Source organism: Miscanthus floridulus, chromosome 4, assembly GCF_019320115.1.
Source record: "Miscanthus floridulus cultivar M001 chromosome 4, ASM1932011v1, whole genome shotgun sequence".
NCBI classification, from domain to species: Eukaryota; Viridiplantae; Streptophyta; class Magnoliopsida; order Poales; family Poaceae; genus Miscanthus; species Miscanthus floridulus.
In genome coordinates, this window is record NC_089583.1 from 105,635,152 (window position 1) to 105,778,565 (window position 143,414).

General features: G+C 44.7%; 8 protein-coding genes, 1 long non-coding RNA gene and 1 pseudogene across 19 annotated transcripts in view; 7 read left to right on the forward strand and 3 right to left on the reverse strand.

The window, feature by feature from the left end:
- Positions 1-12,491: 12,491 nt before the first annotated feature.
- On the reverse strand, positions 12,492-34,548 carry LOC136550226 (tyrosyl-DNA phosphodiesterase 1-like). Of its 9 annotated transcripts, XM_066541723.1 has the most exons (13): positions 34,263-34,547; positions 33,989-34,195; positions 33,594-33,785; positions 32,281-33,425; positions 23,710-24,116; positions 23,251-23,311; positions 21,289-21,497; positions 20,956-21,213; positions 19,897-20,020; positions 14,075-14,209; positions 13,148-13,221; positions 12,928-13,059; positions 12,492-12,834 (listed from the first exon to the last, which is right to left on the reverse strand). In XM_066541723.1, exons 5-8 carry the CDS (start codon positions 23,890-23,892, stop codon positions 21,118-21,120), a joined length of 549 nt encoding a protein of 182 aa, XP_066397820.1. In that variant the 5' UTR covers positions 23,893-24,116; positions 32,281-33,425; positions 33,594-33,785; positions 33,989-34,195; positions 34,263-34,547; the 3' UTR covers positions 12,492-12,834; positions 12,928-13,059; positions 13,148-13,221; positions 14,075-14,209; positions 19,897-20,020; positions 20,956-21,117. The 9 variants fall into 9 exon arrangements, with proteins under 9 accessions (XP_066397820.1, XP_066397824.1, XP_066397821.1 ...); XM_066541727.1 differs by having other exon boundaries at positions 19,957-19,986; positions 23,251-23,404; positions 32,281-33,785; positions 34,263-34,548; XM_066541724.1 differs by having other exon boundaries at positions 19,897-19,986; positions 23,251-23,404; positions 32,281-33,785; positions 34,263-34,548.
- A 225-nt stretch (positions 34,549-34,773) lies between these two features.
- LOC136550225 (pyruvate, phosphate dikinase regulatory protein, chloroplastic-like) lies at positions 34,774-37,210 on the forward strand. The gene is made up of 3 exons (XM_066541718.1): positions 34,774-35,422; positions 36,200-36,839; positions 36,924-37,210. The coding sequence occupies exons 1-3, from the start codon at positions 34,880-34,882 to the stop codon at positions 37,025-37,027; spliced, it is 1,287 nt and encodes a 428-aa protein (XP_066397815.1). The 5' UTR covers positions 34,774-34,879; the 3' UTR covers positions 37,028-37,210.
- Positions 37,211-42,299: 5,089 nt separating this feature from the next.
- On the forward strand, positions 42,300-42,873 carry LOC136548997 (heterogeneous nuclear ribonucleoprotein 1-like). Its single transcript, XM_066540323.1, has 2 exons — positions 42,300-42,562; positions 42,672-42,873. The coding sequence occupies exons 1-2, from the start codon at positions 42,300-42,302 to the stop codon at positions 42,871-42,873; spliced, it is 465 nt and encodes a 154-aa protein (XP_066396420.1).
- A 250-nt stretch (positions 42,874-43,123) lies between these two features.
- Positions 43,124-51,954, forward strand: LOC136552464 (uncharacterized). Of its 3 annotated transcripts, XM_066544035.1 has the most exons (9): positions 43,124-43,798; positions 43,864-44,030; positions 44,273-44,439; positions 44,527-44,646; positions 44,762-44,860; positions 45,049-45,210; positions 45,283-45,486; positions 45,559-45,709; positions 45,802-46,020. In XM_066544035.1, the coding sequence occupies exons 3-7, from the start codon at positions 44,385-44,387 to the stop codon at positions 45,411-45,413; spliced, it is 567 nt and encodes a 188-aa protein (XP_066400132.1). In that variant the 5' UTR covers positions 43,124-43,798; positions 43,864-44,030; positions 44,273-44,384; the 3' UTR covers positions 45,414-45,486; positions 45,559-45,709; positions 45,802-46,020. The 3 variants fall into 3 exon arrangements, with proteins under 3 accessions (XP_066400132.1, XP_066400131.1, XP_066400129.1); XM_066544034.1 differs by lacking the exons at positions 43,124-43,798; positions 43,864-44,030 and adding an exon at positions 51,852-51,954 and having other exon boundaries at positions 44,371-44,439; positions 44,509-44,646; positions 45,802-45,987; XM_066544032.1 differs by lacking the exons at positions 43,124-43,798; positions 43,864-44,030 and having other exon boundaries at positions 44,371-44,439; positions 44,509-44,646.
- Positions 46,693-47,724, forward strand: LOC136552465 (uncharacterized). Its single transcript, XR_010782822.1, has 3 exons — positions 46,693-47,058; positions 47,184-47,446; positions 47,548-47,724. It is a non-coding gene; the product is annotated as an uncharacterized lncRNA (long non-coding RNA).
- Positions 51,955-75,938: 23,984 nt separating the features above from the next.
- On the forward strand, positions 75,939-76,394 carry LOC136548999 (uncharacterized). Its single transcript, XM_066540324.1, has one exon. The coding sequence runs from the start codon at positions 75,939-75,941 to the stop codon at positions 76,392-76,394; it is 456 nt and encodes a 151-aa protein (XP_066396421.1).
- Positions 76,395-88,512: 12,118 nt separating this feature from the next.
- Positions 88,513-93,090, forward strand: LOC136550228 (pyruvate, phosphate dikinase regulatory protein, chloroplastic-like; annotated as a pseudogene).
- Positions 93,091-93,321: 231 nt separating this feature from the next.
- On the reverse strand, positions 93,322-96,200 carry LOC136550229 (uncharacterized). Its single transcript, XM_066541728.1, has 5 exons — positions 96,037-96,200; positions 95,636-95,794; positions 95,412-95,487; positions 94,835-95,024; positions 93,322-93,550 (listed from the first exon to the last, which is right to left on the reverse strand). Exons 1-5 carry the CDS (start codon positions 96,061-96,063, stop codon positions 93,457-93,459), a joined length of 546 nt encoding a protein of 181 aa, XP_066397825.1. The 5' UTR covers positions 96,064-96,200; the 3' UTR covers positions 93,322-93,456.
- A 43,567-nt stretch (positions 96,201-139,767) lies between these two features.
- Positions 139,768-140,653, forward strand: LOC136552466 (NDR1/HIN1-like protein 26). Its single transcript, XM_066544036.1, has one exon. The coding sequence runs from the start codon at positions 139,834-139,836 to the stop codon at positions 140,440-140,442; it is 609 nt and encodes a 202-aa protein (XP_066400133.1). The 5' UTR covers positions 139,768-139,833; the 3' UTR covers positions 140,443-140,653.
- Positions 140,654-140,726: 73 nt separating this feature from the next.
- The window catches only part of LOC136550231 (glycerol-3-phosphate acyltransferase 9-like), a 5,870-nt gene continuing 3,182 nt past the window's right edge, over positions 140,727-143,414 (reverse strand). The window contains exons 4-12 of the mRNA XM_066541731.1: positions 143,411-143,414; positions 142,720-142,815; positions 142,304-142,400; positions 142,122-142,209; positions 141,955-142,051; positions 141,615-141,700; positions 141,407-141,526; positions 141,198-141,296; positions 140,727-141,117 (exon numbers count right to left, since the gene is read on the reverse strand). The exon at positions 143,411-143,414 is cut by the window's right edge and continues 96 nt beyond it. Of these exons, the coding sequence (XP_066397828.1) occupies positions 141,069-141,117; positions 141,198-141,296; positions 141,407-141,526; positions 141,615-141,700; positions 141,955-142,051; positions 142,122-142,209; positions 142,304-142,400; positions 142,720-142,815; positions 143,411-143,414 (736 nt within the window). The 3' untranslated portion in view covers positions 140,727-141,068. The remainder of the gene's footprint in view (positions 141,118-141,197; positions 141,297-141,406; positions 141,527-141,614; positions 141,701-141,954; positions 142,052-142,121; positions 142,210-142,303; positions 142,401-142,719; positions 142,816-143,410) is intronic.

Genomic DNA, 143,414 nt, shown 5'->3' on the forward strand with positions numbered 1-143,414 from the left:
GCAAGGGTAAGTATTTAGATGCTATTTTAGCTTGAGGTTTGACCCATATTGACCATGCGTGTTCCTTAGGGCTATTTCCCATGCTACGTTGGGAGGAACTACCAATGCTGCTGAAAGCACTAGTTTGGTTTTGGTGAATGGATTAAACCCTAAGTATTAACCTAGTTTATCAAAGTGATTATGAGATAGGTAGCACTATTTCAAGTGGTGGAGCAATGGTGAAGATCATGATGATGGTGATGCCATGATGATGATCAAGTGCTTGGACTTAGAAAAGAAAAAAGAGAGAAACAAAAAGCTCAAGGCAAAGGTGAAACTTGATAGGAGCTTTTTGGTTTGGTGATTGAGACACTTAGCAAGTGTGATCACATTTAGGATCGATAGCCGTACTATTAAGAGGGGTGAAACTCATCAAAATGCGGTTATCAAAGTGCCACTAGATGCTCTAACTCATTGCATATGCATTTAGGATCTAGTGGAGTGCTAACATCCTTGAAAATGTTTGTGAAAATATGCTAACACACGTGCATAAGGTGATACACTTCATGGTCAGCACATAAGATCAAGGGTAGCGAAGTTGGAGTTGAGAAGGGGCTGTCTCGAGGTGACTGGATGCTGCTCTAGCAGCGATCGGACTTAGTAGCCACAGTTCGGTCAGTGACGCGCAATGAAGGCCACTCTTGGTCTTTTGACTGGACGCTAAACAGTGAATGTGACTGGACGTGCAGGGCTTGCGTCCTGGTCAGGAGGTGATGTATGTTGATGTCAGTCACGAAGCGTTGGCGCAGTAGAGGAGAGAAGGACTGGACTCTGGCCTAGGTCCAGGTCACACCTAAGCGGACACGTTCAGTCGCAAAAATGACTCTGGATGCTTACTGGAAACAATCTGACATTGGGTTATCATGGGGAGCGGCGCATCAGGTCATTGGGTGATGGCACAGGCACGCGCAAGCAGGGCTGGCACTAGCACATCCTGGTCCTATCTCTTGTGCGTCCTGGTCATCATTTGAGTGCTGGCGTGGGTGAATCTAACCATTGGGATCGTGCGGTGGAGAATCAAAGGAAGGAACACATGTGGCGCAGATCCACAGACCTGGACGCTAGGGTCCTGCGTCTAGTTGACCCGACTTGTGTGTCCGATCGCCCCGTGAAGGTAGAGTAGTGTGAGCCCAATGGCTCTATTTGGTTGGGGGCTCTATTTAAGGCGTGTGGCCAGCTCTAACTCACTCTCTTGGCCATTTGCATTGACATAACAATCTTATGATATTAGCCAAAGCCCTCCTACTCATCTCCATCATTGATTCATTATCTTTGTGAGATTGGAAGTGAATTCAAGTGCATTACTTGAGTGATTCCATCTAGAGGCACTTGGTGTTCGTGTTTCGCTACAGGATTCGCTTGTTACTCTTGGTGGTTGCCACCACCTAGACAGCTTAGAGCAACAAGGATCATCGAGCGGAGGAAGGTGCTTGTCTCCAGCTCCGATCATGGTGATTGTGAGGGGTTCTTGACCTTTCCCCGGTAGAGAGCCAAAAGGTACTCTAGTGGATTGCTCATAGCTTGTGTGATCCTCATCTTGTGTTGGTTGTGCAGCACCCTATTGAGGGTTTGGCGTGTGATGCCAATTAGCGTGTGAACCTCCAAGTGAGTGAATCACCACAACAGAGGACTAGCTTATCGGCAAGCAAGTGAACCTTGATAAAAAAATCTTGTGTCACCTTGTCCGAGGATTTCATTGGTTATCTTGTGATTGATTGACTGGCTCCATCTTGTGATTGGCTCATACCTCGACATGTTGGTATAATCATCGCCATCCTCTCTTGTATTACATTCCTAGTAGTGTAAGCTAAGCTCTTTAGTGTAATTAGTTTTGAGAGCTAGCTCGCATCGAGTCTAGTGGTTAGTGAGGCTCTTTAGTTAGCCTTTGAGAGCTCACTAACTTAGTATAGTGACTTAGCAAATTGTGTGCTTAGTGATCATAGTCACTAGAATTGTGGTAGGTGGCTCTTTTAGTAGGCTAGCGCAACACTCGCTTTGCCAGTTTGATTCTCTAACATATTTGCTAAGTATTGTTGTAGAAATTTTCAATAGTCAATTCACCCCCTCTAGTCATTAGGACCTTTCAGTTGCCCTTGTTGTGACCTCATTGGCGGCGGGATTGAGTTCGTCTTCGTCGACTTTGGGCGACCGTCGAGAGTTCTACCGACTCATCCACAAGGCAGACGAAGCTCACCAGTGGTACTCTATGGCTGCCTATGAGGCGAGGCGGTTGGGGCTTAGCCTTGATGCCCCTAGGGTCACCCTCGCCACCTTGGAGAGTGAGACCACCGCCGCACAGGCGGCGACCACCGACGCTCGAGCCCACATCATCGGTAAGGGTCTCCTTTGTCTTGGCGTCTTGAGTGATGTCCATAGCTTCTAATCTTTGAGTCATCTTGCTACCAGTGCTGGAGGAGCAGTTGGCGGCTTCTTGTCATGAGGCGGAGGCGGCTCGCCTTCGTGAGTTCATCATAGTGGAGGACCGTGAGCGGGCGGTGGAGGTAGGAATCTAGTAAGGGGCTGGTGTTGCCCTTGCCGCCATGTAGTTGTGGGTCAGGCTAGACCTCCGTTGGGTGGCACCCTGGGTTTCTGGAGCGCGTCGAGCAGGAGAAGCTACCACTTCGGCCGCCATTGTGACTGTCATGAATGTGGAGGATATCCTCCATGGCGGTGGTTAAGAGCCTTAGGATGTACCTAGGGTCTCGAAAGTAAAAAGGGTTCTTTTCGGCACATGTTGTATGATTTTATTTCCTTTGTGCCCTGCCTTTTGCCATGGCCACCACCTATCTGATTGTTCGAATGCCGTAGTCATGTGGCCCCACCCGAGGATCGACCCTATGGGGCTTTACCCAGTGTGACTCTATTTTCATGATCGAGGTGTCAGTAGGGTAGGTCCGGCAACATCACGCCTTTCTTCGTTCTCCTTTCTTCGGGTTGCAAGGACACTTTCCTTCCCTCGCTTTTTCGCACAGGTGTATGGCCTTGCCTAGATCTGGCTCTAAGAATTCGGTTTTATGTGGCCCTTTGATGCACATAAGTATGCAAGGTACTAGTAGTGCATTCCCCATGTGCAGGCTATGTTGGCTAGGTTTGCTTTGATCGATGTTGGTTGTTAGAGAATGGGCGCGCTGACAGAGTGTCATTTTCAGGCATGCTCATTCCGACACATCGTGACTTTTGTCAGTTGATTGACACATTTGTTTGTGGTTTTGTTGCCTTGATGTCAGTAGGCTCGCGCTGTAGTGGTGTCAATCTTGATGTCGTTGGCCAGGGTTACACGCCGGGGAAGTCCGATAGTGACATCCTTTCCTAGGTAACACCGCCGCTTACGGTGTGGAGGTTCTCGTGGGTGAAATGTCAGTTGACCTATATCCGTCGTCAGTTCTAGGCTTCTGGTGTATGAAAGTTTTTTGTGTGAGGACTCTATGTTATATAGGTGACCCTACTATGATGAACGTGTTCATGCTGTACGTATATATGATGCGTGGCCAGCGCATTCGTTTGTCATTTTGCCTGTTTCCTCATTTTCTTCTAGTTCATGCTAGGAATGTACGTCGTTCCCCTTAGTTTTGTGTGCAGTAGGTGCGTGTTTTAGCCAGGAGGCTGGCCCATGAGGCTAAAAGGTGCATGACCCTGATCGCACGGCAAGATGTCAAGAAAAGGTCAAAGATCTAATGCGATGCGAGAAGAAAAGTGAGTAAGGGATGGGTGCTCTGCTTCCTTTCATTCTCTCTGCCTTGAGCGAGACAGTGCCCCATTCCTTTCTAAGCTCGTGCACGGGTGCTTTGCCTTGCCTTGGAGCTGGCCCACATGGCTTGGCCGGAGCGACCTTTAGTGCGAACGAGAAGTTGAAGAGCGGGCCACTGATTTGCCACGGCACGAGATACGATCAAAAAAAACTCAAAACAGGTCACTGGGATGATGACAAACTATGCTACGCCTTGGGATATGTTTGGGCATGCCTATATATGTAGCCCCTATGAGTGAGTCGTGTCTGACTGCTAGCACAAGTTGGATCGAGTCACTCGGGAGTTGAGCAACACTTGGATGAAATGTGTGGGTATCATGTTCTTTGGTCTACTCTACAAGTTGACTCTAGGCTTCGACAACTATTGGCAAGTTTGCACGTGTATGTGGATGTGCTTGGGTAGAGAGGCTAAGGTCAAAGTTGATGTGATTGACTGATGTACCGGAAGCCATTGTGAACCTGGCTGTCGTTGTTCGAGGCACGGTGAGCCCCTGAGTGCCTGTTCGTGGCAGAGTTGCTGCGATCCTCGAGTCACGAGCTGGTGAGGGCAGCTTCTTTATCGGTTGGAGCAGGTCATAGCCGGCGCGGGTTGAACCTCTTGGGTGGCCTTAGGGTTGATATTCGCTGGCTCATCATCCTTGGTGAGCTCGTGAGCCCCTAGGGATGGCTTCTCCACGTCCGGCCCATGTTGAAGTCCACGGCTAAGAGGGCTCATGCGTGTTGGGGTGCGAGCCTTTGTGGCGCGACGACATCACAGTCATCATGTTTTTGTTTTCAGGATGTGGTTGCCGCTCTTGACAAAGAGCCGACATGGCCCGTCGCTACGGAAGCAGGGTTCTGACGGCAATGCAGTTTGGTCCGCTCAGTGTGGCGTGTTGTGCCCTCAGGGGCCCCGCTTCCTCAAATGCACATGCCTCCATGTGAAAGCTGATAGCTCGCGATGGCGTGACAGATGGTTAGTCCATCATGTGGGACTGGACCTTGGTTCCAGGCTTAGGCCTTGTGAGGCATGGCGCCGGGTAGCCACCTGATCGCTGATGATGTTGCCACATGGCGGTGGGTGATTTCAGTCGCTCATGTGTGCCCTGACTCACTGCATTCCACTAGTGGTGGAGGCGCTGCTTGGGGCGTGGCCCTGCCATCAGGTCTAGGCCTCCCTACTTGGTGGGCCTGGACAGGGTAGGAGGCTAGTGATCGGTGTTAACCTGTCAGGTGCGGACGATCTCATGATTTCCCAGAAGGACATAGCTGCCCGGGGCCATTTCATGGGAGAGCTCGCCATGAGCCATTGGCCTATGGTTTCCTAGCTAGAAGACCTAGCCATGGTCGATGACGAGAGAGGGTACTAGCCCCCCTATGTAGGTGAACTCTGGGATACTGTCGCTGAAGGCAGTTCCAAGAGTGTGTCCACCATAGGCCACAGAGTCCTAGATCTCCTAGATGGAGGTCTAGGTCATGGCTCAAGATGGACGTGGGCGCTGGCCTCTTCGACTGCTGGTGAACTCATGGTTTTTGTGACAGGATATGGCCGCCAGTGGGCCATTCTGTGAGCGAATCCACCGACGGTGCGAGAAGCCATCACTTCCTTCTCAACAAATGAGAGTGCACGACTGTCCCCAACCTAGCATGCCAACTATTAGTGTTTTGTAAACCGGACTAGTAAATTTATACAAATGCTTGCGCTACTGTAGGAAGACGATGGTAACATCCACAAGACATGAGGATTTATACTGGTTCAGGCCAGAGCACTACATCTAGTCTCAGAGATGTCAAGTGCATGTTCCTTGCTTGAATGCTCTGAAGTTCTTATAATAAGGGGTGCAAGAATGGTGAGAGAGGTAGGAGACCTAGAGCTAGGAGAAGGTTGCCCGAAGGAAAGCTTCGAGAGCCTAGTGAGAATGATTGGATCCCAGTGAGAGTCCCCCGAAAGGAGGCCTTGGCTGCTCTTATATTGAGTCCGGGGTCAGGTCTTGTACAGAAAAGGAGGTTCCCCTGACTGAAGGGTCATAAGCCCATGGGAGAAGGCCTAGCTAACTTGGCTTGCAAGTAACATCGTCTTGTGGTGTATACCTTGGCGTGACTGTCAGTCATGGTCTTGTGCTCACTGTCGTGGCATGGCGTGACAGTGGTGCTGCACTAGCCCGTCATGGTAGGTACTGTGGGCACGACTGGTGTTTCGCCAGCCGTCTTGCGTGATGTGGTCTTGTCGTGGTCTTCATCATTGCCTCCTGATCATCTAGGGGCGCCAGTACAAGAGTAGGTAGCAGCCCTCAGGTCATCGATCGTCTTGCTGCTTGTGGAGTTGGTGCCCACGATCCCAAGCTCTGGGGTCATGGCATATGTTGGTTTGGATGGCCTCTAAGTCAAGGCCATCATCGTGGATCCCATCTCACTAGTGGGTGGGATCGTACATACATCTTGTCGGGCTATATTTGGATGGTGGTTCTCTGTACCTACCATCACTATAACACCCCTGGTGTTTAGTTTCCACATTTGCACTGCATTTCATGAACATGAGCATCATGCATCCCTTCGTGAACTTATATCACATGAAACATGATTTCGAAACATTGCAACATGTTGTATATTTCATGTGTATTGTCTCTTTTATGAAATGTAAAGTGTGCAACACTTGAGTGCAACATGTGCCACTCACTTAGTGAAACAAGATTAGTTAATACTATGCAACAAGATCATGAAACATGTGAAACATGACTATGAAACATTTGCAACATTTCTTGTGTTTTTCATTGTTTCAATACATGTGATGCTTGATTCTTGTGTGACCAATGTATGGTGTGGTTAGTAATCATCCTAAGTAACTTAGTTACACCTAGAATGTCATTAGGAACAATGTTCATGTGGATCATTTTGCCTAATTAGGTTTCCAAGTCATGGTTGACCAATTGGACCCCTAGAGCTCTTGTGTTTGACTGTTTAAAAAGTGTAGCTTAGGATATTTGCATGTCTGACCAACCTAAAGCAAAGTTGTAGCAAATTTAATAAGGAACAAACTTTATTTAGAAGCTAAGTCATGAAAATGTGCACAACGTGTTCAATTTGGGCCCACAAGCCAGAAATCAGGGCTGATTCTTCACTTAAGAATTTTTCTAAGTATTGATTGCAATTATAGTTTGAAGGAGCTGACTTTGGCTCGATTTTACTCTGTATCTAGTGGGAATTAGTCCTTGGTACTTAATAGAAATTGAAGATGGAAGTACGGGCTACAACTTTCATGTTCATTGTTTCCTCTAATATGTCACGGTTTAGGAGTTAATCGGTGTCAAAGTTCGCCTGTCAGTCGGACTCGATGAACGCTGAAACGCGAGCTTCAGACCGGTCATGGCCGACCGGCAATAGAGACCGGCTGCCGCATGTCCGCCACGCGCTCGGTTCGCCCTGACCGCGCCGCGCGCTGGCCGTCTTGAAATGGGAAACAGCACTGCTGCCTGCCTGCTCGCCCGCGCGCTGCTCTGCTCCTCCGTCGCCTCCACCGAGCGCAGCAACAGAGGAGCGCAGCTCCACCATTGCCGCCGATCAGCTCCGCCCTCGTCGAGCAAGCTCGCGCCTCGTCGCCCATTCGCCACTGCCTTAGCTCCTCCGCGTATCCACCGTCACATCACACCCATGGTTGCTTGCTAGCCGCGCTCGGTAAGCTTTCCCGCCGCGCGCAGCCTCGTCGGAATGTCGCCGCCGCAGCCGTCACCGTGGTCGGCCCATCTCCGACCATCGCGGGTCCTTAGGGGGGGTGCACTAGATTCACCTTGGGATGGGGAAACTCGGCATAGCCCGTGATTGTGCTAATCCGATCGTCGTCGTCGTCTCGCCGTTGAGCCGAACCACCGGAGCTCCACCGAGCAGCCGTGCGCCATGGTCACCCTACCTCGAGTCTGCTAGAGCTTAGGGTTAGTAGGTCATTTGACGCGGTAGGTCATAGCGAGCACGGAGGTACCCTCCGCATCGCCGGTGAAATAGCCGCCGGCGAGCTACGCCGTCTTCCGCGCGTCGCAGCCGCCTCCCCTGCTTTGCTGTCGCTGACCAGTGGGTCCGGCTGACGGCCGGGTCCCACACGTCAGTGACTGTGTAGTTCATAGGGCTAGTTCAAAAATCCAGTTTTGAATGCTGATTTGATATTTTTGTATCTCCTGTTTTGTAGATCCAAATTGGATGGTTCCAATTTTGTTAGACTCACTGTTAGGTCTAGTATTTAAGAAAAATATGTCTTGAGCACATTATGTAGAAATTTTGGACGAATTAAATAGGAACTTGAAAAGTGTTTTTGAATGCATGCAAACTTGTTTAAATCATATCTTGAGTTTCTGTGATCCAAAAATTATGAAATTTTGTGGCTAAGCTAGTCTTGTATAGTAGAAGCTCTGGTTGAAATTTGAGAGTCATTGCATGTGTAGTTTTTGAGTTATAGAATTTCCTTTTATCATTGGGAGATACTTGTGTGAATTTTTGTAAATTATCTATGAATCCTATGGCCTATGAAACTTGGTAGGTAGTATCTTGGTACCTTATAGATGCTAGGAAAAATATGAAATCTGTTGCTTGACTACTTTTCACTAAGGTTTCCTAATTATGCCATTTTAAGCCATTCTGCCTTACCAATTTTGTGTAGGATGTTATACTTACTCAAATGATGTGAAAATTTTATGGTAGTCTACTTAGGGCATGTAGGGTCTACTGTAATTTTTGTAGATTTAATGGTGTAGCTTTCATATATGTTTACTATTTCCTCTAATTAATTAAATAAATTAAGAAAAGTATTAGAGGAAATGTTTTGGGAATGAACACCCTACTTTCTGGTGTTCTTGTGATATGTGTGACATGTGAGTAGATTTAGTGTTGTCCAATTATATGTTTACCTCATGAGTTACTAAGTATTTCGTTTGCATTATGTCCCTCTGGACAGATCTGAGGACTTTAGAAAGCTCCCCATGATATTTTGGTTTTCTGTGATTGTAATGAATACAAGAGTTGTAGATAATTTATGTATCTAGCTCATGTCAAAATTTGAGGGCATTTGGCACAGTAATTTAGAAACTACAGCTGTTTAAAGTTAGGTTGCAGTTTTTGCTTATTCTCTGCCTTGTGAGGATAGAATTCTGTTGATTTATGAATTCGAACTGGCAAAGGTTTGAATCATGCTTCGAGGTCTGAAAATGAATTGCATACAATTTCATAAGCTTTCTAGATTGTCTTGTTGCATGTCATTTGGAATTATAAATCTCCAGTTATGGCTAGTTTACTGCACCGCTACATAGTATTCATTTTGCTGAAATACAATTGCTTGAGTGTATGTGGTTGCAATGTTCTCATTGATTGTTTAGGGGTTAGCCTAACTTGAGAATATGCTTAGGTGCAGGTGCTAGGTCATTAACTGAAGATGAGCAATTATACATTAGGTTGTATAAACTTGGTAAGTAAAGTGATTTGAATAGGGCTTAAGTTGGAATATGCAAACTACAGCGAACATGTGCATTCCTCGAGCATCCCTGACATTCGTTCATGTGCATCCATGATATTTATCTTGCGCATTCATGCAATAGGTGTGACCGGAGGGAGTGACGTTGCTGGAGTTCGGGGGAGCCAACTAGGAGGAGGAACCCGAGGTGTAGGAACCCGACGAAGCAGTCGTCGCGGAGGAATTGCCCGAGTGCCCTGACCACCAGCCTTCCTCGTTCCTGAAAGGCAAGCCCCGGAGCATATTAAGCCTCCCATGTTTTTACAAATACATTGAGTATCTTTTATTGTTGATGATGCATTAAGTATAGGAATTGGTTGGAACCAATTGCTGCATTATATATCCTTCCTTGTCCAGATATCGCACTGGAATCCTATTTAAGTTCAGGAACGGGTTAAATGCTTAGCCATGCTTAGTGCGGTAGAAGCCAGGTGATTTCCTATCACCTGCGAGCTTTAGGATGAGGTGGATCACGGTTGGCTATATTTGCTATCGTGGAAAAGAACCATGTGAATAATGAATTAAGACCGGGCGGGGTCTTGTGTAGGTTTGAACATAGTGACTCCGTCTGAGTCGTTTAAGGACCGATACGCTGTACGTCCTCATGTCATGTTGAACGTAGCCTAACACTTAGCTGGCCGGATAAGTCGTTCCGACCGCGAAGCCTAGTAGCTCGATTCAGGCCGGGAACGCGAGCAGTGGCGGCACTCTGAAGGTAGTAAGGATGTGCGGAGAGCCATTGGCATAAGTCCAAGGCGGGTTAGAGTCCCTGAACAACCTTGGCAGAGTGGTTCTCTGAGAATGCCGATCTGTTCGGACCCGCGACTCCTGAATTGTACCAAAGGTGACTTGTTAGCGACCCTGACGGGGGAAGCAGGGTTTGTGTTTAGGAATACCCCTCCAGCTGGATAGGAATCGATTCGAATCGCCGTCTCTTCCGGATAGTGAGAACTTGACTGAGCAGCGGCAACGTAGATTCAATTAATTTAACGATATGGTTAAATGGATGATGATAAGGTTGCCACAATGAATACCTGATATGGTTATTAATGTTTGCACCCTAATAAAATGATTGCTTAGTACAGGTGCTAATATAGATGACAGGTTAATGGCTAAAAAGTTACTGCTAGTTCAGGTTAAGAGTTGATCATTATTACTTATGCTTTTCTGCAAAAAGAAAGTGTCAGCCAGCTCCACTACATTAAGCTATGCATAATCCTTGGTGTCATTTGTTTGGTTTTCGACGGGTAAGTCTAGCTGAGTACATTCCCGTACTCAGGGTTTATTTCCCTCTTGTTGCAGATGACCTTCTATATCAGAGATTCTGCAAGTATTGTCTCCACCTGACGGGTGATGAAGACTAGATCATGGGCATGATCTCTTTTCTCTTATCTGAATGCTTTTGCGGTCTGTGATCAGCAAATCAGTATGTGTATTTGAACTCGGTGTGTGAGTTAAACTATTTGCTTCCGCATGTTTACAAGACTTGTTTTGTAATAACAATAACTCTATGATGATGTAACCTATTTGCGAACGTATGCGAAATGTTGTAACGTACGATATGTTATGTTGAATTACTATGATCTTGGTTATATGCAAGTTGGTTTGAAATCCTTCGAGATTTCGGTTGACTACCGGGTTTATATGGGCTCAAGTTCGAGAATTTAATCGTTTCGGCGATTGTTTTTTTTGTACTTGTGCTCTTATAAATTGGTCGGTTCTGTGACAGTCACCGCTTAGTGGTGTTGTATTTTCTCTGCTACGTGGCGTAGGGACATCGTCTGACTGGACCGAGGTGACTTGCGGGGTCAGTGCGACGTGTCTGCTCTTGCCAGAGCAGGCACGCTTGGCTAGACTCGATATCTCCCCATTCCTCCCAAGGGTCGGGACGGTGGAGTGGTCGTGAGTCCTCGTGCGGCGTGTGGCTGAGGCAGATGGAGGGGTCGTGGCGACCCCCGGGCTTAGCGTTTCACCTGGTCCGCTTAGCTTAGCTAGGCCTTGATCGCTTGGGCTTATACTAGCTGGCGTACCATGGGCCACCTAAACGGCTATCTAATCGATGTCTTGAGATACCCGGGATATCATAACCCTGATAGGATATCAACGAGGAATTCCCTGTCAGGGGAGGGCTCCCTATCCTCGTCCCCGTCCTCGCGAACACTCGTGAGGGAGCTTTTTCTGCCATCACCGTCCCCGTGTGGGGAATTTATCCCCACGGGAAACCTGTCCCGTTATGAAATGGAATATTTGGAGAGCAAATGCAAATTCGTGGTGCCAAATCAATATAAATTGAAGAGGCAAAATTTTATAGTATAAGAGTATCTCTAGGAGCCTTTCTGAATCACACTCTCTAAATCATCATTTGTACAATCATTTGCATAAAAATCATTTTCTATATCTTTTCACTCTCCAACAGTTTTTTTATATCTCATGCGCACTCTAGAGAGCCATTCTCATCTTCTATTTTTGACTAGCGAAAAATCCAAAATATAAGATGGCTATATTTGAATAACTATTTAGAAAAACTGTTGGACGATAGTTTTTCACCAAAAATTATATTCCTAATATTTAGAAAAGATACAAAGAGTCTCTTGAAATTGCTCTAAGAGACATCTACTTTAGAGTTTAGTTTGCTATTTATACTAGACTATGTGTGGAGTTTTTATAGGATTTTAACATGCCAAGGGACTAGTTTAGAGTAAGAGCAAGTTCGCAGGATGGTTTTGCGGGTAACGGGGACGGGGGCACGAACCCAACGGAGATTAAGTTTTTTCCGTGGGGCTTTCTCGTCCCCTAATAGGGAATTCCCCGTGAGGAATCGGGTTCAGGTGGCTATTGACATCTCTAATCCAAGCCACGCGGGCTAATCCAAGGCACGCGTCACCGGCGTCGTTTGTTGGACGAGCTGGGTGATGGGTGGTCCACGGCCAGCGAAATGGTACAATCGGACGCGGACGGTGCCCAACGAGCCGTGCGCTGACGGCCGAGTTGGTTCGGTTGAATGGCTCGGGTAGTCCGTGAGGGCCGACAAATTTTCGCTTCAGCTGTTTGGACTTAGGGTGATCATGATAAGGAATCGACGTAGACTAACAAAGGCAACGATGGCCGCAAGAAATCCAGAATCGACTCAGGGTATGCAAGTGCTGGCGAGTACGAACCTGCAATTTAGATCGTTCTTTTACAGGAGCATATATAACGATATTTTGTGCGGAATAAATTCGACCAGGACAGCTATGTGCATGTATAAACACCGCGGTAGCAAGCTAACCAATGGCATTTTGTTCACGCATCAATCAATGCTTCGAAAATATCGCATCCTACAGTGCCCACCATTGTCGCCACTGATGGTCGACGAGTGGCCATGAAAGCAGGGTCACGGGACGAGAGGAATCATGCCCTACCTTGCCGATGGTTCACACCGACCCGAACAGTAACAGGGTTAGGAATCGTCTTTTTTTGGGATAAATAATAAAGACAAACAGGAGCGTATGCGTATCTACTAGCTAGCCATGTCGTGGACAGATGGAACCATACACATCCTTCTTTGTGTACCTCCGATCCCATGACCAAGGGACATCTGAAAGCAAAAGAACTTATAGCCTTTAAGAATATTATTATTAATAATTATTATTGAGAATAAACCATACCTACGGTCAAGGGAATGACTAACCTTGTGTGCCATAAGGTTGTGGAGGAAGCTGGTATGGCACAGGTAATCTCACAATAGATGCATCCTCTTCGTCACCTTTCCAGCAAAGAGTGACCAGCTTGGTCTTGATCGTCTTGCCAAGGGCGATGCCATCTGAACATGCATGTAAAAATCAAGCCGTGATGGAGGTAAATTTTCCCAGCAACTTTTAAGTGACAATGGAGGAACGATTAGCAATTACCCGGCTTGAGTGGCTCTTTTCCGTGCATGAAAATTGCGGTATTGATTGGAGCGTTTGGGGCAAGAATAATACACCTAGATGAAAAGAGGTCAAATGATGGGGCATATGCGATGATTCTATGAGGTGTGCAACACGTAGTAAACTATTCTTGGCTAGATCTTAAAGGCTGAATAATGTTCTGTTGGTGCGAAATGTGGCCGATAAGTAAATATTTATATTTTTGCCGTGCGCTGTGATCGGATGTGGCTTAGCACGCGATGACACAGGATTTATACTGGTTCAGGCAACATGCCCTACATCCAGTTTCAGTTGGTCGGTGACTTTATTCCTGAGCCCAGGTGCTCGGAGTTTGCTGTGGGGTTACAAATGAGTAAGGAATAAAAATGGGGGTGTTAGAAGCCCGGTCGGACTCTGATCCGAGTGGAAGAGAGTGACGGATGCTCAAACGCGCGCTAAGTATTGGAGCGTATGCTCTGTACGTCCAAGCTTATCCACTGTTAAGATCGTGTAGACTGTGTCCTTTTAGGAGAGAGCACATCCCCTTTTAAGATCGCTTATCTCGATGGCTCGATTGACGCGCTCGGATGAGCTCACTAACCTTAGGCACTTAATTAAAGGTCCTGAACACCATGTGCCAGTCTTTCAATCATGGCTATGCGTTATGCTATTCTGGTAAAAAAAACACGGTGGTGCGGTGGTACATGTATACCCTGAGCCATCGTTCTGTCCCAATGAGCCATCTAAAATTTTATCCATATACATTAGTTTTTTTTACCAGAATATCTATGTATAATTTTTTTTATCCATATACGTTCTGTCCCAGTGTTTCAAGTTGTACCTTAGGCACTTAATATCCATATACATTAGTTTTACCACCACTTTTTTCAAAGTTGCATGCTCTAAAAATGGATAAATGAAAAAAGGTACCTGATAAATCAGAGGGGACTCGCAAAATTGTTTATCAAACGTGATTTCATCGAGAACATTCCTAAGCTTCATATGGCCCCACCTTCTAATATTGGGGCCCACATGATAACCAGGAACCGATCCAATCAACCTGACCTGTGAATGATTTAAATCAATTAAGACTGACTAATAATGGATAAACTAGCAAAAGAGGATGGGTTAAATTGTTTGAAGGAATGAAGCTCACTACTTTCCTAGGGGCAACGACCCAAACATGTACATGAGTTGGGCATATATGCATCTAAGCCCTTACACAAAAAGGAAAATATACTATACACCATATATATCTAACACACCCCCCCTCAAACTCAGGGTGAATCACAAACACTGAGTTTGGAGAGAAAGAATGATGTTGAACTCACGTCTGCGCCTTGGTGAAGAAATCAACCACCTGGAGCTCGGAGGGCACATAGCGAAGAGCAATGACATCATCCTGCACCTGAGCCCGAGTGTAATATGCATCAACTCCAATATGCTTGGTGAGCTCATGCTTCACAGGATCACGAGCTATATTGATAGCATTGGTACTATCAGACAGAAGAGGAGTGGGCATAGAAACTGAAACACCGAAATCCTCAAGTAACCATCGAAGCCAAGTAACCTCTGCTGTCGCAAGAGCTATAGCTCACAACTCAGCCTCTGCACTCGAACAAGAGACCGCGGTCTGCTTGTTTGTCTTCCAAGCAATGAGAGAGCCACCAAGAAAAATACAATAGGCAGAAAGAGAGTGACGATCAGAGTCACTAGCCCAAGTAGCATCAGAGTAGGCTTGGAGTTGAAAAGAGCTAGAACGCGGGAAGAATAGACGACGAGTAATGGTCCCACGAAGATAACGCAAGACACGAAGAAGATGGCTATAATGGACATGAGTGGGAGAAGAAACAAATTGACTAAGAATGTGCACAGCATATGAGATATCAGGACGGGCCACAGCTAGATAGACAAGACTCCCAACAATATGATGATACCGAGTGGGATCGGTGAGAGGTTTACGATCAGTAGCACGGAGCTGAAGATTAAGCTCGATGGGAGTCTCAACAGTGCGATGATCAGTGAGGCAAGAGCGAGCAAGAAGATCCTGAATGTATTTTTTCTTAGGATAAGTAAATGCCATCAGAGGTGGAAGAGACCTCAATCCCAAGGAAATAACGAAGAGGACCAAGATCAGACATAAGAAACTGCTCGCTGAGGCGTGCCTTGACAAAGGCAATATACTCAGAATCATCACCAGTGATAATCATATCATCAACATAAAGAAGAAGAGTGCGACCACGAGGGGATGTGTGAATAAACAAGGCAGGGTCATGATTGCTTGGGGAAAACCAGCAGCAATGATCATAGAGGCAAAGCGCTGAAACCAAGCACGAGGAGCTTGTTTTAGACCATAAAGAGAGCGACGGAGACGACAAACCATGCCATCAGGAACAAGATACCCAGGAGGTGGTCGCATGTAGACCTCCTCACAGAGTTCACCATTAAGGAAGGCATTTTTGACATCAAGTTGAGAAATGGACCAAGCACGAACAGAGGCCACAGCAAGGAGAGTGCGAACAGTGGTCATGTGAGCCACAGGAGCAAATGTCTCATCATAATCACGACCATACTCTTGCTAAAAACCACGAGCAACAAGATGAGCCTTATAACGCTCGAGAGAGCCATCAGAGCGAGTCTTGATCTTATAAACCCACTTGCACTTGATGGGACAAGCATGAGAAGGAAGAGGGACAAGGTCCCAAGTGCCAGTGCGCTCAAGAGCAGCAATCTCCTCAGCCATGGCTAGTTGCCATTCAGGATGACAAATGGCATCATGGTATGTGGCCGGCTCAGAAAAGACAGTGCTAGCAAAACCATACCTATCAAGAGGCTTCAGTGAGCTACGATCGCGAAGATTATAATGAGAGGAGGGCTGAGATAAAGAATCATCAACCGAAGATGGCTCAGCAGGAGAGGAGACATCAGAAGGCAACTCAACAGGAGGCGAGGAATCCAGGAGCCGACGACTGTAGGTGTGAATCACGGGAGGTTTGGAATCATAAATGGACCGAGGAGCATGTGAAGACGACTCAGAGGGCAACGGAGGAGAAGGTGGAGGAGGTGAAGATGGTTTAGGAGGTGGAGATGGTGACGAAGGAAGAAGCACAATGGAGATAGGTGTATCACGAAAAGTCAAGAAGGACAGAGGCTCAACAACGGCCTGAGGAGAAACATCAGAGGAGGGCCGAGGATAGAAGGAACGAGACTCATCAAAAGTAATGTCCCGAGAGATCCGCATACGACGAGCAGTCGGGTCCCAACAACGATAGCCCTTGTGCTCAGCACTATAGCCTAAGAAAACACACTCAACAGATTGATGGGTGAGTTTAGTGCGTTCACGAGGAGCAAGAAGAACATAGCACAGACATCCAAAAAGGCGAAGACTAGAGTAATCAGGTGGATGTCCAAAAAGGCGCTCATATGGGATGCCACCTTTAAGAGCAGATGAGGGTTGAATGTTGGTTAAATAGGTGGCAGTGGAGATTGCTTCAGCCTAGAAATGAGGTGGGACCGAGGAAGCAATCATAAGAGCACGAGCAGTTTCAAGAAGGTGACGATGTTTACGCTCAGCAACACCATTCTGAGCGTGCGCACCAGGACAAGAAAATTGTGAGAGTCCCTTGCTCAGAAAGAAATTGGCGAAGAGCACCCGAAAGATATTCCCTGGCAGAGTCAGCCCGAAAAACACGGATAGGAGCATCAAAATGAGTGCGAATCATCTGAGCAAAAGTTTTATATATGGATAACACCTCATTACGATGTTTCATGAAATACACCCATGTGAAGTGAGAGAAATCATCGATAAATATGACATAATATTGATGACCCCCTTTTGAAACAAAAGGTGCAGGACCCCATACATCTGAATGAACAAGATCAAAAGGACATTGTGACATAGACCCACTAGAGGGATATGGAAGCTGGATCTGTTTGCCAAGCTTACAACCCTGACACTGATCTAAAGAAACATCACCAGAGACATTTTCTAGAACACCATGACGGACAAGAGCGGATAAGCAGGGAACCACATAGATGTCCCAGGCGATGATGCCACTGAGCAAAAGAGGAAGAAGCCGATGCAGGAGAAGCAGAGCTCACAAGACCGGTAGAGGCAGCAGAAGGAAGACGAAGCCAATCGAGTTCCCAGAGATGCGGAGAATCACGGCAGCGAGGGCCAGTACCAATTAGGAGACCCGTGCTGAGATCCTGAACACGGCAAGAGTCAGAATAAAAAATAACACGACAACCATGATCAGTGAGCTGGCCAGCAGAAATAAGTTGCATGGTCAAATCAGGAACATAAGAAACATTAGGAACATGAAATGAAGAAGAAGAAAGAGTGCCACGACCAACAACCGAAAGAGATGAGCCATCAATAGTTTGAACAGTGAGAGGAATGGAAGGAGAGCAAATAGAAGAAAGAGAGGTAATATCAGGTGTCATATGAAAAGAAGCACTAGAATCAAGAATCCATGGCAAGATACCTGAAGTGGATGGTGGTCTCTCAATAAAAGACTGAGAAGTAGTAGCAGAGAGTACTGGGGCAGGAGTGACAGAACCAGCATCTCCAGTAGTGACAGAACCAGAAGCTCTAGTAGGTGGAGGAACAGCAAGACGACGAAGTAACATGAGTATCTCCTGCTGTGCATCAGGATGCTGAGACTGAGCATGTGAGGAACGCCCACCTCGACGAGACTGAGACTGAGCCTGCCTCTTCTTCTTGTAACAATGATCCTCATCATGTCCATCTCTGCCATAGTGCTTACAATGAAGGCCACCTGAGTTGCGAGTCCCCGAGCCGCCAGAGGCTGCTGAAGCAGGCACTTTGGGAGGAGAACCAAGAATTCTAGACCGAGCAGCCAGAACTGAGGAGGACGTCGACTGAAGTAGACCAGCAGAACGAAGACGAGTCTCCTCATTACGAACAGCAGCAAGAGCCTCCATCAAAGACAGACACGGCTCACGAGCAAGTAATTGAGCACGAAGGGGCTCAAACTCAGCACGCAGACGAGTCAGGAAGTCATAGGTGCGACGAAGCTCGAGGTGGCTTTGTTGCTTCCTGCAGGAGTCACAAGTGTCCGGAGACAACTGAGGACTACGAGTGTCAAGCTCACGCCATATTGCAGATAGCTGTCGAAAGAAATCCTCAACTGAACTATCACCCTGCTGCAACAGTTGTTCTTGACGTAGGGCGGCAATATAAGTGGACTGACTAGAGGGCTCATAGCGCTGACGAAGAACAGCCCACATCTGAGCAGCATGATCAAGCCGAATAACCTCTCCTGCCAGATGCTTTTCCATACTAGCAACAAGAACAGCCCCAGCACGAGCATCTTCATCCAACCAAGTCCGATAAGCCCGAAAATGAGACATGTAAGAGGCCATATCATCATCATAAGCTTCGCACAACTTTTTTTTGTTCCTCTTCAGATATTTCTGGAGGAATCACTGGCTGCACTGGACGATCCGGCAATGCTGGACAAGGTAGCTCACCACTAAGAAACTCCTAGAGTCGGAGACCACGCATATGCCACCGCATATGTGGAACCCAGTCATGATAATTGGTGCCATCGAAAATCACTGGACAACGCGGGATTTGAGCGCCTCCAGAGGGAGGAACAGGAGGAGATGCCATCTTTCTTTCTCCAGAAAAGCAGAAAAACAGCAGCAGCAAAGCGGGATCTGACTCTTCTTCCTTTTTTTTAACCTAATCTAAAACAGAGCAAGCAACAAAGGATGCGAGAGGGGCGCGGGAGATGAGCGCGCAGAATCGAGCGCGCGCGTGGGAAGAGCGGAGCAAGGGCGCGTGCGAGAACAGAGAAAAACAGAGCACTCGAACGGACAGCCGCAGAGCAGAGCCACGCCCAGCAGAGCAGCGGAGGAAGGGCGCGCTGCGGCGGGGCGCCCAGCGATGGGGCCACGGAGGACGCGCGACGGCGGGGCCGCGCCGGCCGCAGAGGGCGCGCGATGGCGGGACCGCGCCCGGCCACGGAGAGCGCGCGACGGCGAGGCCACGCCCAGCTACGGAGCGTGCAACGGGAAGAGCACGCGAGGGAGAGAGCCGACGGGCGGCAGAGCTCCAGGCAAGCGCAACGGGAAGAGCGCGCGAGAGAGCGAGGTAAGCCCTAGATCCTAGGCTCTGGTACCATGTTTGAAGGAATGAAGCTCACTACTTTCCTAGGGGCAACGACCCAAACATGTACATGAGTTGGGCATATATGCATCTAAGCCCTTACACAAAGAGGAAAATATGCTATACACCATATATATCTAACATAAATGTGTGTTGATGGAAAGAAGTGGACCAAAATGGATTAGAAATATGTAGCACATTTTTATGAATGAACATGGAATTTCTTCCTCTAAATGAATATTTTGTACTATACACGGCCAAAGGATGCACTAAATAACAGAATATGCAATTCATTTGGCATGATAAGAACCTTGCTTGTCAAGCAGTTCATCAATTAATGCACATAATAACAAATTCAGTGCCAATAAACACATGATTAATAAACTGCCATGTTTCCAGTGTTTATCAAGCTATGCGTAGAAACTTGCTATAACACCAAATGACATTTTGACAGAAGTGCTAAGTGCTAACTTCATTGCATGTGACAAATATCGCTTTGGTTATTCATTTCATTTTCATGTCAGCCTAGTTGAGAGAGAAAACAGGAAACTAGTCGTTCAGCACTGCATGTAACTATGTAAGTTTGAAGCAACTTTGAGGTTCAAATTGTACTAACCATTGAATTTCTATAGTCAAATTTCCTAAAGAATGCTGCATTGATGTTAACATCACCAACCTCGGGGAGATTTACCCTGAACTCAGGCCACTGCATTGTCATGAAGTGAAATTCACTTTACTACCTAAAATAGATAATATGAGTTTAAACAAACTGCAACTACAGGGGAAACAAACAGATTGTATAAGGCAAGCAGTAGCAAAATGAACAAAAAGAGGGAACTAACATAATCTAGACAATTCCAAAGATTATGCTAGGATGGGTTGGAGAACAAGAACAGAACTTATTTCAGAAGAACATCTTTAAAAGAGAAGTCAGATTATATCTCGTGATCATAGAAACATTCTTTAACTTGTTGAAGGCATCTTCCAAGCATGCTTTACTGCTTATAACGACATATATGACAAGGGCCATCTATATGTTCCAACAATTCATGACTTCCACTCCAACAAAAAGTTTCCGTATTTTAATATTCAACAGTATTTAAGTCACGGTGAATTTTCACTTACTTTTCTTCAAGTAATCATTCAGCTGTCTGGAAAGGCACAATATTCATAAGCTATTTCTTTAACGCAAACTTTTTGTTAAGAGTAGTTGAGTGCATAAAAACACAAGTTATTGTGTCAATTGGAAGTGTCAAAAAAATACACATAAACATTATCAACTTTTTTCCTTCTGACATGATCAATAAAATGTCAGTTTTAAAATTTCCAACGATAATTTTTAAGACCTCAGCCTGTTCTTTGAAGATCTGAAACTTTTGGAATTTGATGGAGTTCGTAAACTCCAGGATCTAGGATTAGGTCAGGTTGAGGGCTAGTTTAAAGTAGCTTTGCTTTGGCCGTGTCCTTTTTAATTTTCCAGTGATTGTATAATTTATCTAAACCTGAGCCTCAACCCCTTTTATTCTCCTAAGCAAGACAAAGTGGGTTGTTTGTATTTCTTTCTCTCTATTAATACAAAGATACGGGTCTCCTGTGTGTTTGAGAAAAAAAAAAAACAGGAAAGATATTCAAATTTTAAAAGATTAATGATAGGACACAGAAAACACCCTGTTACCTTAAGCGCACTGAGATAATCAACTAGATCATTCTCAAAGGGAACTTTTTTATTCATATCATTTGTGTCTTTCCAGGGAAAATCTTGCATCCATAGTCCCTGACTTTTGTAATTCCAATCAACATGTATCAAATTCGCTGTGTGCACAACAATTCGAATTCCTTAAGGATATACCAGCAACATGGCCTTAGAATGATGTGTTCCAAATGAAATTTGGAGTGGAGGTTTGTGGAGGATCCAATTTGCAGGCTTCAGTTTCTGTCAACCAATCATCAACATGAAAATGAGAAAATGAAAGTAAAGATAACAAACAGTTTTTCAACATTTTGCAACCTTTATGGCCCCGTTCGCTGGTCTGAAACTTGGCTGAAACTGGCTGAAAAACACTGTTCCGGCTGAATTGTTGTGAGAGAAAAACACTGTTCCGACTGAAAAAAGAAGCCGAACAAGCCGAATATGTGGTAAGCCGAACAGCTCTAATGAAGCACCATCTTGTCCATGTAGAACCAGGACATGTGGAACCTTCCTCAAACTTGGGCACGCTGCACGATGGGTATCTAATTAATATTAAATAAAAAATAAGTTATGTAAATAATGATAAAAGGCAGAACATTGATATATCACTATGTAGCATATTGAACATTAATAATCTCAGCACAACTTATAGACTTATAATTGCCTATTCGGTTGACTTTTCCAGAAGCAAAATATAACAGCAATTTGAGCAGCTAAGAACCACAGGTGGGAAGAGGTTTTGTGGCATTTGCAGTTCGAACACAGGCAAATGCACTGTATTTGAAAGAAATTAACCACGTCCACTATATATAAAGGTAATCTTCATGTAAAGGCTAGCCTTATATTGCCACATTCCTAACTACTTCTCTTGTTGGCTCATGTGACACAACAAATAACCAACTTCAGATACATCCCTTGCTCCCTCAAGTACAGTAGCCCAGCACAAGCCTCCACGGTCTCAGCACCAGCTCCAGCGTCCAATGGTACCGCAACCACTACTAATGCAGTTGGACTCACAGTTAGCTTCACACTGTTGCTTTATCCTCATCTGCACTCACTGACAGCCAGTTGATGTGACCGAATTTCTAACCACTCACTTTCTGGCCAGTTTGCCATCCTCATTATCAAGCACTACCTTGATGGTGCTAGACTTCCCTCTATTTCCATCCTGCCACATCTCCAACTGTCCAGACTCCAGATATGGACAGGGGCAAGCTCCTAACCCCACTATCCATCTGACTTTCTTGACTTCTAGTTGATTCTGTCTCTCGTTTTTCCAGATAGGTATCTGTAGTCTCCTTACATCTAACAAAAATGTTAAGATCTCATTTTAAAACTGTTGTTAATTGGTTAAGATTCAGATATCTGAACTGGCTGTAATATTAATTGGTCAATCTTCATTTGATTTAAGATCTCTGAATGATCCCGGTTTCAGGGCTTTGAATGATGGATGCTAAATGGGTGTACGCATGATTGCAAGACAAGTGTTATCGACCGTTTCTTGAATACATCAGCGCTGTTCGATTGGAAGCCAAGATGCTCTAAAGGTTTGCATGGAATAATATTTCTGGTTGACTTTGCCTGGCTGTATCTCTTAATGTATCTGTCTGGTTTGCACTTTCATCAGCTGCATAGTTCACTGTTTAGTGCCCTGCTGTCCTTTTATAAGAATAATAGGCCCACTCTTTGGTGACAATGCATGATGTATATTACTTATCTTGCAGGCAAGTATTTCATAGTTTATACTCCAGCTAGAACTCAAATTGCCAGCTGGCTGAACAAAATTACACACAGCCCGATCCGGAGGGAAGGGGAAAAAAATCTAGGAACAGATGATTTTAGCTCAAATCTGACTATCTGAGTTTGCAACTAGTACCTGGGGACTTGCTACCACACACTTAAAAGTCATAATAAATATGATAGTCCACCATAGAAAAAGCATTGGGAGAAAATCTATCTGTAGTGAAGCTAAGTAAGCGAGAAATGTGGCAATTTACAGTAAAAAAAATTATGAGGAGACATGTTCAAACTACCACCAATATATTGATGAGCAGTAGTGCAGTACAAATAAAACATTTGTAAATTATATTAAGTTGAACAAATGTGTTTCACTATAGAGCATGATAACAATATATACCACATTGCCCACATAGATGGCTTCAATGTTTCATTTTTGTACGAACACAAGGTTCTCTTTTATTTTGAAAAATGAACAGCTAAAATTTGATAAAATCAGCTATTTGGAAAATAGACATCCTTATACACTTATAACAAACTTACCAGTACGCAACCAGTCAATGTCCACCATGTAATTTGAGAGTACAGCAAGAAGCACTTCACCCTAAGAATCCATTCAGATGTAAGAAGTAAAATCTACTATACTTCTTAGCGAATTAGGCAATGTAAGCATATTGCATTTCTTCAAGAACTGGTTCTGAAATAACATGGAAGAAAGGCCCAGTACATTATTAAATACAATAACATGAAAGAAATGTGCAGTACGCCAGTAAATAATTGAACATTGCAGCACAGAAGTGCTTTTTTTTGTATTTGCATCACAGGTTCCACTTGAGCACAGTGAATCAGTGATGGTAAGGAGAGCATAATGCACAAAAGTTCTTTCATGGGCTATTTAAAAGGTAGGAATTGGTTCTTATGCAACAGTTACGTCACTAGCAAACGTTTGAATTGGTCAAACATATTCTATCAAAGAGTTCGTGCTGGATAAATGAGCAATACCTGAATGACATCTTGAATGCTAACTGAGGAAGTGTTAGTCCATGATGGAAGACCTTGGACACGCATGAGCCGAAAAGTCAATGGGAGCATATCTTTCAAAGGACCAACAGAGTGTGTTCTCTCATTATTTCTTCCAGAAGAACCAGCACTGTCATGTGAACTTATTTTTTGGCCAGAAGTCATGCCAGAAACAGAAGGGCGGGCCTGGTGCAAGCGGTAGTCTTACCGCCTGTGACCGGAAGGTCCCGGGTTCGAGTCGCGGTCTCCTCGTATTGCACAGGCGAGGGTAAGGCTTGCCACTGACACCCTTCCCCAGACCCCGCACAGAGCGGGAGCTCTCTACACTGGGTACGCCCTTTTTTTTAAGTCATGCCAGAAACAGCTGTGTTGTCTTCTGCGAAGCTTTCCTGTTTAGATAGGACACAACATAATTTGATGGTGCATGGTGATTTTACACAAGGAAAGCTCATCTGCCAATATACAAGTGAACTCTACTATTCAGCAAGGAAAGGTGCACAGAGCACGTGTATGCACAGAAAGGAAACAAATTATCAATCGTGTTCCGAATGATGGATAAGTCTGGCTGGTCTGGTCTTTGTGGGGCTGCTGGCTGTTGCTACCACAAGGACAACATCTTAGCATCTAGGACAACATCTTAGAGGACAGCATCTTAGTATCTTAGACTAGCATCTTGGCATATACTTGGCTGGCTAGCAGCCTATAAATATGTATCCCCAACCCCTTAGGTTCGCATGGCATTTGTGTGAGAAATAAACCAGAAAATTGCCCCAACTCCTAGTGTCATCCTCTCTCGATGAGAGTAAGAATTCTGCTACTACCAAGAGTAAGAATTCAGCGACTAACAACTGGTATCGGAGCCGTATTATCCTGTAGCCTGAGCATCTCCTGCTCATTTTCTTTCCCAGCCTCGCAACAGCCCCAGCTAGGAGCAGCAGCTCCGGCCGCTCCTGCTCACTCCTCTCCCTCTGCGCAGCTCGTCTGAAGCAGCCCTCTCCCCACGCAGCAGCCCCCCGGTAGCGCGTCATGTCCGCAGGATAGTCTCAGCGCTCGGTCGCCTCGAGCACGCGGCGTGGGCAGGAGGCCAAACTTGCCGCGGCAGAGGAACGCGTGCGAGCGGCGGCAGAGACCGCTGCGGCGGCAGCAAGGGTGTCGAGGCTAGCAGCGGCGGAGCTGGCAGCAGCCAGAGCGGAGGCGGAAGCAGCGACGGCGGCGAATGCAGCGCGTGCGGCGGCAGCAGAGGTCGAGGCCCTGCGCGGCAGCATCAGCAGCTCCGTTTCTGCTGACGACAACGCCGACGCGGACCTCGAGTTGCTGGGAAGGGAGGCAAGACGAGCGCGGGCGGCGCAGTGGGCAGCCGCGCACGCCCACGAGCGCGGCGGCAGCCCAGACAAGCGCGGACGCGCCGGCGGCGCTCCTGGAGGAGGCGCGCACGGCGACGGTGGCGGACGGGTCGACGGAGAGCGCGGCCTTCACAGGCAGCGTGGCTCTTTCTCCTCGGATCGGTACCGTGGTTACCACGGGCTCCAGGCTGTCGTCAGGGACGTCGGCCCCGGCAGTGGGTGGCCTACCCTCACTAAGACCAACTACGTCGAGTGGGCTGTGGTGATGAGGGTAAAGCTCCAAGTGCGGCACATGTGGGAGGCAGTCCGGTACGGCGACGTCGACTACGACCTAGATCGACGGGCGCTGGATGCCCTCATCGCTGCAGTCCCGCCCGAGATGCAGTTCTTGCTTACCAACAAGCGAACTGTCAAGGAGGCTTGGGACGCCATCGCTGCGGCACGCATCGGCAGCGACCGCGCCCGCAAGTCCACACTGCAGGCACTTCGCAAGGAGTGGGAGAACCTGGCCTTCAAGCCAGGTGAGGACGTTGATAACTTTGCTCTCCGTCTCAACACTCTGTTGCAGAAGATGGTACAGTTCGGCGATGACACCTACGGCGAGGAGAGAGCTGTTGAAAAGCTCTTCCGCTGCGTCCCCGAGAAGTACAAGCAGATGGCTCGCTCGATCGAGTCTCTGCTGGATCTCTCCACGATGTCGATCGAGGAGGTGATAGGTCGCCTCAAGATCGTCGACAGCGATGAGCCACAGTCTCTCTTGAGGCCCATCACCACTGGCGGGAAGCTCCTTCTCACTCGGGAGCAGTGGCTTGCCAGCTAAGGTGACCGAAAGAAAGGGGAGCCTTCTTCCGCGACGGGCGGTCGCAAGCGTGGCAAGCCGCGCAAGGCGCGCAGAGACGCCCAGGCTGGGGTGCGAGGACGTGCTGAGGGTGATGCCCGCGGAGGCGCCCAGGGCGACGCCGCCGGCAGGCACAAGCCGGCACGAGGCGACACCTGCCGCAACTGCTGGCCAGCTTGGCCATTGAGCCAAGGACTGTCGACAGCAACAACGCGGTGAAAGCTCTAGTTTGGTTTTGGTGAATTGATGAAACCCTAAGTGCTGACCTAGTTTATCAAGTGATCATGAGATAGGTAGCACAATTCAAGTGGAGACGCTAATGAAGATCATGACATGACAATAGTGATGGCATGGCGATGATCAAGGGCTTAAACTTGAAAAGAAGAAAGAGAAAAACAAAAAGCTCAAGACAAAGGTATAATTTGTAGGAGCTATTCTACTTTGATGATCAAGACACTTAGAGAATGATCACATTTAGGATTGATAGCCGTACTATTAAGAGGGGCGAAACTCGTATCGGAATTCGGTTATCAAAGTACCACTAGATGCTCTAACTCATTGTATATGCATTTGGGATCTAGTGGAGTGCTAACACCCTTGAAAATGTTTGTGAAAATATGCTAACACATGTGCACAAGGTGATACACTTGGTGGTTAACACACTTGAGCAAGGGTGAAGAGAATGGAGGAGATGCTAGCGTCAGTCAAGTGACCGGACGCTGGATCCAAAAGCACCAGACGCTGACTGCCTGCGTCCGGTCGTGCTGACTGGCGGTACAGTGGCTAGGGTTTACCACCGAACACTGGGTTGTGTCCGGTCGAGGTGGACCGGACGCGTCTGGTCGAGGAAAACCGGTTTTTGACCCTTATTGTACTCGACCGGACGCTGAGGCTCCAGCGTCCGGTCAATTTTGCTGGAGCATACGGTCAGCTTCATAGCCGTTGAAATTTGACAAACAACTGCTTGAAGCTGGTGACACGTGGCGTCCATCAGTGAACCGGACGCTGAGTCCAGGGTCCGGTCAGTTGGATCGGAGCGTCCGGTCAGAGCGCAGTGTGCCCAGTGAAGGGGTACAACGGCTCTATTTCGTGGGGGCTTCTATTTAAGCCCCATAGCCGGCTATGGCTCACATCTTTGGCCATTTTCATTGACATAGTAACCTTGTGAGCCTAGCGAAAGTCCTCCCACTCATCTCCATCATTGATTCGTCATCATAGTGAGATTGGGAGTGAATCCAAGTGCATTGCTTGAGTGATTGCATCTAGAGGCATTTGGTGTTCGTGTTTCGCTGCGGATTTCGCTTGTTACTCTTGGTGGTTGCCGCCACATAGACGGCCTTGGAGCAGCGAGGGGTCGTTGAGTGGAGGGTGGTGATTGTCTCCGGCTCCGATCGTGGTGATTGTGAGGGGTTCTTGACCTTTCCCCGGCGGAGCGCCAAAAGGTACTTTAGTGAATTGCTCGTGGCTTATGTGATCCTCATCTTATGTTGATTGTGCAGCACCCTATTGAAGGTTTGGCGTGTGAAGCCAATTAGCGCGTAAACCTTCCAAGTGAGTGAATCGCCACAACGAGTAGTAGCTTACCGGCAAGCAAGTGAACCTCGGTAAAAATCATTGTGTTCATCCTTTGATTCAGAGGGTGATTGGTCTTCATTGTTATTCATCCTTGTTATTGATTGGGTCACTCCTCTACACGGCGGTATAACTATCTTGATCGCTTTCTTTACATTATTGCAAACTAGTTGACAAGCTCTTTAGTGTAACTAGTTGTGAGAGCTTGGTTGGTTGGTTGGTGTGGCTCTTTAGTTAGCCTTTAAGAGCACACTAACATAGGGTAGTGTCATACCTCTTGTGTGTATCGATACTATCTAAACTAGAATTGTGGTAGGTGGCTTGCATTTTGAGTAGGCTAGCGCAACACTTGCTTCGCCTCATAGTTGTCTAACCATTTTGTTAAGTGTTGTTGTAAATTTTTTATTAGGCTATTCACCCCCCTCTAGCCATTATGACCTTTCACGCTGGCCAGGCCCATGTCGCACAGGCGGAGGAGTCGGCTCTGTTCATGGCACATGCAAGCATCGAGCTACCTCCAGCGGCACCAGCCATAGCGGCTCTCCACCTTGACGAGCCAAAAGCACACGCCCTCCTCGGTGATGGCTCCGGCAACGACAAGACTGACGGGTGGTGCCTCGACACCGGCGCCACCCATCACATGACCGGTCGATGGGAGTTCTTCACCGAGCTTGACTCTAGCGTTCAAGGCTCCGTCAAGTTTGGGGATGCCTCCGGCATGGAGATCAAGGGCGTCGGATCCGTCATCTTCACCGCCGTGTCTGGTGAGCACAGGCTGCTCACCGGAGTCTACTACATCCCCGCATTGAGGAACTCTATCATCAGCTTGGGACAGCTGGATAAGAACGGTTCGTGCATGGTGGTTGAGGATGGAGTCATGAGGATTTGGGATCGCCGTCATCGCCTTCTTGCCAAGGTGACTAGAAGCGCAAATCGACATTATGTCCTTAACGTGCAGGTGGCACAACCCCTCTGTCTCGCTGCTTGTCGGGACGACGAAGCGTGGCAGTGGCACGAGCGCTTCAGGCACCTTCACTTCGAGGCCCTGAAGCGGCTTAGTGCCACAAGAGATGGTGTGAGGCCTGCCGTGCCTCGACCATGTGGAGTAGCTCTGCAACGTCTGCGTGTTGACGAAGCAGAGGCGACTCCCCTCCCCTTTCCCCAGTGGGCGAGTTTTCGAGCCAAGGAGAGGCTCGAGCTTGTGCACGGGGACTTGTGTGGTCCGGTGACACCGGGAGGACGATGCTACTTCCTACTGCTCATCGACGACCTCTCCCGCTACATGTGGGTGATGGTCCTCGGCAGCAAGGGAGAGGCTGAGGACGCCATCAGGCGCTCGTAGGCTGCTGCGGAGGTGGAGTGCGGCCGCAAGCTACGCGTACTATGCACCGACAACGGCGGCGAATTCACGGCGGCTGAATTTGCGTCGTACTGCGCTGATGAGGGCATTCAGCGCCACTACTCCGCGCCGTACAGCCCACAGCAGAACGGCGTTGTCGAGTGGCGCAACCAGACAGTTGTGGGGATGGCTCGGGCCCTTCTCAAGCAAAGGGGGATGCCGGCTGTCTTCTGGGGAGAGGCGGTGGTGTCGGCCGTCTACATCCTCAACCGCTCGCCTACCAAGGCGTTCGACAGCAGGACGCCGTACGAGGCTTGGCATGGGTGCAAGCCGGCGGTCTCTCCACTTGTGGGTCTTCAGCTGCCTCGCGTTCGCCAAGGAGCTTGGCCACATCAGCAAGCTCGACGACAGGAGCACTCCGGGAGTGTTCATCGGCTACGCGGAGGGCTCGAAGGCCTACCGCATCCTCGACCCGAAGACACAGCGTGTGCGCACGGCGCGCGACGTTGTGTTCGACGAAGGGCGAGGATGGGCGTGGGACAAGGCGGTGGACGACGGCTCGGCTCCGACGACTTCATTGTCGAGTACGTCCACTTCGAGAGAGCTGGGGGAGTAGGCAACTCTTCTTCGATGAGCGCGTCTACCCTAGTCCCCGAGCCTCCACCGACCCCGGCGCCTGCTACTCCGACAGCACCACGCTCTCCAGCCAGGACCTCGGCTGCGATGAGTTCTTCGCCGGCTCCACTATAGCCGGTACCGCCACGTACTCCAGCACCGACAGGCACCTCTCCGGGCACGCCTACTCCAACACCAGCTCGTGTCAAGCACAGCCCGGTTGAGCTCGCTACTCCGCTCTCTCACGACGAGGAGCGCATCGATGCGTACCACGACGGCGAGCCGTTGCGGTACCGTACGATGGAGAACCTTCTCGGCGACCAGCCGGTGCCAGGACCGGTGCCTCACGACCTAGAGGCGTAGTTGCACCTTGCGTGTGACGACGACGAGCCTCGGTCATTTGCAGAGGCCGAGAGACACGCGGCATGGCGCGCCGCGATGCAGTTGGAGATGGATGCGGTCGAGAAGAACCGCACCTGGGAGCTTGCTGACCTTCCTCGTGGTCACCGCGCGATCACCCTTAAGTGGGTGTACAAGCTGAAGAGGGATGAAGCCGACGCCATCATCAAGCACAAGGCTCGCTTGGTGGCACGAGGTTTCGTGCAGCAGGAGGGGGTCGACTTCGACGACGCCTTTGCTCCCGTGGCACGGATGGAGTCCGTGCGACTCCTCCTTGCGCTAGCTGTCTAGGAGGGCTAGCGTGTTCATCACATGGACGTCAAGTCAGCGTTCCTTAATGGCGACTTGAAGGAGGAGGTCTACATGCACCAGCCGCCGGGATTTGCGATCCCCGGCAAGGAGGGCAAGGTGCTCCGCCTGCGCAAGGCCCTCTATGGCTTGCGGCAGGCACCGAGGGCGTGGAATGCTAAGTTGGATTCCATGCTAAAGGGGATGGGCTTCGAGCAAAGCCCGCACGAGGCGGCCATCTACCGACGGGGCAGTGGAGGAAATGCTCTGCTAGTGGGTGTCTACGTCGACGACTTGGTGATCACCGGCACCACGCCAAGCGCGTCGTTGAGCTAGCTGGGCTCACCGACTGCAACCCAACCCTCACTCCGATGGAGGAGAGGCTGAAGCTGAGCCGCGACAGCACGACGGAGGAGGTGGACGCTACGCAGTACCGGCGTCTTGTGGGGAGCCTTCGCTACCTCGCCCACACACGGCCAGACTTGGCATTCTCCGTCGGCTACGTTAGTCGGTTCATGCAGCGACTGACGACGGAGCACCAGCAGGCTGTGAAGAGGATCATCCGCTACGTTGCGGGGACTCTCGATCACGGCCTCTACTACCCTAGGTGCCTTGGGGCGGCACACTTTGTCAGGTACAGCGACAGCGACCACGCCGGCGACATCGACACCAGCAAGAGCACGAGCGGGATCCTCTTCTTCCTCGGCAAGTGCCTCGTTAGCTGGTAGTCAGTCAAGCAGCAGGTGGTGGCCCTGTCCAGCTACGAGGCCGAGTACATAGTGGCCTCCACCGCTTCGACTCAGGCGCTCTGGCTCGCTCGACTGCTTGGTGATCTCCTCGGCAGAGACACTAGAGCGGTGGAGCTCAGGGTAGACAGCAAGTCCGCTCTGGCCCTAGCAAAGAACCCCATTTTCCATGAACGCGACAAGCACATCCGGGTGAGGTACCACTTCATCCGAGGCTGTTTGGAGAAAGGGAGCATCAAGCCGAGCTACATCAACACCAAGGACCAGCTTGCGGACCTGCTCACCAAGCCCCTTGGGAGGATCAAGTTCCTTGAGCTCTGCTCGAGGACCGGGATGGTTCAACTTTCCCACAAGACGACGCACAAGACTTAGGCGGAGAATGATGGATAATGGATAAGTCTGGCTGGTCTGGTCTTTGTGGGGCTGCTGGCTGTTGCTGCCACTAGGACAACATCTTAGCATCTAGGACAACATCTTAGCATCTTAGACTAGCATCTTGGCATATGCTTGGCTGGCTAGCAGCCTATAAATATGTATCTCCAACTCCTCAGGTTGGTATGACATTTGTGTGAGAAATAAACTAGAAAATTACCCCAACTCCTAGTGTCATCCTCTCTCGATGAGAGTAAGAATTCTGCTACTACCAAGAGTAAGAATTCAACGACTAACACCGAACACAAGCATTTACACTCATGTGTAGTGTTATGATTATGGTAGAATTTTTTTTATTAAATTTCCTTTCCAGCCTTCCTTCATTACTCCACTCGTCACTTTCATTCTTAGTTCATAAGTGGAAAAATAGAAAACTGTTTGTGAGGTGCACAAAAAGGAAAAGGAACTACCATCCCATAGCTCAAAGTCACCCATACATGCACTCATGTTTCATTGGAACTTTGCAGAGCAAGAAAAATAATGCATAAAATCCTATATTACCAAAAAAAAACATACGTTTGCAGACCTTAGATCAAGATATTCATCATTGAACTTAGACCTAAAACAATAATAACTCAAATACACCCATTGTGACATGTTATTTCAGGCACACTGGATTAATGTATAACTTTATTTCTGTTAGCAGTACCAGTAAATAAAAAGATAGCTCCTGATCTATATGGTTCCAACAGTTTTGGAATAACTGCTTCTAGTTTATAAACACAACAAAGGGAATAGCGAAAATAAGTAAGCATTGGCAAGTCCCTTGTTTTTCATGCCTGCTACATCTTTCACTAAGACTAGTTTTAGTGTTATCCAAGTACTGCCCCAATTAAGCAGACACTCAAATCAATTAAATTCAGCTAATAACAATAGGAAAACACTCCAAAATAATTATCACTAATATCATGTGTTGTCCTGTTGTCAGACAAACGAACAGTACACGAATGGATTGGAAAGAAAAATAGAACATTAGCTAACCTGTAGTGTTCTTGCCAAAGCCTCATCTTCCATAATCTGTCTATTCCTCTTGACTGCTACACTATCTTCCTCACTATGCCTCTTACCCTTCTTTAAGTCGCTCAAATGCACCTGATTGGTACAGAACTGTTATGTTCATCACCCATGTCCACATACTTCACAAAATAGTCACCAGGAATCAGTTCTAGGACATCGCCATGTGCAATCTTGGCTCTCTCTTTAGCACAAACCTTCAACCTCTGCCCCTTCGATCGCACCATTATAGGGTGTGGACCAATGTTATAAGGACGTCCGATTAATCGCAACTAGTCGCGACTAATCGTCCTGGACGGTCTTAGCTACTCGACCAGGGCCTCCGACTCGTCTAGACCGTCCAGAAACCTGGTCGTCCGATTAGTCGTCATCCAGTCGCGATTAATCGTCCGTCCAGGCTGTGTGGCCATCCAGCCAGAGAGTGGGCTTCATCCCAGAGTTGGGCCTAGCTAGCTGTCTTATGTTTTGGCCCAAGCCCATTAGGGCTTCTCTTCTTTCCTACCCCTCACCCCCTCAGCCTCTCACTCACAAGTCAACAGAACACACGCACTCTTCTCACCTCTCCTGTCCAGCTGTAGCAGCCGCCTCCATTGCTGTAGTTCTGCAGCTCCCTCTCCTCCTCTCCTCCCTTCCGGTTCCCAGCTGCTCCTCCCTCCCTTCCAGCTGCCCTCTCTCTCTTCCTTGCGGCTGCTGCTGCAGGCGCACAGGCTGCTGCTACTTCAAATGTTGCATCTCTTGTTGAGAAGGCCCTAGCAAAACTGTCTCCAGAAATGGTTGCTGAAGCCAAAGATCCCAATCGGAAGGCTAAATCTTGAGACCCTGGATGGAAGTATATTGTATATAACTATATAATATATATATATGGTATATATCAGTCCCCATATGTAGGGGACGACCAGGGGACTCGTCCAGGGTCGATTAATCGTCCTGGACAACGACTAATCGTCCTGGACGGTCCCTAGGCGACCAGGCTCGACCAGCCGTCCTGAAAACATTGGTGTGAACCTTCCTGAAAATCCATTAACATAGAACTTATACAACTTCTTATCTCCTCAATCAAAAGCCATCGAAATCCGTTCGCTTGGAGGAATTCTGGAGGAATCTGAAGGAATCTGTGAGAGGAAAACACTATTCCGGATGAAAAAATAAGCGGATCAAGCCGGGTTTAAGGGCACGTGAACGGGGCCACAATGATGTGGCACCATTACATTCAACAAATAAAGACATAAATACGTTCAATGATGTGGCACCATCAACAATCCCCCACATTTTTTTCATACCACTACTACTTCAATGGAGCCATCAATGGAGGTGTGGAGGCTCAGATGCTTGCGGCTGATCCTCTTGTCGACGACAACCAAATGGTCCCTCCCGACTACATTGGACCCCTGGAATATGGGGACGCTTGATACAGATCCGTTCGATGAGCCAGCATTGTCCTCGGTAAGGGGGACTAGAGTGCCAAGCCTCACCTAAAAAACCAAGGTGCCAAATATCACTTAAAATGAATGCAACACATCATCTTATTTCTTAGAGTGTTATGAGTAGAAGGAACCCATCCAACCGCAAAATTTCCCCCCGATACCGGACCGTGTGATGGGCCGGAGAAAACATGATTCAGAGACAAATTGCGACACTAGATTTTGCACGGAGAAAAGGAGAGGCTGTGGCTTACTCGAGATGCGGAGGCCATGGTGGGTCTTGGAGAAGGGGTTTGAGTCTAAACCCTAAACCCTAGGACAGGAGAGAGCTCGTCATTGTGAAAGAGATGTGCAAGACGAAGGCGAAGGCTGTAGGCTGTAACACGCGGGCAGCGGTGCCGTCTTTGAATCATTCCATGGGCACCGTGTTGAACATCTGAGTTTTACTCCTCTTCAAGTGACTGAGAATTTGCAAGTGATCAGTCACCATGATTTACACTAAGATTTGAATTTGGGGGGTTACCTTACCTGAGGCCTCCGGGCTTAGAGAAGTCGCCGGGAGCTCGCCGGCCCGGCGGTGGAGACTGAAGGAGCGCCCAGCCGGGTGGTGGGAGACAGCGTTTGGGCTGTGGAGGTGGCGGGACGTCGAGCGGTTAGCAGCGTCGGAGGCCGCGGGAGGTTCGCAGGCGGTGGTGGCGGAGGCGTCGGGCACTCGGGCGTCGAGGAAGGACGATGGATGAAAGCGAAAGAGAGAGAAGGGCGCAGATCTGGACCGTTGGATCTAGATCGAACGGTCAAAACGGTGACTCATGAAAAAAAAAACAAATCACAGTCTACAAACTGTCGCTGGCAAAGCAGAAGCCCAACTAGGCCCAGACGAGCGCAACATTCAGCCCGATCAGGCACGTAGCTTCGCCCCGCCACCGCTGGAAGCGAAAGCAACGCGAAACCGTTTCCTCTGTAATAAGCACTCCCGTGGCCGTCGTCCACCCACGCGGGCGAACAGTGAAAGGCATCGTCGTCTTCGTATCGGGACCGCTGGAGTCGCCGCCGCCCTCAGCCTCAGCTTTTTAGATAACGGAACCAAGGTCCCCAGCCTCTGCATCTTTTTGTATAACGGAACCAAGGTCCCCCAGCCTCTGCATATGTACACAGCCTCAGCTAGCTTAATGATTGGGAGCGCCAAGCCGCTCGTGGCGCCGCTGCAGGCCCGCCCGCCGTTGCCCGCAGTTCGCCGCCTCTCCCCCTCGTCGTGCGCACCTGACACCACCCCAGCTCTCCAGTCTCAGTCTGACGGCGCCCCGCCACCACGCCCGGATGAGACCGCCACGTCCCACGCGCTGCGGTCGGGCCGCCGTGTGGGGCTGGACCGGTGGTCCCGGTCACGGGCGCTGCGGTCGGGCCGCCGTGTGGGGCTGGACCGCGCGGCGCTCTCCTCGGCCTCGGCCTCGGCGCCGCCGGTGACCAAGACGTCGCGGCCCGAGGACGCTGCGGTGGCGGTGGAGGATGGCGAGGACGACGACGACGTGTGCGTGGCCGAGAGGGACGATGCGGCCGGGAAGGCCATCTACATAGTGTCGGACGGGACCGGGTGGACCGCGGAGCACTCGGTGAACGCCGCGCTCGGACAGTTCGAGCACTGCTTGGCCGACCGCGGCTGCGCTGTCAACACCCACCTCTTCAACTTGGTAAATATCTCGCCATGGCTCCATATACTTTTTTTTTGCTGGAAGTACGTTCATGGTGTGCTAACTGCTACAGAGTGAGTAGTTATCATGGAAGATGTCCTGTTTTGTCATCTAACTATCGAATTAGCCAATTAGGGGCCCTGCAATTTTTGGACTGTACCAGTAAATTTTGATGATGCCACAAGTGTAACTGAATAATTGAATGTGAAATGCTAATTTGGAGAAATGAAACTGAGGAAGAGCCAGATCTTGGAGGACAAATCTGTTACGGTACTAGTGCTACGAGATCACTTTAGAACTGGAAATTTTGTTCGTTAAAATTTTGTCTCGGTCTTGTACGCACATTAATAATTGTTTATGCAGAGGCAACTATGTATCGGGCAGTTGGGATACTAGTTATCAACGCACATTACGTTATTTATTGCCATGACTAGTTTTTTTCCTTGTCTGTTAGTGTTGATGCAGCCTGTTCGTTTGGCTGTGGCTTGTCGTAAACGATCGTAAATTTTTAGCCGAAACAGTATTTTCTCTCACACAAACCAGTCAACAGTACTTCTTCACGAACCAGCAACGATACAAACCAGCCAACCGAACAGGCTCATATTGTTGGAGAAAAAGCAGATGTTTGTCATATTCTTCTCTCAGGAAAATCCCAACTAGATGCTAGTTATCCACTTTTCTACCTGCGTTGGCTTTGAAAAATGTTAGATGCGCATCACTTTTTGGTATTAGGCTGCATCTTTTGTAAGTATAACAGCTTCTGATAATGTTCTGTAGATTGACAACACGGATCGACTTCTTGAGGTAATAAAGCAAGCAGCAAAGGAAGGGGCACTGGTTCTATATACCCTTGCTGATCCTTCAATGGCTGAGGCAGCTAAGAAGGCCTGTGATTTCTGGGGTGTTCCATCCACTGATGTTCTTCGGCCTACTGTTGAAGCCATTGCTTCTCATATTGGTGTTGCTCCATCTGGAATTCCACGAAGCTCTCCTAGTCGACAGGGTCAGCTAACAGAGGACTACTTTCGACGGATTGATGCTATCGATTTTACCATCAAACAAGATGATGGGGCTCAGCCACAGAACCTCAACCGTGCAGACATTGTACTTTCTGGCGTTTCACGTACAGGGAAGACACCGTTGTCAATATATCTAGCTCAAAAGGGATACAAGGTAGCGAATGTGCCAATTGTGATGGGAGTGAATCTTCCAAAGGCTCTTTTTGAGATCAACCAAGACAAGATTTTTGGATTGACAATAAACCCAGTGGTTCTTCAAGCAATTAGAAAGACTAGGGCCAAAGGTCTAGGTTTTGTTGATGGGTATCAGAGCAATTATGCTGAAATGGAACATGTGAGGCAGGAACTGGCCCATGCAAATCAAATTTTTGCTCAAAATCCAAGGTGGCCAGTCATTGGTAAGTCAAGTTAGTTGTATTCATGAAACCTTTTGTTTGTTGTTTCTTTGTTTAAAAACATGCTTTGATACTGTTTTCATGCAGCCGTCACTGGAAAAGCTATAGAGGAAACAGCTGCTGTCGTTGTGAGCATTCTCCAGGACAGGAAAGAGAAGTGCTCCATGCCACGCATATCAAAACGGTACTAGCATTTTGTTCTGTCCCTTCTACTACACCTTGTAACGTGTGCATGTTTTGATCAGCTCCGTGTCAACTGTCAAGCACCATAGCCTTTATGTTTTTTATTGGACCACCTTCTAGGTGGCGTTTGTATGTTAAAGATAACTTGATGTTTAGTGCAGCAGAAATGAATGTATATTGCATTTACGACCTTCTGTTGGCCTCACTTTATTTGGTCATTAGAGAAATTCTATGCCAGGTAAAATAGTAGGGTGAAATGCCTTTGTGCAAATTACCAGAAAATTAGAGTAATATATCTCCTGCAGGAAACTCAACCCCATGACCACAAAACTTCTAGTTGTCTGGGTGGCAGGGACAAATCATTACATGTGAACCTGAATATTCTAACTTTCCTCCTGAACAAGCATTTTTTAAGGCAGTATGCTCGGATGCTCACCTTTGTTTTTTCAAGTATTCGCCCATGGTATTGTTTTTTTTTTTTTTGGTTAAAAAATACGAACTTTTGAATTAGATAGGCTAACCTTTCCCGAAAGGAGTTCAAAATGTGTTCGTACCCAACCTGAAGATCAGATGCCATTGGTTTTTTGTTGATTTTTCTTTTGCTGTTTCTTTATCAAGTCCTGTTTCAGTTTTCCTGTTAGTGTTCATTTAGCTTGGTAGATCTTGCTCTTTGGCCCCGATGCCTTCACAATGACCACATAATGTGGAATGATGTTTTCTACTCTTTCTATTTTTTCTGGTTGCTGTTCGAACTTCTGGTAGTATGTGTGCTTGGGTTTATCTGATGGACAAGGAACACCCTGAAGTGAGATACAAACATCTGGTTGAGATGAAACTGTAGCAGACTCAAGAGCTGGCATGAGGATCTTTGAAATGGTCTTAAGATAATCCTTACTACTTGATATTTGTTTCCATTTGATACAACTACATAGAAACAGGCTATACTTGCAACTGAGTGAAAACGAGTTTTAGACCCGAAAAATACAAGATATGGCTACTGTTTTTTTTACGAAGGCACCTGGCGCATTTTATTGATTTGAAAACAATGTTAAGCCAGGCTGAAAAGTACTGTTGGCTGATTTGTTGTGAGAGAAAAACAATATTCGTTCGCTGAAAAAGTACGACTCATAAGACAAGCGAACAGGGCCTTACATCGTTCACCAGGGCTTCATGAACGAAGCTAGGGGGTTCATCGACCCAAAAACAAGATTGCTTTGACTGAAAAGCTATGCTTACTGTTGGTGTCGATCAACATTCAACCACACCTCTCAGAAAAAAAAATGCAATTTTCGTTGAGTTGCTAGTGTAATGCTGTCGAGGCTTCCAAAACAGTGTTCACTCTAGACAGGTAGCATGAGATTTTTAGCATTAGACTGGTAACTTGAGAAATCCGTTTGCTCGTATACGATCGTGGATTATAAGTTGGAACAGTATTTTTCTCTCACACCAAACCAGCCAGCAGTAAATAATCCACAATCGTTTACGACGAAACGAACAGGCTGATCGAGTATTAGAAGGTCGTTGGTACGGAGTTCTAAGTCTATATACTCTGCTTCGGTGAAGTGATTTGAAAAGTCGTAAACCTATTCAATCCGGCAAATTTTATCTATAGTCTAGCTGGCTAGATTAGTATAGCCAAGCAAATACCAATGCAGAGAAGAGAAGAGAGGAGGGAGAGAAGAGATTGGCTCTCAAGCTGTATGTGGGAGTCTATGTAGTGCTAGGTTCAAACATTAAGTGAACTAAAAGTATATCTCGTGCATTGCTATGGGAATTGCGTGGTATGATGACGTGGATAATAAAATGCTTATATATTTTACTGATATGGACATTATAGTTGCATGTGCTTGCAAATTTTAATTGTATGTGATAGTACATTGTCTACCAGGACAACTTGTACGTTGAGATGAACAGATAGTGGGGTTTTGTTTAGCGGATTTTAATTGTATGTGATAGTGCATTGCCTACTTAGACAACTTGCATGCTAAGATAAATAACTAGTGGGGTTTTGCTTTATAAGGCCCCATTCGCTTCGCTGAAAAAACAAGCCGAAACACTATTTCGGCTGATTTGTTGTGAGAGAAAAACACTGTTCCGGCTGAAAAAATATGCTGAAAAAGACGGATTATAAGAGAAGCGAACATGGCCTAAGAATATATATAAGATAAAAGATATAAGGACGGTGTTTGAATTTAGTGACTAAAGTTTAGGATATGTTACATGGGGTATCGCATAGGGTGTTCGAATACTAATAAAAAATAAATTACAGAATATGTTAGTAATCGGCGAGACGAATTTATTAAGCCTAATTAATCCGGCATTAGCACATGTTTACTGTAGCACTACATTGTCAGATCATGGACTAATTATGCTTAAAAATTCGTCTTGCAAAACAGTCTCAATATGTGCATTTAGTTTCGTAATTAGTCTATATTTAATACTCCATGCATATGTCCAAACATCTAATATAATAGCGACTAAAGTTTAGGAGGTGAATCTAAACACCCTCTGAGATAAGATGTAAGACATAGGTACAAATAAAAGACTGCTATCGCTTGCGGAAAGTTGCTCTAAGTTGTCGTGGAACGAAACGCAAAAGAATTTGCAACTTGGAGAAGGGGTTTGGTGCATGAGTGGCACCGCCACCCCTTGTCCGGTGGCACCACCATCCCTAGGGCGGTGCCCACCAGGATCGAGAAGGGCCGCTGTGGGGTGGTCACCGGACACGGCGGTGTTCACCGCCATGGGCACGACGGTGCACTGTCACTGCCTGTCCGGTGCCACCGCCCTATTTCACCCGAGAGCAGCAAGTTGGATTTATAACTGAAGGGGGCACCGCCATGGGTGCGGCGGTGCACCGCCCTATTTATCCAGAGAGGAGGGAAAACAGGGGCTCGACTAGGGTGGCATCGCCACCCCCTGTCCGGTGCCACCGTCGCCCCTGTCCGATGACCAACTAGTCGTTGGTCGACCATTGGAATTCGACCATTGGGGCACCATCACCCTTTGTCCGGTGATCGCACCGCCCTGTCCGGTGCCCTCGCAGAAAGCAGTTCCAAGGGTAACAGCTCTATTTGCTTGTGTGACTATAAATAGAGGGTGTGCTCGGCCTTGGCCACCCTCTTGGCAACTCATACACTTGTGCGCACCCTTTGGAAGCTGAGCAACACATTCTATTCACTCGTTACTTGATTTCATCATCTTGAGTGAGATTAGAGAGACTCTAGTGCATTGCATTGAGTTGCATCATCTTGTGACACTAGTTGGGTGATTTGGGCTAGTTGTGAGCTTGTTACTCTTGGTGTTTGTCGACACCTAGACGGCTCGGTGATTAGAGGATCATTGAGCGGAGTTAGTGATTGTCTCCGGTCTCGATCAGGTTGCTTGTGAGGGGCTCTTGTGCCTTTCTCGGCGGAGCACCAAAGGCAACTCTAATAAATTGCTCGTGTCATTGAGCTACCTCACTTGTGGATAGGTTTTTGAGGATGTCCAATTGTGTGGACGAGGTTTGTGCAACATCTCTTAGCCGCCGAACCACTAAGTGTTGGTCGACACAACGGGGACTAGCGTGCTAGCAAGCACGTGAACCTCGAGAGAAAATCTTGTGTCTCTTGTGTGATTAGATTTCTCCTGATAATTGGATTGTCTTCATCTTATGATTGGTTCATTCCTCGACGCGGCGATATAATCATCATACTCACTCTTTCACATTTCTTGCAAAATAGTTGTCAAGCTCTTTAGTGTAATTAGTTTTGAGAGCTTGTCTCGCTTGCTAGTTTAGTATCAACTAGTGGAGCTCTTTAGTATAGACTTGTTGAGAGCTCTTAGTGAGTAGTGACATAGCCATTGAATAGCTGGCTTGCAACCCTCGTAGAGCTAGAGCAAAATTGTATTTCGTTATTTAGTGTACTAACCTCTTGTTCTAGTGTATTTGTAGAAATTTTTAAAAGCTATTCACCCCCTCTAGCCATTCAGGACCTTTCACCTGGCACGGCCAAATCACGCTGCCGCGCCACATGCATCCGTGGCATGATCTGCCACGGTGGACAATAATTTTTACGTGAAAAACCTTGTCACGCCACTCCCTTTGGCACGGTGGCACCGTAGCGCCGCGCCAACCAGACTGGCGCAGCAAGGCACAACTTTAAAAAATTTGTATCTTTTTTCATACGATCTCGGATGAAGGTGATCGTCATATGAAAATTATAGCTCTAGACGAGATCTAAAACTTTCTAGTTTTGAGTTTTTTCATTTGAGGTCATTAAGATGCTCAAAAAATCATACAAAATTTAAGCAGCATATTAATGATAAGTACAAAATTTAAGTATCTTAATGGCCATTTCGGATTTTTCCTGGCCATTAACCTTGGATAATTTAGGGGGGAGGGGGTTTACCTTACCCAAGGTCTCCGGGCTTAGAGAGGTCGCCGGGAGCTCACCGACCCTGGCGGTGGAGATTGGAGTCGCGCCCAACGGGGTAGGTGGGAGACAGCGTTTGGGCTATGGAGGTGGCGGGGCGTCGAGCGGCGGGAGGCGTGCAAGCAGTGGTGGGGGAGGCGTCAGGTGTCTAGGAGGAAGGAGGAAGTGAGAGATGGGCGCAGATTTGAGCCGTTGGCTCTAGATCAAACAGTCAAAACGGTGATCATGAAAAAAAAAACCAAATCACAGTCTACAAACTGTCGCTATGAAAGCCCAAGAAGCCCAATTAGGCCCACATGAGCGCAACATTCAACTCAATCAAGCACTTGTCACCGTTTTCCCTTGCGGCCCGCAGCACGCGAGCACCGATTTTCCTTTCACGTGTCGTTTCCGTGTGGAAAAAGTTCACATTACCTCCCTCAAGTTTTACGAAAGTCTGCTTTTCTCCTCTGAACTTTAAAACCAGATAAACTACCTTCCTGAACTTTTAAAATCTTCGTTTTACCTCCCTGACCAGTTATAAATGGTTTTCAAAGGTAGTTTTGTCTTTTTCTTTTTTATTTATTTCGACTGAATCTTTGAAAAATTATAGTAAATTACAGAAAAATTATAAAATAGAAAATCCAAATTTGGTGGACTCCACGTGAGTAAATCTACATAGTGAATATATAATATGGTATGTTTTAGTACAAATTTTTTGTTGTAGCTTTAGATCTATGTTTTTTCTATGATTAATTCATAGATGCAGTTTCTATGGTTCAATTGTGGTGAAATTTTTATAGTGGACTAATTATTGTATGTTTAAACTGTAGTAAAGTCCATCATCTTTCTCTTCACGATTTTGTTTACAGTGCACAAGCAAATGCGCCACCCCAAGTTGCCGGCGTGCGTGATGAAGTTGCCCGAGAGTAATGGCAGGCTTTTTGTCGCCGGCATCGCCCCTGGCACCGGTGACGCGGACATCCGCCGCCACTTCTGCCGCTACGGAGAGGTATCCGACGTCTGCCAGCCCAACGACCGACTCACCGGCTGCCCCCGTGGCTTCGCGTTCGTCCAATTCCCCCGCCCCATTGACGCCGGCCGCGCCCTCGCCGACCCACACCACGTGTCATCAACGGCCAGCAGGTAACTACAACTAACCTACGACGTACATAATAAGCACTATACTGTGCACGGAAGGCTTTCAGAAAACTAGGTGGATACAAAACTGAAAATGTATGTATTTGATGTCCAGTTGCATGTTGCAAGAGCAAAACCGAGAATTGCCCGGTACAAGCCTCTCTGTCAACAGGATTTATGGCTGCGGCAAACGTGGTAATTGCCGGGTTGGCGACATGATAAGGATATCTCTTGGTCCATTGGGTGACGATTACGAAGACTGCGAGTATGTGAACAAGCTCAAGGGATTCGGAGACATCTCTTCTCTTCTACTATAATGGACCAACCAAATCTATACTGGGTCCATCTAAGAAAGCGTCCTAGCTGAGAGCATCCAACAATTGTGTATCTAGAAAATGCACTCAACTAATTGTCACCATTAAAATCAAGGGCCACAAAATATATCTCCCAGGCTTCAACCCAATCGTGCGGGCACGATCGATTGCAAGCTTCAACGCGCCCGCGATTCAATGCTCCTCCCCCCGGGTCGCGGCTTCAACGCAGGTCGCCTACTATCAATCACCGAAAAAAAGGAAACAAGAAACCGCCGTCGCCCGAGCTCCGAAGGTCCGACCTCGCCGCTGCTTCGGATAGCCTCCTGCCGCGCCTCCTGCCGGATCTGGGGGACCAAGAGGGAACGACGGGAAGGGCACCCGACGGCGATCAGGACCGAGGGGGAAGGCCGAGACGCACGAGCTCCAACGGTCCGACCTCGCCGCTGCTTCGGCCCGCCTCCTGCCGGATCTGGGAGACCAAGAGGGAACGACGGGAAGGGCACCCGGCGGCGATCAGGACTGAGGGGGGAAGGCCGAGACGCAAACGTGGTCGAGGATTCACCCGTAGAAAACCGCCGCGGCAATCCCGCCACCGTCGCAACGATCGCGTTCCACACGAGCCCGATGAACCTGCTGCCCGTCGCCACGCCGAGGAGCCCTGCTGCCCGCCGCTGCGCCGAACGCAGGTCACAGCACCAGCGTGCAACACCGGCGCCGACATCCTTCCTCTCCGGTGGACGCGGAAGCTTCGTGCAGCAGCGCGATCGCAGCCCAAGAAACCTAGCAGCACGAGCTACTGCTGGCCGGCCGGTCGCAACCCCGGCGCCGCAGGGACAACATCAGCGTGCAACACCGACACCGACATCCTTCCTCTCTGGTGGCCGCGGAAGCTTCGTGCAGCAGCGCCGCCACCATCACTCCGATCCAGGTTTGCTCACAAGACTGAAACTGTACTGTGCCCGTGCGAGCCTGTTTGTGCTTACCATCCTCCAGCTATGTGCTGCAGTAGGAGATAAAGAATTTATTGCCTTCAGTTAGGAGCAATCGACAGTGAGTACCTTCAGTCGGAGAACCTCAGCTCATCACTATTATCTGTCCGGCAACAGCTTTGGACAAGTGAAGCCTTGTTCATCCTATGTTTCACTGAAACATATACAGAGGTATACGCAGCATGCACTCATCTATATCTGAAAATGTACATATAGTAGAGATAAGCAAACAGATAAGTTAACTGACACAAATGGATTAGAAAATTAGACAAAATAATAAAGCCAGAGGACTTATAATACTAGAATTCTTCTTCTGTCCGTTGTAAGTTTTCCTCAAATACAGGATTCAGTCCGAGGCCATCCCTCACGCACCCGTGTGTTGTTCATTATTGTGCGCTTTTCTTTGATCGCAGGTCAGTTTCAGTCATTGGGATCTGCTATTGGCTTCGTTTGCGCGGTGGTGAGTGATGATCAGTGCGACTGTTGCTCGGTGGTGAGTGAGGCCCCGGCACCAACGCCCTCGAGATGAGGCGTAGACGCCTGGGGACACCGTCACAGCTACGACGCCTAAGAGTTCAAGGTAACTAAATCATGAAAATGTTCAGTTCGCTTACTTTTTGCTGCTCGAGCACTCAATTTATACAACCAGCGATATGTCTATGCCAAGAGATCCACGCGAAGCGCAAAAACGATATGTCTACGCCGAGAGATACACGCGGAGCGCAGAGCGAAATGTCTACGCCAAGAGATACACGCGGAGCGCAGAGCGATATCACCAATGTCACAGGTATGCTTACAGTATTTTCGTATGCAGCTCTTTACGCTTACAGTATTTTCATATGCAGCTCTTTACGCAATGCCGTACTAATGTCCTAAATATGTCATCCAAACACCCACTTTAGATGAGGCCTCGCGGAAGAGGGAGGAAAGGAACATGCAGCAGCGGAAACGTCGAGCTGATATGTCCATCGAACAAAGGGAAGAGATTAATAGGAAACAACGTGAGTACCGAGAATGGAAGAAGGCTGCAATCCAAAATAGTAGCACTTCCGCTGCTTTGATGGAAACAGTGCCGTTAACTTCATCACCGACAGACAATTAATCTCTTTGTTACTTCCATTTACACCATTAACCCTAATGATTTATCCCAAAAAATGCTCAACCTTTGTGTGCAACCCAACCATAATAGAAAATGACGAAAATGCCGAACCACGTGACGGAAACACGCCAATTATATTGGGCAACGACAATATCCAAACAGATGCAGATGGGAATCAAAGCCATGTTGGCGTTGGCACATCGACCACAAGAGGCAGTGCACTATCTGTGGCCAACGGCAATGATGACCCAGGTATACTTCGAGTTTATTGTGTAAAAGTAACATTCTTTTAAAAATGACATAAACATGTGCCTCTGGCCCCAGAAACGATACCTGCAGACAGTGTTGATACTAGGAGGGAAGAAAGGAATGCACGACAACGAAAACGAAGAGCTGAGATGACCGATCAACAAAGGGAGGAGATTAATAGGAAACAACGTGAATACCGAGCATAGAGGAAGGCTGCAATGCAAAATATTACCACCACCTCTGTTGTGTCTCAAATAGTGCCGGCATCCTCACCCGCAAGTGAGTAATATCTTCAACTTATGCATTTCCTCAACCGTCTGATATATCATGAACCGCTGTCCATATGTGAAGGTGCGAGTTTCGAAACTAGATTATCAACTATATTGGAAAATGACAAGTGAAGATCACACGTAGTGGCTACACAAAAATGGTAACTACGTGCCACGACCTAGAGGCACACGTACGGTCCTTTCTGGTCCATTGCCTACTTCCGGTGAGTCAGGTGAGCACAACAACCTCATGCTATTTTTTATAAAAAAAAATAAGGCATTTACATATATGCTACTGTACTTATTTTAAAAATATTTGTTGAAGTTCATTTACCTGAGCGGCGCCGCAACCATGTAGATGTCCCAATCAATGAAGATGAATTCGACCGTGAACTATTCGAACCAACGCATGATGGTTGGGACGGTGATGAAGATGCCATGGACGGCGACCATGGATTGCACAACGAAAACTTATACGATGATGATGGAGTCATTCATCAACATGCGCAAGGTACTACGGACGACATTTATACGTCATGTTAGAAATCCAGCTTAAATAAATACGTCTTTACATAGAGCATTTTTATATATTAAATTAATATGATTACTACAATGTCTCGCACACATGTCATGATTATGAGTCACATCGCGTGCTTTCGGAGGGTCCAGCTGCAAATAATGTGACAGATGATGGACCATATATATGAATTCATCTACCAGAACCTGTCACAAAGACATATATTGAGAAATGTCCCTGACTGCAATTACTGTGGTGCAACGAAGTTTCAGTATGAGACACCCGGGTTTTGTTGTAGAAAAGGAAAAGTACATATACATACACCAGAGGTTCCTGCATAGCTGAAAAGGTTATTCACAAGTCAAGTGCATGATGATGCAAAATATTTCTAGAAACATATACGTTATCTCAACTCGCATTTCGCCTTCGCAAGTCTAGGGGTTACCCTTGACCATAGATATAACAGTCCAATTGGGACTGATATTTATACATTTCGAGTTCATGGCGGTTTGTACCACCGTCTGGACCACCTGGTGCCAAGTGGCCACGACGCTCGGCATCTACAGCTCTACTTTTATGATACAGAAGATGAAGTCTTGTCACATAGAGTCAAAAGGTCCCCTGATCTTGATATCAACCTCATCCAGAATATCCTTGCAATTTTATAGGATAACCCATATGTTCGTACTTTTAGGAGAAATGATGCTTTTCCAAACTTGGATAACTACTGGATTGAACTCAATACAAATATCACGCCTGACTAGAGAAGGTACAATGCCCCAACGACGTCCCAAGTTGCTGCTATCTGGATGGAAGGGAGTGATCCACAGAGATGTTTTGATAGGAGTGTGGTTGTATATGGAAGGACTGATCGTCGTCCACAATATATCTGAGCATACCATGGTTGTTATGACCCATTAGCTTATTCTCTATATAACCCACGAGGGGAAACGGCATGGAACAAGTTTATGCCATACAGTGGTGATCCAGTCACTCGACCATCTGCAACTCCTGCTTCTACTAATGTTAATTACATGGATGATGGGACTACCGGTGGTTATCAAGGTATTATCTCCTAATATTATTTTCTGCTATAATACTCATACTATTGAATCGCTGCTATAATACTATATTATAACATGATCTAGTAATTTATCTATCATGCAACTGATAATGTTAACAAAAATCAGGCGAAAGAAGGCGACAATGACGTACAAGAAGGTGACTGGCTAAGTGGAGTTGCGGATGCAGCACAATCCACAAGATATGTAACTGCACAAGAATACTACTGCTTCAAATTGCAAGTTAGACAGGGACTTTTTAACATTTTATTATTTGGAGGACTTCTTTTCTAGCAGTGGGTTGTGGATATGTATATAAAGATTGAGTCTATGAGACTAGATTGGTACTCTAACCTGAGAACCAAAAACTGATACGGGCAGAGCTATACCAGGTAACCACTCATATTATTTTGTTTATTTGTTTTTTTGTTTATGAACTTTGCAACCATATTACTGTCTTTCGCTAAAATTATACGTGTTTAATTGTATCTAGGGATTGGTTGATGTTATCTCTGCCGGAGAGACGCAGGATTCTAAGGTTGCCAAGAGAATTGTGCTGACAAGATCATTCCTAGGATGTGATCGAGACATGCAACAAAGGTTTCTTAATGCTATGGCTATTGTGCAGCATTTTGGAAAGCCATATTACTTCATCACCAGGACATGCAATCCCTACTGAGAAGAGATAACAAGCAATCTCGAACCGGGGCAGGAACCACAAGATAGGCCAGAACTGGTTGCAAGAGTGTATAGGGCGAAGTTGCGGGATCTAAAAGATCTTCTGATCAAGAGAAAGTATTTTTGGTGATGTTGCAGCATACGTCCATATTACCGAGTGTAACACCTCGGGTGTTAGCCTTGCATAACTTGACTTGCATAACATGAGCATGATCATCACGCATTCATAAACAAGCATTTACAATTGGAACATTGAATTGAAACATATTCAACATTGCTTGTTATTGCATGTTTCTTTGTATACATGCAAATGATTATGAATGTAAACATGTACTTGGTAGATTTGAGACACCAAAAAGGTTTTGGCAATGCTTAGGTTCACAAATGGAACATGGATCATGAATGTCATTTTTCATGGTCAAGTCTTTAAGGCATATTTCATGTGATTACTTTCAATAGCTCTATGAGTGACAACTACATGAAATGCTTGAATGGCCTTGAAAATTTCTTAAACATGCTTAGGATATCATCATGAACAACTTTGGTATTTAAGGCTAGGGCTAGTTTGGTCATTTGGCCATGGTTTGAGTATGTATCATGATTTCAAAGTGACATGTTTGACTAAAGTTGAACTAGGTGTTAGAGACCTTGCATGGAGGAGTTCACTAAAGCAAAGTTGTAGTGTTTAACATAAGGAACAACTTTTATTTTTGGGTCATGGACTGATTTAGCTTCTAACATGCTTGAATAGGTCCCACAAAAATCAAGAAAATCAGCATTTCATGACTTAACAAAAATTTCTAAGTGGTTGATTGCCTGACCGACTGATAGCCGATGTTGAGCACGATATTACTCCGTCTCTGTTGCGAATTAGAGCATAATCCTTTAAGAACAATTGAAGCTGGTACATGAGTCTACAAAATTTGTTTAGGATGTTTACACGAAGGAGCCACGGATTAGCAGATATGTCAACTTGAAAATGCGTTGTCAGGCATCACCGTTCGGGTCTGTACCGACTGAATCGGCTGATTCAGTGGCCGACCGCCGTCAGGCCATGGCCGCCGCGTGGAGGAGAAACGGCCGTGCGTCGCCTCTGCTCTACCCAGCCAGGCCACGACGCGCCCGAGCACGGCCTTAACATCGCCAGCGCCCGCCCGAGCCCTCCCACGCCTCATTTCCCATTTTCTGCTCCGTCCTCCTCGCGGCCGCGACCGCTGAGCTCGGCCCGCACCTCTGCCGTCGCCATAGCCAACGCCAGCTCGCCCTCACTGCTTCTCCACCCCTGCAACGCCTCCACTAGTGCCCCAGCGACCCACTGCCTCCTCCCGTGCTCGCTGACCGTGCTTGGTAAGCCACCGCAACGCGTACAACCTCACCGGAGCTTCATCGCGAGCCCCGTCATCGTGGCCGGAGCGCCACCGTCCACCTCTCCATGCGTTAGCTAGTGCATCGAGTGCGTCTTAGGTAGTATATGCTCGTCCGAGCTTGAGCTTGCTTCGCTGTGGCCTCCTCCGACGTGTCGCCGTCGTTCCGCCCCGCCGTGCCGCCATTGTAGCCACCGTAGTCGCTAGCTCCGACGAGAAGGCCACCCACGTAGCTCAATCAATGCGCCAGGTCACCTAGGTCATGCCGTGATGATGTCACCGCCGGCGAGTTCGCCGTCGGCGAGCTCTGGCCGCGCCAGCGCTGTGCAGCACCGCTGCTCTGTTTTGTGTCACTGACACATGGGGTCCCCTGACCAGCGGGTCCCACCGGTCAGCGACAGCAGTATTGAGGGCTAGTTCAAATATTCTAGTTTTTGATTTGTTTTGTGAATTTTGTATCTTCAGTTTGGTAGCTCCTAAAATTGTGAAATAAATATGATTGTGTTGCTTAGGAAGTGTAGTATTTAAGAAAAATATGTTCTTGGTTTCAACAGTAGAAATTTCTGGAGATTTAAATAAGGATTTGAAATGTGCTTTTGAATGCATTCAAATTTGTTTATTTTATATCTAGAGTTCCAGTGCTCCAAAAATTATGAAATTTTTGTGGTAAGCTAGTCTTAGCAGATGTGAACTCTGGTAAAAATTTGAAGACTAGTGCATGTGTAGAATTATAGTTATAGAATTTTCTTTTATGGCTAGTCAATCCTTGCATGAATTTTTATAAATTATTTGTGAGTCCAAAATTCCTGAAATTTGTTGGAGGTAATCCTAGTACCATATGGATGTTAAGAAAAATAGGAAATCTGTTGCTTGACACTTTTCAATAGGATTTTCCCTTTATGTTATTTCAAGCCTTGCTTCCTTGTCATTTTTGTATAGGATGTTCTACTTGGTGAAATGACATGAAATTTTTATAGTAGTCCTTTGATAGCATTAGTAAGGCACTGTAAATTTTTGGGAAATTATGAAGTACATCTGATATATGTTTATTGTTTAACCTAGATATCTAAGTAAAATAATAAAGGCAATTAAATAAATAGTTTGGGCTCCACCATTATATTATCTTAAATGTAATTAGTATACTTAAACTATTGGTAGATTATATGTTGTCAAATGTTAAATGATTACATGAAGTAGAAGTATTATTACTTTATATTGCATGATAAATAGTTTCTGGACTGATTCTAGAGTGTGATGAGTTGCATGTTGAAACTGATGTGTACTGTAAAAATGGTTAATAACAAAGTGGTAGAGAATTTGATAAGCTTTCCAGAAAGTCCAGTATCACTGTTTTTGGATTTGTAGAACTCTAGTTATGAGTGAAACAAGTAGCTACTGTTTGTGGCATAGTCGATGCATTGTAGAAGTAGTTAAGTAATAATCGAGAAGAGATATGCACCTACTCAAACAACGTGATGCACTTATTAACATATATGCATTCGTAATACTTATACCATACTCATGCATCTAGGATCGGAGGAAGAGATCACGTTGCTGGAATTCGAAGAAGCAGAGGAAGGGAACCCGCAGGAGGATCCGCAAGCCGTAGCTCCCGAAGGCGTGGAGCAGAACCCTGAAGAGATTCCGGAGTGTCCTGACCACTGCCCTACTTCCTTTCTGCGAGGCAAGCCCTGGAGCATTATAAGTCTCCCAGTAATTTACAAATATTTACTTACATACTTATGATTGATGCATTAGGTTATAAGAGTTGAATGAAACCACTTGATGCATATAAATTCCTTGTCCAGATATTAACCCTTTGACCAGTATAGGTCCAGGATCAAATATATGCTTAGCCATGCTTAGACCGGTAGAAGTCGGGTGATGTCCTGTCACCTGTGAGATGTAGGTGGATACCAGAGTACGGTTGGCTATATCTGCTATCGTGGAACAGAACCATGAGGTAAAAGTAAATCGAGACCGGACGGGAGGTAGATAGAGAAGCAACAAGACATAGAGGTCTTGGGTGTGGATCTATCCCCATCTATGTCGATTAAGGATCGTACTGTTGTTGGCGCTTCTGATAAGATTGAACGCATGCCTCTCACTTAGCTGGCCGGATAACTCGTTCCGACTGCGAAGCCGAGTAATTCAACTCAGGCCGAGAACCGTTCTGTTGTGTGCTCCTTCCAGGGAACGATCAGACTGAGCCCAAGGGCAGGCTTAGCCTAAGCATCCTGGCATCTGGTGTTCCAGATTGTGCGGCGCAGTACGGACCCACGAAATGTGTACCGGAGTTGTACCAAAGGTGACCTAAGACTATCGTGGCTGATAGATCTGGGTTTGTGTTAGGAATAAATTCCCAGCTGGTTGAAATCGATTTGAATCGCCGTCTCTCCCGAATAGTGAGAAACTTGGCTAGTCCCAACATCGTAGCAACTATATTATGAAACATGATGGTTCAGATGAATATGGAATTACAATACCTGCTATGGTTACTATTGTATGCTTCTAAATGATATACCACATGTTTGGCACATGATAGTTGCTAATCTAGAAATAGATAGTTATAATTAACTTGATAAAGGAATCATAATTGTACAACGGGTAATTGCCTTTTTCGCAAAATGTTGTCAAGTTATGTCCACTTATACAGCCTTGCATAATCCTTGGAGTCATTTTATTTCTGGTTCATGACGGGTAAGTCTAGCTGAGTACCTTCTCGTACTCAGGGTTTATTTTCCCATTGTTGCAGATGGCACTGTGTATCATGAGTATTGCAAGAGTTGCTTCTATCCCGCTGTGGATGAGGAGTAAGCCTTGGGCAGGCTTCTTTAGTAATTCCTATCTTTGCTTTTGTGGACCATGATCTGGCTTGGCACTGTATCAACTATGTTGGAAACTTTATCTTCAAACTTATTTGCTTCCGCTTTATTTATCAAACTCGGTTTGTAACAACTTTTATTCGTACTCTGATGATGAAAAGTATCTGTGAACTTTATGTAATATGTGGCATGTATGTTGAATCCTGTACGATCTTAGTTGTTGTAAATCGTTTATCAAGACCCGTCGTGGTACTCGACGGACTACCGGGTTTATATGGGTTCAAGTATGATAGTGCAACCGCTTGCGGATTGCCATTGTACTTGTATTCTTATAAATTGGTCAGTTCTGCGACAGCTGGTATCAAAGCAAGATTCAACGTTAATTGTCACAAGTGTATTTAAAACAAAAGTTTTTGTGTTCCAAAAACCCTTCTCTAGCAACTAGTAGTTATAGAATAGGTATTTGAAATCTAAAGTGTGCCAATGATCACCTTCCTTATGCCCAAATTAAGGACTATTAGGTGGCTATTTAAGTACTAACATGGGGGTTGTTACTTCGTCGTCCATACGACGTGCTATAGTATGAATGCCATTCACTTGAGTGGTAATGTATGGATCAATTGCCTCTACGCCAAGGTAAGATGAGTGTATGACCGTAAGATGTGAGCGTGCGGTTGGGAAGAGTTAGCTTTGGTATAGCTATGTATGCATGCTTGCATGTGTATATGGTACGTATTTAATTGTGGGTTTAAATTCTTGTCGGGTAGATTGATACGAAAGTATATGTATGGGTATACATATATGAAAGTATTTACATTTACATTCTGTATATTCATTTTGGGTTTAGGGCTGAAATGAAGTTTTATGCAGGTACACTAACAACGAAATGTGTAGCTCGACTAGTTACGCTATTTATGAGAAAACGTATGTATGCCACCGTGTCTACCGTTAGAAGCAAATTTTTCCTAAGTTTGTAAGGACGTACGGCACGAGCATGCATCATGTTAAATTACCATTCACATAACTACATTGTCCCTCCCCTTATAAAAATTCTTACTCGGTTAAGTAACTCTTATCCATTATGGCTTTGTCTCACAAAAGGGTACATGTTAATGGTGCAGATGGCACGCACCAAGCAGACTGCTCGCAAGTCCACCGGAGGCAGAGCTCCTAGCCGTTAGCTTGCTCCACGTACCCGTCAATGTCACACGTTCCTTGGAGAGTTTGGGATGCCTACACTCTTGTGGAGAGTGCTCAACTATGTAGGCTATCCTGATGGAATGGAACCCCGCTACTTCTGGGTGAATGAGCGGTTGGGAGAAGGTCTCTTAGTTACTGTGGAGGCCATTGTTTATCCCCGAGGTGACAATTCTGAGTGGACAGGTTGGTGTTATGAGTCGACTGGCAGGACTGCTGAAGAAGCAGCTGGCAGGGCAGCCTTTGGGATCTTGAGGAATATCATGGATCGTTTTCCTCAAGAGCTGGCAGCCGCTTTGGTTGGAGTCTTTCCAAGAGGTAACCCCTCCACTGACTCATGGCAGCAGGCAAGAGGAAGATCTTTGGAGATTAGTGCAGCAGAAGGGCAGAACAGTGATAACCCTGCCATGAGCGCCATGTTTGCAGTGATGAGAGTGTTAGATGGAGTTGAGGGTAGCCTCAGACGTGTGTCTGGTGCTCTTGGTCATGCCCGCGAGGACCGACGTCAGCTTCAAAGGGAGCACGATGCCGAGATTGAGAGGCTCACTGAAGAGATGACTCGGTTAACTCACCAATGGAATGCAGCCTGGTCCAGGGAAGATGTCCTGAGAGCTCGACAGTTTGAGCTAGGACAGTAGCTGGCCAATGTGGAAGAATACAACAATAATCTACATGAAGAGGTTCATCTACTGAACAATCAGCTCCACCCTTATGTCCCACCTGGAGCCGCAAAAATGGATCTAGAAGGGTACAAGGAAGAAGAAGAAGTGGAGCCTGAAGAAGAGGTAGAACCTGAGGAAGGAGATGATTCTGCGTCTGACCTCGATAGTGATCATGATGAGGATTAGATCGCTTAGCATGTAGTGGGAAGACTAATGTATCACCTTTATTCATGTAATGGACCTATAGTTCAAAGTTGGCATTAGTAACCAGACTATCATGTAATGTTATCGCACGTTTGATTGAACATCAATGCAATTTCAATCCTTTGACGGTGATCCCGCTTTAAATTTGCATGCGTTATGAGCACAATAAGCGGTCAAATTGGTGATGTCATGTTGCGAGAATGAATTGTTATGCCTCTATTTTTATTGTGCTTTTGAGAATTTTATCCAATAATTTCAGTTTGGTATGAGTACCTGATTCATCTATAATCTCTTGACATCAACCAATAATCGCTTATTGTTGCAACTTCGCAGATGACGCGCACCCGTGCTGGAGCTGGTGGCAGCCAGGATGGCAACCAGGATGACTTGCCACCCCCACAGCCGCCGTCTGCTCAGGAGTTCTTTACCCAGTTCCTGGGTAGCCAGAGGATAATGGAAGAAGCTTTGCGCCTCATCGCGCAAAACACTACTCGTGGCCTCCCACAGCAACCGGGGGCTGAGCCAAATCAGCACAGTTCATTCAAGGAGTTTCTGGACACGAAGCCTCCAATCTTCAAGGTGGCTGAGGAACCCCTGCAGGCCGATGAGTGGCTGAATACCATCGAGCAGAAATTTCATCTGCTAAGGGTCACAGAGCACCTAAAAGCTGAATATGCTTCTCATCAGCTGCAAGGACCAGCAGGAATCTGGTGGACGCACTTCCTGTCGTCTCTGCCTGCTAATGCGAGATTGACCTAGGATCAATTCAAGCTGGCTTTTAGGGGACACCATATTCCCCCGGGCCTGATGCGCATGAAAGTAGCGAAATTTATGAGGCTCACTCAGGGAACAAAGTCACTCACAGAATATATGCACGCATTCAACAACTTGTCAAGATACGCTCCAAGTTTTGTGGATACTGAAGAGAAAAAGATTGAGAGTTTCAAGCGAGGTTTGGGTACCAAACTGATGAAGACTATGGAAAATTCTCGATGTGCCACGTACAATGAGTTTATTAGTGATGCCTTGACCCAAGAAAACCACAACAACATGCATGCAGTTGCAAAGGGTCGCAAAAGGACGTATGAAGCCGGTGCATCCGGATCTTTCCAGTCAAAAGTGCCTATCACAGCTAGGCCACAATTCCGTCCACCTGCACCCAAGTTCAGGCCTCCACCACCAAAAGCTCAGAATAATAGGCTGCAGAAACCATTCCGTAAGGCGTTCACTATTGCCTTACCAAAAGGAAATGGCAATCAGGACAGCTCCATCGGATTCAGAAGTAACCAACCATGTTTCAACTGCAACCAACTGGGTCATTGGTCCAAGGAGTGCCCCCACCCCAAGAGGAATGGCAACCCAAATCAGAACAATCAGAGGCAGGTGAATGCCAGGGCACGTCAGGGACAAGTGCATTATACCACTGTAGAGGAAGTGCCCGCCGGAGAGGTTGTCACGGCTGGTATGTTTCTCGTCAACAAGCATCCCACTGTTGTTTTATTTGATTTAGGAGCTTCTCATTCATTTATGAGTCAAGCATTTGCATCTAGACATGATCAAGAAATTATAGAAGTAAGTAAAGGGGGTTTTAACATAAGTTCAGCAGAGGGAACTGTTGCTACCAAAAAGATAGTCAAAAATGTACTCATCTCGATACAAGGGAGGGAGTACACAACAGATTTGATAATATTGCCGGGGTTGTCGATAAGTGTAATCTTAGGCATGAATTGGATGAAGTATCATGGTGCTCTTATTGATACTAGCACCCGCACTATTATGTTGAGAGAACCCATGGGAGGGAATGCTTTTCTAGTCCCACTCTCCCGCGATTTCGAACCCCAACATTTAGCCTGTGCTATCCAAGCCACCACCATATGTGATATCCCAGTGGTTTGTGAGTTTCCGGATGTATTCCCAGAAGAATTACCAAGTCTACCCCCAGATAGGGAAGTGGAATTTAAGATTGAATTAGTGCCAGGTACCGCACCCATATCCAGAAGGCCCTATAGAATGCCACCCAATGAGTTAGCAGAACTTAAGGTTCAATTGCGAGATCTATTGGACAAAGGTCTTATCCAACCTAGCTCATCTCCGTGGGGATGCCCAGCATTGTTTGTGAAAAAGAAGGATAAGTCACTGAGAATGTGTGTAGATTATAGACCACTCAATGCTGTGACCATCAAGAACAAGTATCCGTTGCCCCACATCGACATCTTGTTCGATCAGCTAGCAAAGGCAAAGGTATTCTCCAAAATTGACTTGAGATCAGGTTACCATCAGATAAAGATCAGACTAGAGGATATACCTAAAACTGCTTTCTCTACTAGGTACGGCTTATACGAGTATTTGGTTATGTCTTTTGGACTAACAAATGCTCTAGCCTATTTCATGTACCTGATGAACTCGGTATTCATGCCCGAACTTGATAAGTTCGTGGTCGTGTTTATCGATGACATATTGATTTATTCAGAAAATGAGTCAGATCATGAAAAGCATCTGAGGATTGTCCTATCCAGACTGAGGGAGCATAAGCTATATGCCAAGTTTAGCAAATGTGAATTTTGGATGAGCAAAGTACCTTTCTTAGGTCACATTTTATCAAGAGATAGAATCTCAGTAGACCCATCCAAAGTACAAGAGGTCATGGATTGGAAAGCCCCAACTTCGGTTCATGAAGTTCGGAGTTTTCTCGGGTTAGCAGGATACTATCGTCGATTTATTCCAGATTTCTCAAAGATAGCTAAGCCTATGACCAAACTACTTCAGAAAGATGAGAAATACAAATGGACACCAGAATGTAAAACAGCTTTTCACACCCTCAGAACTTTGTTGACTACCACACCTGTGCTAGCACAACCAGACATTGAAAAGCCTTTTGATGTATTTTGTGATGCATCAGGAATAGGTTTGGGATGTGTGCTTATGCAAGAAGGGAGAGTAATTGCATATGCCTCTCGGCAATTGAGAAAACATGAAGTCAACTACCCTACACATGATTTGGAACTTGCAGCCGTTGTCCATGCATTAAAGATATGGAGACATTACTTGTTGGGCAATGTATGTCATATCTATACTAACCACAAAAGCCTCAAGTATATCTTTACCTAGCCAGAACTGAACAGAGACAATGTAGATGGTTGGAATTGATTAAGGATTACAATTTGGAAGTGCATTACCATCCGAGTAAAGCAAATGTAGTAGCTGATGCACTTAGTCGGAAGTCCCATTGCAACCCTATGGAAGCACTATTGGAAGATGGATTCAACTTGCTACATCCTACTGTACTACACAATATCATAATCAGTTGTTCGCTTGAGGGCAAAATCATAGAGCTATAACAGATAGATGTAGGAATAAGTCACATCAAGAGAAAAATGCAAGAGCAGGAAACCAAACATTTTAGATTGGACGAAAGAGGTGTATTATGGTTTGAGGACCGATTAGTGGTGCCAAAAGACTAGGAGCTAAGGAATCAAATTTTAGAAGAAGCTCACTCGTCCAAATTGTCTATCCATCCGAGTAGTAGTAAAATGTATCAAGATCTAAGAACCCGTTTTTGGTGGACTAAGATGAAGAAAGAGATCACAGCCTATGTTGCTAGGTGTGATAACTGCAGTAGAGTGAAAGCCGTCCATATGAAAACCGCTGGATTACTTCAGCCACTGCCTATTCTAGGATGGAAATGGGAGGAAATCAGTATGGACTTTATTACGGGCCTTCCAACAACGCCACAAGGTCACAATTCAATCTGGGCCATTGTTGATCGTCTTACCAAGTCAGCACACTTTATACCCATGAACACGTGGTATATAGTTGGAAAATACACTGAGATATATGTATCCCAGATCGTGAGATTGCATGGAGTACCCAGGACCATAATCTCAGATAGAGGACCACAGTTCATAGCTCGTTTCTGGGAGCACTTACACCAGGCTTTGGGAACCAAGCTAATCAGAAGTTTAGCTTATCATCCGCAAACTTCAGGACAGACAGAGCGAGTGAACCAAATCCTAGAAGATTTACTTAGAGCTTGTGTTATATCTTCAAAAGGTTCATGGGAGAAATGGTTACCTTTAGCTGAATTCTCCTATAACAACAGTTATCAAGCAAGTATCAAAATGGCTCCATTTGAAGCCTTGTATGGCAGAAAGTGCAGAACTCCATTGAATTGGATTGAGCCCGGTGAAAGAAGATACTTTGGTATTGATTTTGTCAATGAAGCCGAAGAGCAAGTACGTATCATCCGACAACACATGAAGGCAGCTCAATCAAGACAGAAGAGTTATGCCGATAGAAGAAGAAGACAACTAACTTTTGAAGTGGGTGACTATGTATACTTGAGAGTATCACCCATGAAAGGTGTGAAAAGATTTGGGATGAAAAAGAAGCTTTCACCAAGATATGTAGGGCCATACAAAATTTTGGAATGAAAAGGAAATGTTGCATATAAGCTACAACTACCACCAGAGATGAGTGCAATCTTTGATGTGTTCCATGTTTCTTAGCTAAAGAAATGTCTTCGAGTACCGGAAGAAGCGATTGCACCCACCAACGTGCAGCTTCAATCGGATTTGACCTATGAAGAAAAGCCAATTCGAGTATTAGAAGAGATGGAGAGAGTGACAAGGAGTAAGATTATTAAGTTTTATAAGGTGGTGTGGAACAATCATAGTGAACAAGATGCTACATGGGAAAGAGAAGATTATCTGCGAGAAGTTTATCCCGCCTTTTTCCAAGAATGGTAGGTCTTGCAAATCTCGGGATGAGATTTTTATAAGGGGGAGGGGCTGTAACACCTTGGGTGTTAGCCTTGCATAACTTGACTTGCATAACATGAGCATGATCATCACGCATTCATAAACAAGCATTTACAATTGGAACATTGAATTGAAACATATGCAACGTTGCTTGTTATTGCATGTTTCTTTGTATACATGCAAATGATTATGAATGTAAACATGTACTTGGTAGATTTGAGACACCAAAAAGGTTTTAGCAATGCTTAGGTTCACAAATGGAACATGGATCATGAATGTCATTTTTCATGGTCAAGTCTTTAAGGCATATTTCATGTGATTACTTTTAATAGCTCTATGAGTGACTACTACATGAAATGCTTGAATGGCCTTGAAAATTTCTTAAACATGCTTAGGATATCATCATGAACAACTTTGGTATTTAAGGCTAGGGCTAGTTTGGTCATTTGGCCATGGTTTGAGTATGTATCATGATTTCAAAGTGACATGTTTGACTAAAGTTGAACTAGGTGTTAGAGACCTTGCATGGAGGAGTTCACTAAAGCAAAGTTGTAGTGTTTAACATAAGGAACAACTTTTATTTTTGGGTCATGGACTAATTTAGCTTCTAACATGCTTGAATAGTTCCCACAAAAATCAGGAAAATCAGCATTTCATGACTTAACAAAAATTTCTAAGTGGTTGATTGATTGACCGACTGACAGCCGATGTTGAGCACGATATTACTCCGTCTCTGTTGCGAATTAGAGCATAATCCTTTAAGAACAATTGAAGCTAGTACATGAGTCTACAAAATTTGTTTAGGATGTTTACACGAAGGAGCCACGGATTAGCAGATATGTCAACTTGAAAACGCGCTGTCAGGCATCACCGTTCGGGTCTATACCGACTGAATCGGCTGATTCAGTGGCCGACCGCCGTCAGGCCATGGCCACCGTGTGGAGGAGAAATGGCCACGCGTCGCCTCTGCTCTGCCCAGCTAGGCCACGATGCACCTGAGCACGGCCTTAACATCGCCAGCGCCCGCCTGAGCCCTCCCGCGCCTCATTTCCCATTTTCTGCTCCGTCCTCCTCGCCGCCGCGACCGCCGAGCTCAGCCCGCACCTCCGCCGTCGCCATAGCCAACGCCAGCTCGCCCTCACTGCTTCTCCACCCCTGCAACGCCTCCACTAGTGCCCCAGCAACCCACTGCCTCCTCCTGTGCTCGCTGACCATGCTTGGTAAGCCACCGCAACGCGTACGACCTCACCGGAGCTTCATCGCGAGCCCCGTCACCGTGGCCGGAGCGCCACCGTCCACCTCTCCATGCGTTAGCTAGTGCGTCGAGTGTGTCTTAGGTAGTATATGCTCGTCCGAGCTTGAGCTTGCTTCACCGTGGCCTCCTCCGATGTGTCGCCGTCGTTCCGCCCCGCCGTGCCGCCATTGTAGCCACCGTAGTCGCTAGCTCCGATGAGAAGGCCACCCACGTAGCTCAATCAATGCGCCAGGTCACCTAGGTCATGCCGTGATGATGTCACCGCCGGCGAGTTCGCCGTCGGCGAGCTCTGGCCATGCCAGTGCTGTGCAGCGCCGCTGCCCTGTTTCGTGTCACTGACACGTGGGGTCCCCTGACCAGCGGGTCCCACCGGTCAGCGACAGCAGTATTGAGGGCTAGTTCAAATATTCCAGTTTTTGATTTGTTTTGTGAATTTTGTATCTTTAGTTTGGTAGCTCCTAAAATTGTGAAATAAATATGATTGTGTTGCTTAGGAAGTGTAGTATTTAAGAAAAATATGTTCTTGGTTTCAACAGTAGAAATTTCTGTAGATTTAAATAAGGATTTGAAATGTGCTTTTGAATGCATTCAAATTTGTTTACTTTATATCTAGAGTTCCTGTGCTCCAAAAATTATGAAATTTTTGTGGTAAGCTAGTCTTAGCAGATGTGAACTCTGGTAAAAATTTGAAGACTAGTGCATGTGTAGAATTATAGTTATAGATTTTTCTTTTATGGCTAGTCAATCCTTGCATGAATTTTTATAAATTATTTGTGAGTCCAAAATTCCTGAAATTTGTTGGAGGTAATCCTAGTACCATATGGATGTTAAGAAAAATAGGAAATCTATTGCTTGACACTTTTCAATAGGATTTTCCCTTTATGCTATTTCAAGCCTTGCTTCCTTGTCATTTTTGTATAGGATGTTCTACTTGGTTAAATGACATGAAATTTTTATTGTAGTCCTTTGATAGCATTAGTAAGGCACTGTAAATTTTTGGGAAATTATGAAGTATATCTGATATATGTTTATTATTTAACCTATATATCTAAGTAAAATAATAAAGGCAATTAAATAAATAGTTTGGGCTCCACCATTATATTATCTTAAATGTAATTAGTATACTTAAACTGTTGGTAGATTATATGTTGTCAAATGTTAAATGATTACATGAAGTAGAAGTATTATTACTTTATATTGCATGATAAATAGTTTCCGGACTGATTCTAGAGTGTGATGAGTTGCATGTTGAAACTGATGTGTACTGTAAAAATGGTTAATAACAAAGTGGTAGAGAATTTGATAAGCTTTCCAGAAAGTCTAGGATCACTGTTTTTGGATTTGTAGAACTCCAGTTATGAGTGAAACAAGTAGCTACTGTTTGTGGCATAGTCGATGCATTGTAGAAGTAGTTAAGTAATAATCGAGAAGAGATATGCAGCTACTCAAACAATGTGATGCACTTGTTAACATATATGCATTCGTAATACTTATACCATACTCATGCATCTAGGATCAGAGGAAGAGATCACGTTGCTAGAATTCGAAGAAGCAGAGGAAGGGAACCCGCAGGAGGATCTGCAACCCGCAGCTCCCGAAGGCGTGGAGCAGAACCCTGAAGAGATTCTGGAGTGTCCTGACCACCACCCTACTTCCTTTCTGGGAGGCAAGCCCCGGAGCATTATAAGTCTCCTAGTAATTTACAAATATTTACTTACGTACTTATGATTGATGCATTAGGTTATAAGAGTTGAATGAAACCACTTGATGCATATAAATTCCTTGTCCAGATATTAACCCTTTGACCGGTATAGGTCTAGGATCGAATATATGCTTAGCCATGCTTAGACCGGTAGAAGTTGGGTGATGTCCTGTCACCTGCGAGATGTAGGTGGATACCGGAGTACGGTTGGCTATATCTGCTATCGTGGAACAGAACCATGAGGTAAAAGTAAATCGAGACCGGACAGGAGGTAGATAGAGAAGCAACAAGACATGGAGGTCTTGGGTGTGGATCTATCCCTGTCTGTGTCGATTAAGGACCGTACCATTGTTGGCGCTTCCAACAAGATTGAATGCATGCCTCTCACTTAGCTGGCCAGATAACTCATTCCGACCGCAAAGCCGAGTAATTCAACTCAGGCCGGGAACCGTTCTGTTGTGCGCTCCTTCTGGGGAACGATTAGACTGAGCCCAAGGGCAGGCTTGGCCTGAGCATCCTAGCATCTGGTGTTCCAGATTGTGCGGCACAGTACGGACCCGCGAAATGTGTACCGGAGTTGTACCAAAGGTGACCTAAGACTATCGTGGTTGATAGATCTGGGTTTGTGTTAGGAATAAATTCCCAGCTGGTTGAAATCGATTCGAATCGCCGTCTCTCCCGGATAGTGAGAAACTTGGCTAGTCCCAACATCGTAGCAACTATATTATGAAACATGATGGTTCAGATGAATATGGAATTACAATACCTGCTATGGTTACTATTGTATGCTTCTAAATGATATACCACATGTTTGGCACAGGATAGTTGCTAATCTAGAAATGGATAGTTATAATTAACTTGATAAAGGAATCATAATTGTACAACGGGTAATTGCCTTTTTCGCAAAATGTTGTCAAGTTACGTCCACTTATACAGCCTTGCATAATTCTTGGAGTCATTTTATTTCTGGTTCATGACGGGTAAGTCTAGCTGAGTACCTTCTCGTACTCAGGGTTTATTTTCCCATTGTTGCAGATGGCACTGTGTATCATGGGTATTGCAAGAGTTGCTTCTATCCCGCTGTGGATGAGGAGTAAGCCTTGGGCAGGCTTCTTTAGTAATTCCTATCTTTGCTTTTGTGGACCGTGATCTGGCTTGGCACTGTATCAACTATGTTGGAAACTTTATCTTCAAACTTATTTGCTTCCGCTTTATTTATCAAACTCGGTTTGTAACAACTTTTATTCGTACTCTGATGATGAAAAGTATCTGTGAACTTTATGTAATATGTGGCATGTATGTTGAATCCTATACGATCTTGGTTGTTGTAAATCGTTTATCGAGACCCGTCGTGGTACTCGATGGACTACCAGGTTTATATGGGTTCAAGTATGACAGTGTGACCGCTTGCGGATTGCCATTGTACTTGTATTCTTATAAATTGGTCGGTTCTACGACACCGAGTTCAAAAAAGGGGGCTGCCACATGAGCATTTCCTACTGATCATGAAGTCAGGGAGTAAGTTGACAACCCCAGATGCATATGATTGAGTAATTTCAGTGGAGATACCAGACAAGGATAAATACCCAGAGTTGCATGATCTGGTTATCTGTCATATGTTGCATGGACCATGTGCCATGCTAAACAAAAACTGTGTGTGCATGGTGGACGGAGAGTGTCTTTTTTAGTACCCTCGATAGTTCTATGAGGCAACCCAACAAGGAAAGGACTCCTATCCAACCTACAGGAGAAGGGATGATGGACATCGAGTCAGGATTAGGAGAGCAGAGTTAGATAACAGGTGGGTGGTGCCATACAACCCTAGTCTACTCATGAGATACAACTGTGTTTATACCAAAATTTGGGAGAAGAGCGCGGGAAATCATAGGCTTCTAAGATTGTGCCAACCAAGGAGTCGATTGAGTAAGGATTGATATCTGCCGGGTTGAATGCGACATTGGAATCGGTTCTCTCTGAATAACGTCAGCAGATAATGATAACAAGATATGATTGGCATCGAGAGTATACATACCGAATTCTACAAAAGGGGAAAGATTAGAGTCCAAGTTATCTAAAAGTAGGAATATTTTCTTCATACCAAAAATTGTACTGAGTCATACTCTAGTAGGATTCATTTTAGGCTCCGGGTATAAATGCCAAACCCCGGCTATTGTAGACACAGAATCAATCCAATATACAAGTCATTTGCTTTTTCGGCTCCGACCACCCCTTAGGAATAGGAGTAGAGTCCGTGAGCATCGCAACAGCCGACCTAGTCTTTTGGGAACTAGGAGACTTTGAATGTTTTTCTGGCAGGTCATGGGAAGGAGGCTTCATTAAGATCAACAATGAAAGCTAACAGCCGATGCAGGCGATCGGCTCTGAGAGTTTGTTTTAGTAGAAAAATCATGGCTTCACGTCGGCCATTGGATTAAAGGAAAAAATAAGCATTGAGTCCTAGAGATGAGTTTAGGCCGACATATGTGGATGCTGAGTCAAATTTTCTGCGAGGCGTTATTCTAATATCTGGTCAACATTTGATAGCCAATTCATTCTTTGCTCTAATAGCCGGTACCAGGAAGGGTATCGCCTCTAGTTCAAAAAAGGAAAATCTTCAAAGACAATAAAAGCCGATACGATATGTATCACCTATAGAACAAAAACAAAAAGCAAAAATAGTCATACACAAGGGCATTACACTAAGACAATCATGGAAAAGCAGAAGATTTCATTCATCAGTTCGACCTAAATACAACCTAATTGAAGATCTTGTTCACCACGTCCTGAGCGGATGTGATATCCACTATGGCTTTCGCTGCCATGACAAATTCTTCGAGCAGGTCTTCAAGTTCCTTAGGGCTATCGTCTATTGGGAAGCCAGTCTCCATGGAGTGGAGTTCGTACCTAGTCTAGACCTGCGTCACGGTCAGCGCCACCGCTGCACCATGACGGACGCCATGAAGGGCGATCTCCTGAACGTGGGCCATAATGTCATGAAGGCGAGTGTCAATAAGGGGACCTCGAGCATTGACAATGTCCACTGCCACGTTCGTCGCCAGTTGGAGAGACTCCAACTGCACTATCAGGGCTGATGATCACAAAAGATGAAAGGAATGTCAACATAAAAACAGTGGAAGTCAGAGTAAAAGCATTCATGGAGTTCATCTTACCTGCCACCATGGCGTCAGATTCAGCCAACCGTGCCCGAACAGCACTGGCCTCCTCTTCGGCGGCATGAAGGGCCGCTTGAGAGGCCCCGAGATGGATCTCAAGTTGGCCATTCTCCCGAGTCGCTTTGGAGTAATGGTTTTGGGCCACCCTCCACTCCCAGAGGAAGCGCTGGGCATCGTCGCCATTGTATGAATCAAAGGAATCCGACGATGAAGCTGACACGGAGGACACAGCATCAGAGGGCTCATCGTCCCTGGGAAGAGGACGAAGGCTGTCATTCACAACAAGCCTAGAAACAAAATAGAAGAGTTCACCACTATGAGCAGAAGGTTGTAGGTCATCACTATAAGTAGAAGTCGTCAATCTCACCTCATGCATCGGATACGCTGGTTCATTGGCATGTTCTCCTCTAGGACCTCCGCCGCTGCGTGCTTGCCGCGGTTACCCTCATCGGCCATGGGGTTGATTGGATCTATAGGAAGGGAAGAAAACCACTATAGGGTTATGGAAGGTGGAGAAGTGCAAAGGAACAGTTGCAAGTGGAGATGTGTTCAAGGCCGAAACCATCGGCTGGTATTTGAAGCCACGAAGTGAAGAGGTGGACGCCTTGAGAAGTGCAAAAGCTTCACTAATGCCAATGAGAATACGGTGTTGGGTGACTGAGGGTAGAAAAATCAAAGGGCTCTCTTGATAAAGTCAGGTTTTCAGACTTAATTAGATCGAGATTGGAAATATAAAGTCACCTGTTTTCAAATTCTCTTTAGCCAAAACGAGAAATACAACGAGGCAATAACAATATGGTTATCATTGATCCTACATAAGACACGTGTTGACATACAAATTATAAGTTTTGGACATCCTAGATGACTTTCAATACTTCTAGCTGGATAGCATCAGCTTCTACAATCTTTTGCTCGTATTCTTTGGCTCTAGGAGTGCTCTCAAGGCTACTTTGGATGGCTCTACCTTCTTTCACCTTGGCCAATAGTGCATGTTTCTTCTACTTGATGGCATTAGGAATTTGGGCCAGAGTGGACTTACGATGATCAATGGCAGCCTTCACATTTTCTAGCTCCTTCTCAAGTTCTACGTGTTTGATTTCTAATCAGGACACCTCTAGATCGGTCCTAAGGGAGGAGTTCTTTAGGTCATCAATCAACTGCGCCAACTCTTTAGCCTCTTGCCTATTGGAGTTCTCCATGGCCAGCAGGGCTTCATGATTGGACAACTTTCTCTGAGTCTTTTTCACCTTCAAAGCCTGATCTTCAAAGATAGACAAAGATGACAAGACCTTGGCAAGAGCTGGGGATGGATCACCCTTAATAGCCAAGAAGACTCTCTATGTTGAATCAGTATCTTAGACCAAATCGGCTATATTCCTCTCAAATATTGGCAGTATATTTCTTAGCCAATTTCTGGTCTCCTCTGGTAGAGCTACGCTAGAGGAAGTAGTTGACAATCTTATCTCATCCTCATCAAAATATTCCTCAAGATTGAAAGAGTAGCTTCGAGCTAGGGGATCGAGTGCCAATGTATAAGGAAAAACTTGATTAGAGGGATCAGATCAGTTTATAATAGAATGAACAAGTAAAATGAGATACAAAACCTTTTCTGTGGTAGCTTCTATCTGGAGGGAAGGAACAGCTGATGATACACCAGTAGTATCTGGTTGAATCGGCTCGCAAATCTCAACATCAGCGTCTGCAAACATCGGAAGATTTTTAGTTCATGATTACCGTAGAGAGATAAATTGAGCAAATAACTCCCTCACCATCAGTTGTTTGCCAGACTAGGGAATCAACAGTTTGAATGTTGATGGCAACAAAACCACCTTCAACATTGACGGGATCGTTGAGCGGACTGCCAGGCTCCTGATCTTGCATAGGTGTTTCATAAGGGAGTATCTAGCGTAGCAAGAAGTTAGGTGAAGGGCAAAGGAATGAATGAAAGAAGTTAAAGAAAAATACCCTGGTAAGCACCGAAGATGAAACTCACATTTTCTGCTATTATGGAAGTATCGGTTATTTCAACCAAGATCGGCTCCTTTAGTGGAACAACCGATGGGAGTTTAGTTGGCGCTGAGTCTAATGCCTGGGACAACAGTTCCGCACCTAGGGCAGGTTGGGATGCAATGCTCGATAGCTGTGAAAAAACAAAGTGAGTAAGTGAATATCGTTTTGAGAGGGGGATGAACTGTTTACCTGAGCAGCTGATGGTCTTGTTCTATGAAGTCTCTTCCCAGTAGTGGTTTTCTAGGTTGCCCCTTGGATGACCTTGTGCTTTGAAGGTTGATATGTCACAATTATGGGGGCAGCAGGAGTTTTCATCAATCTCTTCAGGGAAGGCGCGGCCGATCCCATCCTCAAAATCGGGCACGGTGACTAGTAATCTATGGGACGCCCCTTCCTATCCAAGCTCGAAGGATTAAATTCAACATCCTAAAAAGGGTCGATTAGGATGGTTAACAGAGGAATTCATCAAGCAGTTTTCTTGAAGAAAAAATAAGCAAATTACCTCTCCGTCCAAAGCAAACTCTCCATCCAAGGCTATACACAAAGGGTGGACCGGTCCACAAAAAAGATGGGAGTGCCATTCTTGCCACCAGGAATCAAAGAGAGTAGAAGAGAGGCTGACTTTGATCCAATCGTGCAAGCAGAGGGAAGGAAGATCTGATCCCAACTGAAAAACTCTTCCGGCTTCCAGTACTTCACTAATATCTTCCCGTGGCTTTAGTATGTTCTTGAAGAATAGCTGAGGAGGCAATTGGCCGAAACCAAACTGATGAGCTACAAGGGATGGGTTATAAAATTCATACGTTGGAAGGTTGCCTAGAATGAAAGAGCATGTAGCCATTTTGCCATGGCCATGACAAAACTTGGCTGGAAGAACACAGGGCTTGACAAAAGAATTGAAAATTACAACCGCCACATCGTCCGAACAACCTAACTCAAAGCAAAACTTGAATGGAAAGGCAAGCTCATCATTCTCATCATCATATGGTAGCCAAGTCAGGAAGTCTACACCAAATCATCTGTAAAACTTCTTGAAGAGATGGCCAATATCGAAATCAATTGTTATGGCCGATGCAGCCTCCCCGTAGCTCATGCACTACCGAGTTCTACCTTCTTCACCTCTATATTCCTCATCAAAATTGGAAGAAGGGAAACTCAGATTGTTGAGATCAAGCCTCACAGACTTATGCATATACAAGTTAAGCCACAGTTGTATTAGCCACCAGGGGCCACTAATGGTATACACTGGTTTATTCTTCAGCAATTGGGCAGCCACCTAGTACATTAGATGATAAGCAGCTCCTAGCAGGTATTTTCCAAGAGGGATATCCTTGCCCAATGTTAGGTGCTCTACCATGAGTTTGTGATTGTAGGTTGGACCACAAGATGACCCACAGAAAATGAAATTTTCCAACCACATATTCAGAAAAGCCACATATTCCCTTTCGCTGACAGCTAATCCATCTTCAACGTGGTTCAGAATGTAACTGGCCCATCCTGTGCAGTCTGCTATTTTGGCTAATTTCTTGGAGCCAGCACTCAAGTACTCATAAGGCTACATTGATCTAGTTATTCTAAGGCCGGTCAACATGTAAACATCGGCCAGGGTGATGGTCATTGGGCCATGACCAAAGATGAAAGCATTCAGTGCATTGGACCAGAAATAAGATGAAGCAGTCAGAAGAGAGTCATTCCTCTCCATCCCAGATAATGAAAGAGTCAAGCATTGATTCAGATCATAAAGTTCCCAATCTCCACCCTTTTTCTCGGACATCCTACAGAACTAATTTTCCTATCCCTTAGGCATTTTTGGCCAATTTTTTAAGAGAGTTTTGGTGTTCCAAGAGGACAAATCCACTGCAGATTGTTTGAAGAGGATTTGGTTGGTTTCTTGACGAATGAAATCGGATGGATCAGGGTCACCCATAGGCCCAAGAAAATAGATATTGGGGGAAACAGCTGATGAAATCAAGATTTCATTCCTCATTTTCTAAGGAGTCGGACGAAACAAGTTTGAGAAGGAAAAATACAAGGTAGCGGCCGACAATTTAAGAATGGAAACTTAGAGACATACCTCAGGGATGTGGTCGATGGTCACCATCATGGTTGAAAATTGGTTTGAATCTGGCGTGGATCACTTGGATGATGGCTTGTTAGAACAGATGGTTTGGTAGGGTTTGGGACCTTGGCGACGACGGTGACAACTGTTAAAGTTGGCTTGGGGGAAAAAGAAGCGAACATGCCAAGTGGGTTGCAAAAGATACTGTTAAGATGTTATATAAAACTCAGGCCAGAAACTTAGGAGTCGTGCGTGTATCTCGGGATAGTACAATTACGGCATGGTAAACCTATGAACTGGAATTTTGGGATAAAATCATTTTATCTCAAAATTGGGGGGCATGTGTTTACACCAAAATTTGGGAGAAGAACGTGGAAAATGATAGGCTTCTAAGATTGTGCCAACCAAGGAGTCAATTGAGTAAGGATTGATATCTGTCGGGTCGAATGCGACACTAGGATCGGTTCTCTCCGAATAACGTCAGCAGATAACGATGACAACATATCGGACTCTACAAAAGGGAAAACATTAGAGTCCAAGTTATCTTAAAGTAGGAATATTTTCTTCATACCAAAAATTGTACCGAGTCATACTCTAGTAGGATTTGTTTTTAGGCTCCGGGTATAAATGCCAAACCCCGGCTATTGTAGACACACAATCAATCCAATATATAAGTCATTTACTTTTTTGGCTTCGGCCACCCCTTAGGAGTAGGAGTAGAGTAGATCTCAATGAGTTCTTCAGCAAGTATGGCTGCATCAATCCGGTCGACCACCACTGCTTGTTGTAAGTACCATCATGGCTTATACCTCTGTTCATACGGCTGCATCGATCCGGTCAACCTTCACTGTGACTCTGGTATAAGTTAGTTATCGATTCTTGCCTAGTTCAAGTATGGCTGCATCGATCCGGTCGACCCCCACTGCATAAACTAGATCAAGGTCAAGTTATCGGCTCTATCTATGGGTGGCATTCCTTCGGATAGATTCATTAAGTTATCGATATTGCTTATTGCTTCCATTGTTTATTTAATTATAGCAATATCACTTCGCCTGATTGGGATTGATCTCAATCGGCCTTATATCCTTTTTAACCCATCGTTTGTTAATCTAAAATTGATCTAATCTGTACTTTAAACGATGAGTTATGTTTTATCGACCGTTTTACATCAATCTTGATCATGCATAGCGTGCGGTTAAGGCGTGTTTGATCTTGAGTAGATCTATTGGTTAGCGAAAACTATTCCATGGCCCGTTATCACGGCCTGTGTGATTCTGCCTCACACCCCACTGTTAGCACCGTGGAGTAGGAATTGTTATTTGGTAGATCTGTTCTTGAGAGGGCATGACCTTAACTATGCGCTATACCTGAATCGGTTGTTTTAGCCGATATCGAGCGCTTTCACGAACAGTTTGCATCACGAGATCATTGAAGTAGCGATAGGTTGAAAGACGTGTTAGCCCCATGATCTTATTATTGTATTACGGCCTTCATGATTCTGCCTCATGCCCCACTGATATTAGTAATAAGTTAGGGTCATCGAGTCTATTATTGTTTCTATGGCCTGCATGATTCTGCCTCATGCCCCACTGGTCATAGCGATAGATGAGATCTAATATGTCCATTAGATTTATTTCTATTAAATGGTTGAATGATGATGAACTGTTTCTTTTATAAAGAAGTTCGGTTACTTGTAGTCATTGGCTTAGCATGAACTAATTACTATTGATATCTTTTTACCAGTGACCAGTATTTGTTTAAACAACGACATTCATAATGATAACCAATTTTTCTTACACAACCCCATGAGCTTTAACCGATTTATTCTTATGAATATGCTAGAATCGACTATTTAGTCGATCTCCTTTCATATCAGCTCTCAGAGCCGCACATTCGAGACTGTCTGGCAACACCGGCATATTCCACCCTTAATTACTAATAAGCTTTCTCTCCTTGTCAATTATAGGGTCAAATTGACTAGTACGTCTCGAGAGGAGTGCGTAGGATCGACCACTCTTGCGCTAAAGCTAGGCGGATCTCCAGCTCCATCAAGCAGACCCTTCTGACTTCTATGTATGTCCTCGGCACAGGACAAAATTCTATGTTGACAAACTATCACATAAATGTTGAAGCTTGCTCAAGCATTAAAGCAGTGAAGTATCTATTTAAGTACGTATATAAAGGCCACGACCAAGTATCATTCTCGGTAAATGTAGACCAAAATGATAGAGATGATGGTGTCATCAATGAGATACGATAGTATAGGAGTGCTAGGTACATATCTCCACCGAAAGCTATGCATAGGATATTCGATTTCCCAATGTTTGGAGTTTATCCGACTGTATTGCAGCTCCAGCTACATTTGCCTGACATGCAGTCTATGACATACAATGAGGAGGAAAACCTAGAGGATGTTGTGAGTCACCCAGGTTCTAATAGGACCACACTAATAGAGTATTTCAGTAAAAACCGTGAAGAAAGGGTAGCAAGAAAAATATTGTATAAAGAATTTCTAGAACACTACCATTGGATCAAAGGGAGAAAAGTGTGGCAAATAAGGAAATAAGCGTTAGGATAGATAGGGCGGATTATCTATGCTAACCCTAGTGGAGAGATACTTCCTAAGAGTTCTACTGAATCATGTGAGAGGTGCAACATCATATGAGGATTTGAGAACAGTGGCTGGTGTCACATACTCTACTTTTAGGGAAGCATGCGAGAAAAGAGGGCTTATCAAGATGGACAAATCAATCGACGACTGCTTGACTGAGGCCACCACTTTCTAGATGTCATGTGCCTTGCGAAGGTTGTTTGCTACCATTCTTGTATTCTATGAGGCCACTAACATACGTGGGCTATGGGATAAGCATAAGGATGCTCTAGGTGAAGACTTCAGCCAAGACAATAGCAACACATCGATAGTGCAGCAAATGGTGCTTAGATACATATGGGATATGGTTCACTCAATGGGGAAGGATATTAGAGATTATGGTCTGCCACCTATTTGTGATGAGGGTCGAAGCTCCAATGACATGATGAAAGTGGTTAGAGAGGGACATAACATCTCTATAGACTAAGAACACTTAGATATTTATGAATCACTTAACAAGGAGCAGCGTGAAGGGTTTGATGAAATCATTCATATGTCCATGCTAATAAGAGCCAAGTTTTTTCGTAGATGGTCCTAGCGGCATAGGCAATATGTTCCTATACAAGGCGCTCCTTGCTAAAGTTCAGTCCAAAGGAATAGTGGAGACTTCAGACAGGTCCTTCATGTGGTGACACGTGGGATAAGAGCACAGGTAATTGATGCAACCTTGCAAAGATCCTATTATGGGAGAAAATAAGGAAGATAGGATTATCACGTAACATGAGGGCTGTGGCAGAACCGTCCGAAATAACACACTTTCAGAGGCACTCGTCTTTCACTAGACACTAAGCACCTCGAAAGTGAGTTACATCGGATAGTTCTGTCGAGCACACCCCAAGGGAGAACTCGAAACAATCCATATTTTACATCTAGAATCCAATAATGAGTACAAACTTACAATACTTAGTCCATTTCATACAACAAGAGTTCTTGAAAATTATTTATTACAATACCATAGTTTAGAGTGCGATAATTAAACAACGGAATAAAAATAAACATCTAGCAGAAATGATACAAGGATTTGTCTGTGTCCACTAGAAGAATCCTCCACACAAGAGCTTCTCCTCAAGCTGCACCTGTAACAGGGGTAAAATAAACCCTAAGTATACAATGTACTTGCAAGACTTAGCCGACTAGTGGGAATTGTTTTTTGACTCTCAAGGATATGATAGGCAATATGGGTTTGTTGTTTTGTTTTTGTTTGTGGAAAACATTACTAATAGTTCATCCTTACAGTCAAGTTTTATTAGCAGTCATGATTACTTCCTTAGCTAACCATTCTAGGTAAATACATGTTCTACCTTCAAGCAAGGGTTAAGCAATTAGAACCATTTCACCATATTTCATCTTCTAGTTCTTAATATGGTGCTACACCATAGCCAAGTCGTACCATCTCACGGAAATGGTGATTCACGAACCAATGTATCTTAGCTGGGTACTCCGAAACACACGCCCAGTTTGTACCCCAGGCACAAACAAGACCAACCCATTCTACTCCTGTCACGGGGTCCAGGTTCCTATCCAAACTTGGACTCTAAGCCCCCACACTTGAGACCCGGTCTCAACATGGTGCTTAGACCTCCACCTTTCCCCGCCTCCAATCAGTCGATACAAAAAGAGCCATAACCCATGATAAGAGCAGAGCCTTCCTGCTCCCATAAGCAAGTATGTGCTTAGGATAATAAGTCTATGACCTGACTACCATCCACAGTAATGGACGGTCCTTAATCAACATGACAAGAAAAATGGTGTAACCAAGCTAAGCCCCGTTGGCCGTGGGACACAGTCTGTTACATCCACCGATACCCATACCATATCCCTGTCCTATCTCCATTTTTTCTTTCATCATTTTATTATGAGAGTAATAATAATCCCCTATTGTGAGCAAAGAAAGATTACTCATGCTACCGATGACCTAAGCATAGCTTCTACTCGAACCTGCACTAGTAAGACTCTTAGGACAAGTATATCTATCATGTAGTTTCCATAAAATTCATATAACATAAATGCACAACATATATATATATATATGGTGAATTATAAAATAGAGGTTAAGCACTGGGGCTTACTTTGGGCAGGCGTGGTGTCAATTGAGTCAGTCAGTGATGGCTTTGAGACCTCCTCCTACACGAGAATCTCCTCCTCATACTAGTCGACGATCTCCTCAAACTCGTGATCGTCGGTGGTCACGATCTCCGCCAACTCGTTCTCTACATGCATGCGATGATGATGCAACACTTAGCATTTAGGCAACAACAACTCTTAAAATAAGAATACACATACTAAGCTACTAAGATAGCTCTAATGACTAAGATACTATGCTAACTATCATTTTCATCATGCAAAGAGTTAGATTCAACTAACAAACCCTTAGCTTAGCAATTTAAGGATATATCTTTATTTCTACTAGTGATTTAATATATATTAAAACAAAGAGCATTTAACTACCCTAATGCTTAGTCTATTTTAAAGCTACAAAAATTACAGTGAGCACATAATAATACAATGAAACTGCTGTAAAAGTTTTAGGATCAAAACTATCATCAATTCACCACAAAAATACTACAATAATTAACTTAATATTATTAAGCATTCTCAAATGATTTAATAGCTCCTAATGTCAACACATATAAACATGAACTAAATACACCAACAGATAGAGCACAATTTTAGAAACCTAACAAAATTTGTTTTACAAATTTTTGGACACCTACATGATTTTATATTAATTAGCAAAGATCAGCTCAGAAATTAAATTAGAAAACTATTTCTAATTTCTTAGGAAAACGAAAAGCGAATCTCCGCACAGTGAATTGGCTCAGGAGGGACAGTAGGAGGGCTGCCCTCGTCCACGATCGAACGTGGCCTTATCGGCACGGTGGCGGGAAAAGCGCCAAATTGGAGCTTGGCAGTGCCTTCTTCATGGCTAGGTGGGGTCGGGCAGCGAGAGAACTTGATGGTAAAGCCACAGACGTGCTGAATTAAATGGAAGTGATCACTCGGTGGCCAATTGGATGGCACGGCTCGATGGCGGCAACAGAGGGAGAGAGAGACGAGGCGGCAAGTGGGCTCATCTCAGTCTCGCCTTGGTGGGACGTGGCCAGCGTGATCTAGGTGCGACGCGTGCGCAAACGCAATGGACAAGCACGTGCGTCCATGACCGGCATGGCCCACATGACCGTAGTGCCATAAATGACAAGGCGACGGCGAGCTCAACCACGTGCGCGCGGCAGTGGTGGCATTGAACTGGGCTAGCAGCGGCGCATAGGTGCAGAGGGAGGCATGAACATGATGGCGAGGCGACGACACTGGCAGCAGCTGTGTCGTGGCGCAGGGCGGATCGGTAGTGCGGCAGCATGGCGAGGCAGGCTACAGCGTCGCACGCCCGTGAGAGCAGTAGCAGCGGCTCCACGTGGCAGAGCCAGTGGCGGCCAAGCTAGGGCAGTCGCAGCCAGACACGCATGGCAGCATGCGTGCGCACACAGAGCTTGTAGGCGTGGCGACGTCGCGCCCCTGAGACGCGGTGACCGCGCTCACCCGGTGAATTAGCCCGAAATCACGTCTTGCACAAATTTTAAAGCGTCCATGAAAAATAAACGGTTGCTCTGGAACCTTAACCATCTTCACCATGCTCCAGAGGGGATATGAGGCTACCAACCCAAGCTAAAATACGACACCACCTCCTAACTCGATTTCACAAAATAAATCGCCAAACATTGCATTGTCTAGCTGTCAACATAATTGAAAATATTCTAAATTTTTGAGCTGAACTTTATTCCAAATTGAATTTCTAGGCTATTAGAAATATTGGCTAGCACTGTTATTTTTCCGCGGCAAGTATTTCATTGTCATCTACAAAGTTCATATTCCAAACTTTATTTAACGCCACATATATGTTCTATAGCATTTTTGTTCGATAAAAATTAGTTTTAAACCCTATACATATGAGTTATGGAATAGCTTATCATTTAACATTTTTATTGATCATCTGAAGTTACAAAAATGTTATCTACATATTCCATAACATATATTATCACATAAACATGATGCTCATGACATAATTTAGTAGTTTGTTTAGGGCATAACACCGAGGGTGTTACAAGGGCACAGTCTGACTCTTGGTTTTCAGAGTACCTGCTACAAATTGGAAATGGAACCGAGGAAACGATTAGAGATGATTATGTTCAACTCCCTGATGACATTGTGATTGGTTTTACTAACACGGATGTGGCTGTCAACAAACTCATTCAAGATGTTCTCCCATCATTTGAAGAACATGCAACATCAGCCGCCTATATGACGTGCCATTCTATCAACAAAAAATGAACATGTTGATAGGCCGAACGCAATGATGATTGAGAGGTTTCTAGGTGAGGAAAAGGTTTACCACAGCTTCGACACTGTTGTTGATGATCCTCAGAATCACTTCCCTATTGATTTTTTGAACTCAATAACTCCAAATGGCCTCCCCCCGCACGAGCTGAAGCTAAAAATCAACTGTCCTATGATTCTTCTCCGCGACCTAGATCCTAACAATGGATTGTGCAACGGAACAAGGCTTATGGTCAGAGCATTGCAAGACAATGCAATTGATGCCGAGATCGTTGTTGGACACCATGCGCGGAAAAGGATGTTCATACCAAGGCTCCCATTGTTTCCCTCGGATGATATTTCTCTTCCTTTCAAGTTCAAGAGAAAACAATTCCTAGTGCGGTTGAGTTTTGCCTTGACGATAAATAAATCACAGGGACAAACCGTCTCTAATGTTGGAATCTACCTTCCAGAACCCGTGTTCTCGCATTGACACCTCTATGTTGGTTTATCAAGGGGGGTGTCAAGATCAACAACAAGAATTTTGGCTAAACCAAAAGAGGAATTGGATCCTACAGGGAAGAGCACCAAGAATATTGTTTATAAGGACATCCTAAACTGGTGATTAACGGTGGGTATTTGTAAGTACATGTTTTCAGTCACGTTAATTCTGTAGTGATTTTTAGTCAGTGAAGATAAATTTGTGTTTCTGGATTCTGATATATTTTTAGGGATTTATCACACAATAAGTTAGAGGGCTCAATTCCTGATGTCCTTTCACAGCTGCCATCACTCATGGTTATGTGAGTTTTCTGATCCCTGATGACTTTCATGTCTTAGAGTTTAGCTATAAACAATTGCTAATACTAATATAATCATTATACACTACTGAAAAATGATTTTTAGACTAGTCCATATTTTTTAGGACTACACTTCTTGATTTATGGTGAAGGCGGGCGCCTGCTGGATGCTACCCGGCCTACAGCACCAGGATGGCCGCTGCCATTGCTTACTCTTTGCGAGTTTTACTGATGGGTACAATTTATGAATGACAGGTGTCGGGAGCTATTACGACGAGGGCAACCGTACAGCTAAAACATTGACCATGGATTAGTTGACCAAACATTTTCGTTCTATGTTCAAGCGATGGTTGTGGCGATCTATGTATATATATATATGTATTACCTTCAGGTAGCTAAAGATGCGTGTACAATAGTAGTAGCTAAAATAACAAAAAAATTGTAAGGAAAAAACACGCACTTCTTAATTTAAGAAAAGCTTTCCCTACTACTCGATCAAGTCGTACGTACAGGCCTGGCCTAGGTATATGCTGTATATATATACTATAGATACGCCACATCTGGGCTCTCACATGATCCTGAAAGCTCTAGTTTGGTTTTGGTGAATTGATGAAACCCTAAGTGCTAACCTAGTTTATCAAGTGATCATAAGATAGGTAGCACATTCCAAGTGGTGAAGCAAATGAAGATCATGACATGATGATGGTGATGCCATGGTGATGATCAAGTGCTTGGACTTGAAAAGAAGAAAGAGAAAAACAAAAGGCTCAAGGCAAAGGTATAAATGGTAGGAGCTATTTTGTTTTGGTGATCAAGACACTTAGAGAGTGTGATCACATTTAGGTTTGATAGCCGTACTATTAAGAGGGGTGAAACTCGTATCGAAATGCGGTTGTCAAAGTGCCACTAGATGCTCTAACTCATTACATATGCATTTAGGATCTAGTGGAATGTTAACACCCTTGAAAATGTTTGTGAAAACATGCTAACACATGTGCACAAGGTGATACACTTGGTGGTTGACACATTTGAGCAAGGGTGAAGAAGTTAGAGGTGAAAAGGAGTTAGTCTCGCTGGTCACAAGGTGACCAGATGCTGGTCTCAGAGGGATCGGCGCGTCCGATCAGTTGTAGCAGCGTGGACACTAGCGTCGGTCAACTGACCGGACGCTGGGTCACTCATCGACTGGACGCTGGAAGGCTGCGTCATGTCGTGTTGTCGGACAGCACAGAAGAAAGTCACCATGTGACCGGACGCTGGCTGTGTCCGGTCAAGCATGACCGGACGTGTCCGGTCAAAGAAATTTGTTTCTGGAACCTTACTGGAAACGACCGGACGCTGGAGGTTCAGCGTGACGCTGGAGGTTCAGCGTCCAGTCACTTATGCCGCAGCATCCGATCGACTATTGACCATTGAGATCGGGTGAACAGTATTCAAAGAGAGGGGACACGTGGCGTGTATCACGTGACCGGACGCTGAGGTCCAGCGTTCGGTCAATATGACCAGAGCGTCTGGTCACCCCGTGTTGTGCCCAGTGAAGGGACTCAATGGCTCTATTTCATAGGGGCTTCTATTTAAGCCCTATGGCCGGCTCAAGCTCACTCTCTTGGCCATTTGCATTGACATAGCAACCTTATGAGCTTAGCCAAAGCCCTCCCACTCATCTCCATTATTGATTCATCATTTTTGTGAGATTGGGAGAGAATCCAAGTGCATTGCTTGAGTGCTTGCATCTAGAGACACTTGGTGTTCGTGTTTCGCTGTGGGATTCGCTTGTTACTCTTGGTGGTTGCCGCCACCTAGACGGCTTGGAGCAGTGAGGATCATCGAGCGGAGGGTGGTGATTGTCTCCGGCTCTGATCTTGGTGATTGTGAGGAGTTCTTGACCTTTTCCCGGTAGAGAGCCATAAGGTACTCTAGTGAATTGCTCGTGGCTTGTGTGATCCTCATCTTGTGTTGGTTGTGCGGCACGCTATTGAGGGTTTGGGCGTGTGATGCAAATTAGCTCGTGAACCTCCAAGTGAGTGAATTGCCACAACGAGGAGTAGCTTGCCGGCAAGCAAGTGAACCTCGGTAAAAATCATTGTGTTCATCATTTGATTCCGAGGTGATTGGTCTTCATTGGTATTCATTCTTGTGATTGATTGGCTCCTTCCTCGACATGGCGGTATAAACAAATTGCTCACTCACATTACTTTACCGCAAACTAGTTGTCAAGCTCTTTAGTGCAGCTAGTTGTGAGAGCTTGTTAGTTTGGTTAGTGTGGCTCTTTAGTTAGCTTTTGAGAGCACACTAACTTAGTGTAGTGTCATAGCTTTTGTGTGGATAGAAACTATATAAACTAGAATTGTGGTAGGTGGCTTGCTTTTTAGTAGGCTAGCGTAACACTTGCTTCGCCTCATAATTGTCTAACCGGTTTGTTAAATGTTGTTGTAGAAATTTTTAATAGGCTATTCACCCCTCTCTAGCCATTAGGACCTTTCAGATCCATAGATCCTTCATCTGGTCATCCCTGTTTGGCAGTTCCAGACGCCGACCACGCAGGCGCCATGTACGTAGTGCCCTAGCTAGCTACTTCTCTGCACGCGCTGCCTTAATAAATCGATCTTAATGGCCCTCAGCCTCAGTCATTGTCCATGACCATGCTTACTCCGTGCCATGACTCCGTGCGTGACGCTCGCGGACCCTCTCAACGCATGAACCCTAAACCCTCGCAGGAAGTTGCCGGTGAACGGCCAGGAGCGGAAGACGTTGCCTTCAAGCACTCGGTAGCGGAACACGACGGCGGCGAGCGGGCGACATCGATGAAGACGGCGTGGCAGAGATCGCCACCAGCGGCCAGGAGCAGACGCCATGGGCGACGAGCGGGCGGCCTCCACAGAGGCAGTGCATAGTCTTCGTTGGACCCTTCTCTGTCGTGTCTTTTTTAGTCAGCGCAAGAAAATGGATCATGAACGTGCCTTAGTTGACCCACCTATGAAGGTGCAAGAGGTGCAAGAGATAGTACCAGAAGAAAAAGGTATCCATCCTCCACTCAGCTAGATTCCTTTTAATCTTGGGATCTGTAGGTTCAATGCTATATTTATTAGTTTCAGTCAATTTAAGCTAAGTTTGATTACTACTTTTAGTCAATTAAGCTATGTTTGATTATTAACCATCATCGCAGATACATAAATTTGGTCTCCAAAATGATTTATTATTTATACTTTGCTCATCTGGATACAGAAGAAAAGAAAACAGATATAGAGATTGAGGCAACAATGGAACCTGTTGGGAATGCTCTGATAGTTGCCGAGGAGGAAATGCTATCAGCCTCTGACCAAAAAATGGATACAAGGGATGAAGAAAAATTACCGATTATAGACGATGCTGAAATAATAGTTCAACTAGAACGAGACGAGGACAGGAAGCGGAAGCGTGCTCACGAGGATGTCGTATGTAACAATATCTCAATCAGCTCACATATCCTCACACATGAATATCTATATAACAGGGTCACTGATATATTCTAATAATGTTGCATATGCAGAGTATTATGGACGAAGACGAAGTGCTGATCCAAGACAATGTCTGTAAAAAGAGTTGATGTAGAAAAAGACGAAGACATTAAGTGTGCTGGCGAGGAGGTTATGGTAATCCCTCAATATAATAAACCTAAGAAGGCAAACAATGCAAATGTCCAACCAGAAGGTGAGATGTTCTCAATTATATCTTATTTCTTTATATTTGGGAATTAATTATATATAAATATTTTCTCTACAGATTATGAGTGTACACAAGAAGATGCTCAGGTAATTGAATACATGCAACAAAAACATATGGAAGATTTACTTGTCCGAATCGATGATGCTTGGATTAGTAGAGATGACATGGATTGCCTTTTCCATGATCATATGCAAGTCCATGGCTCTGTAAGCATGTTTAACACTGCTTTTAAATTAATTAACTGATATCCATGCAGAAAATATGTCAATTTTTTATTTGACAAATTAAAAAATTGCAGGTCATAAGAGCGTATATCCATCTGATGCGGCATGAAGAACACCTACTTCATAGAGAAGGTGGAGATGTTTACATGGAGAATACATTTATTACTCAATTGCTACTGCAAGACGGAGAGGCTGATGCAATGACATTGAACTATAGTAAAGATGACAAGATTCAAACATGGGTCAAAAATTATTTAGACGCTGATATGGTAAGCTTGACCACAAGATCTGATATATGCTATTTTCTGTTGATTGAAACATACAGAAAAAATTTAGATAAAACTCTATTACTGCAGGTGTTCCTTCCAATTAATATTGTGAAGTATCACCGGTACCTAGCGGTTGTGAATGCTTCGGAAGGTCAGATACATGTTTTGGATTCTTTCGGAGAAAATATGTCAAAATGGTAAGATCTTGACTATATGGTATGGCTTAATGATTGATATATATACAAATACATACTATTTTTAAAAAAAAATCATTAATATCCCTTTCTAAAATCTTGGTGTTTCGGTCATAGCAGTTAATAGGAATGGAAAGACTAATAAAACATGTAGCAGAGCATAAACAGATGAACCTTAAAAAATGGGTAAAGGGTATTAGAGTGACATCTTGGCCAAAAAAACATAAGATCATCAAAAGAGCGCAGACAGATGGGTAAAGGATCATCTAACTTGTTGTGTATATGCCATTGTTATACCAGCAACGGTGACCTTTATCACTCATATTTTAATTTTTCAATATTACACAGTGTAAGTTGTGGTTTATGGATGATTAATTTTATGGAGTATTGGACTGGAGCTTCTTTATCTGACCATGTGACCCAGGTAATTTCATAGGAATATTTCTAAATATAGTCATTTTTTTGGACTTGTTAATATATCAAGACTTGCTCATATTTTCAGGATAATATAAGTAACTTTAGGTTCAAGCTACCTACGATCTTGTATAACTCCCCGTTAAACATAGCGAGAGGGTTACAGGATGATGTGCAAGATAATGAGACTAGCCATAATCTGGATGATGGTGTCATAATGCTCGATGATATGGACGACATGTCTATTTTACTACCGGGTACAATAACATGGACAAACAAGAAAGACCTATTGTTTGCAATTTGCGCAAACATCCATTTGATGGTCGATGCTAAACCTTTGGAGTAAGTCATTCTAAAGGAATTTGTTTTGTTCTAATTTAGATATTTTCATTGCCCGTGCTAGAATTGCTAGAATAAGTAATTTGTTGCGTGTCCTTGCTTTTTAGCAAAGAGTGGGTCCTGAAGCACACGACCATACCTAATTTCTTTTAAGTCCTAGAAAAATTAGAGATATTTTAGATGAGAATAGAGAGATGGATCATGATTGCTTCAATATAGCTATTCGGATGGCTGCGCAGAACGAATCCTTGTTGTTGAAGAAACAAAAACAAAAATACCACTTTATGGACCTCCAATTTGCTGTAAGTTCATCTAATTCTTAATTGTATAAATCATCTAATAATTATAATATATATAATTGTATAATTAATCAAATACTTATAAATTTTGCAAAATCAACCGTCCATAACCCAGTTTGGACGAGATCCATGATGTTGTGACAAGCTAGACCACAAGAAACTGACAAAAGTGCTCGAGTGCTGGCCTGACATGGAGTACAAAATTAAAGATTGCAGCAATGTAAGACATGTTCAGTGTACTCCTTTATATTTTATTTAGCACTTATAGTCCTATGTTTTTAGATTCTACTGCCATATTATCGAGATGGACTATACACTTTATTCATAATGGACATGCAAAAGAAAAATGTGCACATTATGGATCCACTCCCAGATGATGTATGTTACAAGGGCTATGATCAAATCATGCCATTAGCTTTTTATTATTTTCTAAAAATGATCAAATCAACTTAAACTTATAAAATGCACAATAATAATTCACAAAAGTATTTAAAAAGGTAAAACAATTTTGTTAGGTTTATGTAAAGTAGATGTACAAGTAAAAAAGATGATGAAACGAGCTTTATATTTTCTATGTAATTAGATTTGTAGATTTCTTAATATGTTTGTTTAACTATGGTATATCTGTTAAACAAAAAAAAAAACAAGTAGAACCTCTTTTGGAATATAAGTGATTTTTCTATTTTCTACATTTAAAAAAATGAATTGATATTTATAAATTTTTTATATAATTTCTATGAAATTCCTAAGCTAGAATTAGAAAGGCTGTGAATATTTACCCTCTCCGTTCTGAAATAAACGTCTATTGCGATCTCCGAGAAATCAAACTCTTTTAGATTCAACTAGTTATATTGAAAATAGTATCAACATTTATATCTTTAAATAAGTTTATTATAAAAATACATTTCATAATTAATATAATAATGTTTATTACATATTATTATATATATCTAATTAAATTTTTTAAAATTGACTTTTCTATAGGATGTACAATTATTTTGGGACTGCTCCAGCCGACCGCTTCATTTGAAAGCTACGACTCGAATTTACATGTGACTAATTTTCTACAACTAAAAAGAACAAAACAAAAGACAATCCAGTGGTGCAACATTTTTCGCTCTCTCTCCCCGTGCTATCCCGCGAGGCCCTCATGTCAAGGCTCCGTCCGACAAGAAAGGAAATCGCGCTCCCAATCAGCTCCCTGTCACGCGCGCTCCGGATCTCACTCTCCATCCCACGTGGTCTCCACCTTCACCCCCGATCTTCACCAGCGCATGGCCACCGCCGCTGACTCCTCGTGACCCGCGCTCCAGGCCTTCACCGCAGCGTCCTGCGATCTACGTTCTGGGCTTCCGTTGCAGCCGAGTCCGCCGCCGGTGCCCCCCCCCCCCCCCCCCCCCCCGTCCCGCGCTCCGGGCCTTTGCCATGGCGTCATGCAACCCGCGTGCATGGATTCCGTCGCAGCCGTCGTCCCACGGCCTGCCCTTCGGGCCTCCATTGCCACTACCTCCGCCACCCCGCGGCCTGCGCTCAGGGCCTCCGCTGCCGTTGACGTCGGCGCACGGGTAAGCTTCAACTATTCTCTGCTGACTTGGTATGCCATCTCTTCTCCCTTCCTGATGTGTGAAACTGATGTTCTCTCCAAAGTGGCTCCCTGCTCTCCTTGTGTGTGAGGTTGTCTCACGGAATTAGCTGTCCCAATTCCGATCTACTAAATGGAATTGGTTGCCGAATATTATTATACTCACTCCATTCTAAGTTATAAGTCGTTTTGACTTTTTTAATATATCTATTTTGCTATGCACCTAGATATAATAATATGTCTACATACATAGTAAAATAGATGAACAGAAAAGTCAAAGCGACTTGTAATTTAAAACAGAGGAAGTTTTAGGCGGCATTGGGCAGGAGTGGTTCTTTGGTTTGCAGCAATCGATTATTGTTCGATTAAAATACTCGGTTTGCAATTGCTAGGCGTGACAAAAATATTAATTGGGGACATGCTTTTTGTTCAAATCATTCTGATCCAGTAAAAACATGGATCCTAATAAATCCAGCTGGTGGAAATACTTTCTGACGGTAAGTCTATTAGGAACATGTCCTGAAAATAGCTTAAGCATATTAATGTGCTGCTGACCTTCGCTTGCAAGTTACAAACACAAAGTCTTCGTCGGTCCCTTCTCCAGGAAGTTTCCCAAGGCTCAGATATGGGTGGTGCCCAGGCAGTGGAGAATGACGCCATGCCCTGCGCTGCCGAAATCAAGCAGAAGGTGCTTAGCTCTTCGGAAGTTGGTATTTTGCCTGCAAATGTCAGCATTGATTCATGCATTGCTGCATACATTTCTCTTTGGAAGTCTGAATGTAACTTTTCTTTCAGGGATTGGGCCATATGTGGAGGTGGCACTCTACCATGAGCCTTCACGGCACTATTGGTGACCGATGCTGTCATCTATGTTCCTCAATAGCCACCGGAGTGTATCAGCAAAGAATCGCTATTGGCATATATGAAGAATGGATTGGCAGTTAATATATTGAGCAAAGGGAAGGAGGTTCCCGATAAACCTGTTGTTGACAAAAGGCTAAACCATCAGAAAGGTAACTACTAAGAACAGTCAAACTTTTTTGTATGAAGTGGTTCAGTTTGTCACTACATTGCAATACAAGAAGATAAAACAAATGAAATTTGCGGGCCAAATTCTTCAGGAATTTCAGATGCTGGTGTTTGATATTTCAGGGCAATGGCTACTTATATGTTGCTCTTGCCTGGAATTTAATTTGTACATTCGTTGTTCTTGCCCTGCACATTTAGCTGCTTCAACATGACCTGAAACCTGATGAAGGTACATTCTAACATATTGTGTTTCAGCATGCATCTGAATGTTTCATGTCCACACACGCCGTCGCACCCGTGCCTTCTCAACACGGAGGCCCAGCGGGTCACGGAAGTACCGGAGCTCCTGCTCGCTAGCCATCAGGACCTCGATGACCTGGGAGGCTGGGACTCAACACCGACGCGCTCTGGTTGCCGCCGTCCAACCTATCTCGATGGCGGTGGTGGCTGCCCATAGCCTGTATTTGGCTGTGCTTCAACATCCAGGTGAATTCCATCTGTTGTTCACATCTCAAATTGTATGTACTATCAGTTGCTTGATTTTTTCATGCAAAATATGTGATCAGTAGCCTTTCCTGAGATCCAAAAGAAGCGAGAGGAGGAGAGATGGGACTCAGAACTAGGAAAGAACAAATTTACGGTGAGCTATTTCTTTCTTCTAATTTTTGTATCATTGTGACACCCTTGATTTCTGATGACGTTCAAATAGCTTCTCTGATTCGTTATTTACCTCAGACGAGGATGCTGGTAACTCAAGATCCTATGGTGATCTGGTTGGCTCCGCTTTAAATAATAAAAAATTTAGTGCTGACGAAGAAAATGACAATGATTTCAAGTGCAACTTTAAGACCAAAGAACAGGTCTGTTTCCACGGGCGAGGCCTCCCCGGTGAGCAGCCGCGGGCGCCGCCGCCACAGCCTTGGTGCCCAGCTTGAAGGCCATCGCCACCTACCACCTCCACCACAAGCACCTTAATTCGGGACTCTCGCAGCAGGAAGTGGGGGGAAGAGCATGTTAGGCTAGAAAATGCTGGGAGATTTATTTGTAGAGGAAGTAGGTGGCCACGTGGCGTGGGCGCGGGGGAGGGAGGGAGCAGAGTGGTAGATGGGAAGGGGCCTATGACCGTGGCCCATGGGGAATGGAACATGATAGAGAGACGTCGCAGTCTACCAGTCTCGTATCGCATCGCAATGGTTGCCATTGGCCAGGCGGCCAGGAGGCATGGGGAGGGAGGGATCGGAATCACTGATCCAGGGGAGCCAACGGCGTGAAGAAGAAGCGGCTTGATAGACGACCCGAAAATTGCTGCACCATCTGTTGTTCACATCTCAAATTGTATGTACTATCGGTTGTTTGATTTTTCCGTGCAAAATATGTGATCAATAGCCTTTCCTGGGATCCAAAAGAAGCGAGAGGAGGAGAGAAGGGGCTCAGAATTGGAAAAGAACAAATTTACGGTGAGCTATTCTTTTCTTCCAATTTTTGTATCATTATGGCACCCTTGTATTTCTAATGACGTTCAAATAGCTTCTCTGATTCGTTATTTACCTCAACTACTGTAGGATGAGGATGCTGGTAACTCAAGATCCCTATGGTGATCCGGTTGGCTCCGCTTTAAATAATAAAAATTTTAGTGCCGATGAATAAAAGGACAATGATTTCAAGTGCAGCTTTAAAACCAAAGAACATGTCTGTTTCCATGGGCGAGGCCTCCCCGGTGAGCAGCTGCGGGTGAAGCCGCCGCGGCCTTGGTGCCCAGCTTGAAGGCCATCGCCACCTACCACCTCCATCACGAGCACCTTAATCCGGGACGCTTGCAGCAGGAAGTGGGGGGAAGAGCATGTTAGACCAGGAAATGCCGGGGAATTTATTTGTAGAGGAAGTCGGTGGCCTCGTAGCGTGGGGCGGGGGAGAGAGGGGCCAGTGGTAGGTGGGGAGGGGCCGATGACCGTGGCCCGTGAGGAATGGAACGTGACGAGAGACGTCACAATGTACTAGTCTCGCATCGCATCGCAGTGGTTGCCACTGGCCAAGCGGCCAGGAGGCATGGGGAGGGAGGGATCGAAATCATGGATCCAGGGGAGCCAACGGCGTGAAGAAGAAGCGGCTTGATAGACGACCCGAAAATTGTCGCACCATCTGTTGTTAACATCTCAAATTGTATGTACTATCGGTTGTTTGATTTTTCCGTGCAAAATATGTGATCAATAGCCTTTCCTGAGATCCAAAAGAAGCGAGAGGAGGAGAGAAGGGACTTAGAATTGGAAAAGAACAAATTTACGGTGACCTATTCCTTTCTTTCAATTTTTGTATCACTGTGACACCCTTGTATTTCTGATGACGTTCAAATAGCTTCTCTGATTTGTTATTTACCCCAACTAATGTAGGATGAGGATGCTGATAACTCAAGATCCTATGGTGATCTGGTTGGCTCCGCTTTAAATAATAAAAATTTCAGTGGCGACGAAGAAAAGGACAATGATTCCAAGTGCAGCTTTAAGACCAAAGAACAGGTCTGTTTCCGGATTTCCGTAATTCTTGCTACTAATTGTGAAATCTCTACAACTATTCCAAATGGATCCAATGTAACTATTCCACCAATGCAACCATACAATTTGGAGCAGCTTCCATGGACAACTATTGATGCAAGAAGTAATGTTGCGTCCTCTAGCTTGATTTTCTTGCTGCAAGAAGCAGCTACTGATACACAACGACATCATTTTGCAGAATGGATGTTTGGAGAAGAAGCATTTCATTGTGCTCCAGTCAGCTCTATAGACCAATAAGTTTTCTGAATCCACCATAGGCTAATGTAACGCCTTCACAATGAATGATTTGCTCTGTCTCACCATTGTCATTTTCTTCTGTTTTTAAATATAGCTTCTTGTGATCCTATTCTACGAGCTCAAATTTCTGTTTGGCTGATGTTGTACAAAGTTAAAAGGAGCTGGCTAGCATTTGGCTCATCCATCAAGGTCAGCTAACTGCTTGATCAACATCTCATGAAGTGAGCCTGTCTCTTTTGGTAGGTGCTAAGCAATTGAGAAAAATGCTGACAGGAAAGCACATGCAGTTCACAAAGGTCATATCTCCCTGCAATCTAAACAGCTTAGGTATTAATGGTGGACAATAATTGGCTTCTAAGGAGGTGCTTAGTAAAGTGAACTACAAGTTGTTCTTGTAAGACATTTGTCCATACAGCTGCCTACGCCTGTACTCAAATCAAAACCATGGTGCACATAAGTTATTTCTTTCGTATATGTATTAGCTGAAAAATATATAGGATCGTGTGAATTTAAAAAACCCGTAGCAATGCACGGGCTAAACATCATATTGTATCGGGAACGATTTGTCATATAATATTATTATTTTATTATGCGATCCATCTATTTTTAGTAAAAAAAATTAGTTGTCCACGCGCAGATTTCCCCACGGGCCACGGATGAGACATCACATGGGTGGCGCCGTGGCGGACTGGTGGTCGATGGTCCAACCTCGTTGGCGTGATGGCGTCCCATGTTTCTTACTGACCAAACCGGCGACCCCAATCACCGCCCCGCCTATATCAAATACGGAGTACGTATCAAAAACGCCTCCAAACGCCACCGCTGGATTGTAGTGCAGCTCGGCAACCACGGTACAGTATTTTGCTGCCGTGGCAGCGCTGTCTTGAAAGCAACGCGAAATCGTTTCCTCTGTAACCACTGCCATCCGTCGTCCGTCGTCCACCCACGCGGGCGAACAGTGACGCTGGACTCGCCGCCGCCCTCACGCTTAGCTCAATGATTGGGAGCGCCAAGCCGCTCTCGGCGTCGCTGCAGCCGCCGTCCCCCACCGGTCGCTGCCTCGCCCCCTCGTCCTGCGCCCCTGACTCTCCCCCAGCTCTCACCCGCGCCGTCGAGAGCCCAGGCCAGTCTCAGTCTCAGTCTGACGGCGCCCCGCCACCACGCCCGGTTGACGCCGCCGCCTCGTCCCACGGGCTGCGCGCGAGCCCGCAGCTCAGCCGGTGGTCCCGGTCGCGGGCGCTGCGGTCGGGCCGCCGGCCGGGGTCGGACCGCGCGAGGCTCTCCTCGGCCTCGGCCTCGGTGCTGCCGGTGAACAAGTCGCCGCGGCCCGAGGACGCTGCGGTGGCGGTGGAGGATGGCGAGGACGACGACGTGTGCGTGGCCGAGAGGGACGCCGTGGCCGGGAAGGCCATCTACATCGTGTCGGACGGGACCGGGTGGACCGCGGAGCACGCGGTGAACGCCGCGCTCGGACAGTTCGAGCACTGCTGCGTCGACCGCGGCTGCGCTGTTAACACCCACCTCATCTCCATGGTAAGGGATATCTCACCATGCCTTCATTTTTTTTTGGTTGGAAGTACGTTCATGGTGTGCTAAATGCTGACAGAGTGAGTAGTTATCAATCATGGGAGATGTCCTGTTTTGTCATCTAACTATCGAATTAGCCAATTAGGGGCCCTGCGATTTTTGGACTGTAGCTGTAAGTTTTGATGATTCCACAAGTGTAACTGAATAATTTGAATGTGAAATGCTAATTTGGAGAAATGGAACTGAGGAAGAGCCAGATCTTGGAGGACAAATCAATGACCGCTAGTTTTACGGATGGAATTTAACACCCTGGGAATACAATGGCACCCTCCTCTGTAGTGTTATGTGCACAAGTATGATCTATTTTCAGGTTGATTATAGTACAACTACTATCAATTACTGTGCTATGCTACAACTTCTCAATTTGAATGATAATTTATTTGTAATACAGAGATTTTATGTTTTGGACGCTTTCTTTGAGTGAAGATAAATTCACAATCTCCAAGGGCATGCATATGGATCATGTACTGGGGTAGACGGTACATGCAGAAGTTTTGTGCAAATTCATAACTGCAAAGTTGCTTCATGCATATCTATTTATTCTGTTGGTTAAAATTTTGTCTCGGTCTTGTACGCACATTAATAATTGTTTGTGCAGAGGCAACTATGTATCAGGCAGTTGGGATACTAGTTATCAACGTATATGTTATTTATTGCCATGGCTAGTTTTTCTTTTCTTTTCTGTTTGTGTTGATCATATTCTTCTCTCAGGAAAATCCCGACTAGATTCTAGTTATCCACTTTTCTACCTGCGTTGGCTTCAAAAATGTTAGCTGCACATCACTTTTTGGTAATAGGCTGCATCTTTTGTAATGTTCTGTAGGTCGACAGCATGGATCGACTTCTTGAGGTAATAAAGCAAGCAGCAAAGGAAGGGGCACTAGTTCTATATACCCTTGCTGATCCTTCAATGGCTGAGTCAGCTAAGAAGGCCTGCGATTTCTGGGGTGTTCCATCCACTGATGTTCTTCGGCCTACTGTTGAAGCCATTGCTTCTCATGTTGGTGTTGCTCCATCTGGAATTCCACGAAGCTCTCCTAGTCGACAGGGTCAGCTAACAGAGGACTACTTTCGACGGATTGATGCTATCGATTTTACCATCAAACAAGATGATGGCGCTCAGCCACAGAACCTCAACCGTGCGGACATTGTACTTGCTGGCGTTTCACGTACAGGGAAGACACCGTTGTCAATATATCTAGCTCAAAAGGGATACAAGGTAGCAAATGTCCCAATTGTGATGGGAGTGAATCTTCCAAAGACCCTTTTTGAGATCAGCCAAGACAAGATTTTTGGATTGACAATAAATCCAGTGGTTCTTCAAGCAATTAGAAAGACTAGGGCCAAAGCTCTAGGTTTTGGTGATGGGTATCAGAGCAATTATGCCGAAATGGAACATGCGAGGCAGGAACTGGTCCATGCAAATCAAATTTTGCTCAAAACCCAATGTGGCCAGTCATTGGTAAGTCAAGTTAGTTGTATTCATGAAACCTTTTGTTTGTTGTTTATTTGTTTAAAAACATGCTTTCATAGTGTTTTCATGCAGGGGTCACTGGAAAAGCTATAGAGGAAACAGCTGCTGTCATTGTGAGGATTTACCATGACAGGAAACAGAAGTGCTCCATGCCACGCATATCAAAACGGTACTAGCATTGTGTTCTATACCTTCTACTACACCTTGTATTGTGTGCATGTTTTGATAAGCTCCATGTCAAGCACCATAGCCTTTATTTTTATTTTTTTGTTGGACCACCATCTTGGTGGCGTTTGTATCTTAAAGATAACTTGAAGTTTAGTGCAGCAGAAACAAATGTATATCGCGTTTATGACCCTCTATTGCCTCACTTTATTTCGTCATTAGAGAATTTCAATGTCAGGTAAAATAGTAGGGTGAACTGCCTTTGTGCAAATTACCAGAAAATCATAGTAATATATCTCCTGCAGGAAACTCAACCCCATGATCGCAAACCTTCTAGTTATCTGGGTTGCAGGGACAAATCGTTACATTTGGACCTGAATATTCTAACTTTCCTCGTGAACAATGATTTTGCAAGGCAGTATGCTCGGATGCTCACCTTTGTTTTTTCAAGTATTCGCCCATAGTATTGTTTGATTTTTTTTTGTTAAAAAATACACACTGTTGAATTAGATAGGCAAACCTTTCCCGAAACTCCGAAAGGAATTCAAAATGTGTTCATACCCAACCTGAAGATCAGATGCTTTCAATTTTTTGTTGATTTTTCTTTTGCTGTTTCTTTATCAAGTCCTGTTTCCGTTTTCCTGTTAGTGTTCATTTAGCTTGATAGATCTTGCTCTTTGGTCCCTATGCCTTTACAATGACCGCAAAATGTGGAATGATGTTTTCTACTCTTTCTATTTTTTTCTTGTTGCTGTCCGAACTAAGCATCTTGTGGATGTGGTTGAAAGTACCAGGATGAACTTCCGGTAGTATGTGTACTTGGGTTTATCTGATGGACCAGGAACACCCTGAAGTGAGATACAGACATCTAGACGCTGAAAGTCTGGTTGAGATGAAACTGTAGCAGATTAAAGAGCTGGCATAAGGATCTTTGAAATGATCTTAACATAATCCTTACTACTTGATATTTGTTTCCATTTGATAAAACTACATCCCCCACCCCCCATACACACACACACAAAGAAACAGGCTATACTTGCAATTGAGTGAAAATGAGTTTTAGACCTGAAAAAAAAATATTTCCTCCATTCCAAACTATAAGTCGCTTTGACTTTTTTGATACATCTATTTTGCTATGCATCTAGATATAATAATATGTCTAGATACATAGCAAAATAGATGAATAAAAAAAATCAAAGCGACCTATAATTTTGAACGAAGGGAGTACAAGATATGGCAACTGTTGGTGTCGATCAACCACACCTCTCAGAAAAAATGGCAGATATGCGCCCTGTTCGCTTGGCTTATAAGCCGTACTTTTTTACAGTATTTTTCTTTCACAACAAATCAGCCATCAGTACTTTCAGCCATGGCTTATCAGGCAAGAGAACAGGGCAATGGTCTATCTTATTTTCGTTGAGTTGCAAGTCTAAAGCTGTCGAGGCTTCCAAAACAGTGTTCATTATAGACGGTCGTTGACATGAAATTTTTAGCATTAGACTGAGTAACTTAAGAAATCCGTTTGTGTTGTTGCAGGGTGGCTCCAGTTCTAGTCTACAATTATATGTCAGTTGGTTAACACTCATGTCGAGTATCACAAGGTCTTTGCTACGGAGTTTTAAGTCTGTATACTCTGCTTCGGTCAAGTGATTTCAAAAGCTGTAAACCTATTCAATCCGGCATTTTTTATCTATAGTCTAGCTGGCTAGATTAGAGTAAGTACAATAATGGTCTTATAGCCAAACAAATGCTCATGTAGAGGAGAGAAGAGAGGAGAGTTTGGCTCTTATACAAGCAACAGCCTGGACAAGAGAGTTTATGCAGTGGTGGGCCGTCGACCGCCTAAACATTACGTGAATGTGAGGAGGAGGATTAGAAAATAGAAAGTTGGACATGGGTAAAAGTAACCGAAAAAATTTTCTTATAAAGAAATAAAAGACTACTATTGTATAGTTTGGTTCTTACACCTTGACTCTATTAGTGGAATTGCTCTTAGTGCCACAGTGCATAGAGGGTCCCAAATTATCTTGGACCACCCCTTGTGATTCGCATCATTCTCTGTTCATTGAGGTTAGGTTCAGCAAAGATATGTATATGTACCACTGTTGAAGAAACGGCATCCGAGCAAAGACAATTGGCTATCGCTGTTAAGATATGTACCACAATTTGTTTGGTTGTGTTTTTAGCATCACGGGCGTACCTAATGCAGAGAGCTCTCGCTTTGTGCGGGGTCTGGGGAAGAGTGTCAGTGGCAAGCATTATCCTCGCCTGTGCAATGCGTGGAAACCGCGACTCGAACCCAGGACCTTTCGGTCACAGACGGTAAGACTCTACTGCTTGCACTAGGCCCGCCCTTCTGTTTTTTTAGTATCAGGCGGGAATAAAAATACTGTATTATCTGTTACCCTGTAAAAGTGACATGTATCCTTTTTTGAGAAAATCAGAAAAAAAGAGAATAAAAGAAGAAACAAGGATGTCTACCATCACAAACTTCTCCATCAAATCCCCAGCCGGCTCGATTTCTTCACTGTCGTTGGTTCACTCTATATTTATCCATGAGGTTGGCCTTTCAGACTCACGCAGCACCACACCTTTGTTTTATATGCCTGGACTACGGTATTCCTCTCAATCTTTGCAAGCTTGAAAATTCTCAGATCAGGCGAGATGCCCCCTTCGCTTGCCGGCGTTTCACCGGGCGTCGCTGGCGCCGCCGCCACTACGGGTGCCCGCTCTGCTCATGGACAGCGTGAAGTAGAGGAGGATCAGCGTTCCGACGCTGGACCTGCAGACATCAGAAAAGGGCGTGCGTTAGCCACACTAAGGATTTCAACTGAAGACATCACTTCTGAACTTGTATTCAACAATCCGATCAAAAACTTTTCCAAATAGTTATAGCAAGGGGTGTTTGGATTCGGTGACTAAAATTTAGGAGATGTCACGTGAGAGTGTTGCATGGGGTGTTCGGATACTAATAAAAAATAAATTATATAATCTATCAGTACTCCACGAGAAGAATTTATTAAGTCTAATTAATCCATCATTAACATATGTTTACTGTAGCACCACATTCTCAAATCGTGGACTAATTAGGTTTAAAAGATTCGTCTCGTAAATTAGTCGCAAACTGTACAATTAATTTCATAATTAATCCATATTTAATACTCACTACATGTGTTAAACATTCGATGGAACAACGGCTAAAGTTTAGGAGAAAGAACTAACCACGCTCTGACTATGTGCTGGACGGGCGACATGAGCCGAGAAACACCACGGCGCCGCACTGGCACGGCAGCGTCGTGCCGTCGTGCTCGCCACGGCGGTTGCTTGTCGGTCTCCGTCTTTATTTTCCACTGCTCTCTGTTGCGAAGGCGACGGCGCGACGCCGAGGGCTAGTTCTGCGACGCAACGGAGACTGGGCCGACAAAACCTGCGGCCTGTCCGTCCCGCGCTGCAACCCCTGCCACTGCGAGCATCGCCGTCGCCATCGTACTGCCGCAACGAACCGAGCGTGTCCTAGTCCCAGGGGCTGCAGAACAGTGCACTTGATGGCTCCTGTTCGTTAGGTCATAAATGATAGTAAATTTTTAATTAAAATAGTATTTTTTTCTCACGTTAAACCGCTAAGTCAAACAGGCTGATTGTTACTCCTAAGATCCGTCGCATCGAATTGATGGAAGGAATGCATTTAGTGGGTTCGGTTGTGTACTCTGTACTCTCCACTGTGGAATTTACTGGCGTTCACTGTCACTCCGTAGCCTGTTTGTTAGCTTGTTCAGGCTCGCTCGCTTAACTGCGCTGCCTAACCGCTTGGGTACTTCATGCAGGAGTATTTAATCACCGCGACTTTGGCAGACACTACTAGTAGCACGGACTAATTACTGCAAGACATACTGTACTGCCACTTGCGGGTCTGTTCGTTTCAACTTATCAGTCGACTTATTAGCTAAAATCTACAGTATTTATCAGCTGATTTTAATACCAGCGGACAACATTTGTTTTTCTCTTTTTTTTTAAAAAAAAAGTTCGTTAGAACCGACAGCCGAAGGGGATACTGGTAGTTTCTTACAGCGTGGCGAAGAGGAAGACGACCCTCCGGGGATCGAGCCACGGCGCCGGGCGCCTGCCGAACCGCCGGGACTTGCTTCCGGGCGTGCCGGCCAGCGGCGTGTGGACGACCAGCCGCGCGCTGCCGGGCGCGTCCCCGAGGTCGCCGGCCGCCACGTGCAAGAACAGCTGCGGCCGCTCACTACCGCCACCTGCACATACATACATCATCAGCGGAGGAAGATGGAGGCTGTCAGCGTTGCATCTCTCGGCCATGTCGCGCAAACGTTGTTGCACCTTAAAGATGCCATGACACGCCTTTTGAATCTTTGATTCGTCGTTGGAATTATTACGCGGTAATACTAATACAGTACTGTCAGTTGTCACTTTTACTGACACTAGCTTAAGTGACAAGATAACAATCACTATCAAATTAGCGGGGATAAACGGAAGCCAAACAAAGAAGAGAAAAGGTAGATAACCACGGGGAAAAAATAGTAACCATTCGCATCAAACTGCGACTTTTTTTCACTGAGAGGCAAAATCAGAGCACGATTTGGATGGTAACCAGAGAGAGCTAATCGTTTGGAGTGACGTACCGGCGGTGCCGTTGGCGTCGGCGTCGGCCGGGGGCGGCTTCCTGTCGCCCTTCCTCGACAGCGACCTCATCACCTTCTGTCGCGTTCACGGCACGGGCGCGAGGGAGAAAAGAGTCAGCTTTGGAAGCAACGGAAGATAATTTGGCGCGTACCGCCGCGCCCGGCCGGCCGGGGCCGGGTCGCGACGCGAACTCGCGAACGCGTGTTTTCTAGCTCGGACTTACGGGTGTCCGCGGCGGCGCGGTGGGCGTTCCCGGCGGGCCGGCGTCGCCAGCCAGAGACGAGAGCGCGCCGACGTCGAGGGCGACGAACCCGCCGCCGGTGGCGGGGGACGAGTTGGCGCCGAAGCTCGATTGCCTAGCGTCTCCTCTCGCCGCGACAACCTGCAAGTAAGAGAAACCAGACATGGAAGTTCCTGTCAGTGCTGCCGTTTGTATCTGCAAGAACAGAGCGCAGGAGAACTCAACCAAAACGGAACCAAACTTGGGAGTACTTTTTTTTATCCCCTTGGGCACAGGCACAAGAGAATTCAGCCAAAATTCACTCCAAACTCCAATTCCTCACAAGGAAAAACGTTAAGCCGATCGGTCGTCACGAGATTACGAACGCTGGGCGAGAGACTCACGGGGTGGTTTGCGGCGGCGTCCCCCATGCCTCTGGACAGGACCGCGGCGGCGACGCTCTGCTGCGTGTCCGATTGGCGGCTGCTGCGCCTGCTGCTTCTCTCTTTTGTTGTTTGCGATGCGAGCTCTGCTGGTTCGTTGGGAAAGGAATGGGAGAGAATGGTGCAGCTCAGCTGGACTAGTACCAAAACTAGGAACCGGGCGAAAGGGCTGACACTTGTCTTTTTCAGGGCGAAAGATTCTCCCACCTCTCTTGGCTGGCGCCCTGTGAAGTGTGGGGGCTGAAGAACATGTGGGGGGAGAGGTCGAGGAGATGGCGAGTACGGCGTTTTATATACTGCTTGTTTTTTGCTTCAACATCCAGCTACATTTTGTAAATTACAATGGTGTTCGCTTGTCTTGGCACGCGCGGATTCTACGAAAGCGGTTCTTGGGTAACTAGTGGAATGGAGATTCTTCTGAGGCAAACAGTGGAACGGATTTTTCGTAGTTTACTGACTCTGTCGCATAAAGAGTCATTCTCGTCTTCCAAAAGTCAACGATCTTTAACTTTGATCAAATATACATAATAAAATATTAATATTTATGATATATAATTAGTATTATTGATAGATCTTTGAATATATATTCATAATAAACTTATTTAGAGTTTGTAACACCTCTGGTGTTACGGACTTGCTAAAGCACCGGGATTATGACCTAAGAGATAGATCTAATAATATAGTGAGTTTATTTATTTAGCGTAAAGAGGTGATGATGAAAACTCTAACAAAAAGAATAGAATGAGTTATGTTAATTGTTGGCATGAAAACAATTTCTATGAACAACGATCCATTTATAACTGAAGTATAGTGTGGAAATAAAGATTTGAAGGTGAGTTACATAGTTGGGCATGCAATTTTAAATCTTGGAGAATAATAATGTCAGCTAGTATTTTTGCGAAGCTCGAAAATCAAATTGAAATTAAATCCACTCTTCACGGTTAAGTCGGCAAACAAACGATTTAAGTTTAAAGTGCTATCTTTGGTAAATTATATGGTGGAACATACTTAAATAGTGCTTTAATATTCTATTCCTATGAGTTAGTACGAAGTATGGATTAGGTCATGACATGTTGTCTAGTTGAAATTGACGAAGTTCCGACCTTTTAAAAATTCAATCATAAGTGTTAATGGTTGTTTAGTTCAAGCGGGACTCACGTCCTTTCTAAGTCTGTAACGATAATCGACAATGCCATTTCGATATTTAAATTCCAACAAAAATAATTAAGCAATTTTTATATGTTGGAGCACTATTGGTTGCCCTAAGGTGAGCCCTCGAGAATGGTGTAGGTTATAGTCGTGTTGAGTGTCATGTGGATCTCGGAAAATTTTGTCTAAGTTCATTAGAACACGCTGCGAGCTCTGTGTCAACGCTCTGTCGCGGACCGGAACTTCAAGGACGAACTCATCTTGGCATGCATGTATCTTCCTCTCGGGTGGCCCTTTTGTTGTGCGGATTGCTCCGTTAGATAGCTGATAAGATCAACTTTAGAGTCGTGGAATTAGTTGAACCTCAATCGTGATCGTTAGCAATTTTTGCAGTCGCTTTAAATAGCGTGCTCATCACCGTTCGGCCACTGGCTCCGTAGGCGCAGACACCATGTGCACGCTGTCGTGGCCGACCGTTCCTAGCTAGGGTCATGCCGTGGTTAGCCTTGGGGGCTGATGACCGCTCGTCGGGCTGGGTGATGAGGACATCACTCCTTTGGATGTACCAGTTGATCCTCCAACCGTCATGCAAGGTCCTAATGACCCGAGCTCGAAAGCGACAACTCAATTTAGAGGTGAGCTCATTCTTAAGCGATACTTTTCATACTTTTGAGAATAGACTACTACCTAATGATGTTATCTTGCTTAGGAACATTGGAGAGGGTCATGAAGGACTTAGAGGAAGTGGTGGAGGTGATGATGACCAGCAAGGACGTTCAACACAAGCCGGAGGCCCAGTCCAACAAGAATTCAAGTCTGCCTCGGCCTCCAGGACTAGTCTGCCTTAAACTGGTCGCCCAGGACGTATCCGGACTCCGTTTTCGATGATCCACATATGGATGGAAAGCAAATTTGATAAGAAAGCCAATCCAAGTGGTTTCACGTCAAAAGCTGTTCAGAATCAATGGAAATCATCAAAACAAGTCAGCGTCCAGAATCTGTCAGGGTGCTGCGACACCGTCTTTTGGTCCGTTCGACTATGTATTGAGTTTGGGCCCATTAGGGGCACGTCCAGGGGTCTTGCACGACCCTAGAGTCTTCATAAACAGCCGCCACCCCTCTATTAGGGTTCGGGTTTTGCTTAGATTAATCTGTCAAGAACAGTTTCGACATTCATCGGTTTGTGAGACCCCAACTTGTGAGATTAATCATTTATCTGCAATTTGGTTGCTTTCTTTCTTGTTCTTGCTTGTGTTCTTCGTTGCGTAGGCAGGGATTAGCCTTCTTGGCGAGGTCAACCTGGTCCGTGACTTGGTTGATAACCAGAGGAGCTATGGTGCTAAGATTGCAGGGTTCAATCTTTCGATCTGAAGCCGGATCGGTGTGTCATTCTCCGCCACAACGATAGTTACCATCACCCGACGGAAGATCGGGATCCCGTCCCCATTAAGTGGTAATCAAAGCTAAGGTATACCGTCAGGTTCACTTTTATTCTCTAGTTTTGACTGTTTCGCATTCGTCCCATAGTCCAGTGCCATACTCGTTTTTCCTGTCCTAAAACCTTCCACGCCATAGCCTTTGCATATTTCAGTTTCAGAGTCCGTCGTGTTGAGTTTGTGTTCTAGTCGAGGTCTTGTTGCTGGTTAGGTCGTGTTAGAGTCCAATTTGTGTGTTTTTCCCATCGTTTCCATCAAATCTTGGCTGTTGTGACTAATTTTGCACACATTGTTCCTGTTTTGTCCTCTAATTCGGAGCCAATTCTTAAAACTGGTCCAGTTTTCGCATACGAACTCCGTTTTCGACGTTCCATATATGCAAATCGATTAGAAATTTTTTTGGATCCATCCATCCCTTAGCTTTGTCAGGGTTTAGAATTTTTAGATTGGTCAAAAAGTGGTCACAAGATCCTCGTTTCGTGGTCACAAGGTTTTTGTCGATTTTGATCTAGTTTTCTGAAAATTCCACAGGCCACGTCTTACACTTGTTTGAGCTCATATTTTCTGTGGTTACTTCTTTTGTGCTCCTAAATAAAGAAAAAATATCAAAATAAAATAAAATAAAAAAGTCAAAATTTTCCAAAAAACAACGACAGCCCAAAAAATAGAAAAAAAAGAGGGGCAAAAGAGGAACAATATCTAGAGGAGCAATAGAGAAGACCAAAGTGAGCTGTGTTAGCGTGTGCTGTCTGGTTCCTTATTTGTGTTGCTGTTTCCATCCACCATACTTGTTTTTCTCATATCTATCACCTTGCTATCCACCATACTTTTGTCACACACCTGGTACTTGCAACAATTTAGACCAGCAACGAGAACAAGTACTTTGGACTATAATTCAGCATTATTTTCTGTTACTGACTTGTGTGCTAGATATATATATTACTCTTTGTTTGCCTTTCAAGCTCCACAAACTCTTCAAATCAGTACAGACAAAGGGCCTTGCAATCTCGGTACCACTGCCTCATAGGTATCATGAACCAGCTACCGGTTGTACCGCCCACTGCTTGTGTTGGTAAGAACTTTATAAGAGCTTGGTAAGATGCTTCCACTTGCTGTGAAAAGTGACACCACTGCAACCACGTAGTCATTTGGTAGGGATAACTTTCACCTGTTTGTTCCTGTTTTTGTGTTTTCAATGGTAGGAGATGAACAGACTAGAGATAACAATTCTAAGGGTTTCAACGAGTGTGTTAGTCAAGAGCAACTACAAGCTACTGTAGAGGATACCCAAAAAAAGATGAATGAGGCCGTCAGGAAGGCCGTCACTGATGCACTCATTGAGCTCAACATTGGCAATAGCATGGAGAGATTGGACAAGCGAATTTCCACGCTAACCGACAAGGTTACTGAGTTGGGAACCTTTGTGGCGGGCAACAACGATGCCTCCGGTAGCAACACCAATGGTCAAGACACGGTGTATGATGCCAACGGGAACATAGGTCGAGCAGCTGTCCGACAAGAGAGATTACGACAACGTCTTTGCCGCAACACAACAGGTATGGGTGGTGTCCACCACCACCACCATCAAGGTAATAATCATTGTGTGTCCGATGATCCTTATGCTAAAATTAAGTTCACAATACCATCTTTTTCGGGTCATTATGATGCTGAGGGATATCTTGATTGGGAGATGATGGTAGAACAAAAGTTTAGTGCTCACCTTGTACCTGAGCAGCATAGAGTTAGACAAGCTACTAGTGAGTTTAAGGATTTTGCTATTATTTGGTGGAATGGGCTAGCTGCACAGGATGCTTTACCTGGTACGTGGGAAGAACTTAAGGTAGCTATGCGTGATCGTTTTGTGCCTCCTTATCATAGAGACTTGCGTAAGAAATTAATGCGTTTAGAACAAGGAGATAAATCTGTACAGGATTACTATGGTGAGCTCCAAAAGGGATTGATGCGTTGTAGTGTTGTGGAGGGAAACGAAGATGTCATTTGTCGTTTTTATTCGGGTTTGAGGTGTGAGATTCAGGACATTGTTGATTATAAAGAATTTAACACTGTCAACCAGTTGTTTCAGTTTGCTATGCTTGCAGAAAAGGAATTGCAGGGGCATGAACAGCAGGGCAAGAGCAAGATCAGCACCAGCACATACATGTCACGCTCGGCACCATCTTCGGGGCTGACCAAGCCAACCACTTTTTGGACGCCTCCACCAACGAGCAAGCGACCAACAACTTCTGGAGTTTCCGCTACACCTAAGACACCTTCCGCACGACCTTCAGATTCAGGTAAAAATTCTTTGCAGGTGCCTACCAAGAGTTCCTCATCCGTTGCATCAACGGGACGCACTTCGGGTATTCAGTGCCACCGCTGCCATGGCATTGGCCATGTGCAGAAGGACTGCCCAAGTCAGCGGGCATATATTGCTACAGAAGATGGTTACATCAGCACCTCTAACATTGAGGATGAAGAAGACCAAGATGCAGATGAGGAGGATGGTGAAGTCCTTGGTGACGAGGCCACGGCGTCCTATAGGAGCATTATTGTACAGCGGGTGCTCAGCTCACAAGTCCAGCAACCTAAGAAGCTACAACACCATAACTTATTCCAGATTTGCTTCGTCATCAACGACCGTCGAGCACGTGTCATTATTGATGGAGGTAGCTACAATAATTTGGTGAGTTCTGATTTGGTCAAGAAGCTTGGCTTGACCACACGCCCACACCCATGTCCATACCATATTCGATGGCTAAATGATTCTGGTAAAGCAAAGGTAACACAAACTTGCAGAGTTTCATTTTTTATTGGTTCTTATGTTGATTCTGTTGATTGTGATGTGGTACCTATGCAAGCTTATTCACTCTTATTGGGTCATCCTTGGGAACATGATAATGATGCTACACACCATGGTAGAAATAATAAATACACTTTTGTGCATAAAGGAAAGAAAATTACTTTGGTACCTTTGACCCCTGCTCAAATTGTACAAGCTGATAGAGAACGCGCTGCTAGTTTCAATGATGTTCAATCTGAAAATCAGCAAGTTGCTAATTCTATTTTCCCACCTAAAAAGGATAAGTCTACATCTATTTCTAAGGCTGAGGGGATTAAATTAAAGGGTGGTGTTATCCTTGCAACAAAATGTGACTTTGCTGAAATTTCTGATGATGATATTTGCTATGCTTTGGTATGCAAACGAGCTATGTTTTCGCTTGATGATATTGTTAGCTCGGTATCTCCTGCTGTCACTAACCTTTTGCAGGAGTATGAGGATATTTTTCCAGCTGAGATACCCCTGGGGCTACCACCTATGAGAGGGATAGAGCATCAAATCGATTTGATTCCAGGAGCAACCTTACCCAACCGTGCTGCTTATCGAACCAATCCTGAGGAGACTAAGGAAATTCAGCGACAAGTCCAAAACCTTTTGGACCACGGGTATGTACGTGAAAGCCTTAGTTCTTGTGTTGTTCCTGTACTTTTGGTTCCTAAGAAAGATGGAACTTGGTGTATGTGTGTTGATTGTAGAGCCATCAATAATATTACTATTCGGTATCGCCATCCTATTCCTAGGCTAGACGACATGCTAGATGAGTTGTGTGGTTCTATAATTTTCACTAAGATTGACTTGCGAAGTGGCTACCATCAAGTTAGAATGAAACTTGGAGATGAATGGAAAACTGCGTTTAAAACTAAATTCGGGTTGTATAAGTGGTTAGTAATGTATTTTGGTTTGACAAATGCACCTAGCACTTTCATGCGCTTAATGAATGAGGTTTTAAGAGTTTTTATTGGACATTTTGTGGTAGTTTACTTTGATGATATATTGATTTACAGCAAGTCTTTTGATGAACATATGGATCACTTACGTGCTGTTTTTAATACTTTACGTGATGCACGTCTATTTGGTAACCTTGAGAAGTGCATCTTTTGCATGAATCGAGTTTCTTTTCTTGGTTATGTTGTAACTCCACAGGGAATTGAGGTGGACGAGATGAAAATTAAAGCCATAAAGAGCTGGTCGGTTCCCCAGACCGTCACACAGGTGAGGAGTTTTCTTGGTCTTGTAGGATTCTACCGCTGCTTCGTCAAAGATTTCAGCACCATTGCTGACCCATTGCATGAGTTGACGAAGAAAGGAGTGGTGTTTCATTGGGGAGAGGCACAAGAAGAGTCCTTTGACATTTTGAAGGACAAGCTTACACACGCACCATTGCTACAACTTCCAAACTTTGGTAAGACTTTTGAGCTAGAATGTGATGCTAGTGGAGTTGGCATTGGTGGTATTTTGATGCAAGATGGTAAACCAGTTGCTTACTTTAGTGAAAAATTGTATGGTTCTGTTCTTAATTATTCCACGTATGATAAAGAATTGTATGCACTTGTTCATTCTTTGGAGACGTTGTGTCATTATTTGTGGCCTAAAGAATTTGTTATTCATTCTGATCATGAATCGCTTAAGTATCTTCGCTCTCAAAATAATCTGAATCATAGGCATGCTAAATGGGTTGAATTTATTAAATCTTTTTCTTATATTATCAAACACAAGAAAGGAAAGGATAATGTGATTGCTGATGCTTTGTCTAAAAGATATACATTATTGTCCCAACTTGATTGCCGGATTTTTGGTCTTCAATCCATTAAAGAACAATATGCGCTTGATCCTGATTTTAAGGATGTGTTGCTTAATTATAGAGAGGGACGTGCATGGAATAAGTTTATGATCAATGATGGGGTTTTGTTTAGAGCTAACCGCCTATGCATTCCAGTTGGTTTCGTTTATCTTTTGTTGTTGCAGGAGGCACATGGAGGCGGATTGATGGAACATTTTGGTGCCAAGAAGACGGAGGAGGTGCTGTCCACATACTTCTTTTGGCCTAGGATGAGGCATGATGTGGAGCGGTACGTGGCTCGGTGCACCACATATCAAAAAGCTAAGTCGCAGTTGAACCCACATGGTTTGTATATGCCTCTTTCTGTTCCTTCTACTCCTTGGGCTGATATATCTATGAACTTTGTATTGGGTTTGCCAAAGACTAAGAGGGGGAGGGATAGTATTTTTGTGGTGGTTGATCGTTTTTCTAAGATGGCATATTATATTCCTTGTCATAAGAGCGACGATGTTGTTCATATTGCTGACCTATTCTTTCAAGAAATCGTTCGCTTGCATGGTATGCCTTCTACTATTGTTTTAGATCACGATGCAAAATTCTTGAGTCATTTTTGGCGCACGTTGTGGAATAAATTAGGGACCAAGCTGCTGTTTTTTACAACATGTCATCCCCAAACTGATAGGCAAACTGAGGTTGTGAATCGAACATTGTCCACTATGTTGAGACCATTTTGAAGCGCAATTTGAAGATGTGGGAAGAGTGTTTGCCGCATGTGGAGTTTGCATACAACAGGGCAGAACATTCAACCACTAAGGTAAGTTCTTTTCAGGTAGTATATGGTCTTAACCCCCGTGCTCCTATTGATCTTTTGCCTTTACCTACCACTGAGAGAATACATAGTGATGCTAGAGAGCGTGCTAATTTTATTCATAAATTGTATGAAACAACTAAAGTAAATATTGAAAGAATGAATGAAAAGTATAGAATTGCTGGTAGTAAAGGTAGAAAAGAGATTAAACTTGAACCGGGTGATTTGGTTTGGTTACATTTGAGAAAAGATAGATTTACTGAGCTGCGTAAGTCTAAATTAATGCCAAGAGCAGCTGGTCCTTATAAGATTATTGAGAAAATAAATGATAATGCATACAAACTTAAGTTGCCACCCGAGTTCGGGGTTAGTCCCACATTTAACACTGCAGATTTGAAACCTTATTTGGGAGAAGAAGATAAGCTCGAGTCGAGGATGACTCCAATTCAAGAGACGGAGGATGATGAGGACATCACTCCTTTGGATGTACCAGCTGATCCTCCAACCGTCATGCAAGGTTCAATGACCCGGGCTCGAAAGCGACAACTCAATTTAGAGGTGAGCTCGTTCTTAAGCGATACTTTTCATACTTTTGAGAATAGACTACTACCTAATGATGTTATCTTGCTTAGAAACATTGAAGAGGGTCATGAAGGACTTAGAGGAAGTGGTGGAGGTGATGATGACCAGCAAGGACGTCCAACACAAGCCGGAGGCCCAGTCCAACAAGAATTCGAGTCTGCCTCGGTCTCCAGGACCAGTCTGCCTTAAACTGGTCGCCCAGGACGCATCTGGACTTTGTTTTCGATGATCCACATATGGATGGAAAGAAAATTTGATAAGGAAGCCAATCCAAGTGGTTTCACGTCAAAAGCTATTCGGAATCAACGGGAATCGTCAAAACAAGTTAGCATCCAGAATCTGCCAGGGTGCTGCGACACCGTCTTTTGGTCCGTTGGACTATGTATCAAGTTTGGGCCCATTAGGGGCGCATCTAGGGGTCTTGCACGACCCTAGAGTCTTCATAAATAGCTGCCACCCCTCCATTAGGGTTCGGGTTTTGCTTAGATTAATCTGTCAAGAATAGTTTTGCCGTTCATCTGTTTGTGAGACCCCAACTCGTGAGATTAATCATTCATCTGCAATTTGATTGCTTTCTTTCTTATTCTTGCTTGTGTTCTTCATTGCGTAGGTAGGGATTAGCCTTCTTAGCAAGGTCAACCTAGTCCATGACTTGGTTGATAACCATAGGAGCTGTGGTGCTAAGATTGCAGGGTTCGATCTTTTGATCTAAAGCCAGATCAGTGTGTCATTCTCTGCCACAATGATAGTTACCATCATCTGACGGAAGATCAGGATCCCTGTCCCCATTACTGGGGTGGCCTGGGTCGCCTCTGCGAGCCGCTGCGTTGATGGGTTGTCGCAGCGTGGCCATCGCGAGCGCAACGGTGGTCCGTAACGTTGTCGCGTAGTCGCTAGAGCGACGTGGCGCTCGTCTAACCGCTCGTACCACCTACCTAGCCAAGAACCTAGATATCACAGGCGTCTGCCGCATCACGACGCCGCGTCGCTACGTGCGCATGGCCACGTGCGGGCACGCTTTAATGGCTCTATCCGGTCGTAGGCCACCGCACCAATGTCCACGGTATTTAACACGTGGTCGTGGCACCTGGCTCAATTCGGCGTCCTTCAAGGCATCGTAAGCAATTAGCAGTTCCGACCATGCAAGTCCCCTTAGATGCCCTCCCTCGCATCAATTTGGAGTCCGGCTCACCGCGGCCATGTCGCCGCCGTGACCAGAAGCGGGGAAGAAAGGTAGGGGCAAAGCGGTAGCAGTTCATTTGATTGTGCCCATGAGCTCGCCCTGACTTCCTTGTGTCGGTGCTCGCCCTTGGGCAGTTGAGGGATCTGCTAGAGGGGGGAAGCTAACGCAGCCATGCCGCCATAGAGCCATGCCATCTCCACCACGTGCACATGGCTGGACCTATTTAGGCTGCCCCCGCACCCACCGTCACTGTGGACCGGCTCAGGGTAATCTACTGTTGCTCTCACCTCTTTCGGTTGTCTTCGTCATCGCTCTTGCTCATCGAAGTAGCCCTGCTGCCGCCGTGCACCGTACTTTTTCAACCGCCACCGTGGTTGGCTGACTGTAGCGTTCCTTCGGGTTTCCAACCTCCGCCCAGCGCAGCTGTTTTGTCTGGGGGAGTGATCGACCACATGGGTGGGTATACGCGAGCCCTAGAGGGCTGGCGTGACCGGGCCATGCCGGCCGGAACCGCGCCGTCGCGTGTGGGCACATCGAGGGCTACCCCATTGCAAAGATAGGATGTTCCAAAGACCCCATGCAAAAGCTGAGTCTCTAGGAATAGTGTCAAGCAGTGTAACCCAATTATATAGTAGCGCGGGTCCATTTATGCAAACTACCCCGCGCGTGGGCTCCCCCATCTGGGCCGTTGCTGGGCCAGCCGCAGTGCGTGCGCCGAGTTCGCACTGGGCTGTTGGGCCGAATAGGTGGCTGTCGGCCCTTCTTCTTTTCCAAAGCATTTTCTGATTTAATTGCTAGAGGCAAACTTGTAAATTCAAAATAAAACCTTGCAGGAATCCAAAAATTATGAAACTTATTTTGTTAGGTTCCTAAAATCATGATTTACCTACTAGTGTATTTTATTCACATAGTTTCATAGAATTTTCAAGAGTAATCTAATTAATTAGAGATGCTTAATATTGTTAAAACATAAATTCGTAGGAATTCTTGTGATGAATTGGTAATAGCATTGGCTCTGAAATTTTTACGGTAGATTTCTAACAATATTATGTGCTCATTGTAATTTTTGTAGCTCTATAATAATTAGTTTACTAAGGTAGCTAAATGAGCCCTAGTTCATAAATATACATTTAAATCAATAAACTGCCTAAACATCTAGGGATTTTATAACTAAAACATTGTGAGAAATTAGCGCCTAGTTCGACAACTTGGATACGTGGCCTAGTACATTAATTGTTAGATCTAGCTCATTAGCTTGAGAAGCGTAATCGTATTTTAAGAGTTACGATTGCCGTTGAATATTTAGGTCCCTACGTTGCATCCACGTATTTCATAATAGGAGCGATGTTGGATCGCAGAGTCGTCCGGAGTAGCGGAAGTAGATGGTGGCTTGATGATCATGCCATCATGATGAAAATCTAACTTGGTTATATTTTTCCCAGACAAGCCCCGGTGCATAACCCCTATTATTCTACACTTTATTTTATGCTTGTGCATTACGTTTAAGGAGTTGAATAAAACCCACTTGCATATATATATGCTATAGGATCGTGTAGATTGCTATGCTATAGAACTCCGGTAGAAGTCGAGTGATTGTCTGTCACTCGCGAGAGATAGAAAGATATTATTATTGTTATTATATTACTATCATATGAAATATATATGAATGATAATTGGAGACCGGACGGAATGGTACTTTGGATCTGGACTTGGTTTGGTATTCGAGCGAGGCTCAGATTGCACTTGTTCTGCCTGTATCGGTTAAGGACCGGACGTTGCATTGGGTTCTAGGCAGGTCACAGACTTATTATCCTGAGCACATGCTTGTTTATGGAAGTAAGGAAGACTCGTTGCTCTCTTGTCGTGGGTTCTGGCTCTTTTTCGGACCGACTGATTGAAGGCGGGAATGGTGGAGGTGTAAACACCACACTGAGTCCGGGACTCAGGTGTGGGGGCTTGGAGTTCAGGTTTAGACGGGGACCTAGACCCCTTGATAGGAAAGTAGTGGGTTGGTCCTGCTTGAGTTGCGATTGCCGTTGAATATTTAGGTCCCTGCGTTGTATCCATGCATTTCATAATAGGAGCGATGTTGGATCGCAGAGTCGTCCGGAGTAGCGGAAGCAGATGATGGCTTGATGATCATGCCATCATGATGAAAATCTAACTCGGTTATATTTTTTCCAGGCATGCCCCGATGCATAACCCCTATTATTCTGCACTTTATTTTATGCTTGTGCATTAAGTTTAAGGAGTTGAATAAAACCCACTTGCATATATATATATATATATATATATATATATATATATATATATATATATATATATATACTTATCCTATGAGTCTTACTAGTATGACAGGATCGTGTAGATTGCTATGCTACAGAACTCCGGTAGAAGTCGAGTGATTGTCTGTCACTCGCGAGAGATAGAAAAGATATTATTATTGTTATTATATTACTATCATATGAAATATATATGAATGATAATTGGAGACCGGACGGAATGGTACTTTGGATTTGGACTTGGTTTGGTATTCGAGCGAGGCTCGGATTGCACTTGTTCTACCTGTATCAGTTAAGGACCGGCCGTTGCATTGGGTTCTAGGCAGGTCACAGACTTATTATCCTGAGCACATGCTTGTTTATGGAAGTAAGAAAGACTCGTTGCTCTCTTGTCGTGGGTTCTGGCTCTTTTTTGGACTAACTGATTGAAGGTGGGGATGGTGGAGGTGTAAACACCACACTGAGTCCGGGACTCAGGTGTGGGGGCTTGGAGTCCAGGTTTAGACGGGGACCTGGACCCCTTGATAGGAAAGTAGTGGGTTGGTCCTGCTTGTGCCTAGGGTACAAGCGGTGTGTGTGTTTTGGGGTACCTAGCTGGGCACATTGATTCACGAATCGTCGGGTAATCCAGTATGACTTGTCTACAATCTAGCACCATAGTAAGAACTGAAATATGAAAGATGGAAAAATGATTCTGATTGCTTACCGCCGGCTTGAAAATTAGCACAATGCTTACATAGAATGGTAGTTAATGAATTAATGATGACTGCTAATAAAATTAAATATAAGGACGCGCGCTTAGTAATGCTTCCTACAGATGCAATAACCCACAAGCCAGATAGCCTTGCATATCCTTGGAGTCTTTTTTTTCTCCTGACGGGTAAGTCTTGCGGAGTACAATTGAGTACTCAGGGTTTGTTCTACCCTGTTGCAGGTGACAGGAACATATGGAGCTGACACTTGAGTGTGAAAACCTTCTAGTGGGCTCAGCGAAGATTTCCCTAACGTTGCGGACATAGGGTTACATTGAGGCGTGCCAGCCTCTTTCCTAGCGTCAGAGTTTTGACCCAGGCCCATACGCTTAGACCTGGAGTGGTTGGCAGCGGTATGAGTCCCCGTCGGACGAGACAGAACCCGCGGCCTCGAGGTCAGGTGAGACGGAGCCCGCGACTTTTGGTAGACGAAACCTGCATCCTTGGGGTCGGACGAGGTGGAGCCCGCATCCAAGGGGTCGGGCGAGACGGAGCCCGCAGCCTCGAGGTCGGGCGTGACGGAGTCGCGGCCCTGAGGTCGGACGAGACCTTTTAATACGTCTCGAGTCATTCGGGAAAGTCGGCGTGGGTGCTAACTTGTTTGCTTTGGGTATCCCTAATATCGATACCTGACAATAGGCCTGATCATAATTCGAAATAATAAGTATCAGTTGTTTCTACTTTCTAAAAAAATATCCACACTTTCAAATATAACATAAATTAGCTCTCTAAATCTGCATCTAAGGCCTGGTAGACCTCTAACGGCTCTGGCTCTAGCTCCTTCGAGCATTGTAGTATTAGCTACATCGTAGTAAGAAGCCTGTTTTTTATCTCTCTTATCAAAATGAACTAATGAAACCATTTTTTTCTTCAATGGCTTCGGCTCCTACATGCACGGTAACAAGGAGCTAGAATTGAGCCGTGTCAAACGGGCCTAACTTCTCACCAGCATCACACTACTAAAAAAACAATTTTTAGAGACGTCTTGCTTTTTCATATAGAGATGGTTTGATAAAAAAACTGTCTCTAAAAATGAATACAAAGGGCACAAAGAATATCTATATGAGTATTGTATCAGAAAATGAATGGAGAGGGCGCAAAGATAAGCAATTACGATTACTTGTTGGTACTAAATTTATCCACGAGCTTATAGTACTCCCTCCCCAAAGATACAATTCTAGCTTTTTGCTAAGCCAATCTTTCTCAACTTTGATCAAATATATATATATAATATTAATAATACTTTATGATACTAAAGAATTATAATTAGATTTCATGAAAAATATTTCCTATAATAATCTTACTCGAATTTGAAGAAGTTTAACTGAACCCAAACCCCAAATCCCATTCCTTTTTTTGGGGTCGAGGTAGTACTTATGTTTTATACAAGCAAGATTCTACCACGTACAGTAGTATATTTAATTTTGACGGACTAGTAAGGATCACTGAAATCATGCATCCATATATAGGATCACTGAAATCATGCATCCATATATAGGATCACTGAAATCATGCATCCATATATAGGTGCGAAAATGAGGCGAATACATTTGAGTGGGACACGTAGACCACGGACGACCTACTTATTCGCTCCCCGTGCGGCAGTGATCACGGCGAGTGCTCGGCACAGGCTGAAGCAATCAACCTCAGCTGCAATGCAATGGAGACGCGGCCATACGGATTTGTGATCCGTGAATATTGTGCGCGACAGAACAGACGCTGCCACAGCTCAACAGCTGTAGCGAACTAGCGATCGATCCATCGGCGAGCGATCACTGTCGTTTGCCTTATAATCCGTATTTTTCAGCTTGTTTTTCAGTCGGAACAGTGTTTTTCTCTCACAACAAATTAGTCGGAACAGTATTTCGGCTTGTTTTTTCAGCGAAACGAACAGAGCCAATATCAAGCTGATATGATATTATAATATTTATTAAAAATGCATAGAATCGTGATTTGTGACGGGTGGTTTGGACGATCCGTGATGCACTTGCACGCACGCATATAGTATGATTTAGTATTCGAAACGGAATTATCGTCTGATCTACTCCATCCGTCGTCTCTCTGGGGCTAGCGGATCATGCATGCAGGGCCGCACCGCACATGCGCTCAGATCAATGGCCTGATTTGGCACGCAAGTTCGCCGCACCTCGTGGCCTGATCGGCGACGAAGGCCTCGCGTACGTTGACTTCTCTCGCCCGCCGCGTCCCGTCCCTCTCGCCCTCTCTGCTATGCAGGATCCTCTCCCCACCAATTTCTCGGCCGTGTACGGCGCGCTTTGACATTTCCGCTTTAGGCCTCATTTGGACGCGCATGTTAATTCATATCATATGGGTTGAAGTGGAGCTAAACTAAATTACATTTCATTCCACTCTAACACATGTGGATTAAAATGTGTATCCAAACAAGGCAACGTATCAGGTGCAAACCAACCAACCTGTGTAAACTTAGAAACTACCAATCAGAACCATTAGATGCTGATCTAATGGATGGGGTGACAGGTGGAATTTTTTTGCACTTAAGCCCCCCACCCGCCGGCCTTTTTTTGCGCTTAAGCCTCCTCACCCAATCCATGGGATCAGCATCTAGTGGTCCTGATTGATAATTTTCAAGTTTACACAAGTTGGTTGGTTTGCACATGATATGTTGCCTCCAAACAAAGGCTTAATAATTTCTTGAAAGAACAGGTAACAATTGTACTACATTTAAAAAAAACAAGAGGTTCTAGTTTTGTCCTTAGGCCATTCACGGTGCTGGATTGCATTGCACTGTTTCCAAGAATAATCTGTTGGCGATGAAATAAATCAAGACCCACGATGCATAGTTTAATTTCACATTTTCATATTCACACACATTTAAATATTGTATAGTTTATGAAATAGTAAAATGCTCTAAGTAGAGTTTCACTCAATTTCTAACACGTTGAGATAAAACAAAATGCTCTCAGTAGAGTTTCAGTGTTTCAATATGTTTCCCATGCATTGGCAACCATGTGCAATGGGTTCCATCTAGATGAAACCTCTTTCCTCTCTCTCCGGTCATAATTATTATTTCATGTCATCATTTTTACTGATGTGTTGCCTTATTAAATACGAATGAAAATCTCACTAGAACTGTCCTAAGCACCAACATCTACCAACAGCGGCCAAATTATTAGTTCAATTAATCCACGATACAATTAATATCTAATGGTGCATTCTTTTTATATAGTAGATGTACGTGTTAACATTTGCTTATAAAGATGATCCGTTTTAGAGAAGTGTATCTATTTTACAAATCAACTACACCTTGTTGTCTCAGCTTGTCTCGTCGGTCACTCTTTCTGCTTCCTTGGTGGAAAGTTTTAGCATCATGATCGAGGAAAGGAATACAACCAAACAAAACATGCCGATGTAATGTCTTGGCTTAAACATAATAGCTTTCATGGCAGTGACCTTAGGGAGCAACATGTCTTGGCGTCCGAACATGAAAAAAATCAAGAAAAGCATATTCGTTTTTTATGTCTTACTACATGCAATTGATCCATTGATTCAATGCAAGCTGACTCTAGCGTCCTTCTAGACTAGATTCGCTATAAGGTCACAACATAGCCAGTAGCAACATGATAGAGTTGCCTAGCTCGGTTGCAGGGCTTGAGATTAGCAGTTCATTAGCGTCAGTTGTGGTTCCACAATTTGTTTGGGAATGCATGATGCACTAACAGATGTTGGCATCATAACGGGGCCAGTAACACACCTCATACAACATCTTCTTATGGCCCAACTTCTCATGTGGAACAGATCCACTACTACACTAACTTTACTGGAGGCGGACGTTTTTTATTTTCTGCGGCGGGCAAAGCCGTCCGCCGCGGCCTAGAGGCCACGGTAAATCGTGGCTTAACCACGGCGCGGTAAATATACTTTTACCACGACGGTCACGTTGCACCGCCCACCGCGGTAAATTATTTTACCGCGGCGGACAACTTTCGTGGCCCGCCGCGGTTATGTTCGTTAGCCGTGGCGGGCATTATTATTTGTCCGCCTCGGTAAATTATTTTCTGAATTAAAAAAATACAGCAGGCATATAAATTCAAATTCAAATTCAAATCACATCCAGATTTCACAGATTAAACTTAAAAAGTATGCAGGCATTACACATGAGATAATATACATATATATACATTCACTTAGTCGTTCTTGTCATCGTTAATTCATTACATTTACATATTAAAGTCGTTATACATGCCCTAAGGAGTAATCCTGCGGACGCATCATCGTGGGCCATTTCCTCAGCCTCTCGTACTCCGGTAAAATCGCTAGCTGACTGTTCTCATTGAAGAACGTGCTCCCTTCAAGCACGCATTTGTCTAAGACAAACTTACATATGTCCGCCTTTGTCTGCTTGAAGGAGTGTTGGGTGCTCTACACGTCTCTCCACCAGTTCAATCCATTCTTGAGCACCCTCCAACTGCTGCTGTACTGCTTGCACTCCCTCAGGTACTCACAGACGTAGAAGCCACAGGTTTGTGATCCTACCGGTTGTTTGGCACACTGCATGATCGATACACAAGCATTAGAATATAGGCATTAGAACGCTTATGAACAGAAAGCACACTGCTGAAGATGATGAGGAGCCGGGTGCTCCTAAAGGATCTTTATTCACCGATGGTGCTGTCGTCGTCGGCGTCGAAGAGCTCACTCCAGATGCACCGCCACTCGCACCAACTCTTTCGCCATGAAATGTCCAGACGGTGTAGCCCTCGACGAAACCATACATGATCAAATGAGTTTGCACCTTGCTGTCTCGGTGGGCTTTCAGGTTCTTGCAACGAGTACATGGACATATGGTTGTCATCCGCTTCAGTCTCTCACGGTGAGCTTTACCAGCAGCAATAAACTTCCTTAATTCAAAGAGGTACCGCGGATCATTCACTCTATCGATCCGGTACATCCATTCCGACCTATCCATCATACCTGCGAACATTATCCGTCACAATCAACAAATAAAGAAGAATTAGGAGAAATTGATGATTTTTACGTCCAAAATCATGAAAAAGAGAGGAAATAACAATGTGAAAGATGAAGCATGCATCTATGATGAATCTAAGGTTAAAGAAATACATGACATCATTTTTTCCATTAAATTTGATCTGGATCTAGATATAGATCTAGAGAGAACTCTAGGTGATGGAAATAGAGAGAGATGATGGAAGGAGAGAGGGGGAGCCTTTATGAACCTCTTATGATGTCCTCCTCCCTCAAATCCAAGCCCTTCAACTAAAATCAAAAGTTTCTTCAAATTTTAGGGCAAAACCTCCTCCATGAGTTTGAGAGAGAGGAAGACCCGTGGAGAAGACGAAGGGGCGGCGGTGATTATTTGTACAGGCTTTACCGCGGCGGCCAATATAAAGCGCCCGCCGCAGGAAATGAACTCTTTACCGCGGCGGGTGATTCATACTGCCCGCCGCGGTAAATAACGATTTCGTGCGGCGGGCAAATATGGTGGCCCACCGCGGTAAACCATTTTCCCGCAGCGGGCGCCTCGGTGGCCGGCCTCGTTGGCCGGCCACCGGTTAACCGTGGCGGGCAAAAGAGGTGCCCGCCACGGAGCCCATTTTAGCCACGCTGTGCAAATTGATTCCTGTAGTAGTGAGACCAATACGCATAGCACATATCTTATATTTTAGTCTTTGCTTCATATAAAAAGTTTAATCTAGAGGTGTTGTGTTTGGAGCGGCAAAGATTATAAGTTAGCCCTTATACCCTGTTAAACTTCAAAAGCGATATTAAACCCATTAACTATAGCCACACTTGAAACAATTACACAACAATTACAGACTTTTAATGGGCAGATGTAATACAGTCGATTAGCTGATGCAGCAGTGGCTCTTCTAGATATGAGCAACATAATATGAGTGCATTAAGAGAGGAGAGGATAATTGCAATAAACAAACAAAAAATATTTTCAAGAAAAGTAAATGCCAAAAAAATGTAAGGCACCAACCTTATTTGTGCGAGTTACTTACTAGTTATTTCAGTGGTAGGCGATGTTTTCGTCGACAGCGAGGCGTCTGTGCTGACTTCGTCAATCTCGTCTCGAGGATTTGCCGGCCTAGTCTTCGAAGGTGTTCATAGAGATAGGGTTTGCATGTGTGTTTATAGGGATGAGTGTGCGTGCGTTGTGAACGTCTGCACTGTACAATGTAATCTTTAAAAAAAATAAAACGTGCATGGGCCACTACCACACAGTGGTCTTTGGCAAATAAAACGTGCATGGGCCACTAACCGCTTTAGCAGTCAAACTTAAGAAAAAAGTCACTGCTATGTAAGAAAGAATCTGGATATATTGTTTTTAAGGCAACACGCTTATGACGGTTACGTCATTGCACTAAGCAGCAAAGCAGTCCACTATATATATGCCCTTTTTTTTGTTTCTTCCGCATGCTGTAACTCTTCAGGTGCCCCCACCTTATTCTCCCCCAAAGCAACCCCATGTTGGACTTGCATTGCATCTCGAATGAATCCCAGTCGTCGTACCTTCATCTTAAAGCTGGAGACTCATCACCGCTACTAAATTGATTCAAAAGCAAGAATGCGGCCGGTATGTTCCAACGGACCAAAGTGCTCCACCACAAGAGGACCACAGCCACAACGGGGACGGCCGGCCGGCGACCGCCCAGAAAAGGTTCAGAGAATGAATCTGAAACATATTGCAGGTCTACCCGATAAAACCACGCACTGCCAATGATCCATGCGCTTTAAAACATGTTGCGAGTTGCGGGCTGTTTTGCCCGGCCGCCGTCCGTCCATGGGCTCAGCTGTGCATGGTGCATGGTGCATGACATGAGCGCATATCAACAGCGACAGCCACTAGAAAGGGTGCGAGACGAGATAAGAATGCCCCCATATGCTCCTGCTTCACCGTCTACGCTATGATTTGGTTCTTTTAGTTCTTCGGATCGGAGAGGGTGCGCTATACTGCTAACTAGTTAGCTAGATATAGTTTTTTTTCCTTGTTTTTTTAGAGGTCTTTTGGTTGTTTTGGCTTAAAAGCTGGTTTTATGATTTTAGCTTCGGGCTGTTTTTTCCCCTACTAATTGACTTATATTTTAACTTCTCATCACACTAAAAATAAGAAAATCTTCTCTCTATACACTTTTTTAACTTTTAGTTCATTTTTTAAAATATAGTTTTTTCCGCTTTTTAAAAGCCAATTCAACATCTAAGCAGAAGCAAAAAAAAAAAAAACTGAAATTAGACCCTGAGCTTTCTTTAGATTACACAGCACAACGCAGACGGTCACAATGCACACTCACTCCTAGAAACACGCGCACACAATCATCTTCGAAGACTAGGCCGACACCTCACTATCGACAGGACCATCACTTACCGTTGAAAGGACAGCGCCGTTAAATCCTGGAATATTGGCTCCAACGAGGAGTTGACCCATATGCTAAACTCTTATAACCACGAGACTATCGTTTCCTTGCCTATACTGTAGCGATCCAAATGCATTGACTTAGAGCTAGCTCGGCCCGGACCAACTGGATCTTAGCCAGCATCCTCGATAGGGTGCCTCGGCTAAGGCTATATAGCAGCTCAACGACCCAAAATTAAAAAAAACTGGGCCCCGTACAATGCCTGCTCGGCCTTGCTGCCGCAATTAGACTTCTCTGGTCATGACTCTACGGTACTGCATACTACTCGTTGGAGGAACAAGCTTGTTTATGCTAACCTTGTCTCGTTGACGTATGATTGTAATACTGAGGATAGAATTAAGAAAAGACTAAGGCCCTCTGTGTAACATAGGAATGAGAAAACACAGAAATAGAAGAAAAAAAAACAGGAATATGATATGAATGTATATACAAACATAAAGAAATAAAAACATTGAGATTGTGTAGGATTGTACGTTTAGCTGGGTACAGGAAAAACTAAATAATTCTAAAGGAATCTTAAGAATAATTCTAAATGAAAACATAGAAATTGTGTAGGATTATACGTTTAGCCTAAAGGAACCTGTGTATCCTATCCAAATAAGATAGAAATGGAGAGCACCCATTTGATTAGGCACCAACTGCAACCATTAATCTCCTGCTTGTCCTCGTTCAAGATTTTTTCCCCTTTAATTTCCTGTGACCTATTCCTACAAACCAAAGACTATTTCAAGAACTAAATCCTTAAGAATTGGAAACCTACATTTTTCCTATGTTTCTCCTCCATTCCAAAGGGGGCCTAAATACTTGGAAATGGGAAATCTTAGGCCCCCACAATGTAGTAGAAAAAGTAGCATTAAACATTAAATGGTAAAGCTATCGCCCTCGTCACAACACAATATACGAATTAAATGGTAAAGCTACCCTATGAAGCCATGAAATGAAACTGTGCAATGAAAGATCCTATTTTATTTTCAGTGTCATTTCTTGAAAGCTGGGAGGTGAAACCTCCCATTGTCTTTTATTTTTTGAAGGCAATGAAACCTCCCATTGTCATTAATGAATGATGTGCCCAGTCAGTTGTCGAAAAATATTTACAACTCAGTAGTTCGGCAAAGCGATGTTGAGGGCGGTGGACACAGCAAATGTGACGGAGATGAGCACGGCAAACAATGGGCGCATCAGATTTTTGAACAGAAAGCTCGTGATGAAAAGCCAGAAGAACTCTTCCAAGCTAGCGGGACGCCGGTGCACATTGATGAGCCCTCTCCATCCGGCTCGTCGCCAGATCGCTTTCCCGAGGTAGAAGGGCGCCCAGATGCCCGGGAAGCAGAGGAGCACGGCGGCCAGCGCGAGCACGTACACCAGGGTTACCAGCCACCGGTTGGCCTCGCCGAGAACGACGTGGATCCCGAACGCGAACGCGGCGACCATGAGCTGCGCGCCGGGCGGCAGGAGCCCCGAAGCCGACCACTGGTAGAAGCGGCGCTGGCCTCGCGGGACCTGCCCCGCGCCGCCGTAGACGAGGAAGCAGGTGGCCACGATGGAGCAGAGGAACGCCATGGTGTCCGACGCCACGAACGCCTGGAACGCGAACCGCCTGGCCAGCACGGCCGTGCCCGCACGCGGGTGGTCGTCCGCGACGTAGCCCCCCGGCACGGTGAACGCGGCCGTGAACGTGACGGTGGCGATCAGCACGGACGCGATCGTTGCGGTCGCCGTGATGCCGTCGATGTCCTTGGGGTCCTCATCCATAGCCGGCGTTGTGGTCTTACTCATCCTGCTGTGCAGATGGACATGATCCCCTCCTGTGACCGGTGCTCTTGTCCAGTACAAACAGTTCTTCACTACGGCTCGAGGATTCTGTACACCAAACAAGACAATCAGATGATTCAAATCTAACTATTTTGGTCATGCCGGTCTACAAGACAACACTCCTGCGCCATTTTTTGGCGTAGCAGATCTGCCATGGTGGCGAGACATGCGCGGACGAGGACCGATCGACCCGCTAGCCTTGGTGGTGCGACAGGTGTCTCTACCTCTACTCCATTGCATCTTGTCCCCTTCTAAATAAATTAGTAGTTGGAATATAAATTCCACGAAACTTGGTATGGGACTATGGGTGTTGTAAATAGTGTAGATGATGTTTCATTTTAGTGACTTGCACAATGCCAAGTGCCATATATTTTGAAACATTTAATTTCAAAGCAGGCTATATGTTATTGCTATGACCAGCACTTAGCTTCCGAAATTTCAGAAACTCTTTGTACTTTTCAAACCAGAAACCACTAAATAAACTAGAATAACTACTCAACTTGGTAAAAAAACTGATAAAAATGAAGAATAAAACATATACATTCGAATTTGCTAATATATACATAATGCTAACTTGCACACGTTTATAAAATATTCAATTTCCAAATGTGCCAAGTGTTGAGAAATCGGTGCCTTGGCCTGGACTTTAACTTCTTATGATGTGACACTAATCTTGCACGGTACCACTTCTTCTAGTGATTTTCTAGAATAAAGTCTTCTAATCACACTTGAGGCACGAAACCACCAAGCAAATAAATTTCCCTTATCCTCTACTTTTAGGGCTCCTTTGGATCAATCATTGCCCATAGAGATTAATTGGAGGGGATTTAGAGACAGATTTGGGAATGGGTGTATGGTCCAAAGGAGCCTTTAGTGCAATTTGCTTGACTTAAGGATTATTTCCTTGGCGGTTTTGGTATTTTTCTTGGTAGTTTTCGGCCCTCAAGTGCTCTGTTCGCTTGGCTGATAAGCCATGGCTGAAAGTACTGTTGGCTGATTTGTTGTGAGAAAAAAATATTGTTCGTTGGCTGAAAAAGTACGACTTATAAGCCAAGCGAGAAAATGTACTTTCTTCAACTCCTAGCCTCCCAGTTCATTTCAAGAATCACTTAATTATGGAATAAGTATAGAATCACTTCTTAGTAAAAAAAATGTTTGGTAGTTGAAGCTCTATCAAACGGACTGTGCTAGCAGGGAGCATACCCTTAACACACTAGTTGTTTAACCGTGCTAGGCTACGGCCCAAGCACGGCACTTGGCAAAGGGCCAGGCCCTAAGCCAACGGGCCGTGCCATGCTACCGGCCTATCTAGTAGACATAAGACATGTATAGTTGCGTGATCTGGTCCATTTTGAAGAGAGCAAAACACGGATGGATTTTGTAACAACATACAACGTGTATACATTCACATATACTGATCTATATATTCCTGACTCTCTCGCCTGATGAACTGGGTACTACGACTGCCAAAGTGCCAAAACTACTAGAGATGGAAGTTACCAAACAGCATAAATACTCCGTGCTAAACTAATAATAGAATTCGTCGCAAAAAAAAACTAATAATAGAATAAATAAATAAATAAAGATGTGCAGGCGCATGCAAACAGATTCAAGGCCAAGGCCAAGGCCATAACCGATGTTACGATGTGGACGTGATCCCGAAATCTTTCTACTCGTCCAAGTCGTCTTCCTGTATCGTCTCGAGCTTGGGCTTGGGTGGCCGCCGGCGCCTCTCCGACTCCGCCGCATGCCGGAAGTCAGCGACGACGTCGACGTGCACGGTGCCCATGCTCATGATCTCCGCCACGACATCTTCGTCAGGCGCCCCTCGGCGACCGGCGCTCTCCAGCAGCCGCCGCAGCTGGCCCTTGGTCATTCTGATCTTGACGTGCGTGCCTCCGCCGTTCTCCACTGACACCACCCCTCGTGCTGGTGCTGCCCTGCCGGCGAAGCGCTCGGCCGGCAGGCCCCAGTCATCGTCGACGTCGTCCCACGCCGTCACCCTCACCCTCTCCAGGCAGCTGCAGTTTCCCATGGCAAACAAATGTAGCTAGTTGATCTCGAAACTGGCTAGCTAGTAGTAGCTTGCGCCGCTTTGCTCTACTACTGCTGCACACCGTGGACTGGGAAAGGCAGGAGGAGGAACGAGATGAGCTATGAGAATAAGCTGAAGAAGGCTAGAGATCGAGAAGTAGCAGTGGCGTTTGTTTGAGCTTATTGTAGGTTTGGGGTTTTGAATGGGTTTTAGTGTAGTGGAGAGACGACTGCATAGAGATTAGAGAATGAAAGAACAGGTTCCAGGAAGCAGGCTAAGACTACATGCATGCCGTACAGGTACAGGACAGGACATAATCGTTGCTGGGATTTAATTTGTATTTTTTTTACTTAAATGAGAGAGATGCATGGTTCTGCTTCCGTACCTCGTCGAGGTCTGAGCTTGAGTGCTTGACCGACGACTGAGAGGCTGTGGCCGTGTAGAGGGCTGCATGCGTTTAAACAAGTAGCCCTTGTCTGCAGCTAGATTGAAAGTTGTGATGATGCTGATGATCTTGCCGACTCTGTATGAGAATACTAGCTGATGATAGTACTCGAATAGTTTATCCTGTGTGTCAGCGCCTGCTTACAACTTGTACTGATTCAAAACTTTTGTTTTATTAGTGTATCAAAAGCATGTATATACTGCTGCAATCGAATGGTATTTGGGGTACGGTGGCATGCATATGCGTTTAACGTTTATAAACCGGCCTCAAATTTGGCAGCTTTCAATAATTCCATGGCCGCGCCCGATTAATTGCAGCTATTGCCATGTTCGCTTGACTAATAAATTATGGCTGAAAGTATTGTTGGCTAATTTGTTGTGAGAGAAAAATATTATTCGTTGGCTAAAAAAGTATGGCTTATAAGCCAAACGAACAGGACATATATGTCCACTTTTTTACCACTACATAATATAATCGTTTCTTCTTTTAGCTTTTGAAAAGAGAAGCGCCGGCAAAATCAAAAGATGCCATACTTCTCTTCAAATTCAAAAGAGAGGATATCGACGTGATAGCCCACAGTTCGTAATTAGAGTCGCAATAACAAAAATATAAAAGTGCCGCAGACGTGAGCAATGGCATAGATAGCAATACGTGCGGCTGCTGCACTTAGATGAGTCTCAGTGAAAGTTTCATCTGAGTTTCATTTATATTTAATACCATGACACATCAACAATTTCTTTCTCTTCATAATTAACCTGGTCAAGTCATCAAATTTGGCAACCACGGGCTCAATCTACGATAATGCTAGATTGTACTACTCTTAGACTGTTGTGTTATGAAACTTTCACTGAGATTGGCTATGCAAAGTTCCCCCGATACAGTACGCACTCAGTCTTGTTGCGTGCCCGCCACGATATTACAGTATTGTGTAGAGTTCAACTCATGTTGATCTGATCCATGATTATTGTTAGGTTGTTCACTAGTAGAGAACAGACATTTGATCCTCGGTTAAAATAGGTTCTAGTCCTGATATTTTTTACGCCCAGGACTAGAGATACCTTTAGTCCCGGTTGGTGGCTCCAACTGGGACTAAAGGTTCCTCCCAACGGCTACTGCGCCAGACAGATGTGGCAGGGACCTTTAGTCCCAGTTGGAGCCACCAACCGGGACTAAAGGTAGACTTTTACTCCCGGTTGGTGGCTCCAACCGGGACTAAAGGTCTCTGCCACCTCTGTCTGGCGCAGGAGCCGTTGGGAGGGGCCTTTAGTCCCGGTTGGAGCCACCAACCGGGACTAAAGGTCCCCCCTTTATATATCGGTTGTGTTGTAACACGGCTTCGGCGGGTGACGAAGGCCTCCGACAGCGAGGTGTCGCCAAGGCGTCTTCGACCGTCTTAGGGCGGAGACCTGGCGCTGACTAAAGGAACTTTCCTGGCTATGCTCGTAGGGCACTGCACGAGGCTCGGTGACCTTGTCGCGAATTCCGCCCAGGCCAGGCGCAGACATCTCCGACCTATGCTCAGGCGGACGCCGCCCCACTTCGGCTCACGGGCGTCTCCGGCGATGAGGGCGGAGGCCGCCTTACCTCTGAACTAATTAAATAAACAATCTTGCCTAAGTGTGTGTAGGTACTCAAGCGCAGGCGCCCGTGGTCCGCGCGAGCGCGCCAGCATGGCCCCCGTGTGGCCGAGCGGAGACCCACGGTTGACGTCTCCGACCGGACCGGCGGAGACCCGCCAAGGCGACAGTGCGCCCCTGAAGACGTAGGCCAGCGTCGGGAACCACGGCCCCCGCGCGGCCAGGCGGAGACATACGGACGATGTCTCCGACCAGACCGGCGGAGACCCACCAAGGCGACGGCGCGCCCCCGAAGACGGAGGCCAGCATCGGGAACCCAGGCCTTTGGGCCGAAGATCGAGGCACGGTGGGTCAGCCGCTTATAGAGGCCCGTTACTTGGAGATGGTGTGGTAGCAATGCCCCGCAAACAAGAGACCAGTAGCAGAATATTCCAGAAATGTACTGTAGCAGTTGAGGAGCATTGTAATAAATTCTGTCAGGAAGTAGTTGAGCCCTATAAATAGGGAACACTTATAACCGTGCGGATGGATGGTGAATGAATTAATGAAACCCTAGCTTTTCGTGCCAGCTTCCCACAAGTTCACCTGTCGTGCCTATCCCGAGCCTCCGCCCGAGGGCGACACCTAGCGGGCGGAGGCCTCTGTCTCCCTCACTCTGTCCGGAACCACTGGTTTCAACAGGCCGTCTCCTTCTTTCTCCCCGAGCCCGAGCTCAGCACATTTTGAAGCTCACTGCACTAGCATTCTTGCTTCCTCCATCCATTCTTCGATTCCTCCGTCGATTTCTTCGATTCCTCCATCGATTCTTCAATTGTAAAGGTTACCAATCTCATACTCTCATTTCTCACCATTGTCTTATCTCATTTTGTTCACTATATATATATATATGGTTCTTTATTGTGGTTTTTTTATTTGTAAGCAATTTGAGCTCAAAATCACTTCAAGCTTGCATATTTATATGAAGGAAGGTTAAAGTAGCTATTAAAAACTAGTATTCACCGTTCATTTGTAGCATGCATAGCACACTTCATTGTTTAGAGATATAGAGAATTTTAGAGTTTTTTAATTTTATTTGTTTATAAAATGAGAAATTTATAGTGTATTAAAAAATGAGTATAGGGACTAGTGCCTCCGACTGGTATGACAGATGCAATGCAAGGCCATGCAATAGAAAGCAAATCCGTTCTCTTTTGACGATATGCCCAAACAGCCGGGCCTGACAGATTTGGTGGTTGAATGGGTCCGTCGGCCGTCGCCGTGCGACTGTACGACAAAGAACGGCATCGATCGACCATAGTATTTTATTGTCCGGAGTCCGGTCCGGGGTGCAATGCAACGCAATGACAATTGACAATGCGTTGCTAGGTCAAAATATGGTCATTTCTATGGACTCCGCGACTAAACATTTTATTTTAACTTTTTATGAAATGAAAAACTTAGAAAATAGTTAGAAAATTATAGAAAATCCGTACAAGTTGAACTTGCGGACCGTGTTCAGCTCGGCGAGCATGTTCTCTGCCGAGCGGTAACGGACATCAAGGAGGAGCTTTGATTCTACAAGGGAGAGCGGCAACGGTCGTGGAAGACCGTGTTCCCTTCCTCGTAGAATCGGAGCTCTTCCTTGACCAAGTACGGTGCCGTCCGGTAGAGAAATGCTCACTGAGATGATCACGTAAGCAAGGTCAACTAGTATGGATGGTTATTTATTAAAACATGTTTTTGAGCTATAAATCCTGCTGGCCGTCTTCTTCCTCTCCGAGCCCGCCCGAGAGCTTAAGTTCAAATTTAAGCAGTGTTCTTGCTCTTTCTCCATCCATTCTTCGATTCCTCCATCGATTTCTTCGATTCCTCCATCGATTCTTTGGTTCTAAAGGTTACTCTCATGTTTCATTATTGTCTTATCCCATTTTGTTCACTATATATATATGGTTCTTTATTGTGGTTTTTTTCATTTGTAAGCAATTTGAGCTCAAACTCACTTCAAGCTTGCATATTTACATGAAGGAAGGTTAAAGTAGCTAGTTGAACTAGCGGACCGTGTTCATTTCGGCGAGCATGTTCTCTGTCGAGCGGTAACGGACGTCAAGGAGGAGCTTTGATTCTACGAGGGAGAGCGGCAACGGTCGTGGAAGACCGTGTTCCCTTCCTCGTAGAATTGGAGCTCTTCCGTGGCCAAGTACGGTGCCGTCCGGTGGAGAAATGCTCGCCGAGATGATCACGTAAGCAAGGTCAACTAGTACGGATGGTTATTTATTCACACGTCCCGATATCGTCGTAGTAGTCTGTCAATCACCGTACCCAAACGTAGTATATATAAAAATATAAACGATAATCGATTGTTATGTGTGTACACTCCCATTCTTCTGTTAATTTGCGGAAATATCATGTGAATTACTTACCTGCCGCAGTAAAAGACGAGAACACAATGACCATTAAAAATATCATTGTTTAGAGATATAGATAATTTTATAGTTTCTTAATTTTATTTGTTTATAAAATGAGAAATTTATAGTGTATTAAAAAATGAGTATAGAGAGTAGATGGCAACTGCTTCCGGGTCCTCAGCCTCTCATGGGTTTCCAAAGCGACTTAGGCCGGGCCTCCCTCTCATTCCATGCAGCAAGTGTCATGATGAGACGAAGATTGTGATAGAGTACCGAGTGAAGAAGGAGGGTCCCAACAAGGATCGTATCTTCTACAAGTGTCCGAATCGCAATGTGAGTTATTTTATCGTATTTAATGATTATGGTTAGTTTATACCTATTTTCATGATGGTTGTGATTAAAGTTCTAATTTTTTGTTTTAATTTTAGTGGGATGGCAGTGGACGATGTTCAGGCTTCTACTGGGAGGAAGAGTATGTTGAACTCGTGCAAAAATATCTTGCACAACAGGCAGATACGGCGGCTAATGAGGCAGTGATCCAGCCGAAGAAGCCCAAAGATGTTGCACAATCAGGGGATCTGTCTGTTTTAGTTGAGATTGGTCGCGAAATCCTTGTGCTCCTGAAATGTATTTTAGCTTTAGTTCTTTTAGTGGTAGTTGGGATTGTCTATATTGTAGCGATGCTTTCATAAATTTGTACCTTTTGTGGTGGCACGCATGTTGTATAAATAATTAATTATGATCTAGGTTTTAATATGATATTTATGTCATGTAATGCAGATGAGCCGGTATTAGATGTACAATGCTGATCGCCGCTCCCAAGAGTTCATTGACGGCGTGCATTCTTTGTTACGTGCGGCCGAGGCAAACAAACGCGACGGTTTCATGTGCTGCCCATGTGCCATATGTAAGAATACGGTGGAATATCCTTGCTCAAGGACTCTTTATTCACACTTGTTTAAGTCGGGTTTCATGCCAAACTATATTTGTTGGACGAAGCACGGAGAAATCAGCGTTGTAATGGAAGAAGGTGAAGAAGAACAATGGGACGACAATGATATTATTCCCGATGGTGCGTGCTTCAATGATACTATAATGAGAGAAGCTGAAGAAGAGGTAACTGTAGAAGATGAGCCGGCTGATGATCTTTGCCAGGTCATTCGTGACGCACAAAGAGAATATGAAAGTGAAAAGGAGAAGATCAAGTTCGAGCGGATGCTAGAAGATCACAAGAAATTATTGTACCCAACTTGTGATGCAGGGCAGAAAAAGTTGGGAACCACACTAGAATTGCTGCAATGAAAGGCAAAGAATGGTGTATCTGATAAGGGATTCGGAGAGTTACTAAAAATCCAAAAGAAGATGCTTCCGAAGGACAATGAATTTCTCGCCACTACCTACAAAGCAAAACAAGTTATATGTCCTATGGGGCTAGAAATCGAGAAGATACATGCATGTCCTAATGACTGCATCCTGTACCGTGGCAAAGAGTATGAGAAATTGGATGCATGCCCGGTATGCCATGCATCGTGGTATAAGATCAGGCGAGATGACCTTGGTGATGTTGAGGGCGAACTTCCGTGGAAGAAAATCCCTGCCAAGGTTATGTGGTATGCTCCTATAATACCACGCTTGAAACGTCTGTTCAGAAACAAAGAACATGCAAAATTGTTGCGATGGCACAAAGAAGACCGTAAGGTAGACAATATGTTGAGACACCCTGCTGATGGGTCCCAGTGGAGAGCAATCGACAGAGAATTCCTAGAGTTTGCAAATGACGTAAGAAACTTAAGGTTTGATTTAAGTACAAATGGTATCAATCCTTTTGGAGAGCAGAACAGTAGTCATAGCACTTGGCCTGTTACTCTAAGTATGTACAACATTCCTCCTTGGTTATGCATGAAGTGGAAGTTCATTATGATGTCTGTGCTCATCCAAGGCCCGAAGCAACCTGGCAATGACATCGATGTGTACCTGAGACCACTTATTGATGAACTTCTCATTTTGTGGAATAAAGAAGGTGTACGTGTGTGGGATGAGTATAAATAGGAACACTTTGATCTACGAGCATTGTTGTTCGTAACAATCAATGAATGGCCCGCTCTAAGTAATCTTCCAGGACAGTCAAATAAGGGATATAATGCATGCACACACTGCTTCGGTGATATTAGAGGTGTATTCTTGAAAAAATATCGAAAGGTTGTGTACCTTGGCCATCGTCGATTTCTTCCTGCAAATCACCCCGTAAGAAAGAAAGGCAAGCATTTTAAAGGAAAGGCAGACCACCTGACCAAGCCTCGCAACTGAACCGGTGAGGATGTACTCGATATGGTCAATGATGTGAAAGTCGTCTTTGGAAAAGGACATGGCAGCCAACCTGTTTTGAACGACGCTAACGGTCACGCACCCATGTGGAAGAAGTCCATATCTTAGGACCTACCCTATTAGCAAGTCCTAGAGGTCCGCAGCTCGATCAACATGATGCACCTGACGAAGAATCTTTGTGTGAACCTGCTAGGCTTCATGGGTGTGTATGGAAAGCCTAAGGACACATTTGAAGCACGACAGGACATGCGTTGTTTGAGAGAAAGAGACAACCTGCATCTAGAGAAGACAGATGATGGACGCCATTACTTACATCCTGCTAGCTACACTCTAAGCAAAGAGGAGAAGGAAATCATGTTTGAATGCTTAAACAACATCAAGGTACCATCTGGATTCTCCTCGAATATAAAGGGTATTATAAATGTGCTAGAGAATAAATTCTGTAACTTAAAGTCCCATGACTGTCACGTTCTCATGACGCAATTACTTCCAGTTGCATTAAGAGGAATTCTACCTCCAAATATACGTCTAGCCACCATGAAGCTATATGCATTCCTCAATGCAATTTCTTAGAAGGCAATTGATCCAACTGATCTAGTTAAACTACAGAATGATGTGGTTCAATATCTCGTCAGCTTTGAGTTGGTGTTCCCTCCTTCCTTCTTTGATATCATGACACACCTCCTGGTTCACCTAGTCAAGGAGATTTTCATTCTTGGTCCTATGTTCCTACACAACATGTTCCCCTTAGAGAGATTTATGGAAGTCCTGAAGAAATATGTTCACAACCGTGCTCGCCTAGAAGGAAGCATCACCAAGGGCTATGGAACAGAAGAGGTCATTGAGTTCTGTGTTGACTTTATTCCCGACCTTGACTCGATTGGTGTTCCTGAATTGAGACATGGGGGGAGACTAAGCGGAAAGGGGACACTAGGAAGGAAAACATATATTAGTACAGATGATGATTATTTTAATAAAGCGCACTACATAGTTCTACAGAACTCCTCTTTGGTAGATCCGTATATTGAGACACACAAGGATCTCTTACGATTCGAGTTTCTAGGGAAGACTGAAGCTTGGATTACGCGTAAGCACATGGAAACTTTCGGCGGTTGGTTGCGAAAAAATGTCAAGGTGATGAGAGCATCCATGAGCAACTGTATTTATTGGCTATGCAACCATCATGGCATATCGTCACATACAAAGGATACGAGATAAATGGGAATATATTCTATACAGTAGCCAAGATAAAAGGAGTACCAACCAAAATAGTGATGTCCGCATAGATGCCACAGACCCAAATGGGAATAAGCAGACATATTATGGACGCATAGATGAAATATGAGAACTAGAATATGCACCTACTTTGAAGATCTCATTGTTCAAGTGCCAATGGGTCAAGGTGACCGGAGGCGGGGTAACAATAGACAACAAGTATGGAATGACAACAGTAGACCTTAGTAATATTGGGTACAAAGACGAACCATTCGTCCTTGCCAAGGATGTGAATCGGATGTTCTATGTCAATGATATGTCTACCAAACCAAAAAGAGGGAAAAACGATAATGACTCAACCAAAGAGCCAAAGCGCAACATAGTTCTTTCAGGGAAAAGAGTCATCGTGGGAATTGAGGACAAGTTGGACATGTCAGAAGATTATGAAAAGGATGACCGAATTCCGCCCTTCAAAGTGAACAAAGACCCTATCATCTTGGTAAATGATGATGACACTCCATGGTTACGAAGCGATCATAACCAAGGGACATACGTAAAGAAGAAGTTCACTGCTGTGCCCACTTGATGATATAGTGATTTAATGTAGTGTGTGTTTGAGATATTATGTAATAATTGTGAATTCAGATGTTTATTATGTCATGTTTCAAATTAAATCAATGTTTGATTTGGTGGGATTTCTCTCTCGAAAAGTTAAATTAGGATATTGAGTGATGAAAAATTAAAATATTAACGTTAAAATAATGTGAAAACAAATTTCCTATCCAAAACCAATAGTTTTAATAATTTTAATTAAACACTACATTTTTGCATTAACGAAATAATAAATATTAGTTACATTATGTTTTATAATTAGAACAAAAAATAAAAAAGTTAGGTTATAGATTTTTCCTATGTGCAATAAAGAAAAACAAAATCCATATTTTTAACAAAATAATTTTATACCTTTTATTTAATTTACTATGTATTTAACAAGACTATTGCATTTCTATTAAAAAATTTTGCTTAAAACAGGCGAGAAACGAAACTGTAGCCCACCTTTACTCCCAGGTTGGAAGCCCACCCGGGAGTAAAGGTGGGCTGCAGTTTTGTGGCCCGCCAAAAAAACCTTTACTCCCGGTGCTTATTACCAACCGGGAGTAAAGGTAAACCTTTACTCCCGGTGCGTGTTACCAACCGAGAGTAAAGGTATACCTTTACTCCCATACCTTTACTCCCGGTGGGGGGATGGCACCGGAAGTAAAGGGGCGTGGCATATATATATATATATACCAGTGCCATCTTCTTCCTTGCGTTCTTCGCCGATTCCTCTCCCCCTGCGCCCACGCCACTCGGTCCGCCACACCGAGGACGTCGTCGCCACCCCGCCCGACGCCGGTCGTCGCCACCGCCTCATGCGCGTCCACGGTCCCCACGCCACCCCGCGCGTCGATGACCTCGTGGCACCAGCTACTGCCTGGCCACCCCGGCCAGACGCACGGGCCACACCGGTACCGTACCCTCGTGCGTTGACACGGCGCGACGATGAGGCCGCCAACGCACGCGGCTTCCTCTCCTCCATTCTTGAGGTACGCTGCTTGCTCCATTCCATCTCTAGGCTACTATGACCGCAACAGATCGATGATGAGGAGCACGCTGTGCTTGCTCCATTCCATCTCCATGCATGAAACACATGTTTAGGCAACTTCACTCATGGTAACCGTACGTACTGTTGTTCACGTTTTCTTTTCCTACGTGCATGCTCCTCTATTGATACAGTAGCTACTGAAACTTTGGTTGTCACTTTGGTTTGCATACGTACGTACGTCAACAAATGTGTGTATCGATCACAAACCCAAACGTACTGATCACTTCACTGGATATACTTAACTAATTTTCATGGCACGTCGCACACGGTGTTCAGACGGGCATTATTCCCTATCGCGCTAACTATTATAAGAAAGAAAGCGCCAAAGGAATAGAAAAAATTCTAGTGTATACGCGCCATCTATAAGCGCCATGCGTTTCTATGTATAAGCGCCATGCATTTCTATGTATACTGCGGAGCACCGCCACCCTCGTTCGCCCTAGGGTTTATACGGCGAAGCACCGCCGCCCTCGTTCGCCCTAGGGTTTAGGGTTTATACGGTGGAGCACCGCTGCCCTCGTTCGCCCTAGGGTTTAGGGTTCCGCCGCCCTCATTCGATCATTTTTGGTGGGTGAAGGTTGGTTTGTATGATAAGAAGAATCAGGAAACGAGTAGGTTTTGGCGGAACGCAGATCTTACGAATCGTCAGTCCGAGTGCTTGCTTTTTGGTTCGGGGTCTACTTTGGGGGTTTTGGACGATGTTGATGATGAGGATGTTACAGACTTTATTTTTGAGCAAGGGCGCCTGAGTCTGGATGCTGAGGGGGAGCTGAATGTGTCGAAGCCTAAGCCATTGGAGCTTGATAAGTGTGACCATCGGCATATGTACCATGCGAGGGTTTTGGAAGGTGACTTGCCTTTGGTTCTCGTGGCACCCGTTCTTTGGGAGCCAATTGTAAGGGTCGAGGGGCTAGGCGAGGGTGAGGGTTTGCAGGTGGTTGTGGATGATATAGCTAAGTCTATGAAGGGTGTAGCAGATGAAGTGGTTGAGAGTGTGCTTGAAAATACAGTTATGGAGATGGCGATGGATATGGCATGCGAGGTGTTTTGAAGAGGATGCTCCCGATGTCTAGGAGTTCCAATGCCAAGGGTTGACTTGATGTCTATTTTTTATCGATGTAACTTGTGTTGTTGTATTTGTTGTAAATTTGGCGTGTTGTTGTGAACCTCTTCGAGGGTTCCAATCATTGTAAACATTATTTGGAATTGTTTACTCGATGAGTCAGGATGTAGTGCGATTTTGTTGTCACTTTGGTTTGTAGCAACACCCCCCTTTTCTTTTAGGCGAGGCTCATCGTTTATTGTTCTCAGAAACTTGACACGCAACGATGCCCCCCTTTCTTTCAGGCGAGGCTCGCTATTTTCCGTTTAATAAAACCTAATGCGTAGCGACGCCCCCCTTTTGTTTCAGGCGAGACCGCCGCCAAAACCTACCCGCTTCCTGATTCTTCTTATCATACAAACCAACCTTCACCCGCCAAAACCTACTCATTTAGGGTTTAGGGTTTATACGGCGGAGCACCGCCGCCCTAGAATTGCGTCCATGACCGAGGGGCAAGATTTAATAATGTATATTGTTCGTAGATTTTACGCATGTAAGCAAAGATTTGACGTACTATATATTGGTTTTGTTTTTTGAAGCTAGATGGCCGACCCGAGAAACATGGATGAGGAGGAGTTGATGATGAATTTGATCAACACTGGCACTTAAGTTGCCGACGATGATGGTGCTAAAAATAACATGCAAGAGGATGCAGATGACGGGAGTCAGTACTTAGCTCTTGAACAAAATGAGCAACAACATATTGGCCAAGTATATATTTTTTATTATTAGCTATATATATTATCATATGTCTTATGTGTGCTCATGACATTAAAAATAATGTTTATGTTTTGTAGCCCTCTGGATCGACATCAACAACTACAACGAAGAGTAAAAATGTTTGAGGTCCTAAAAAGCCATTGGAGGGCCGCTTCATCATCTCAGAGTTCAATGTGGATACAGGCGAACCGGGGGGGCCAAATAAAATGAAATTCATGCACCACTGTGGTTATCTTGTACGGGACCGGCTCCCGATCAGTACCCACGAATGGAAGAAGAAAATCAATGCTCCTCATATCAGTTTTGTCTCTGATCATGACAGGATGTTAATTTGGAAAGATGTCTTGGTACATTTCACGCTCCAAACATATGGTTATGATGATATAATAGATGGTGATGAATTGAAGGAGCGAGTTAGGGATTGGGCAATGAAGAAAATGGTCACCCAGTTTTAGACTTAGAAGAAACACCTATACACGACGTATGTCAAGAAGAACATAGCACCGGATTTTACTGTCCCAGGCCCGATCTCAAAGCAGAGGCCCTATTGGGATGAGTTTGTACAGTACAAGACATCGAAAGAGGGTATGAGTCGGATGATAAAGAACCAACGTAATGCCCAACAGAAGACATACCACCATAACTTGGGATCAGATGGCTACCCGACTGCCATTAAAAAGTGGAACAAAATGGAAGCAGACCTTCTTGCCAAAGGTATCACACCAGAATCACTCGAGTGGGGAGAGTGTGCAAAGAATTGGTTTTTTGCTCATGGGGGAACACTAGACCAGGAGACAAGGAAGTGCGTTTATGGCGCAAGACTGCAAGAGGCAGCAGAAAGATTGTTTTATGCTCTGAGAGCTACTGCTAGTGGTGCGTTCAGGCCCAACAGAGAGAAGGATGAACTGACATACGCCATCGGGACTATTGAACACGATGGCCGAACTAGAGGCAAAGGAAGTGTCTTGTGGGAGCATAGATTCCCTCAGGATAGACCTTCCTACAGAAGCTGTTAGAGAAAGAAGGAAGAAGAGGCACAGCGGCTCCAGAGGTTGGAGGAAGCGGTGCATGAAGCACAGGAGCGGGAAAAAACCTTGAAGCGAGAATGCAGGAGGAAATCAGAAGGCAAGTGCAAATAGCAGTGAGTGCAAGCAAGCATACATTAGAGCCAGGAATCAACATTAGCCAATCTATTCAGTTGAAAAGCAGCTGCGCTTCCACAGAGATACCAAATCAAGGGGATACAGGACTGCGCTTCCCTGTGGATGACGTCACTGAACCTTGTACATCATGTGAGCTACACATTCCGAAGGGGAATTCCACAATCAAGGTGGCTATCGGTCTTATTAATCCTATCGACCGAACCAAGACACCAAGAATTCATGGGAATATAATCCAAGAAGGATATGCTACCATCTCGGTAGATAAAGCTGAAAAAAGGTTTTAGTGATTTGCCTCTTGACATTCCTAGAGGTGATGGCGAGAAGACTCTAGGAGAAGCAGAGAAGACATTCATTCTATGGTGCAAGCGCTACATCATCATTCCTGGGATGTCGCCTCCACCTCCTCCTGAACTACCTCACCATAGGTGCGGATGAAAACACTACATCATTAATTTATATTGGCTTAAATAATTAACAATCTGCTCATAATAATATGTCATTCCTTTTTTTGTAGCAGATCCTCCCCCAACTTAAATCCAATTGTTCAATCGCTAGATCATCATAGTGCTCTGTACGATGACAATGTGTTGGAAGGCGACGCTGCATCAACACCATCTCTAAGGAGGTCTCCAACATCGCAGCCGCCACCTCCAAGGAGGTCTCCAACGCCGCTGCCACCACCTCCAAGGAGGTCTCCAACGCCTCCCCCGCCGCCGCCTACCAAGAAGCCAAGTACTAGCAAGAGGCCAGCCCCACAAATGAAGAACCAGTCCCCGCCGGCAAAGAAAGCCACCGTAAAACTAAGGGCTATTCCCAAAATAATATCTAAAGAGAAGAAAGAAGTAACTGATGTATATAAAAAAGATATGTCCAGATTCTATGACAAACTTAAAAAGAATCAAGAAGCAAGGAGAAATCTAGAGAAACCGTACTTCTTCGTAGCTCCAGATATTCTAAGAAAAAAAGGTGGCTTCTTACCAGCAACAACAGCGAGAATCCCGTAAGCCGTCCAAATCAATGTTAACGGACTATGACCGCACTCTCACCAAGTCAATTGAGGTGGCACAGAAAAAGAAGCGGGCAGGGAAAGGAGTTGCACAACTCGGACAACAATCGCACCAATCAGTCTCCCCGCTAGTTATTGGTAATGAATATGGTTCGAATTTAGGATTAATACATTAGGCAAACATACCTCTGGATGTCGATTTGGATCACCTTGGTGAATTTATTGATGAGACTGGTCTCGACCTTTACCAGATGTTTGGTGATGAAAACATTGAGAGTGCGGCGGAGGTTGATATTTGGAAGAAAAAATTTATACTAGGCCAGAGTCTATACAACCCTCAAGCCTTATGTGATCTGGGGACGCAAATGTACCTGCTAAACTAGTGGTACATGCAGGCGTCTACCGGTGGAGACTTCTGCGTTGGTGTCAGAATTAGAGACGAACATTGGTTCCGTGGCGATGATGTTATGTATGTTGACTTTGCAGAATTTCATCAACTATGCCACCTGACCTCTCTGGACAAAGTTATCATTAGCTGCTATTGCCTGTAAGTAATAATTCTTTTGATCTATTATTAAACTAATCATATGTGTGTATATGCATATAAATTATCCTAACAAGTACTATATATATGCAGATTTACAATGACAGAGCTCAGAAAAGAAGACTGCAATGAAATTGGTTTTGTTGATTCCCATATAGTATTCAAAGACCCAGTTACTCTAAAGACTAATTGGAAGTCTGAGTCAAAGAGTAACCTCATGAACTTCTTAGTGAACCAACGCCACAAGAAGGATATACTCTTTCCCTACAACTTCAAGTGAGTGTTAATAATGTCGATCATCCTTAATGGCTCATATGTTGATTCTAGTTAATTAATGAGTGTTATGCGTTATATCCTATAAACACATGCAGTAATCACTGGATATTGATGGACATCCATCTGGTGAAAAGTTAGTTGATAATCTATGACTCGATGAGAAAACCACAACAAGACTACCAAGATATGATAGATATTATCTAGAGGTAATTTCGGTATCTCTAGCAACTATATATACACACAAACATGATGATTAACTATATCTGATGACGTGGCAAAATTTTTATTGGGCAGTGTTTGGAAAACCTTTATTGAGAAGCAACACATGGAAAAATGCAAAGCGCCACTGAATGTAATCCCTTTGAAAGTAAGTCCCCTAAATCGCATCATCTTTATTAATTAAACATATAGCTTTTACCGGATCACCAGATTGGATGACAAATCTTTTTCTCGTAAAGTGGTGTCTGAGGCAGGAATAGGGGAACAACTACTGTGGTTACTATGTTTGCAAGTTTATCAAGGTGGTCTCCCAAAAAACTCCTACAGAGAGACTCAAAGTACGTTAAAAATATACTATATATTTATTTAATTATTATTATTGATTGTGTTACTATGTCTTTATATATATACATATATTAATTTATTTTCCTTTAATTTAAACCTGTAGGCTCGATGGTTGGAGGAAAAGGTCATACGACAAGACCAAATCAAAGCAATTCAAGAGTCTATAGCTGGATTTTTTAATGAGCATGTCATCGATTCCAAGGGCGGGTTCTACTTCGACCCAACACTGCCATGGAAGCCAAGCTAGAGGATGAGAGGAAACTTGTTATATCACAACAACTGTAACGCAATCTTTTGTAATATATGCATATGAAATAATATAATGTAAAATACACATATGCATGCATGCATGTAAATATATATATGATGCATGCATGCATATATATATATATATATATTTATTTATTTCTATGCTTAAATTGTGTGATTTAATACGTTCATTGTGCTTGAACCGAAACATACTATACGCGCGTATAAATGTATAATTAGCAGCGTACAATACGACTTCGAAAACCTATTTTAAAAAGAAAACCAAAAAAATGAAAAGAAAAGAAAAAAAAACCTTTAGTCCCGGTTCGTATTACCAACCGGGACTAAAGGGTGCCAGCCATCGTGGCATGTCAGGAGGCACCTTTAGTCCCGGTTGGTGTTACCCACCGAGACTAAAGGTCCCCTTTAGTTCTGGTTCCTGACCAGGGACTAAAGGACCCCTTTAGTCCCGGATGTTTGCTCCTGGGTGGGGAACCGGGACTAGAGGGGGTTCCCCATCAGGAGTAAAGCTCTGTTCTCTACCGGTAGTTGTATATATAGTTCGTCACATGTTAGTCTGATCGATGGTCAATTAACCATGCAGTAATATAATCATCTCTGGGACCATCAGTTAAAAATGCTCTATATCCATCTTAGATATATTAGATCTGAGTATTATAGCTTCTAGAGATTTTGGATATACTACTGCAGCAGATACATCAAGAGTATTTAGGTTCATTATTTTATTTATACGTTAGACTAACACAAATATTTAATCTGCTTTAGTTTACTCAAAAAATTATACTAGATTAATTTAACGTAAGTATGGGATCTAAAGCTGTGCCAAGCAAGACTTGTAAATCCATACTTCGCGACTACGGTCGAATCATCGAACGAGTTCTTCTAACTTTGAAGATCCATCAGCATCGATTTGACAAAAAAGGAAAACCAGCTCTGAGTTTTCTTCCTGAGACGCGTAGTAGCGTAGGATCGAAGTATTATAATTTAGTGCCATATGGTGATGGTTTTCCAGAAGTATCCACACACTGCCATATTTTACTCTGACGAGCAGCATCGTGAAATCTGCGCGTGTGCGTGCATATGCATTTGGCAACCACGGGCTCAGTCAAGTCAACGATCGAGAACGCTGGATTGTACCACTGTTAGACTGCTGCACTGCCAACTGGTATCCATCCATAAATACTTTATGATCGTCGTTGTTTACGAACCTTTTAGGTTCCGTTGCCACGTTACTCAATCTGAATTTTTTTCTTTTTAATATAATCGGCAGCTTTTCTATCTGTTTTTTTTAAATAGTTTATAAGTATTAGATTGGATTAACACGTTCCAAGTATACACGACTTCATTTTGTATAGAGTAGAGTGGTCGGCCTGCGGGCATTAGTGGTGGCGAGTATAGCCTCTTATGTAATTCTGTAACTCTGTTTCTTTATTTTATTTTATTTTTGTCTAATAAAAATCCGGCAAAATCTGTTATCACCTTTTGAAAAAAATATGACTTCAAAGTTTTTGGTTCCGCATTTCCACGAAGTGAGACGAGGTGAAACAATCTCACTTTCAATTCAAGTGCGGTCTTTTAGGGTGGCGTCCCTCCAGACTCACTAATCAAGTCACGTGTCGCAATCATCTCTATAAATAATGGGCCCTTTTGAAACGGTAGGGTTCCTACCTACCCCTAAAATAATTTGTATTAGAGTCATCTTTAATAATAGCTACACTACAGCCCCCTCCTCCCCAGTATAGAGCCGTCTTTCAGTCTGTTCGTTTGCTCGTATACGATCGTGGATTATAAGCTGGAACAATATTTTTCTCTCACACCAAACCAACCAACAGTAAATAATCCACGATCGTTTACGGTCTGCCGAACATGCTATTTATTAATAGCTACAGTACATCCTCCCTCCTCCCGGGACAGGTACTGTAGTCCGAGGAGGAAGTTGGAGCTCATGTAACTTTCCAAAAATTACATATCTAAGGGGCAAGATTTTGCTTTGACTCTTGAAGGTAAGTAGATGCTATTCCTAACATATTTTTAAGGTATAGTGGTAGATTATTTGCTTAATTAGTTTTTTTTTATTTTCTCTCTCTTGCATGCTGGTTGAGGTATTTATGAAAGAAATTAGACTAAATCTTTGAAGATCCTAGCTTAAATTTAGTAGGGGAACAAGATTATATCCTTATTCAATAGCCACATCTTAAAAAGACTCTAATACTATTAATTAGAATTAGAATTTTTTTTTTTTTAATATCCATATTTTTTTGAAAGATGATTAAGTGCATCAATAATGGGTTGAATATTAGTTGGTGCAAAAATTAATCAATTTATTGAAGCCATGTCTTGATGTAGTTGGTTTTTTTTTTTTTTTGGTATTTTGGAAGATGAATCTCGTTACAACATACACCAAGATGGGAAGTTATCTGTGAAATCACATTACCTAGCCAAGCCATGATCCATAATGTGATGTGCCAAACATTAATAAATGTCTACCCTGGCCCGGCTTTGCTGGCGCGGATAACAAGACCCTTGCTAGGCAAGGAGCCAATTTGGCTCTCTTGCAACAGCAAGGAAAACTATGCTAGCATAGGAATCGAGATAAGTTGGCTATGACATCTAAACAAGCTTCTAATTCTAGTTCCTTGCTCAGCTAGTAGATGACATAGTGCTTGGCAAAAGGACCAAGCATGCCCTTAGTCTCTCCAAAATGCTAAGACGGTCTTCAATAACCATGACCCAAAATACAAGACGCATTTGTCCTTTGGGTAGCGCTATAGGTAAATGGTTCAATACCTATTTTTGGTCTTCTCCAACAACAAGACCCAAAAGACAACCATTTCTGTAAATAGGTCTCCAGGAGAGAGGATACTCAGATTTGGGTTATGCCTCTCCTGGCACCTAAAATGGGTCTTCCATATATGTACTCTGTTGGAGGCTATATGTATTGTGTTGGAGACCCATTTTAGGTTTGGGTTCCGCAATGGATCTCCTGTTGGAGACAGCTTAATAGGGTAGAGTGTGCACATGTTTATAAAATGTGTGATTGTGCTATGTATATGTGAGCATTTGCATCTTACGGTGTTTTAGAAAGAAAAAAATTAAAGCAAACAGTGCCTATTTTAAATTAAACTTTCCAAGATGCTAATTTGGATGTGCATATGCACCATGTCATGCATAGGATTTTTGGGCTGTGACAAATTTGTTTTTGCTGTGAAAGTTGCATATTATTTGTGGTGTGCTTACGAGCCAAAAAAGTTAAACCGTTTCAGATCTTTACTGGAGGAGGGCGTTACCATGGTGAATATTTTTTTTTTTGAAAAATCTATAATATCGTATTGCAATGGCCCTATTATGTTGTTTGTAGCTGAAAATACTCCCTCCAATCATAAAACATACTGTATCATTTCAAACAAGACTCGGTAAAATCATAAAAGCTATAAACACCAATAACTTATATTTTTTTATTATTTGAAAACATGCAACACATATCTATATTTGTATTGGAAAACATTTGAAAAGAAATCATGAATTTGGAGGATTTTAAGAACACGTCGTTTAATATTATAATATTAGTGGTCGAATCATGTGAAGTCAGGTAATTATACGAGGAGTTACTTTAGGGCACGTTCAGTTCTCACGAAACCGAGTGCCGGAACGGATCCGGCCGTGTGGCCAGGAAGCGTGAATCGGGCCCTTAGTCTGCTGTCCGTGCAGGGAGTGCACCGGTGTGGACCGAAGCAGGGACAGAAGGGCGGCGCAATGGACGCGTGACTGTCGATGGGCCCAAAAACAGAAGGAACTGGCCCGGCTGGGCCCGTGATATGAGACGGGCCATGTACGGAAGGAACTGGACTGGCTGGGCCCGTGAGGGAATCCAAGGATAATACTTGCCCACTGTCACAGGAGTAGCATCTGTGCCTTTGTGTTTGCCCCAGGGCAAAGTTTGGGCTACTGTTCTTCCGAAAAACTTGAAGCAAGGAACCTAAGAGTGGATTACTAAATTACTAAAGAACATCAAAATCTCAGAATAATACCTGCCTTTACACCCCACAGCTTCAGTTACAACCTATATACATATGCTGACTTGCTGAGAAAGGAGCAAAAAAGACTCAACTCAAAAGGCATCTTCACTTGCAGATAGAGGATTGCCGATCACCTTCGAGAGAATTTGGACACCTTCTGTTTTCACTTTCCAGCTAGCACAGTCCAACTCCCTGGTAGGAATCAAAACCCAGATAGGCTCCTCTGTGTCTTTGCGTGTCAGCATCTAGCCTTTGCTCAAGGCACGAATATTACTGCCTTGCATGCGTGCACAACGGACCGGCCTGCTGCAGCTGTATATAAGACGTGGATCGCCTGCGACACCATCACGGTGTTGGTGTGCAAGACGACACAAGACAGGCAGAGACGGCAGCAGCACTAGCAGTGTAGCAGATCAGAGGAGAACGAACAATGCGGCGCTACGGGCAGTCGCTGTACCAGCCGCGGAGCCCGGTGGCGCGGTGCGTCAACTTCCTCTGCGCGGTGCTGCTCACGCTGATCCTCGTCGCCGGCGTCATCCTCTTCGTGCTGTGGCTGAGCCTCCGTCCGCACCGCCCCAAGTTCTACCTCGCCGACTTCTCCATCCCCAACGCCAACCGGCAGTCCGCCGGCCTGGCCAACCTGCCGGTGCACTTCACCGTCGACGAGCACAACCCCAACCAGAAGATCGGCATGTTCTACGACGAGATCCTCGCGTCGGTGTTCTACGGCGACCAGCTCATCGCCACGGGGGCCGTGATGAACCCCTTCTACCAGCAGCCCAAGGGCGACACGCCCGTGCAGGGCACCCTCCTCGCTAGGGGCCCCGTCCCGACGGACCCGTCGTGGGGGCGCTTCGCCGGCGAGATGTCGGCGGGTAGCGTCGAGATGCGGCTGGTGCTCACCTCCAAGCTGCAGTTCCAGGTGAAGGTGTGGGACACCAAGCATCACCACATGAAGGTGGAGTGCGACTTCACGATGCAAGGGGACGGCACGCTCCGTCCGCAGGACAAGAACTCCCAGTGCACGCTCTACTTCTAGCATGCATGTCTCTCTGCTTCTCGGTCTCGGCTTGAATTGGTGTGGGCCTCGCTGACTCCTTTCAATTATTCTTGGTTCAAGGTCGTGTTAATTGTATTTAGTGCTTTCCCCCCTCAGTTGGCTAATCTTTGGTTTCAAGGTCATGTTGTATTTAGTGTTTCCCCCATCACTTGGATGATATTAGTGGATGTTTTAATGCAATTATTCGTAACAGGAGTGTATTCATTCAAGAGAATATTTGCAAAATGTGATCTGTTCTTCCAAAAATTTAAAAATCAAGAAGATATACAAAGGATGTAATCTACTCATATTATTAAGCCAATAACCACATGAATTTAAACCATGACATCGTCGATTCATAAATACCGCCACACATCTCAATAGAGCACCGTGTTCCAAGTGTCAATTCCTAACCAATCATAGAATGAACAGCCAAAACACATGCGGGTATTCTTCCTTTCTTGAGAAGTACATACTAATTCTATTAACTTCTAACAAATTTACAACAAAACTGAGCTGGCCACTTGATGTGTCCCGGACTCACTTTTTTTTTTGGAAGTAACCAAATCACAAGGTAGCTGGCGGTAAACCCCTAACCAAATGCACTTGTATTGTTTGGCGTCTCTTCATTTCTCCTCTAGTCTACTCACGACAGATTCGGCGAATATGCGTTGCCTGGAGATTGGAAACCACTTTAGAAACTTTGGAACAGTACAACTCAGGAAATGGGGTTAGGAGCGAGGGAGGAAACTCACTTCTCTTCAGCGTGTTTGGGACTAGGGCGGTTGTATTTCAGATAGCCATCCCACGGAACCTTCTTAAGACCAGCTCTAGCTGCTATCATGTCCCTTACTCTGTTCGAAGCATTTAATCATGCAACAAAGAATATATTATGGTCTCTCCAGAAAGACAAGGCACCTTAAGCTTTTCTTGGAAAATAAAATAAATTTAAAAAATATGTTACCTCTCAGCAAACGCAATTGCAGTCTCTCCCTCCCTCAGATATTGAGGCTCCAAGTACCAAACATCACACACAACAGCCCATGATGTCATCAGTCGGACCAAGTGCATTGTAAAAGATTGCCTAAAACATTTCATGCGAGGGAATCATGTTAATTAACCAAAGAAAAGTGCGGACGAAATAAATTTGTTTCATCATTTGTATTCCTTACTTCTTACTGTTCCAGAAGGCATCCACAAATATTTTATTGTACTTGATAGCTATTGGACAGACAGCGCAGCCAAGCTCAAAGGCACCCTAGAGAACAGAAACAATAAACAAACATTGTCATAGTAAATAACAGCAAGTCAGAAATTATGCAAATAAATGCCATGCTGCGACTAACTTCTAAACTCTGACATCTATTTACTTTCTCACATATGAGCGAGCTGACAATGAGAATGTCCCATGTTTGGCTACCAGGAAGGCCGAGATAGAAATTTACATTTTTTTTCAAAAAAAGTTCTGTAGTTACTTGCACACACCACAAAGTAAATGAAGATGGGGTTCACCTTCTTGAACATGACCGTGTACTGGGTGTTAACACAAGTTCCTTCTGGGAAAATCAAGAGAGGGTTGTTGTCTGGTTGTTGAACATGGTCACGCAACCTGACAATGCAATTCTTTGAGCAAAATAAAGTACATAATCAAGGGGATTGTCATTTCAAAGACAACTTACTTCCGTGCCGTAACTTCACGATCCCGGAGATCATTACGGTTAAACCAGATGCAACCCACACTTTCCAAGATAGTCTTCTGAATAAATCCTGCAAATAATGGGAACAGACAAATAGAGAAAATAATAATAAATCATTTGAAACTTAAATCAGCAGAGAATTTTCTGAAGAACCGGGGACTCACCAACCCATCCAGGATGCTTCTGCATGATGACAGCAAATGCCGTCATTTGCTCCAGAATAATGAAATCTATCATTGATGTATGGTTTGCAACAAATACCTAATGTATTGGAATAGAATTGCAAAGGGCAGTTATCAGCAATGCACTCAGATTTAAGGAAGCTACAGTGCTTACATGGACCTACCTAATTATTCTAATAACACAATTTTATTGGAACTACAAGCAATCTAATTTTGAATGTAAAAAGTCGACATCTTTTTTACAATTGTGAAAAATCAATATTTGGTAATGCATAAAATTTAGTTCCAACACTCTTATGTTTTACAGTTCAAAAGCATGGACAATTAGCACCTACCTCTAACGTTCTTACATATACACAAATCTAAACACGAGTTACCGAAACATAGAAAAAGGTAACCTGATGAGGTCGTGTGCTTGGGCGTGGTCCATGGTACTTGATCACTCCAGTCCATGAAGCAACAAAAACACTGCACATCATTTCAACCAACTTCCTCTACATGAAGATTGAAACAAAACAATGTAATTAAGAGACCAAGAATAAACAATATAAATGAAGTAAAAAAGAAACAGCAAATAAACAAAAACTGTGGAGGTATGGAAATGTAGACTGCGTTATTAAAAAAAAAAAGACCAGAAACTGTTCAATCCTCCTAGTGCTACTCTTTTGCAGTCAAATCTAAGCAAAGGAAAATATCAATTTCATGAGAAATACTGTGAAAACAGGACATTTCCAAAAAGCTTGAAATGGCCATCTTTTAAGTAATTGCTAGGCTTAATAAGATGACTTAGAGGAAAACTGTAGCATAGACGGTCATAATTGATTTTCATGATGCAGGTAGTTGCTGCCACCGTGGAAGCTTTATTATGAACTAAACAGATGAAACTGAAAAAAACTTAAGGGACAAACTAGGTAGATGATGTTAATCCCTATCATTCAATAGTTTAAAGTCGTCACAAGGCCTGAAATAGCAACAGCAGGTTATTACTCCAAGAACATCATCTCAGAAGTAGCCTGAGGAATGATGGATGGACAGTGATAGTGTGATACTATGCAAGCTAACATAGATATACCAGATTAAATAGCTTACCTCA

Coding starts and splice junctions, on each gene's coding strand:
- LOC136552464 (XM_066544034.1), top strand. CDS start 44,385: ATGAGGCGTAGACGCCTGGGGACACCGTCACAGCTACGACGCCTAAGA. Junction 44,440..44,508: donor ACGACGCCTAAGAGTTCAAG/GTAACTAAATCA, acceptor TTATACAACCAG/CGATATGTCTATGCCAAGAG. Junction 45,211..45,282: donor CAACGGCAATGATGACCCAG/GTATACTTCGAG, acceptor CTCTGGCCCCAG/AAACGATACCTGCAGACAGT.
- LOC136548997 (XM_066540323.1), top strand. CDS start 42,300: ATGCGCCACCCCAAGTTGCCGGCGTGCGTGATGAAGTTGCCCGAGAGT. Junction 42,563..42,671: donor GTGTCATCAACGGCCAGCAG/GTAACTACAACT, acceptor TTTGATGTCCAG/TTGCATGTTGCAAGAGCAAA.
- LOC136552466 (XM_066544036.1), top strand. CDS start 139,834: ATGCGGCGCTACGGGCAGTCGCTGTACCAGCCGCGGAGCCCGGTGGCG.
- LOC136550225 (XM_066541718.1), top strand. CDS start 34,880: ATGTACACAGCCTCAGCTAGCTTAATGATTGGGAGCGCCAAGCCGCTC. Junction 35,423..36,199: donor ACACCCACCTCTTCAACTTG/GTAAATATCTCG, acceptor AATGTTCTGTAG/ATTGACAACACGGATCGACT. Junction 36,840..36,923: donor TCCAAGGTGGCCAGTCATTG/GTAAGTCAAGTT, acceptor GTTTTCATGCAG/CCGTCACTGGAAAAGCTATA.
- LOC136550229 (XM_066541728.1), bottom strand. CDS start 96,063: ATGGGGGACGCCGCCGCAAACCACCCC. Junction 95,488..95,635: donor CCGCGCCGCCGCGGACACCC/GTAAGTCCGAGC, acceptor TGAACGCGACAG/AAGGTGATGAGGTCGCTGTC. Junction 95,025..95,411: donor CGACGCCAACGGCACCGCCG/GTACGTCACTCC, acceptor ATGTATGTGCAG/GTGGCGGTAGTGAGCGGCCG.
- LOC136548999 (XM_066540324.1), top strand. CDS start 75,939: ATGATGATTGAGAGGTTTCTAGGTGAGGAAAAGGTTTACCACAGCTTC.
- LOC136550226 (XM_066541723.1), bottom strand. CDS start 23,892: ATGACTTCTGGCCAAAAAATAAGTTCACATGACAGTGCTGGTTCTTCT. Junction 23,312..23,709: donor GCATTCAAGATGTCATTCAG/GTATTGCTCATT, acceptor ATGGATTCTTAG/GGTGAAGTGCTTCTTGCTGT. Junction 21,214..21,288: donor CAGCGAACGGGGCCATAAAG/GTTGCAAAATGT, acceptor ATTGGTTGACAG/AAACTGAAGCCTGCAAATTG.